The sequence below is a fragment of the Lissotriton helveticus genome, chromosome 11 (assembly GCF_964261635.1).
Source record: "Lissotriton helveticus chromosome 11, aLisHel1.1, whole genome shotgun sequence".
Lineage (NCBI taxonomy): Eukaryota > Metazoa > Chordata > Amphibia > Caudata > Salamandridae > Lissotriton > Lissotriton helveticus.
In genome coordinates, this window is record NC_136072.1 from 508160896 (window position 1) to 508305074 (window position 144179).

Here is a 144179-nt window from a genome sequence, read left to right on the forward strand (position 1 = left end):
TGTTGAAATTTTTTAACAGTAGTCACCATGCTTTCTGTGTATGATTCCTCAGATGATGAGATTCTTTTTATTCGCAACAATTGTGAAAATGGTAGATTTTTTTTAGGGATGGCTGGTGAATACTTATATAATGTAAAAGGTTGTTACGGTTCATAGATTTTGTATAAAAACTTGTGGTTAGTTGCCCGTGTTGATTTTGGATTAGAACATCCAAGAATGTGATTTAATTTTTCTGAATGGTGGATGTGAAACTTATTTGTTCTTTAATGGTGTCTAATTTTTCATTTGCCTGGGTTAGTTCCTGTTGCGTTCCCTTCCAAAGGATGAAATATCATCTATGTATGTTTTTGTACATGATCAAATCATTAATCCAGTTCTGTTGGTTTAATATGTGATCCAATTCAAATCTGTACATGAAGATATTTGCATACGCTGGGGCAGCGCAGTTTCCATTCGAAGTACTGGAGGATTGGAGGAAAAACTCTTCTTGCCATTTAAAATAACTGTGGAAAAGTGTAAAACGGAGCAATTCCATCAAAAATATCTTCAAATCTTCATCCTTGTCTGTCACCTTTAAAAATGATTCTACTGCTGGTGGTGGCTAAGTTACTGCATTTTAAAGGATGAAATTTGATTCTAACAGCAGCAGGACTCAGCAGCATTCTGTCATCAATAAACAAAGAGAACTATTTTTCCTGATTATACATTAGCGATGCAAAATCGGAGAGCGTCCTTCCTAGGGTTGAAGAAATGGCCTTGTGATGTAGCCTTAAAATACACTCTGCTCTTTCTGGCCAAATTAAAGATTATGACAGAGCACAAGGGCTATTTCTTCACAGAAACAGAAATGACATGAGACTGGGCAGAGCAATGGGACAAGACTGCTCCTGGGGCAGGTTGGGATAAGTGGGCCAGGTGAAGGAGGTGCACAGATTAAGTACAGAACTGAGTATGACGTTCTCAGTTCTGCAGGTCTACCCTGCCCACAACAAGTCAGACGATGGAGGACAAGAGAGGACTGCACAAAGTTGTGGCAGCTTTCTGTGATCAACATACCCAACCTGCCACAACGTTGATGGGACACAACAGCTACACCAAAGATGATGTGTCATCCAGCCATAGCATGAGTGTGTGTTCACTACCTCATGTCAGCCCATGAACTGCACAGGTCATTATTGGGTGATGGCAGTGAAAATGTTGTATATATCTTTTTCTGCTAACTTGGGGGAATGAGATCGAGGCAATAAGTGGGGATGACGGAGGAACCAAAATTGAGTGGGAAAAAAGAAGGGGTGTTAGGCCTCTCAGCCTTCAGGGTGGTCTTTTGCCAAACCTTTTGCCTTCCTCCTCTATTTTTGCTGATCTCCGTTTTGCTAACCTTGGAACTCTGTGCACTTTACCCCTGCTATCCAGCGCTAAAGTGCATGTGCTCACTCCTTAAAACATGGTAATATCGGCTTATATTCAATTGGCATATTTAATTTATATATAAGTCCCTAGTAAAGGGCTTGTACATTAAATGTTACTAGTCGACATGCAGCACTTATTGTGCCATCCATTTAAGTAGCCCTTTAAACAGTTCTCAGCCCTGCCATTGCAGCCTGTGTGTGCAGTTTCCAAACTGCTATGCCGACCTGGAAAAATTAACCTTTCGACTGGCCCAAACCTTTTGCATGTCCTGGCTGTGAAAAACCCCTAAATTTTTTTTCACTACTGTGAGGCCTACCTCTCCCATTGGATACATTTGAAGTTACCTTATTACATTTAATAGCTGGAATTTCAAAATGTTATGTAATAGGTTCATGTTTGGTGTCTTTGGAACTGTAATGAAAAATCCTCTATTATGGTAAAGTCGGGTTTTAAATTACAGTTTTGAAAAGGCCTCTTTTAGAAAGTTGGCATTTCGCTGCCTTAGCCATTTAGTGCCTGTAGCCTGTCTCTGAGTCACATGACTGGGTGTAGCTGACAGTTAAGTTTTGTGTATTCCTCCTAGAGAGCCAAACACAATAGAGAGCTTAGGTGTGCCTGGGTGGGCCATCACTGGCAGAATGAAAGGGTGGAGATGGACACAGCCCTACTTACACTTGAATAGGCTGTGTCCTACTTCCAGAAAAAGAGCTGCATACCCTCTGTAGTTAGTTTGAAACCAGGGGAGGCAGGAAATTGTGCACATCAAAGTGAAACCTCTAGAAGCTTCTCCCACTTCAAAGGAGGCACCTGGTATTAATATTGGCCCTCATACACCAACCTTTCATTACACTTCTGGACCTGTGAAGATTTGGTCAGGAAGAAGGACTGCCACTCTGCTGAAAATACTGCAACTCTGCTGGATAGCTGCCTCGAATGACTGGTGTCTGCAGAGCTGACCTGCTGCCTGCTGTCCTCTTGCCTCAGTGAGTAGGACTGGACCTGCAACCGGTACCCAGAACCACCAGAGTGACTCCGAGAGCTAGTTTTTTTAAACCAGCACCTGGACTCTGCAGCTGTGAGTTCTATCCTGCCAAGTGGTACTATCCTAGTGCTGGACCTTTGGAATTGGGCCTGAAGGTGATCTGCCAGACCATCTGTTGTTCTAGCAGAAATAACTCATCTCCTCTGCTGCGTGATCTAACATAGAGCAGAACCGACGCATCACTTCTGCTGCGAGGATTCTTCCAACGCAAGGACTCTGCATCAACCTCACAGCTCACATCAGAACCACCTCCGCACAATACATCCCAGACACAGGCTCTTGCATCGGAAACGATTTATCGACGACAGCCTCAATAACGACACAGGTTCCAGCATCGCTGCCTCTCAGCTTCTCCGAACCAACACATTGCCCCTGCTGTAAGACACATCATCAACACCGGGCTTCGCATTACAAGCCCTCATCAACGGTATACTCGACGATGATGCAGTACCTCGCATCGCTTATTCATAGCTCCTCAGAACTGATGCAGTTCCTCAGTTACTCAATACATCCTCATGACCTCACAACACTTCGCAACCAGGACTTAAGAGTAATCTTGTTCAGGAGTCCTAAATGGGTCCCTGTAGCCAGACAGTTTTCCATCGTGGTCAGCCTGAACTTATGACTTTGTCCTGCCAGATTCCACAGTTGACACTTTATGCTTTCTTGCCTCTATTTTCAACTAAATCTTTGAAATTGTATACCTCAGGTATTCCTGATTTGAGTTTTGTTGTCTTGGTTTTGTTTTATTGATTACAAATAATTCTATTTTTCTAATCTGAGTGTGGGATTCTTTTGTGATATGGTTTCACTGTGTTACTGATTGAAGTGTTGCACAAATACTTTACACATTGCCTCTGAGTTCAGCCTGACTGACCTGTGCCAAGCCACCTGAGGGCTGAGCACTAATTAATTTGGGGTTTGCTTGTGACTTCCACCTGACAAGGACTGTGGTTCCTGCTTGAATAGGGGTTCACCCCCCTGAACCACTAACCCAAGTTCTTGCATGCTGTAAGTAGGCTTCACTGGATGCTCCACTTGGAAAATGACTTCTCAATGAATATATCATTTAGACACCACATTCCTACAATAGAGTATAAGACAGTCTGTTGGGAGGAGCGCAATGGCAGAATACTTAACTGCACACCACATGGCACACACTTCTCCACAAATACAATGTTTAGTTTTTTGTTGACTGGGTATGAGGCAATTTTGACCTCAGTCCAAGGGTGGAGTTTTCAGTTGAAGAAGTTGAACCCTTGCACACTTACAGAGACATCGGGGTTATACAGGATATAAATGCAAGTAATCTCAAATGAGTTAGCAATACAGCTCATTGTACAGGCAGGAGCTGGTTGCCAATAGCACTTCTGATCAGCTAGGGATGAGACAGTTATGGCACTCCAACAGACAAATGGAGGAGTTGGAGTTTCTCAAATGGGTATGGCTAAAACAGTGCATTACAATGTCATAATATGGAATGTTAGGGGGTTGGGAAAGGTGATTAAGAAGCCCAAAGAACATTCCAATCTGAAGAGAAGGGGGTACACTGAAAGTTATTGCAGGAAACACACCTCTTCGCTACTGAGAGGAAATAATTGCAGTGTAAATGGAGGAGACAGCTGTTTGCAATATATTACTTTGCTTTTGCCAGGGTGGGTTTGGAGTGGATCCACCCAGGGGTCCCTTTCTGAGTGTTGCATCGCCAGGCCAACATAGAAGGCAGATATTTGTGGGTATCTGGGTGTATGGGAGGCTGGCAATTCCAAATATTGGAATTATATCTCCTCAGCACAGGGAAAAGCTAATGCTATAAGGAGCTAATTCACTAATGTCTAAGAACCCAGATGTACCGGTGGTGTGTGGGGGTGATTTTAAATCTGTAGTGGACACACACAAAAGTAGATCACACCATCGTATGCCACGAAGAGTAACAGTAGGGATGATGGAGACACTGTCTGATTTTGACACCCACCTGGGGATTTATGAACATTTAGGAGGCGTTACATCCCACAGACCAGTAACACTCCTAATATTCCTCCGCTCATGACCTGCACATGTACATTGACATGAGACTTCTATCTCTCAATTTTCATTATAGTTTGCATCATCATAAGAGTACCTAGCTTGCACCTTGTTGGACCACAACCCACTTTCAATTGCCATGCACTGGGGGACGTTCTCACAAGAATACTGAGCTGGCAACTTCAGCCACGGACGTTGGAAAACCAGGTGTTTAGGACCTGAATTGCTGACAAAGTTGATCCGTACTTTGGATTGAATTGAGGATCAGTAGGTGCCATACTGACAGAATGGGAGACCTTTAAGGTCTATATAAGATGGATGTGCATGAAAACTACAGAGTAGGAGTGCAAGAAAATCTACAGAACCATCTATCCGGACATGAGCATATAATGCGTAAACTGAAATGTCAGGTAGTGGAGACTGGAGAGAGGTGACAGGAACTGTTAGAAATACGGCACAATCAAAAATATTTGCGAAATAGGCTGTCCTTCAATGACTACAAGAAATATGTAGCACGACAACACCTACAGGGAGATAAAACAGGTAAATTTATGGCCCAATTGGTACGCCCTGAGGGTCAGCAAGTCCCACCAAAAGTAACGGCAGGGGAGGATGGCTGTTCAAACGCTATTACCAGCCGTTTTACTGGGGTAAACCAGATTCTAATAATAACGAATAATTCTAATAACGCAGTCCAAACCTTTTATTTTAAATCTTAGTGATGAGGGCAATGGTTAATGCATTTCTATAGACAAACACAAAAGTAGTGGTCATTTTTCCTTCTCTACATTTGTGTTTTTCCATAGACATGCATGTTAGGGACAATGGGCCTCATTTAGGAAAAGTGTTGCATCGCTGCGTGAAAACAGTGACGCAACACTTTTCATAGAAAAATCCTTGCTACACCATAGATGCACAGTATTTACTGCATGGCGCTCCATGTTGCAAGGATTTACAGACACGTCAGTATTTCTGACTTATCTTTATGTGCAAAATTGGCGCATTCCTGGAGTGTGTCTGAAAACAGATGCAACTCCAGCAATGTGTCCTTTTACATGGAGCAAGCACCATGTGAAAGGGCCTGCGCTAGTCTTACACCTGCTGTGAGGCAGGCATAAAGATTTGACGCAGTGGTGTCCTAGAAGTGGTGTGGTGAAATCTACAATCCTTTTTTGCTGGAAACACCCACCCTGCATACATTATGCCTGACACAGATATAATGTAGCCCAGGAGTTTACAAAGTGAAGCATCTGCTTAGATTCGTCAGTTTATAAATATGTTGCAGTGTGGCGCATATATAACTCAGCTGGAGCATCACAAAAAAGTGACTCACAAGCGGGCCAAGGGGCTCATAAATAAGCCCCAATGTTTTTAGCTCTCGGTTTTTGCTCTTTTCTTATTCTGCTGCATTGGGAAGAACGTGCACGTTAACAATTGCAACTAGAAATTACACAAACCATTTTTGTTTTTCTGAAGTATACGCATTAGGGAGCCAAGGTTACAAAAGCATTTTTCAGTATAAGAATTACCACTTCAGGAGTACTCTTTATTGTGATCTTAAATGCCTTTTAAATCATCCAAAAACAGCCAACTCCCTATAAGTGCTAAAAGCGCAAAGAGGGCACAGTCCTTTCTATTTATATTAACAGTAGATGAATATTCCCTGAGTTTTCCCATCTTAGTCCCATTTCAGATGCTTTGGGACTAATTCAGAAAAGCAAAAGTAAGTAAAAGTGTACTACAGAATTGCAGTATATGAACTGTCGCAGGCATGAACTAAAAAGGAACATAGTCGATTAATTGCCAATGAAGTGAATTATATCACACCTACAAAGACCAAATAAATTAGTACTAGCACCACTGCCTATCCACTAGATCAGCGAAAAGGGTCACCAGATGTTTCCTTCAAGTAGGACCACTTGAGACTGGCTGAAAAAGCACAATCTTGCAAACACAATCTTTCACAATCTTGATAACAGCGCTGAATTTACACTCGTAAATCTGATTTTCATGTAATACACGTTTTTGGGAAAAGAAGGGGCTCATTTATTTGCTTTGCGATGCTGTGCAGTGTAGCAAGTTACCTTGCTCTGCTGCACTGTGTGACAGGGAAAGAGCAGGAATGAGCTGGGCCTTATTTATGAAGGCCTTGCGCCGCCGGTGCGTCACTTTTTCCCATTTTAAAAGTGAAGCACCGGCGGCGCAAGGCCTTCATAAATACGGCCCAGCTGTATTTAATGGAATACGGCACATTCCTGTCCATTCTCATGCACACAATGGGATGCTTAGCGCCAACACAGGCACCCCTTCTCCATGGCGCAAGGGTGTCTGCCCTGCTTGCAGGATTGTTTTTGTGCAGGAAATGACACCTTACTGCACAAACACAATCCTGGGAGGCATATTACTCTTTTATGCGTGCTGCAGAATGCAGCACACATAGAAAGAGGAAGAAACAAGGAGAAATACAAATATTTCTCCTCTTTACACCTCTCCAGGAAAGTTTAAAATTCTGGGGCTGCGTCAAAATCCATGTGAGTTGGTTGGCCAACGCCCATGGAACGCCTTTCCGGGCAAAGTAAAGCAACGCCGTGATTTGCGACGCGTTGCTCCTGATTTTTGAAGTCACTCAGAGACACGCAAAGTGGCTTTGCGTGGCTTCAAAAATCTAATTAAGGCTTGCGTCACAACAACATGGCGAAAGAGCGACGCAAACCGGGTCATAAATAAGCCCCGCATAACTCAAAAAGTGTGACCTGCACAAAAGGAATAAGCAGACTCAGTAACAGTTGAATAAATCAAAGAATTCATCAATCCTGAATGTTGTTATTTTTTGTCAAGAATACCAGCAAGACAAACTGCCTTCCCTGAGTACATATTAGGAATTTTTTATGAGCCTATAGTCAAGATAATAGAGCACTTTGAGACGGCAATTTTCCTGTTTTTTAATGTTTTTTAAATGTGGTGCTTTAGTTTGTGTTTTGTACAAAAGTCCAGCTCTAACACAACGAAATCCATGCAAACAATTGGTACAGTTTGATCTTTTGACCTAGAACCCAAAGCATACTTTCTTTGTAATTCAGGTATTGAGACCTAGATTTTAAATAGTAGTTTAGTCCATATAGTATTTCTTATTATAATTAGCTGTCTCTAAAACTTCCTGCTCTACAATGGTTCTACTTATGAACTTATGTATACAAATGTCTTATACCAGTATCGCTTTCGCTTTTTCAGTAAGATATCTGATAGTGTATGACTGCCACCTGCTGTCCAAATAGTATTTTGCCCCGACGAAGTAGAAAATACATGTTTTGTCATCATTACACATCACAGGGCTACCTACCCTTTCAGTCTCTTAACATGGGATTTCACACCGATGATACTATAAATGCAGTGTAGGTTCTAGAAGTAGGGCTGCTGTGGGTGTTGCAGCACCCCCAAAAATAATCATGCTACTCTTCAGAAGGTGAAGTGAATGAGCAAGAAAGATGCCTTAAATGTTGTGTTTATCTTGTCACATTTGCTGCACAAAGAGAATAGTCAAGTATCAGGCTACATCATTTGACATATTGCTGCTTATTCGGACATTTGTGTTTACTTTTATTTCTCTGAATCAAAGTGAGAGGATTTTGTAAAAAAAAAGAGATTGGTGACAATCTTGCTGCGGTATAGGAAACAAAAGGAACGGCTGTAGTTTGTCAGTTTTTTTCTAACACACAACATTATTCAAATATCAGGAAATTAACTATACACATTTAAAATCATGTATGCAGTTTGAAAGTGGAAATGAAACACTTTTTTGAAATTCTGAAATGTGATGGAAACAAAGCTTTATTTAAGCTCAAATCAAGTTGCTTTACTTGTTAATGCACAAATGATAAATATTCACTGAAACACATTATTGTTTCTGCGCTATATAGTTTAACAAGTAACATTTTACTTCTATGTACATTTTGTAGCAATTTCAACAGGAAAGTGCTTGCTGTCAGTAAATGACAGTCTGCTATTATACTCATGCTCCTAATTCGTCACCAGCTACATACTACACCCTGCTGAATCGGTGTGTCCCATTTGCTGCACAGTTATTTTTTCATGTGATGCTTGGATTTTTCACAGCCCCTATGACCTCAGAAAATGACAGCACCCCCACTCTAGAATTGTTCCAGTACCACTGCAATGCATTTGTATCATGCAGTATAAAATCACAAGCATGATGTACCTATTTATAGCACTCCCCGATAGACCTCTTGGCTCCCTGAGAAGGGTGAAAGACTGAGGGGGATATTCTTAAGAACGTGTGATAAGAACTGCAAATTGAGCTTAATGCAACTCTTCATATGACAGTCTATCGCAGGAAAATAATGCTGTGTTAACTAAGTATTCACAACAGGTGGTACCATGAAATATGCACACGATAACGCGTCAAATGTCTGCGATGAAGTCAACGTGATGCCGCTAAAATTCGAAACACGAACGCAAAAAAGGTTGTGATGAGGCCAATCACAATACAAAGATCTGTGAAAACAAGTGACAGGCCTGCAATTCACAAACGTCAGGCGGGAAAAATCACCATAAAGTTATTTTGACTGACTGATTTTGACTGACATAAAAGAAGACAAAAAAATGACAAACAAAGGCCAAACAACAGAGAAGGACAATGGATGTTGTTGGAACAAGTATGGAAGACAACCAGAATCCCACAAGCCTCCCGGATGACCAGCCAGGGACCTTGGGGTCAGGAAAGGGCAAGGAGAAGAAGAGTAGGAAGAAGCGGTTCAGTCCGCAGAAAAAAAGGATCCAGATAACGGAGGTGGTAGAACACCATCAACTACTGTTCGTCACCTCCACTGTGTCATTGGCAATAAAAAATGGACAATGGCAGTCCACTGTGGACAAGGTGAATGCAGTCGGAGTGCTGAAGAAGACAATGGAAGAGGTCAAGAGGCGTTGGAATGATGTCAAGCTTAAAACCAATCTGAAACTTACCAACGACCGGAAGGCAGCAATACAGACTGGAGGTGGGAGTCCTGCGCCACAGACTATATATATGGAGGAAATGGTGTCCACAGTCCTCAGTGGGGAGATGGTGGCAGGAGTAGGGGAACCGGACACTGCTCAACATGACTGGACACAACAGCACCAGGTTGAGTAACGAGCAGGGACTGGGGGGACGGGGGGAGATGGGCACAATGGCACACATGTACAATTAAGTTGAGCACATCTGTGGACAAACCATGCCCCAGCCCTCAACTCCCACCAAGAGACCAATGTACTCAAGTATGCAACATCTCAGCACTGCATAAGCACACAAGGCAAAGGCACACTGTATGAGAGGGATAAGGGCCACCAAAATCAGAGCTGCAGGGCCGACTACCCCGAAATGCAGCACTTACACACATAACATGCAGAGCACATCAACATTGACAACAATGTGGTACAAACAGCAACACGTCCACAACAGAACACAGGACACAACTGGAGCCGCTTTTGTGTAGAAACTCGCCAATCACATTTGGCCTTGCAGGGAAATATGAGTTGATAATATACAAGTACAAACACACATCCATCATATTGCCAAAATGTCCACTGTCCCCCATCAAATAGGCAGCTCCTCACAAAGAGCCACAATGTACACAGTCATGCAGTCTGTATGAAAACATGTACAATGCGACAACATACATGTGAACACATTGTTAAACTGCATCTCCCCTTTACATTACAGAGGGAGAATCAACACCTCCTGCAGAGCAGCCCAAACCTCTCTTCTCTGATGACGAAGAGGACCACTACAGCTTCAACTCAGACGCCCTCCAACAGCTCGTGGAGAGCCTCCGCACCCCACCTCCAGGAGCAGGGCAGCCCAGCTGCCACGAGGAGGCCCCACCCCCTGCACAGACCACGCAGCAGGCAGCACCCGCCACCACGGCTGCCTCCCAGGACCCCACAAAGAACACATGGCCTTCCAACACTGTGCGTTGTGGTGCCAGGAGAATGTGGCTGAACAGGTGTTGGTGGGCTTCGACCGCATGGCAGCCAAACTAGATGCCGTACGTGGGTGTTTAAGTCCCATCAGGGACCACTCACAGTCCCTAATGTACACTCACAGTCTGCTCCATGCCCTCCAATGGACCATGGCTGACATCGCTGGAGCCCTGACTCAGAGACTAGAACAACTGTCGAGTCAGAGTGGCACTAGCAATGTCACACGGGTGTTGGAACACATGCGGAGGTCAATGGAGAGCATGGAGTGGACGCAGGTGGAAAGAGCAGCTGCTATGGCTGCACATCAGCGAGAGGTAGCTGGGTTCCTCAATGACCTCACGACCATCCTCATGGAATTGCTGCCACAAGGCCTGGCGCTGATGCATGCTGCTGCTACCACTACATCCACCTCTCTGCCCCCTGAAGTGTCAGTGCCACATAGTGCGTCAGACATTCCACCTCCGTCCACTGATGTGTCACTGCCACACAGTGCTGGAGACAGAACACCACCACCCAGACGTGAGGCACATAAAACAGCAGAGGATGAAGAAGTGGATGCACCTTACTCGTAAAAAGAGAACTGTAGCACCCATCTCCACCATAGGGCCTGTTTCTGCGTGGTTTTGCCCTCTGCATCACCAACTTCCACTGTCCCCCGATGCACACTGCAATACTCACCTTGGACCTCGACATGGACTGCCATATTCTGTTTGATCGCCAATGACACAGCAATCAGACTGCGGACTGTACTCTTCCTCTTCCTTTGGACTTGTCATTCCCTGAAGGACTCTGGCTGGCCCCCCACGGGCCAACATTGTAATGTGGGGTTTGCATGGCCCTGTACTACTCCAGATGCAACACTCCACTGAATGTGCATTAAAAATTAATAATGACACAGATGTGCCATGTCTATGGTCTTTCAAGTGTGGAAGTATGGATCAATGTAGGCTCAGTGATTCCCCTTACGTCCATGTAGCTCATGTCGTGGAACTTGGGTCACAGGGTGACACATTGCCCAATGCAGTCCGGGTGGCGCCGGCACTACAACAGAGACACACGCATTAGTTACTTCCTTGTCCAGCCCAGTATGGAACCACGCCCAGAGATCCGGGGTCATTGTTCAGACCCTTATGCTGGACTGACATACGCCATGCCAGCCCACTCCGCTTATGCTCACAGGGGGGGTCGACAACGCTACATGTCCCAGGTCTTCCCTGTAGTGACCTGCTGGTCACAGGTGTAGTTGTCAGCATGCCACAGCCACTCCCTCATGGCTGGTGTACACCCACACTACACCACACCCATCCAGCACACGCGTCACAGGACATGTGATCCTGACAATGAAAAGGGCCAGCCACACGTGCTCGACGCCATTTCCACACTCCATCTGGGTGTATCTGTGTGGTGTTCATGTACGCATGAGGGCCTAGGGCCCTGCAGCATCGCATTGCCCCGGCCCGGAGGTGACATGCTGTGGTCCACACCACGATACTCAATCATACAGGGTCCCTGACTTGCGGGTCACAGACTTGGTGGCACTGGACACATTGCAGCCAGCACAGGCACACCGCCACGGGACGGTGACTTTCAGTGCACTGAAGTAGGGGCACCGTAAGTGCTGAGCGGGTGTGCAATCTGCGATGATGCCCCATCTTGGCGGTCCGGACTGCTCAGGATTTGTGTGCCCTGCTGGACGGCAATGTAGGCTAGAGCTAGCGGGCAGCGCGGGCCTACCACCATGTGGTGTCGCCTTCTGGATCACAGAGTTGGTGGCACCTTAAGGGCTGAGCGGATGTGCAGCCTGGGATGATGCCCTGTGCAGTGATATGTCCCCTGCCATAGAGAAATCAAGACACAGAATCAAATGTGAGACCTGGTGGCCCAAAGAGCGGGGCTGCATGATGTGAACGGTACCATGTTCACGGGCCACTGGCTTGGGGTTTGAGCCGGCACATGGTGGGCCCTCTTTGCACACGCCAGTGGCGGAAGGTGAGCAATGAGGCCTGGGTGCACAGGTGCGGGTATGCACCGTTGGGCAGCGGGAGGGGCTGTGGTGCAGCTGCGCAGAGGCGGGCATGCACCATTGGGTAGTGAGAGAGGGTGCAGCTGCCTGGGTGCACACGGGGCGGACATGCACAGCTGGGTGGCGGGGGGGGCTGGGGTGCAGCTGCCTGGGTGCGCATGGGTGGACAGATGATGATGTGTGCAATTGTATGTACTTTGCCATTCATGTATCTGGACTCTGTTTCAGATGTGGGATCTGTTTCAGATGAGGGACCTGGTGAACTGTACTACATACCGGCACATGGTTGGAGACACACCGGTGGCAGCAGGTAAGCACTGAGGCCAGGGTGCGCAGTGTTGGCACTCTCTCTCCCTCTCCCTCTCTTCTTTTCTCTTTGTCTCTCTCTCTCCCTCTCTTTCAGTCCTCCTCTCTCTCGCCCTCTCTTTCCGTATTCCTCTCTCTCTCCCTCTCTTTCCGTCTCCCTCTCTCTCTCCCTCTCTTTCCATCTTCCTCTCTCCCTCCCTCTCTTTCCCTGTATCTCTCTCTCTCCTGCACTCTCTCTCTGTCCTTTGATGGTCGCATGACACATCTTCTCATCAGGATTTTTGTCTTGCAGACTGTGACCTACAGATTGTCAGAGGAGAGCCGCCATGTGTCTTCATTGATGTTCTTTAGAGTTATTTTGAATACATTTTCTTATGGTAATTCGAAGGTGAATGTGTGATGATCATTTTTGTGACGACATATGCATGCTACAAGTGAGTGTGCGACATCCTTCAAATGTTTTGTACACGATCTCGTGAAGTTGATGTGACATGTCTTCGCCCGGAGGGGGTGCCTGGGGGTGGTGGCGGTGGGTGTTGTGGCCCTGTTGGGGCTCCGAACTGCATGATCAGTGGCTCCATGGCATCTGTTGCCATTCTCCGGTGTGGCTCTGGGCTAAGCTCCCTTTTGTGGTACAGGCTGTCGTCTGACTTTACACCAGGTCAGGGTAGGTGTTAATTTCCTGCTACTAACGCGCCTTATCACATGTTTTGTGATCTTATCGACGATCTGGCTGGTCGTTGAGAATGTCGCGGCTTTTTGCACAGGAATGCCTACTCTGCATCTCATTAGCGATAGTTGCGGGGGTCTGTGGCAATGTTTTTTGCGGCTGCTCTCACAGGGAAACTGGTGATATAAGCTGTTAGCACCAGCTTGTGAAAGGGGCGCTAAATTTATCTGCACTTTGGCTGCAATAAAGTGCTGTTAACTCGGTGATAGTTCCTTGAGAATATGCCCCTGAGTGTGCTTGCCAGGATTCAACCAGGAGACATTAGTTTCAAACACTAACCTCGAGGTTGAGTTGACTCCTGACAGATCAACTCTTCCTCACCAGGCAGCATCCACAGATGGTAGGCATACATACAGTGAGAAGAGGAGTTATCTACTCAAATCATTTCTATCACGAGGCTGGAGTAAGTATGAATTTGGTGGAGATTTGGAAGAAGTAACTTTAGCAGGGGTTTCTGTGCGATTAGTAAGTAGAAAACTGTAGACTAAGCATGGGTTTATCCTTTTCACCCTCTGTACATAATGTATGTAGTGCAAACAGTTTACTGCTGAAGGGATATGACTGACCGAATATGGGAATAGAATAAAGTGGAGCCTATAATTCTGGGCAGTCTAGAGACTGGACAGCATTATGAGTGAAATAATTGGTGTGATCCAGAGAAATGCAATATCTTTGGCAGGACCCCGCGTAGGAGGTGAAGCTGAGAGAATGAGATCTTCACACTGTTGACTTGTGGAATGAACATCAAAGGAGACACATAGGTTGTGAAGCAATCTTCAAGTCCTAGGAGAGTGGTCATTGAGAGGGCGCGACACTTGGGATTGGAGCGAAGAAAGATCAGAGCTGCCCAGTAGAAGGACTTCAGATTTGTATGTATCTAAGCAGAGAAAATAAAGTTTGTTGCATCCAGAGATGGATGTGGGGTATGATTCTGTGGTATGATGATAGCTCGTTGGTTCCTCATATTAGTTAAAAATAGATGAGAGCAGAGGACTGCAGTCAAACTCGGATTCTGTTCCGCACCAATCTGATTTTAATGTTCATTGTAAATATATAAAACAGCATGCTTTTTCATACTTTCTCACAATCATATAAAAATACAATTTTTACCATCTTCTTTTAGAGTTTCGTTTTTTCAATTAGTTTCTTGCATTTTGCACGCATTTATCCCCCTCCTGCTGAGAAGAGAACCGATTGCAGTTTATTGACTTTGCTGTTCTCTTATTTCAGAATTGCAGGTTGCCAAGCCTTAAGGTAGACCCACTGCTCGTTGAGGTGGCGGGCATTATTAGCACACAGTTGTTGCACTTGGCTTGTGTTAGGCCTTGCACTTTACCGCACACGTTCTTTATTGAGCGGAGATTGAAATGATGGCACCAAAATATGCTGCTCTGGTGCCCTCGCTGCTCCATCTGTATTGGAGCTGTTTTGAGTCACTGCGGGTTGTGCTAAAATTCCTTTTTTACTGTGGGCACATTGAAAGCAGCTGTTCATGAATCCACAACTGTAAACAAAGTATTAAAGTATAATTATGGGACATCAAAATGGTCCATGATTTATGACCCAGTATCCATTTGGCTTTTCTGGTGCAGCTGAGCACCAAAATAGCATGCGGGCCTTTATGAATGTATGCATGTAGTCGAAGTTGTGTAGTGTGAATCTAACTGGGAAGGGAAACAACCTTTACAACGCAACTTTTACAACGCACTACCATTACAACAAAACTTTTACAACGCAACATCCATTACATAGCATGCCATTACAACGCAACCATTACAACGCATGACACTACAACGCATACCATTACAACGCATGTCATTACAACGCAGTCATTACAACGCTTACCATTACAACGCATACCATTACCATCCAACACTTACCCTACTGTTGCACCCCCTGGAGTTATAATAGTAATTTTTACCCCTACACTATCCAACACTTACCCTACTGTTGCACCCCCTGGAGTTAGAATAGTAATTTTTACCCCTACACTAATCAACACTTACCCTACTGTTGCACCCCCTGGAGTTAGAATAGTAATTTTTACCCCTACACTATCCAATACTTACCATACATGCAATGTAATGTTATGCGTTGTAATGGTATGTGTTGTAAAGGTAGTATGCGTTGTAATGGAATGTGTTGTAAAGGTAGTTCGTTGTAATGGCGTGCGTTGTAATGGAATGCGTTGTAATGGATGTTGCGTTGTAAAAAATGCGTTGTAAAGGTGTGCGTTGTAAAAGTATGCGTTGTAACATCATACTACCGCTGGGAAGCATCAGAGCACCGAACAACAGGCGAGAGCCCAGTAGTGAGATTCTTAAAGCTTATGATGAGGCAGGCAACAGCCAGTGTATGAGAAGTGATGCTGCAGCTTCTGTCTGAACTGCAGGATGGTAGGCTTGTAGTGTGTTTATCTAGGTACCTGAATCAATATTCCTATTCTTTGCCCTTGTCCGGTTATAAATCAATAAATATCCATACAACGGCATAGAAACCCTTTTCATAATTCAGTCATAGCGCTTGCTGTCACATTAAGCAAGCCTATTCCTCCAGCCCCCTAGAAAGCACACCGAGTCCTTAAACAAATCCAAGCCTCCAGCAACCTGGGAAATCCCCGGTGCTTTGTTTTGATTTCGTCCGAGAACTCCTGTAAAGCACTGTAAGAACGACCAGTTCTTAATGACATCTTTATTGACGTCTTATGTCCAGCCTTACGTCAAACCCGGCACCTTTCAGGTATAAATATACCAACGTTGCCTTAAGCAAACACACGGTGGTAATCCTGGAGCAGAGCAGCTATCTACTTCCGAAGAGCCCAGCTGATGCGAGAGCCCACGGACGCTGCCCCTCCCTTTTGACGCGCTGAGAAAGACGCTGTCTTTTCTCTTGCCGAGAAATCCAGCCTCCGGCGTTTCCAGCTTACCCTTGCGGGTGACTGGGATACCGAGTCCTGAGAGAGAGATACCAGCCCTCCTGCCTTCTAATACCCAGGTACTGAACTGACTAAACCCTTACAGAGAATTCTTGAGTCAGATTCTTAGCAAAACAAACTTAACTTAAACTGCTACTTACTTACTCCCTCCCACGTATTAGGCTTAGGTCAGGTACACCGGGGTAGGCGTAGTTAGAAGCACCAGTTGAGTACGATTAGTCAATGTATATATGTATGTATCTATTTTATCCATTTTAAAGTATCATATGGCTAAGAAACCATATCCATGCTTTTACAGTATTATTTCATAATACTGCTTTTACTGTATGCACTTTACTTAACTATAAGTATTGCAATTGTAGCAATTCATTTCTCTTGTATGAGGAAAGAGACTGCTCAATAAATAACACCTTTTATTGAAAACGCCCGTCTCTCTTTTTCTCTGCAACCTGGTGAAACTAAGTACGCACTTATTGACTGAGTGAAATAGCTGTCTTTTGTTTTCACACGACTCTAGAGATACACTCCTATTCAGGGAGAGCAAAGTTGTCATGTTTTATGGTTGTCAGAAACTAAATCCCTTCTTGTCTATCCAGGGAGGTTAAACTCCTCCTCGCTTATTCGAGAAAGTTTCTAGTGAACTCTGAGCTAGCTGGCAAACACTTAAGTCTAATATAGTCAGTAAAGACCTATTTAACCTCAGTCCTACGTCTACACTACTGAAGATATTATTCCAATGCGCAGAGCCTATTGGGACTATTGGAACTACACTACATGGCGCCCAATGTTTGGTAAGGCGATAAATCTAACGCAAGACGTTAGAGTAACTCAGTCGTGCTTTTTCACACAGACCCTTTCTCCCGTAAATACTCCAAAGACGTCTGGAGTGGGTCAAAGGTTAAAATCCGCCGGAACTTAGTAGGAAGAGATTTCTATGTATAGTTTTTGGTTTATACAACGTTGAAGGATACAGTGTTCCAAAATATTGTGCACCTAATCTTTGTTTCCTTGAAAAACTTAATCTGCAACAAAAACCTTTCTGCCAGTAAAATGACGGAAAGTGAAGAAGAAAGGGAGACAGCTAGAATAGCAGCTCAACTCCTAGAGGATGACACAAGTCTCCTACAGCAAGACCCGAATGCAATACTCATTCCAGTCAACATAAGAAAAACTATAACTCTTAAACTAATAGAAAATGGACTAACATCGAGAGGTGGTACAGTCATATTCGTAATTGAGGCACATGAATATCGGCAGACAGAGGTATTCTATTCATGGATAAACTTTCCAGCAGCAAACGCTGTCACACATGAGTTCCACTATTACAAAATAGAGGAACCACCGGACAACTACACTCCGTTCGAGGAGGTGGAAATCCCATTAAAATACCACGAGCACCTGCTCTGGTTTAAAGGCGCCCTAAAACATAATAATCACATCACCAGGCTCGGTCCACTAGGTAGACCAGGAGCAACGTGGCCGGTTCTAGCCAGCTACACACCACATCCCGACATCGAAAAAATGTCAGTATCAGAACTTCTAGCACAGCTAAAACAACTGATTAAAATTCATAGACAATTAGTCCAATATGTAATGCGGACTTCAACAGTCCAACCAGCTATTAACATTCCACAGCTGACCCCTCATCAGGGGAATACAAATAAAATAACACCACAGAACATACAGTCATGTCTGGGTAAAGTACCCATAAAACGGGAACAAATTCCATTCTGGTTAGCACAAAAAATCACTCAAATAGAGGCAGTATTTCCGGATACTACCCCTACTGAGAAACACAGAATTCTGACTATCTGTCTTCCAATGGGGATCGCACCACATGTGGAGGACTGTGACACTTGGGGTACAGTCTTTGCTTCCATTTACACAAAAACACATGGTGTTCCGTCCATGGCGGTAATACCAGATGTGCTAAGACAGATTCAAAACGAATACGGTCCAGAGCCTGCTTTAACTCTGGGTATGAAATTACTGAAAGACTTCAAGCAGGTCTCAGCTTTATTGTTATCTAACATAAAAGGAGAAGCAGCATCTGTGGCGATCCGCCAGAAATTGAAAGAAACAGATATAGCAGAACAACCATTTGAACTTGCCAGAATCATAGAAAAATCCTATGAAGAGCTAGGAAGAGATCGTTTGGGTGGGAAACCAGTGAAACCCCAACTAACTGAAAATCCTGAAAAGATATTTATTAAAAACAATCTAAACACTCCAAAAAAGAGCTGGGATGGAAATAAACAATCCACTCCCAAAGAAAAAAGATTCCAGTCCAGAGGAAAGTCTCCTCGGCGGAGAGAAAGATCTCCGGACCAAGGACACAGGTCTCCCCAGAGGGAGCCCTCTGAGAAAAGATACAACCTTAGAAATAGGGATAATTTGAAGAAACCTGATAGATATCAAGATATTGATACATGTCCCTCTCGATCTTTTTAGACTTCCTCGCAGAAATCGGAAAGAAGAGGACGGTCAGAACACAGGGAAGAGCACGTCAAGTCCAAAGACAAGGAACCTGCTCATCAAAGTAAAAAAATACAATTTCCAAAAAAGAAGGTAGCCAGTATAAAAGTAATCAAACATGCCGAGGATCCTGAGGACACAACTGAAAAACGGAGAGTGGGCTCAGACAATGCTAGACAGCGCAGCAGAAGTGAGCATAGCTCGCAAGATCCTGATGAATCATCTGGAGACAGTGGACACGAATGAATACATTCAGGTGGAAACTGCAGATACCAGAGTTAGCAAACCTCATAAAATATATGAAATAACATTACGTATAGAGGGAGATAAGACTAGGAAAATAAGGGGTCTATTTTGGGATAACCTCTCCAAAGGCTATGACATCCTTTTAGCTGAAAAAGACTGGCCACCAGAGTTTGTCAGGGAGTGCCCTCATGGCGAAGAAATGATTATGCCTGCCTTCTCAAATCACATTCCAATTCATAAAAAATATACACTTGCAAGAAAGTGGGCAGTAGCCCAAGCACCTGCATTATATAAAAACCATGTTGGATGGGATGAGGACTCTCCTCCTCACAAAATCCAGTTAAAAAGTCAACCAACTGCACAAAGACAGTACCCAATTAAGCAAGAAGCTAAGAAACAGGTTAGGGAGATCTTAGATCAACTTGAATACCAGGGGGTGATTGAAACCTGCACCTCACAAATGAACAATCCTTTGTTTCCTGTCTCCAAGCCAGACGATTCATATCATCTCGTTTTGGACTACAGACACCTTAACTCATGTTGCAAAACTTTTGCAGTACAAAACTCACATAGTGCAGCACTAATGAATAACATAGTGCGCAAAAAATACAAAACAACATTAGACATCTCTAATGGATTCTTTTGTCAAAACATAGCACCTGAAAGCAGGTATTTGACCGCTTTCTCAATAATGGGCTCGCAGTAAAAAAATTCTGTCGACTCCCACAGGGGTTCAAGAACAGCCCATGATTATTCTCAGCAAGAGTAACAGAGTTACTACAAATGTATGATGATGAGGCATTATTTTATGTCGATGACATCTATCTAACAGATGATGACTTGGATACTCACTTGAAAAGAGTGAACACCATAATACTTGGGTTCGCAGCAGAGGGTTACAAATTCAACTTTAAAAAGTCACGAATTGCCCATCTAACTGTCCTGTTTTTAGGATATGAATTATCAAGTGAAGGCAAAAGCCTGGCAGACAATTTCTTAGAGAAATGTGCTGTAATCCAAGCACCAAGAACGCTGAAAAACTTACAATCAATTCTAGGTTTCCTGAATTTCGGAAGAACTTACATTCTAAATTATGCAGAGAGGGTTAAACCTCTCTACGAACTAATAAAACCAGATTTTAAAACAATCAATTGGACTCAAAAACACACAGAAATGTTGAGATCATTGCAAACAGACATGTTAGCTAAAACAAAATTGCAAACACGCGATAACACACGCAACCTTGTAATCCGGGTCATCCCAGGAAGATGCGGATTCACATACCTAACCTTTAATGAGGAAGAAATGGTACCAATAGCATACAAATCACATTTGTACACAGAAGCTGAAAAAACATTCAGCATTAAGGAAAACATTGTAAATGCGGTCCAAACAGCTGTAGCAAAAGAAAGAGACCAAGCCAAAGGCAGACGGATTACTGTTAGAACAGCAGAACCGGTCTTTGAAGCATTAACAAGCCCATGCAATTTACCTACTGTGGCATTAAATCCAAAATGGATACAATGGGAAAATTCTTTTGCTACAGACAAAGTGAAATACTATTTTGACCCAGAAATGAAAAAATTAAAAAATCTAGAATATGAAAGAGAATATCCTCTGCCAATTGACATTCGGCCCATACAACAGTACGCCTGTGTAATATATACAGACGGACATGCACAACCCTCAGTTTGGGGAAAACAAGCCTATAACGCCACATGCGAGATTGTTAAATACGTGTGGCGCGGAGGTAAATTGAGACCTCTGGTAACAAAATCACATTCTGTAGAAAATAATTCAGATAAACAAACTGAAGTAATGGCGTTAAAAATGGCGCTAGATAATGCCGATCGCGAATTCCCGACACTAATAGTGTGCGATTCATATTACTGCGTCAAATCATACAATAACGACTTGCAGAAATGGGTTCAAAACGGTTACAAAGATGACACAGGTGCCACAATAAAGCAAAAATCGCTTTGGGAACAAGTAGTTCTTTTACAGAAAGAACTACCAAGACTCACTTGATACATTCATTGAGTCATGAACGTGATGGCGTTCACGTTTCAGGGAATTCATTGGCTGAGACAGCCACAGCGGAAGCAACTAAGCCGGCTTCCGTAGCTACAAAAAAGCGTTCAGGAAAATACGTAGACGGGGAAACGATGCTGGCGGTAAAAACGTCATCAAAAGGCGACTGTGCAGCGCTACCCGTCAACTATCCACTCAATTATACATACATAATCGATGCAAACTCTGTTCCTTTTGCTCAAATCCCTGGAGTGGGGGATAGGGTAATTCCAAACACGAACAGGAGAAACTTATTAATAGCAGACGCACATATGGGTGAGGGTCTAAGACACCTTAAGATTAAGGAATCTCTGAAAGAATTACAATCAATATACTGGTGGCCGGGAATGAGCCTGCAAAACTACAAATTTGCATTTTACTGTCAAAACTGCAACAGAGACCGCAGTGGCGAAATGCCCGGAGTACTACCAATGCCCTTCTTTTAGAGATCACAAGAATACCAATACAAAATACCCAGAAAAAATGCGTCCCATTAATATTATTTAAGACTAGTTTCACTTAAAATGTAGACCCCAGCTCTCGGCTGACGTCTGAACTGTTATAAAAGATTTGCGAGTCTATTGCGGCATAAACGCAATTTGCATGCTACACTCTGACCTGGGTCCTGCTTTTAGCTCTCGAGCTTATAAGGAGACCATGACCAGAATGGGAATTGCATTGCGGTAATCTTATCACTTCCTTCCTGAGGGAAATGGGATGGTGGAAAGAAAAAAACGAGACATAAAGCAATCTATTACGGCAAAGGTATTAGGTTCGGGGGTTGGGTGGGTCAAACATCTAATAAGTGTCCAACGTAGTCTTAACAATCTGCTAAGAAATTCTCTAAAAGGTTTCAGTCCGTACGAACTATTGTTCGGGACTAGAATGCATATCCAGGATCTCGATAGTCAGACTTCAGTGGTAGAAAGAAAATGCTTTGATATCAAAGATAGTTTGGCTATTTTACAGGACTTAAATGAAACAAGTAAAGACCTGAGCAATATAAAGTTGAAACAACAGCCAACAGCCACTGAAGAGAAACCACCTGTCCCATCAAGGCCTGTTTGGATTCCAAAGATTGGGGATCTGGTCAGAAAGAAAATCGCGGTGAAGAAGGAATTTGGGCCTTCTTACAGAAAAGCAGTACCTGTCTTAGCTGTCAACGGAACAAGATCAGTTGTACTACCGCCCCTTGCTGGTAAAAAGGAGAACCGAGTTGTATCCATCGACCTGGTTAAACCACAATCATGTGGCCAATAATAAGTAGTAGGCCAAGTGGACTCCCAAGAAATAGCAGAACACCAAAGTTTGCTACAAGTCAAGAGGTTCAAACTGAGAGACTAATCACATTTGATAAACCTACAGTGAATCAACAAGGACTATGCAACAAAGCCATGGAACTTATGCCTCTTGAAACCCAAATTACAACAATTCGTCAAGAAACACCTGTCTACAACGATGTAGCCACAGACTATGCTAATAAAACAAGGAAAAGTCCAGAAGCAATTCCAATAATTGACAGAACTGCATCAGGCTACTTCATCAACTTCGATGACTTTTCTGAGGATCCGAGCGAACCTGAGGAACAGCCAACAAAAACAAAAACTCTTAAAGACAAAACTAAAGAACTCTTTCATCAACTACAAGAGACCTATCTGATTTCCCCATGGATTGAATTTTGGGTGGTGCTAGGTGTACTTTTCCTCCTGCTTTGGCTCATCATGGTGCTATGCTTGGGACACTTCATTGAGGGAAAATATGTTACAATGGACACAGCAAGCCAGAATATCAACCTGGTCCTAAAGCCACACAAGTCTTCACACATCGAGAAAAGAGAACTTTCATCAGTAAAGTTCACAGCCAATCCATTACCCGGTGGGGTAGCATGGGATAAAACGGATTATGATATATATGGCCCGGTCGAGCTCTTGAAGTATCCTCATCAATTTAAGGTTTCATTAAGCGACTTTGTAAAACCGAGTACATTCTTTGATGATTGGGATTTTGAAAGTTTTAATGATATGATGTCAGCCTTAGTTATGTCAGCAAAATTTACAGAACATGATTATTTACAAGGTTCATCGAATTATGATCAGATGTACTGCTACAACCACTATGGTAACCATTATTTGCATAAATCTGCTCAACCTAGAAATGTTTTAAATTATAATCAATGGGAACATTGTGCAACTCCACCAAAAGGTAGTTCGAAACCATTTTATGAAAAATGTCCATACTTCTCAGGGTTTAACACAAGTGAAGCAGAAACGTTTTATTTCAAACTGTTGAATAAGACAGGAATGAAAACCATGCTGACAAATACAAAATTAATCTATTCAGAAACATTTTTTGAAAAAATGAATACATTTGGTTTTGATTTTTGGAACAATAACATTGAGACAAAAACGATCTGGGATACTAAAGATTGGCAAGTGCAAGGTATAGATTCATTATTCAGAGCCTGCATGATCCCAGAACAAATTATATTTTTGAATGACACAATTCAACAAACAACCTGTCTTGGCCTAGCCAAAATTAAATACTTAAACAAACCGTCTATTCCAAAGCCAACACCTGATAGTGATAGCACTACAGAGGTTGAGATAGAAGTATCCCATATTTTAAACCAAAACAGAACACATCCTGATTGGAAAAAATGGTTAATCTGGCCCAGACACAAATAACTGTCAAGATAGATTCCTGAACAAAATACAGGGGTTCAAATTGACCAGGCCAGACCCTAGATACTCCCAGCGACAACATCCAGGGATAGTAACAACATACAGTGTAGGAAAACTATGCCTTGAATGGCTACATACATCCACACTGGCAGAAATTAAGCAACACTTAACTTTACTAAAAGAAGGTGCTGACTTGCGTGATTTCATTATGGGACCACACAAACAGCGTCAAAAACGTTTCATAGCGGCCTCTATATATGCAGCTTATAACGAAGTTTGGAAAGAAACTCAAATTAAAACAGCAGAGAAAATACGGGAAACTGACCGTATTAATTTGGAAAAATCACTTTCTGTTGTGGACAATGGGTTAATGACTCTGTCTTCCAGAATATATTCACTGGACAGTATTGTATCATCTGCAATCGATATAATAGAGCAGGGCATGCCAATGTTACAACATGGTCAGTCCCAATTGCGTTCTATTGTACAGCTTGGCTGGACGTTACAAAATCTGCGTTCAGGCTACGTGCCTTGGCATTTAATCAACACAACGTCACTATTCACTATCTTTAACCTTACTGATATACAAATCAGCTTGGCACAAAAGGGAGCAGAATATACAATTCTGAGCATTGAAAAACTTGAGAGATTACCATTGACAATGTCAGAACGACCTGTCATTGAATGGATAATACACGGGATAATAACTATTCCGATAACGACTTTCCAATTTCAATACTGCCAAAAGTATATACAGGCAGGCCAGTATGAAAGGTTGGGTAAAGGATACATCAAGTCATCATGGAAATTACCTTACACTCACACGTGTTATAGTGAAAAAGGACAGAATGTATTTCTTAGTGGTGATAATTGTGAAAAATCACTAAGTGGTACACTTCTGTGTCAGGGTATAAATCTACATGGGGCCTGTGAGGGGACTTCAAATAACCTTTCATGTCACCAGCTTGGCACACCTGCAACTCGAATAGAGCCATTCTTTAGATGGCTTTCGAACGGGAGCTACATTCTAATAGTGGACCACAGATGTTGTGGCTTGGTGCCAGGAAAAGCTTATCTGGTAAGCGTTTCGTCCAGGGTCACTTGCTGTATGCAAGTATTGTATCCGAACGACACTCCAGACAGGGAGGGAAAAATTTGGCCCAGTTTGAAAATCTCTTCTATTCGAATTGATACTTTAAGCAGAATGAAGTCTGTTCTTCTACAGACGCCAGCGCACTTGACGTCATCAAAAGAAACGTATGATCTCCAAGTTGCGAGGTCAACGGCAGAGATACATAACCTTTTATCAACAAATTGCCCCCTACACTTCGCAGAAATGCTAAACGAAATCTTAAACATTTCTGATACGAATGGTATCGCGAGTGTATTTAAGACAATTTTTTTGGGACTGTTGACACCTTTCAAAGGGTATACAACGTTTACAACGCAATTTTTACAACGCACTACCATTACAACAAAACTTTTACAATGCAAAATCCATTACAACGCATGCATTTACAACGCAGTCATTACAACGCATGACACTACAACGCACACCACTACAACGCATACCATTACAACAAAACTTTTACAATGCAAAATCCATTACAACGCATGCATTTACAATGCAGTCATTACAACGCATGACACTACAACGCACACCACTACAACGCATACCATTACAACGCAGTCATTACAACGCATACCATTACAACGCATAAATTACCATCCAACACTTACCCTACTGTTGCACCCCCTGGAGTTAGAATAGTAATTTTAACCCCTACACTATCCAACACTTACCCTACTGTTGCACCCCCTGGAGTTAGAATAGTAATTTTAACCCCTACACTGTCCAACACTTACCTTATATGCAATGTAGTGTAATGCGTTGTAATGGTATCTGTTGTAAATGTACTATGCGTTGTAGTGGAATGCGTTGTAAAGGTAGTCTTAAAGTATTCGTTGTAATGGTATGCGTTGTAATGGTGTGCGTTGTAATGGATGTTGCGGTGTAAAAAATGCGTTGTAAAGGTAGGCGTTGTAAAAGTATGCGTTGTAACATCATACATCCCTTTCAAAGCAGTCCTGGGCATCTTTCCTAATGTTGTCCATTCACTCTTTGGTGGCCTTCCACTCCTGTTGGGACTCCTAGCAGGCATTTTATTTTTGATACTGCTGCTTCATTATGGCAAGCCACGTCACAGACAAGACTCCGGCAACAATGTAAGAAACGATCCTAGCTATACGCTATCGGGACCGCATAACTAAAGTCCTTGGATTAGCCCGGCTAAGAGATCTGAATATGACCTGGTTTCTTTCATTCAGACCCATTTGGCAGAACTGTATCTTACCTGTGTTAAGATGTATGCTGTGCGGAGAAGAATGCGTGTTAGACATCTGTCTCACACTACAATCAGAAGTACCATTGGATACAGATACTTTGCTAAGTCCAGTAAAGGCTCATGCATCGTGTTGTCCCCAGGGTTACCAATCCTGATGACGGCATTCGTTGAGACTTCACCACTGCGATTGAAGGGTAGTGAAGTGCAAGATGAGAGCAGCATCAACCAGGTACGACCTTCTGTGAGCACTGCTGATCCTGTCATCGATGATAGCAATAATTCTCACGACTGCACAGTTGCGGCACTTTCCAACTTGGTCGAACTTTCACCTGAAGCGGTAAACTGCTTTTTTGAAAATCTGTCTGAAATGATGTTCTCCCCTGAACAAAAAGAATAAACTTTTAAGCAAACGAGCACTCAGCGTTCCCTGAACTCTGAATTTGGCCTTCAGCTTTAAAAACAAAAGCTTCTGAAAATATTTGGAACTGTTTTGACTTCTTCCCTTGAAAAAACGAAATTATTTTTTTCCAGATTCCAAAATATTTACCTTTTTTTTGGCACTCATCCTCTGCTTAAAGTAGAACTATTCTTAGAGAACAGAGCTTCTATTTTTAGGAACTCTAGAGACAATATATTACCTCAGCCTCTAACATATTTACAAATAACTGTATTTATATGTGATGAACTGGTCTCGCACTTTTCTTTTCTGTATTAAGAGCCATTTCATGTGTAATTTTCGCAAATCGTTCATGCTGATATATATGTGCATCCTTTTAATGAATGATTACACTGCTTGAAAGCATACAGTACCTATACTCATTTTTCGTGTATTTCGCATATGCCATTTCAGATGCAAAATAATGTACTTTGGGGTGGATCGGTATACACATGCACCGTTAGATATGTTTACTATTGCTTAGTTTAGTAATTATGGTCATGAATTCGTGGAGTGGGTGTAGTGTGTTTATCTAGGTACCTGAATCAATATTCCTATTCTTTGCCCTTGTCCGGTTATAAATCAATAAATATCCATACAACGGCATAGAAACCCTTTTCATAATTCAGTCATAGCGCATGCTGTCACATTAAGCAAGCCTATTCCTTAAGCCCCCTAGAAAGCACACCGAGTTCTTAAACAAATCCAAGCCTCCAGCAACCAGGGAAATCCCCGGTGCTTTGTTTTGATTTCATCCGAGAACTCCTGTAAAGCACTGTAAGAACGACCAGTTCTTAGTGACATCTTTATTGACGTCTTATGTCCAGCCTTACGTCAAACCCGGCACCTTTCAGGTATAAATATACCAACGTTGCCTTAAGCAAACACACGGTGGTAATCTACTTCCGAAGAGCCCAGCTGATGCGAGAGCCCACGGACGCTGCCCCTCCATTTTGACGCGCTGAGAAAGACGCTGTCTTTTCTCTTGCCGAGAAATCCAGCCTCCGGCGTTTCCAGCTTACCCTTGCGGATGACTGGGATACCGAGTCCTGAGAGAGAGATACCAGCCCTCCTGCCTTCTAATACCCTGGTACTGAACTGACTAAACCCTTACAGAGAATTCTTGAGTCAGATTCTTGGCAAAACAAACTTAACTTAAACTGCTACTTACTTACTCCCTCCCACGTATTAGGCTTAGGTCAGGTACACCGGGGTAGGCGTAGTTAGAAGCACCAGTTGAGTACGATTAGTCAATGTATATATGTATGTATCTATTTTGTCCATTTTAAAGTATCATATGGCTAAGAAACCATATCCATGCTTTTACAGTATTATTTCATAATCCTGCTTTTACTGTATGCACTTTACTTAACTATAAGTATTGCAATTGTAGCAATTCTTTTCTCTTATATGAGGAAAGAGACTGCTCAATAAATAACACCTTTTATTGAAAACGCCTGTCTCTCTTTTTCTCTGCAATCTGGTGAAACTAAGTACGCACTTATTGACTGAGTGAAATAGCTGTCTTTTGTTTTCACACAACTCTAGAGATACACTCTTATTCAGGGAGAGCAAAGTTGTCATGTTTTATGGTTGTCAGAAACTAAATCCCTTCTTGTCTATCCAGGGAGGTTAAACTCCTCCTCGCTTATTCGAGAAAGTTTCTAGTGAACTCTGAGCTAGCTGGCAAACACTTAAGTCTAATATAGTCAGTAGAGACCTAGTTAACCTCAGTCCTACGTCTACACTACTGAAGATATTATTCCAATGCGCAGAGCCTATTGGGACTATAGGAACTACACTACAGGCTCAGTTCTGATGGATGTTCTTTCAGATCCTGTGTCCATGGACGGAGAAGGCCTCTTTAATGTTTCCTCAATCTTGTGATTGCCTGTCGGCAATGTCCTTGCTGTTGGTGGGGTGCTGTCTTCCTCTAGTGTTTATTTTCTTGGTGAGGTATGTCAGGGTATTGCATGGGATGGCCCCATAGGCAATGCCATAACATAGGCCTCCATGGTCCTGGGGCCCTGAGCCCTAAGGGGCCCCTTCAGCATAGTACCCTGGCCTGACAGCTACTGATTGAGTCTGGAGGGGGTGCCCTCCATGTACCTTGCAGGAGGGGGCCTCAAGTTTCGTTACACCACTGCCCATAGGTGATGCATCTGGTCGGAAGATGATGGAATCAACTAGAGAAAGCCAATGGAGCTCTTTAAGTGTTGGAGTGTTGTGGTTAAACGACTTCAGGGCCTTGATGAGATGTGTCCCAGCATGTACAATGCATTTTAAGGATGACTGGGAGGGTACTGAGCAGCGAGTTGCTTCTAGCAAAGTGGAAGAGGACCAGAGTTGGTACTGTTGTTCTGAATTCGGCCGCTGGAAGACACGTTTCACTTTCTTAAGGAGGTAGAACTGGTATAGAAATGTGTTTCTTGAGTGTGAGGTATTTGCTACAGGTAGATCCAGATGATTTTGAATTGCCAGTGAGAGACGTGAAGCCATCTAGGTTTATTCCATGGGACCAGGCCTGAAACTGTGGACTTTTGGAGCAGTTGATGAACTGGAGGAATTCAGTTTTCAAGCTGAGATTTACTCAGACACCTTACCCCCAATGCTGGATAATCGCGAGCAGTGGTGGCTGGCATCTACGAGGATGGGGGTGGGTGCACATGTGCAATAACAATATATATTTTTATATGTAGCTGAAGACCAACGCTACGTCTTCTGCACCCGACGTCTCCTTTCTCTGACTGCAGCCCGGCCAACAGGAAACTCCCTTTACCAATCCTGGCGCTGCTCTCATGCAGCATGAGAGCGGCATCCTGATTGGAGGGAGCAGACTCACTCGGCAATCCACAGCACTCTGGAGGCCGGCACTTGCTCTTACACGGCTGTATTAAGAGATGTTAGAGCTGTTTAAATTGTGCAAGTGAGGCCGGGCCATCGCAAGACGTTGGCCAGAAAGACATGCGCAAATTAAACAGCGCATTCACAGCCCTCCCTGCTGACGTCACTCAGCAGGCCCTGCCCTGTCCTGATACTCTGTTTGGGACAGGGGATGAAAAATAAATTGGTAATGAATTATCATTTTATTTTTCATCTCTGGGGGTAATTTAAGTGGGGCGACACTCCTCAGCTCCAACGACATGCCAAGGTATGCACCAACAGGCAATAGGAGTAGTTCCTACATAAACCCTAATAGTTTACATAGTTAATGTAAGTTTACCATTGAGTGAATAATTCTGGCGCACCGGGGGCCATATTATCAAGAAAGGGTGATACATTATCGCCACTTTTATCGGCAGGAAACTGCCGATAAAGCGTCGATAATGGGTTTGATAATAGGCCCTTGTGAATTCCCATAGAAGCCCAGGTTCAGGTGTTAACCTGGGCTTCTATGGAAATTCACAAGGGCCTATTATCAAGCTCATTATCGCCACTTTATCATCAATTTCCAGCTGATAAAAGCGGCGATAATGTATCGCCCTTTCTTGATTATATGGCCCCAAATCCCTAGCTGCGAGCACGCAAAACACACACAGGGGACAGATGTGCCAGACTTCAGCGCATAGGCTCGACCTAAACGGGGCCCTCGGTCAATATGCAGCTCTAGCAGACCTTAAGCACAGGATGGCAGGTTAATCTGTACCTATAGAATGAACTGCAGAGATAAGAAGATGATGCTGGCCATGCCAGGGCTTTAAAAAAAAGAGAAAGCTCAATAATTAATAAAACATGTCCAATCAATTTTGAATCAAACTTTCCATGTTGCAAAGATAGAGCTGGCTGCAGTGACATTTTTCACCAACTTGGTACTGCCACTGAAAATTAAAAACTGACACTAAATTACACACATGCTGGTGTAAAACTGCATAAGAGCCTGTACCGTTTCTGTAATGTATTCTACCTATTTTAGCGGTCTGCACAGACGCGAACTGTTTGATAATACATAAAAAAACATGAGTGAGCCTAGAGTCTTATTATGTTAATAAAGCACTAGCGTACTATATATCTTCAGGGAAAGATTGTTTTCTCTTTCCAGATAGCATACAATGAACAATAAACATACAGCTTCAGGCCATAGGCCACTGTTGTATGTAAAGGGTCATATATTTGCAAACCGACATCTCTTCCAACATAAAACAGGTTTACTGGCCCCTAGCACTTCACATTTATTGGCAGAAAGAGCAGCAAAAGATTGTAACATTAATAAACTGAGCCAGAAAGAGACCTCCAGTGGAAGTCATATTTCAATATGTGCGTGTTTGGAGTAAAGCAATCAGGGCGAGGTGAGGGTAATATATGAAGGTCACCTACGTTTAACACTTCTCCTTATTTTGCCCTGGGGTTTGTATGGATGAATGCGCAGTGAAGACAATAGTGTGCAGGTTGAATCAGTGTCCAAATAGATATATGACTTATCTCCATGGCAACACTGCATTTAGCTGCAAACAAAATGCAAGCTTTTGCATCACATCAATTAATTCTCTTTTTAAACCATCTTCATTTCTCTGTAGATAGGGATGCTTCTGGGAATACCCGTGTCTGTGATCCTCATACTGTACTCTACAGCATCCCCCAAGCATTTAAACAATATATTTTTCCTTCATTTCTCCAGTAATCCTCACCTCAAATGTCCTAATTAAATAGGTGCAGTCATGGCTCAGTAGTTAAGATTGACACAACACTCCATAGGAAAACTATTTCTTGCATCGTTAATAATTTTTCTTCTCAATTACCAACTTTCACAGAATTTCAGAATATGATTAAAAAATTGGGCTTTGACCCTGAAAAACTTGGCAAAGACTCCTCAAAAAGAGAAAAACGTTAAAAAAAAGTGATCAATGTTATAAAAGGAATGGTGGTTGTTTTTAGGTCTTACTAGAGACAGCACAGCTTTCATAAACGGAACAAATTAAGAAAAAATAATACATACATAGGACCTCTTTATGAAAAGTGTTAAATCATTGTGTGAAAAAAGCAAGGCAACACTTTTCAGTGCACCCTCCTTGCCACATCATGGATGCGCCATGTTTACTGTACGGCGCTCCATTTCGCAATATTTACAGATACGTCAGCAGTCCTGATGTACCTGTAAACCCCAAAGTGATGCATTGCTGGGGTCTGTCTGAAAACACACGCAACTCCAGCAATGTATCCTTTCACATGGGGCAAGCCCATGTGAAAGGGCCTGCGTCAGTCTTATGCCTGCTGTGAGGCAGGCTTAAGGATTTGACACAGTCGCATCCTAGAAGTGTCGCAGAGAAATCTCATGAATTTCACTGCGACACACTATGAGCCTGTTTTGCGGGAGAACGCTCACCCTGCATACATTATACATGAGGCAGGAATAATGTAGCGCAGGGCTTTACAGAGTGACGCATCTGCTTAGATGCATACTTTGTAAATATGGTGCAATGTGTCATATTTTTTACACCGCCACAGCTTCACAAAAAGTGACACAACTGTGGTACAAAGGGCTCATAAATAAGCCCCACAATATGTAAACACATCTGGTTTGGATTAGCTCTTCTCGTTCATTGCGTTGCTTGAAGCGGCAGTCACGTTTTGGAGCATTCTCACAGGAAAGCCTTTGATAAAAAGACTTTCAGTCAATATCATTCCTGTTTATGGTTGCTGAGATTGTCTTGCATTTGTATTACATTGCCTGAGGAGGGTTTCCGCTCTCCAAGCATCCTTTATTTTTTAATTATTTCTTTTTTTCATGAGGGTGACCACTTGCCCCCTTCATCTATTGATTTTTAAAGCATTATGCGCATTCTGGGTCAGCCCAATGGACAAAACAGAACTCACAGAAGAGCCAGAGAAGCAAAGCAGCTGTTGTGGGCTAACCACTCAGAATGAAACACAGAAGAAAACTTGAGTGCTGAGCATGAACCAGCACCATCCTCCTTCAGCAGTCCCATTGAAGGATCTACCCATATATGTCCAAATGTATAGGACCATCATTGGCCCCCATGACAACCAGGGGGTATAGACGGTGGCAGGAGTGCATCTGACCTCCATTCAGCCTCATCCTCCACAAAGCCAGTACAAGAGTGCTCCTGTTTTGTGCTAGGGCTGAAATAGAATGAGTAGGTGACATGGCCTTCAGTCCACTTAGCTTCCTTTATGCGGCAGAAGTGTCAGCCCTACAGATACTATCCCTGACATGAGATATCTGCTCATGGTGGGGAAACAGAGGTTTTCTACTTTTTCCTCTCTCCTAGTCTTTCCTGTATGACACATTCTGAGTTGCTGGGCTGGCAAAGTAAGATGCTTATTTGTGTCAGCAGAAGTGTCAATATTCTTGTGTTTCTGACTCATGAGGATATCATTATTTGATCGATTGACGACTATGCATCCAGGCATAAATGAATTAACAATAATACGCAGCTTCTTACTAGAGCACCACAACTATAGCCAACATGGAATTCTTAACATGATCGTCCTGACTCAGATGAGTAGGTCTGCCAACAGGAAGATGCTTAGATGTGCAGAATCATTGGCCAATTAGCCTCAGCAAAATGACTCAAACATTGGCAAAGCCAATATGTCTCACTTTAATTCGCTAATGCATGCACATACAGGCATGGACAGATGTTTTTGGCACACGTTGTCCTTACAGACTTTGCCAGAGACTGTTCCATTTATATGGATGCAACCAAAAATGAAAGTGGCCTACACGCAAGGGTGCGTTTTGGTACATTTGTGTTCATGTCTTTGCATATTTTCTCTGTTTTTTAAAACATTCATCTGCGGCTACCATTTGCTAACAATTGTCACTGCTGCTGTGATTGGCTGGAATCATTTCAAGGGATTCTAGATAATCATATTGAGACCCAAACTTTCTGTATGAATAAGCAGGTGGTCCTTGGTCCTGCCCACTTATGTGAGCCTCTTGCCAGCCTGTATGACAACAAAGATAGATCAGAAACCAGAAAGACTGCCCAACCCCACTTCTACCTCGCAGAGGCAGGAGTCAAAGCGGTGTAGATAGTTATGAAACACACCCTAGCATTGCCACAATGTGACAGTGTGAAAAATATCCTTTCTCACACTTGCTCAGTGGTCGTGGTAAATTTTCATGGCCCTTGCCCCAAACTACTTTCTTCTCTCTCCCAGACACAATAGCTAAGACGTGGTATTTGTTTTCCATTTTTGTCAGAAGTTGATGGGGCATTTACTTTTCACTGCAGCAGCAGATGGACACATTGACACCTGGTGCATCAGCGATAACCACATGAGTACCCTTTCATCTAACATAAGTGTACTTTTGTAATATGTTTGTAATATGTTGTGGTCAATGCGTTGTTGCCACCGATAAGTTTGGTTCTGTCATTCTGTCATACTCGCTACTTCCTGTTTAATATAACCATATTGGTACATGGCTGTTCATAGGTCTGTTCATATGGGGGCCTGATTCCAATTTACTTCGAATCTGATGTACTTGTACATGTACTTGTACGTGTACTTGTACACAACAGATATGAAGAAATTAGAATGATAGATATGGATAAATTGTATTTCTGAAATCTCTGAGATTAAAATCCTATTTGCGATAATTTAGTCACTATGCCGATATGAGAGATGCTGTCCTGGGAGGGCGTACCCTGCATCTTCCCGTTTAGTAGATATACTCTTACCCGAGATATCTGTGACAAGTTGTCCTAAGTGATGCTATATTTCCGTGCATTCACTTTGTGTTGTTTAACGTTCCATTTAAGTATTCAGTTATGGTACGATACTTCGCCATGGGAGGGAAGCTGTTTCCCCAGTCGCCACGCCTACTGCATTTGTTCAGGGTGGGGAGGTTGGGGGGGGGGGGTTGGTGGGTTGGTGGGGTGGGGGATGGGAGGGGGATGTTTCATTTTGATTTCATTCTGTTTGTCATGTATGTAGCTGTTAATTTTTGTCTCCTCAGGAATGTCGGTTGTTACTCACATCACACAAACACTGTTGCGTATTGTTCTATAACCTGTAATAACAGTGGTAATAATAGTCTTTATTTAGATATAAAACAATATCTTTAAAAGTTTTTCCCCAAGTCACATTGTGTTCAATTTTGTATATAAAATAGTTAAAAACAAAGAACCCATGCGGGCACACAAAAAGGACATAAAATAATAACAATTTAAATCATTTGTATAACATGACCTAGCGTCTCTCATGCGGCTCCTATTATATTCAAATGATAAAGTCGGACCATAAGCATACCCGCCACAGAATTTCAATTCGAATTGCGGCCCTCATAATCGTCAAAAAAACTGTTACTGTACATTATATGATCTAAATAATGGATGGCAAAGCCAAGACAGTTTTCTTTGTATTAAAATTACGATACGCTTGCTGGATACATTTAGCAAATTTTAGGTTTAAAACAGTATTATCCGTAGACAGGGCGGCAATGATGGCATGCCTACAGGTCCGAACTCCCAGCCTATTCCATTCTGACCTGAGCATGCACCTGCGTTGAAAGTTGAAGGTGGGGCAAATGCAAACCACATGCTTGATTGTTTCTATTGCTAACCCACACCCTCTACAGGTTGTGACCTCCTCCGTACGACGCCAAGGGGGTAGATTTTGAAGGAAGCGCCAGTCCCCCAATCTTAAGGCTATAAAACTGCGCTTTAAATAGAGTGGAAAAGTGGTGGAAAAATGCATCGCGGGGGATAGCCGTTTATAAGAGTTGACTACTGCCCAAGAATGGCTGCGTTTCGTAAGGAGAGCTTTGTCAGTGGCGAGATATGTCAATCACACACATTTTTTAATTGCCTTTTTAAAGGCTGACTGACTAGGATTAAGTGCCCAGAGGTCAGCAGCTGACATTTGATGGATGTACTCCTTAAGGAGACAGCCAAATGATCCTCCTGGGTTGCTCTTGTTGATTTCTTTCCAGACTAGGGATTCTAGTGTGCCTGGTTCAGCCTGTCTTAATTTGTGGCAAAGCTTAAGGTATGTGCCAACGTTAGAGGCTTCGTAATTAGTTAACCCCAACTCTAATCTGATCTGTGCAGGGGATGCAAAACTTGGCAGATGGAGTACCCTTTTGTATATTTTGGTTGGGTGTTTATTTAAAACAGTGTTCATTTTACCTTTAAAAATCTCTATACCATATGATAGAGTGGGGCCGATCTTTGCTCTTAAAACTTCCAGTAGGGGAGAGAGGGTTGGACCAGAAAGTTTCTTTGACAACTTAGAAAGTGATACCACAAGTGCCGTGGCTTTGGCTGTGATCACTTTGCTCTGCTTTATGTAGTTGCCTCTGTGATCCAAACAAACACCTAAATATTTGTATGATTGGCCGGTGGAAAGGCTTGTTTTGTTAAATGACCAGCCACCACCACCGTAACGTTTCTTACCAAACGGGACAATCAGGGTCTTTTTCATGTTAACTTCTAGTTGGTTGGTGGTTGCGTATTGCATTAATGAGTCAAGAAGCCTTTGTAACCCTACCCTTGTAAGGCTAAACAAGGCCAAATCATTGGCGTATAAAAGATTACATAATTCCGTTCCTCCTACTTTGGGCGGGTGACTATTTACTTTGTTTAGGGTACTTGACAGGTCTGCTATGAAGAGATTGAAGAGAAGGGGGGCCAGCACGCATCCCTGCTTGACACCTCTTGAGGTCATAATTTTTCGCGAGAGATGCGTGCCGGACCCTAACTTCACTCGGACCCAGGTACTGGTGTGCAATTGGATAATAGGGTTCAGGATTCTATCTGGAATACCCCACTGCCTCAGTTTTTCCCAGAGTACCGCCCTGGGGACCCTATCAAATGCAGCTTTAAAGTCGACAAAGCAGCAAAATGCTGTCCTAGATGATAAAAGGGCTTTGTCGACGATGGTAGAGACTGCTAATAAATTTGTCATGGTTCCTGAGTTGGCGACAAACCCTGTTTGATTCAGTGGTATCAGATTATTGGCTTTACCCATTGCCCAAGGTCCTCCAAGATAAGCCCGGCATAATGTTTCGCCTCTATGTCCAAAAGCGCGATTAATCTGTAATTGTTAGGGCTAGCGCGTGATCCAGATTTATAAATGGGATGAATGATTGCACCCCTCCATGAGTCCGGGATTGTTGCTGTCCTCAGGGTGTAGTTGAAGAGGTTTAATAGCATTGTAGACCAAAAAGGAATGTCCGAATTAAACAACCTCTGTTGGAGGCCATTCGGGCCTGGTGCTCCGTCTTGTCTACCTTTTTTCACTGCGTTAGTGACTCTTTCTTCAGTTAATACATGTTCTACGGCGGACCCTTGTATTGGATCTTCGAGAGTGCTCAATGGTACACCGACGCCGGTGCCATGTGTACTGGCTGATCCAATAGGATCTAAGTTGTCTTGTACCTGAAAATGGTCCTGCAGGTATGAAGCCCATTCCGCTTCCTGAATGTTTGCTGAGCCAGAGTTTGTCAAGTTCAAATTGGTGCGATTAACGAGAGCCCAGAATTTCCTGGAATATTTTTTCTTGCTCTCCCACACCAGTTTAACCCAATATTGGGTTTCCTGTGCCCTTTTCTCCTGGGCAATTGCCCTCTTGAATGCTTTTTAAGCTTGATCGTATTTAACAACGTAGATACTATTCCCCGGGAATTTTAAAAGTGCCCTCTGGGCGTTGTTTCTCGTTCTCTTTAAGGACTTTGTGTCAGTGGAGACTGCAAACCTGGCTGATGAAGTACGACTTGGACCCTGAACTATCGCTGAAAAGCAGCTGATCAAATGAGAGCAAAGCAGCGACTATGTCACTATCGGGGAGGCGTCTAGGTCCAGTCTACCATTGGCAAAGTCCTTACTTGCTGTTAACATTTTCTGGCTGTTCATCTCACTCCATTTGAGACGCTTTAAATTTTCGGAATATATTCCCTTGTGAGTTGCGGGCGCCATTTTATGGAATTCTGTCTTTGTATTGAGGGAAATAACCTGCGGCCTGTGGTCGCTTTCAGACTGTGGATGGATGCAAAAATTAACCATATTGAATAACAATTCTGAATTGCAAATGGTAAAATCTAAATAGGAGTTTTTACTTCCGTTTGACCAGGTCCAGTTTGGAGGTGTGTCACTGGTTGACCTGCCGTTCATTACCAGGTAGCCTGCATTGTAGAATCTTATCACGGAGAGCTCACCCAGTTTGTTGAGGGCCTGATCCAGAGGGTTGGTTTGAGTCATGGCCTCAATGATGTTTGTCTGGGCGGGCCCTTCCATGTCTGCTGTTTTCCCCTGGAATAGATTGGTATTGAAGTCCCCTGTGACAATGCAGTCCGAGTTGGGGTGGTCTATGGCGATATCATTCATGATTTCACTAAGGCGGGCCAGATGGTCTTTTTTAGTCCGGGTGCTGGGGTTAATGTACATGTTTATGAGGAAGAGTGAACGCTGCTTCCTCCACAGGTTGATTTTGACCCCAAGTAGCCAGTCTTCCTTAAGTACAAATTGGTTGAATAAACCTTTTAAGTTGTTAGAAATGTATGTAGATAGACCACCTTTAGGGTGACCATAGTGGCTGTCCCTAAGTGCTGGCTTCCAAAATTCAATGTAACCTGCAATTGGGCGGTCCTCTGTGGCCCAAGTTTCCTGGAGGGCAATTACTGCATGTTTGCATAAGAAGGCCAGTGTATCATCGTTGGAGGTTTTTTGGTGGAGCCCGCTGATGTTCCATGAGCACAGTAAAAAGGGCGACCGCCCTAACGTGTTGTCTGTTTTTAACTGTGGTTCTGCTACTGGTTTTAATTTTCCGGAGGGTTTGTGATCTTCAGCCTGCGTTTCGGCCATGAACGGTCAGTTTGAATTTTTGGAGGACAGGATCGCTGGCAACCATCCCCAGCCTTGACTTGGATCTACGTTGTCACCATCTTTTTCGAGGGATTTGATTTGGTCTTCTGGTCCTGACGCGTTTTTTAAAACGGAGTAAGGTCTCACATGTACTGTTGCTTTGATAGTTACAGATTGTCTGGGTGAAGTCGGTCTAGTTAGCAGGGCAGTGGGGTACCCTGGTGTGAAATATGGGTACACTCTGATTCCCCAATTTCGTAGAATGGGCTTATGTTCCAAAAAAGCACCCACTCAGCTTGCCGATTTAAAAGTCGCCACGGTGACCTCTGATTGTTGGTTACCTCTGGGAGGGAGGAATTCGATGGAGTCAATACTGTCCGTGGACAGCCCTGCGAGCCCCGGGATGTCTTTTGCAAGTTTTAGCAGGTTCGATCTATTAAGAATGTCGTGACGACCCTTGGATTCGTATTCAGGAGCCAATAGGATCTGGTGGCGCGGTAGATCGTTTTTGCTCGTCTCCGGTGCGCTTAAAGGCAAGTTGTCGAGATTGTCGGGTAACATGGCTGGTTTAATCTCATGTGTCTGTTATGTCAATTGTTTCCGAGCCGTCTGCAACGGTGGGGTCTGGCTAATCAGAGTTGTTAAGTTATTACAGATGGTTTTGGAGTAATTTGATCTTAACGTTGCATTGTCCTTTCCGAGTGGAGTTGGAGCCGTCAGTGACATAGGGTTTCCTGGTGCTGTCTTGGGCCCAGTTGCACTTGTCTTATCAGAGCTCATCCGTGTGATTTCTGTGGGTGCACTGGAATCGTCCATTTCTGGGTCCGTACTTGACTTACTTTGGTCCTGGTTGCTCCTTGCTGATTGTTGGGTGGATGTTCCTGGAGTTTCTCCATTTTAGTTTATCATGGGCGATAATACACTGATTTTGGTGGGGGATTTTTTGTTTTCTGGTTTTACAAAGAGAGGGAAGAGTTTCTGGTGAGACACATTGGAGCTTACCCTGAGTTTGTTTCTATTTTTACGCTGGCGTTTGCGCTCTCTCTTGCTGCATAATGGGGGGCGCTGGGGTAATTGCCACTGTTGGAGCGGTCTGGGGCACTGGGCTGTCTTTTGACCCGATGACAGGCTGATTTCGGCTGTTTGTAGGCCCAGTTGAAGTCTGTAGGGGACCGTTGTCATCTGTCGACTTTGGTTGTAAGTGACCACAGTGGCCCTGCCCGATCGGCTCAATTGGGCCGGTGGTTATTTCTGCTCTTGGCGCCGCCCCTTCCGTCATATTTGCGCTCCACTTAACAGGTTCTTGGGTAGGGTGTTGCTGTTTTTTCTGTGGGGGGAGGAGGGTATAATAGGGGCGTTTCCTCCCCTCATCAACTTGACTTCCCTTATGACAGTAGTCAGGCATTCTGGAAGCAGAGAGAGAGAGTCTATGAATGGGGAGCAGCAGCAAACTGATTGGGCTAGCTTCGTAGAGGCTTGCGCCCTTAAGATTAAGTTATTTAATTTGTCTAGTTTGCTGTCGATCCCAGACGTGAATAAGGCCAGGGTATTTAATAGGTCGACCTGCACCTCCAATTTTACCGAGTGGTAGTTTAATGCATTAACAGTTTGTTGGAGAGTCTGGAGGAGTTGCGGCCAAGCACTGGTTGCTGTGTGATCTTCGGTGTTCGACTCTTCGTTTGAAATGTGCTTAGGGGAGTTTTGAGTGGTCTTGAAAAAAAGAGATAGGTCTGAAATGAGCTGATTATTAGGGTCAGGCGGATCTAACTGATTCTGCTGTAAGTCCTTTGTTAATCCGGGTGGCGAGAATATCATATGCAAAGGGCTTAGGACTGGTGAAACAGTTGGGGTGATTGTTGTTTGTTGGGCTGAGGACAGCTGACTGCTGTTAAGAGGCGCAGGGTTGTCGTGCCCATGGATTTGCGCCGTCGCTGTTTGCCAGGGCAAGACCACCGGAACCTCTGTTGGAATGTTCGAGCGGGATTCAGGGGACTGTGTTGGGACTGAGCGGGCCTTTGTTGTACACAAAGTGCCCTCCAACTGGATTTGCGCTGGGCGAGGTGATCCTTTATCCTCAGCTGAACACACGGGAAGCTTGCCCGATGAAGATCGGGCATATTGAGAAATGTTGCTATTCGCGATGGAAGTTTCGTCATTTCGCCACTTCCTCGGTAGATTTTTATTGGTGGATACAAAGATGTAAACTTCTGGTGATTCTGTCACCTTTTTGGTTTCAAATGCCCAATGTTGCGGTGAAGCCAATTGGATCGGCCCTGGTTGAGCCGGGATCATAGTAGCGGTTACCTCTGGAGATTGGAAAAATAGTTGTGGCAGTGCAACAGTTTTTGTTGGCGTTTTTCTAAAGTAATCCCGCAGGCTTAGGGATTTTTGAGATTTTGGCCCGTAGTTGACCTGATTTGACGCCTTGGCGGCATCCGATTAATTAGACTTCTTTCGCTTTGATGGCGCCGTGTACTTTCTTATTTTTCCGGACCTCATGTTCCCACGTATGGTTAGGGTCTTCTCTGTACTCCCCGAGCCAGGGGTTGGCTGAACTGAGCTAAGCCAGGCTCGCAACTTTTTTGCAGCGTGATTTAAAGTTTTTGGCCACCGTGCGTTGTTACTGTGCAACTGTATAGCTAGCTATATATATGTATAGCTAGTGGCACCCCCCTGCTCTCCTAGTCCTACCTGCCCTAGGCCCACAGACCCCCGACCTTGACCCTACCAGCTGTCACCCAAGGGCGAAGCCAGCAAGGCCTGGCCGGAATGGTTGAGACCCAGGCGGGCTCTGGGGTGAGGAGCAGGAGGAGCAGCCCCAGAACTCGTGAACACTGTCAGCAGGCCAGGTTAGCGGGCAAAGGGGCAGGGGTTGACTAAGAGCAGGGAGCACAAGGGAGTAGAGCCACCCGCCAAGAGCCCTGAATAAGCACAGGGAACTGCGAGGAACTGCGGAGAACCGCAAGAGGTAGTCAGGGCCGAGAACTCAGGAGAGTGGTCTAGGCACGAGGGGCTCTGCGCGCCGCGCAACCTACGTGATTCGGGGGGGGGGGGAGGGGCAGAGGAAAGTGCCGCCCGGGAGCACCCGCACCCCAGAGCCCGTCAGAGCCCGTCAGCGCCGGTGGTCACCTCCCAGACAGCCTCTGTGCCCCTAAATCCCTGTACCTTGCACCTTGTGCCCCTCACGTGCGCTGGCTGCACTGCCACCTTACCGTGATTCGGCCGGTCTCCGGTCTCGAGACTGCAAACAAGCAGTTGCCCAACGACCCCTGCAGTGCCCGGCTCCCCGCTCCTGGTTCCGGTTCCCGGCTCCTTCCTTTCCGGCTCTCGCGCACCACGGCTCACACTCGCCGTGCACTCTGCCTGCTGCCTCCCTCCCACCTACGTCATCACGCCTCGACTGACGACTGACGACAGAGATCACGCTTGTGGGACGCGGCCAATACAGCTCACGCAGACAGCCTATATTTGTATCAGGTCCTCTGATTATCATGATTCCACACTAGTCTGGCAGACCATGTTGGTGGTAGGGATTTTCGTAAGCAGAATTCTATTCTATATACTGGTTAGAGGAATGCCTCCTCTAACCAGTGGCTCACTGGTTAGAGGAGGCAGACCCGGACGCTGAGATCAGACCCGGGACCAGGGTTCAATTCCCGACGCGGCAGGGTCTTGAGCCCAAAATGTCCACGGACTCGGTAATTCTCGCTTCGGTGCCTACTCGAATCACAGGTTCACACTCTGCAACTCTGGGCAATAGCTTGCTTAATCTCCACTACGGCCCCCCGCGGCGGGATGCCTGGCTTTCACCTTGGGGATACACAGCAGGGGCTATCTCACAGGGAAAAACCAGGACGGGTTCCCAATGCAAAGCGCTTTGAGACCTGGCGGTGATATTGCGCTATATAAAAACCCATCCATCCATCCATCCATCCTAATTGGGCTTGATCATTCATTACTTCCCTTATGACTCACACCACTGTTAGTACGCCACTTGGTATCACCAAGGTGGACAACCTAAAAATAATTTCACTTAATGTCAAAGGTCTTAATCAGCCTATTAAGAGACAGAAAATTCTGGAAAACATCAGAAGGCAACAAGGAGATATTGTCCTACTGCAGGAAACTAAGATTGATGCTAATCAATTTAACACACTTAGGAGTAAGGTATTTAATGAAGTTGTGGGGTCTGCAGCAATAGGAAATAAAAATGGCGTTTTAACGCTGTTAGCAAAAAAATCGAATGTTGAGTTACTATCTTTTATGGCTGATACCAATGGGAGGTGGGTCACGACTAAACTGTTCAAAGACAACATAGAATTGTATGTCACGAATGTCTATGCCCCTAATACGAGCGACTTGAAGTTTTGGTTTGAGCTAACCAAACAGATTGATACTATCCCTGATTCGGCTGTACATATTCTGGCAGGTGATTTTAATCTACCCCTTGATCCAATACTCGATAGGGACTCCAGGTGCACTTTCCGTAGTAGTAGAGCACACAAGGCCTTTAATAACCTCTGCGCTCGCTTCCATCTAATAGACACGTGGAGGTTGCAAAATCCCACGGGGAGAGAATACACATTCTACTCACCTCCTCATGACTTGTATACCTGCATTGAATACCTCCTCATTACAAAGAATGGTATTCCGAGAATAGAAGAAACAGCGATAGAACCCAGGGTCTTATCTGACCACTCTTGTATCTCATTGTCCCTCTCTAACGTGAAACCATCTACCCGTCAGTCGGTTTGGCGTCTAAATAAGGAAGTATTAGAAAAAGAGCAACATCGGTTGGCCATAGAGTCTGCCATTAAACTGTACCTGGAACATAATAAAAGGGGGGACACGTCCGATCTAACTCGTTGGGAGGCTCTAAAAAGCACTCACTATCTGGGGTGTTATTATCAAAATCAAATCATCCATAAATAAGGAGTACAATAAGGCTTTAGAAGATTTAGAAAAAGAAATTTGGGAACTTGAAGGTAAACATCTATTAGATTGGAACGCTGGTACACTAAACAAATTAGCGAATATGAAATATGAATGCAACAAGATAGTAAGCGAAAGAGCAGGGGTCTGGTTGAATAGGCGGAAAAGATTCAAACTTTGCGAATCAAATAAGGCTGGCAAGAGTCTGGCCTCGTACTTGAAATTTAAAATACAAAAGAACATGATTAACAGTATCAAAGACCAAGCAGGAGTGACCCATTCGGACCGTGATAAAATTACTGATATATTTAAGGATTTTTATGAAAATCTTTATGCCAAAAATAAAGAAGCAGACGAGACCAAAATCCAAAACTATCTAGGAGAGTGCGACCTGCCTTCCCTCTCCCCGGAGGAACAGCTGGACCTTAATAGTCCGATCTCCGGTCTTGAGTTGGAGGAAGCCATCAAATCACTTAAATGGGGGAAGGCCCCAGGCCCAGATGGGTTCAGTGCCAGGTTCTATAAATGCTTCCTCTCGATCTTGTCACAGCCTCTTTTAAATCTGTTTCAGGAACTTACGGAAACTGGTGAATTAAAGGGCACATTGTCTGAAGCAATCATTGCCGTTTTACCTAAAGAGGGAAAAGACCCTACACTCCCTAAAAACTATAGACCTATTTCCCTCATCAACCTTGACTGCAAGCTCTTTGCCATGATCTTGGCTAATCGTCTCCAGAAAATTCTACCAAAACTCATTCACCCCTCCCAAGCTGTTTTTTTAGAAAACAGACTGTCCAGTGACAATACCAGAATACTAGCACATGTACGAGAGAAGGCGAAACTTATCAATACCCCCACAGTAGCTATTACATTGGATGCCGAAAAGGCCTTTGACAAGGTAGACTGGACATACTTAGAGGCGGTGTTAAATAAATTTAATTTAGGAAAGATCTTCACAAAACTGGTGATGTCTTTTTTTTCTGTCCTTCTGCCAGGGTTAGAGCCGGGAGTGCGTTTTCTTCCTCCTTCCGTCTACAAAAGGGTACAACAGGGTACCAGGGTACCAGGAGTACAGGGTACCAGGCAGGCGGGTCCCCTCTCCTCTTCACTATTTTTATTAGCTATTGAACCTTTCCTTCACCACATAAGAGGTAACAATGGTATTGCGGGAATTCCATTTAACAACTACACGATCAAACTAACCGTGTATGCGGATGACGTCCTGATAGTTTCCGAGAAAGCATATCTGCCCTCATGTCCACCATCGATAATTTTTCACGGGTGTCTGGTTATAAATTAAACAAGGATAAAACTGAGGTCAAATTGCTGAACAATCTGGGCGGTAAAAAAGTACTGGGTGGATCGGGTCTAACTTGGCAGCCAAACTGTTTCAAGTATCTTGGATTAGATTTTGACAAATATTTGATTTACACATTCCATATCAATGAGAATCTGATACTAAAAAAGATATCTACGCTGTTAGATGGATGGTCACCTAAATACCTCTCTTGGTGGGGCAGAGCCGAAACCCTGAAAATGATGGTGACCCCGCTGGTGAACTATCTGGCCAGTATGCTGCCGATGACTTTTTCGGAAGATTTTTTAAGCAAGACTGACAAGCTATTGGGTGCCTTCCTTTGGCAGGGGAAGAAACCCAGGATATCAATGAAGAAGCTACAGCTCTCTAAGAAATCAGGCGGCCTGGGTCTCCCCAACTTTAGAAATTACCAGACGGCTTTTCTCTGCAAACAAGGCGCGCACTGGCTAGCTCCCCACTCGCCTTACTCCCCACTATGGCTAGACATAGAAAAATCACTCATTAATAATGCACCTCTACCTGCTCTACTTACTATGGATCTTTCCCACCTGCCACACTCCAAGTACATACTACTTAACACAAGGCGAGCCCTTTTAAGATTGGACCAGTCTAATAAATCCAACCTAAAAATCAAAAGGTCTACAATGGTATCCTTATGGTGGAATCCCTCCCTTAAACTTGAGGGTAAACCTCTGCACTGGGTATCCTGGGCTGCCAAGGGTATTAACCTAGTGAGTGACCTATATGACGGGACACTCCCTAGGCCGTTCTCAGCGTTGCAGTCCTTATATAACCTGACAGCTGTGGATTTCTATGATTTTCTAAAACTAAAAGTGCTGATTTCTGCGCGCTCCTTCAAGACATATACCCCTTGGCTTCTGAGTCAAATTCCCCGCCTTTTGGAAGCTGGTCATTTTGTCTCTAAGACGTATAGTCTCCTCCTTCCTTTTCCCAAAAAACTGCATAAACTAAACAAACTTAAATGGGAAGCTGAGCCTAACTCTACAGGTCTGACGTTTGACTGGGAGAGGATTCACCGTACGGCCTTCACAAATAAAATCTCTCCAATCTTATCCCAGACCAAGTATATGCTACTAAACAGAGTGTATTGGACAACGGACAAGCTCTACAAACTTCACTTGAGAGACAGCCCTAATTGCTGGAACTGTGACTCAACTGTTGGGGACCTGGCTCACATGCTTTTTAATTGTCCCTTCCTGAAGCTGTATTGGGGGAAAATCTTTGACTGCATAGAGCACATTTTTACTATAAAGCCTGCACGGGAATTTACATATGTACTTTTGGGTGTCCTGGACCCAAACCTAGTTAATGATTATGACCGCTACCTGCTTGACCTACTACTCACTCCAGCCTGTACAGGTGTCTTATGTAAATGGAAGAACGCCTCGGAGGTGTCCTTTAAGATCTGGCAGGAATGGTTATCCTTTTTACAAGGTGCTGACAACCCCGCACTGCATTCTTCCCCCTGGCGAGTCCCACACAAGAAACTTTGGAAATCCCTGGACGCTTCATAATTTTCATTTGACCCCCCATGAGGCATGGTCTATGCCTGTGGGGCGATCCTATGCATACAATGTTTCATGATGAGATGGAATACTAGGTACCATGCATGGTTTTTAAAATGGGGTATTACTGATCCTTATGCACTGATATCACTGTACAGTGTCACTTTATGCAAGCTCTATTTGTCACACCAGAGACCTGAATGTAGTTATTCTGTACGTAACATCCACTTATTACATATGTAACAGCTGTTTGACCTGTCCTTACGGAATCGGATGTATTCTTTAATTTACAGGACATCATGTACACACTTGCGCATATTGGAACTTTGCATCGTCCTGCCTTATATATTTCTTTTCTCTAAGACAACAGATGTGAGCTTATGTCATGTATCTATTGCTTTTCATTGTTTATTCTTTTGTGTTTGTGTCTCTTTGTTAAATAAAAATACTTTGAACATAAAAAAAAAAGATTTTCAGATAGTACATCACCTTCCTGGGCATGACTAATGGCCAGAAAGGTCAATTCTGCCACACCCCATCATCTAGTCTTGGTGACATGCAAGGTACATTTAGCCTTGTTGCTTTACTTCTTTCTTTCCTTTTTTGGAATTTTCAAAGGGTCATAAGGTATTTTCTTATGATGCAATCTTGCCCAAGGGAGGAATGGAATTCATACCATTCTCCCTCCTTGCCTTGTACAACGTTTCATGCAGGTGTTCCATTCTGTCCTGCCCAGCAACTAGGATAGATTGTGCAGGTGTTCCGTTAGTACTTCCTCACAGCACTAACATCACCACAAAGCCACCCTCTCAAGATATTGAGAAACAAGCTACAGTTCTCAATATCTTAATGAAACACTTAGCGATTCCTAAAGCACTGGCCAACTACCAGCCCATCTCCTCTCTATCCGCCCAGATGAAAGTCACAAAGAAGATCTTGAACGAACATCTAACTGGCTACTTCAAAGACAATAACCTCCTCAACACCACTCAATCCTGCATCAGACCCAACCATAGCACTGAAATTGCCCTAATCGCTGTCACAGACAACATCTGACTGATCAGGGACAGAAGAGACAATGCTGCCCTCATCATTCTGGACCTATACGTGGCCTTCAATAGTGTTTCCAACTTCATCCCTACTCAATGCTTACACAATGCTGGCATTTAGGGACCAGTGCTCGGCTGGATCTGCTCTTTTCTAACAGGCCACACCCAGTTGGTCATCCTGACTTCTTTCACCTCTGCTGCTGCCAAACTCACCTGTGGATTTCCAGAAGGATTTATGCTCAGTCCCATGCTGTTCAAAGCCTACATGGCCCCACATGGCAGCATCATTAGCAGCCACTGATGTAGCATTTAATCCTATGCCGATAGTCCCAGCTCATTCTCTCCCTCTTCAACAAAACATCGAACACCCCAACAAACTTCTATGCCTGTATGTCAGAAGTCACCAGATGGAGGAAAACTGACCCACATCAAACCCAACCACCCACCTGAAGAATCTCAGAATAATAGTCGACAACCAGCTCACTATGACATACCAAGTCAACTCAGTCTCCTCCTCCTTCTATTTCTCACACACTCAAGATGCTCAAGAAGATTTACAGGTGGCTTCCCTTGAACAGCCTCAGAACCGTCACCCTGGCCCTCATCACCAGCAAGTTGGTCTACAGCAATGTACTCCATATAAAAATCAACATACAACTGACCAGAAGACTCCAGACTAGACATAGTTTATTTGCCAGATTCACACTCAGACTTCCCCCACACACCCACATCACTCCTCAGATCAAAGACATTACTGGAAACATTCAAACTCCTCACACACACATACAAAGCCTTGCATAATATCAACCCCACCTACCTCAACAATTGAATTAGCTTCCTCACACATACTCAACACCTCTGCTCAGCTGGACTCCTACTGGCGCACATCTTCTACATACGCAGAACCAGATTCAGCAACTGGGCACCTTCTACCTCACACCCAACTCATGGAATAACCTACTCCTGCACATCAGAGACACCTCCTCAGTTCTTGAATTATGCATGAAACTGAAGACATGGCTCTTCACCTAGTCTCGGTCCTGGCTCGTCCTGTGCTGCTCCTGCTTTTCAGTGCCAGGAACTCTCTGTGTAGAGTTGAATGTTCTGCCCATAACATACCATATCATAACATTACATAACATAACACAACATAACATAACATAAAATTACTTACTAAATGGGACTATTCAGCTAATTACTCCTTGTGCACATAAAGACTCATTAATACAAGTGCCACAATCTTCTTAATGATGTTGCCATTCCTATTGCATGGCTCTATTGATATTCATTCCTGTATGTAGCCCTTCAACTTCATGAATCCTAGTTTAATTGACTAGAGGGCTGTTTTTAAAATGAGAGCCTACTCTTGTTGAGTTCACAATTATTGGGCAACCATAGGTCTTGATAGTTCCTGCTTTTTCTACACTTCTAGACTTCCATAGTGTTATCTCCAAGTGATAGTCAGTTGTACATAACTCGGAGCATATTATTATGCAAATGCATTCCTTCCATAATCTTTTCTTGCCAGTACTCTGAAACCATTCTGTGCCAGTAACTTCATAAAAAAATATCCAAGTGATTACCTTGCTTAGATTTTTCTTGTGAATACTATTAAATCTTGTATACAAAAACTGGCAAGAGGCCTGAAGGGTGGATATGTATTTCTACACACAAGGGGGGGTTTGTGTGGAACCTCGGGAAAGGATACGAGGTATCAGGACCTACAACTATTTTCGGCAGCCCACGCAGCAACCCCTTGCACACGCCTAATCCCTGCTGACGAGCGGTAATAACCGCGAAACACGTGTCCAGGGATCGCAAGCACACCAGTGAACACCCTCAAGACTCAAGACTCGGATAGAAGCGCACCCGCTGATACCTACTACATCGACCATCATGCTCCGGGGTCACACACTGATGGGACGAGCAGTGTGCGACCTCATTTGGAAATACTATTTATTCAGGCTCCCTTGAGCCGGTGGAGGTGACGACCTCGAGATTCCGCACCTGCGCGCCATTAGAGGTATCTGGACCTACAACTATTTTCGGCAGCCCACGCAGCAACCCCTTGCACACGCCTAATCCCTGCTGACGAGCGGTAATAACCGCGAAACACGTGTCCAGGGATCGCAAGCACACCAGTGAACACCCTCAAGACTCAAGACTCGGGTAGAAGCGCACCCGCTGATACCTACTACACCGACCATCATGCTCCGGGGTCACACGCTGATGGGACGAGCAGTGTGCGACCTCATTTGGAAATACTATTTATTCAGGCTCCCTTGAGCCGGTGGAGGTGACGACCTCGAGATTCCGCACCTGCGCGCCATAAGAGGTATCTGGACCTACAACTATTTTCGGCAGCCCACGCAGCAATGCCTTGCACACGCCTAATCCCTGCTGACGAGCGGTAATAACCGTGAAACACGTGTCCAGGGATCGCAAGCACACCAGTGAACACCCTCAAGACTCAAGACTCGGGTAGAAGCGCACCCGCTGATACCTACTACATCGACCATCATGCTCCGGGGTCACACGCTGATGGGACGAGCAGTGTGCGACCTCATTTGGAAATACTCGGGAAAGGATATGTCCTCCCAAACAATATACAATAACCAAAAGTATCCAACCCTGTAGAGACTAGAAAAATAGGGTGTAGGCACAGTTCTCTATCAGTAGGTGATCTAATCATATGCTACTACCACTATTGGGAGAAATACCTCTTTGTATAGTAACCCCCACACACTCTAGTAGTGTCATTATTCATCATCATGTTCACCCTGGCTCCTAAAGGCTGAGGGCTTGACCGTATTCCTGGGAGCGCTTATGAGAAAAGGCCGGGGGGGGGGGTTAACGATGAAAAAACCACCATAAACTCCAGGTATCCCTTTAATATGGAGTAATGGTGGATATTAAAAAGCAACAGAAGGGTTTTCCAGGATACAATGGTCCTATGACCCTAAAGTACTTGCCACATGTTTCAGCCAATGAACGGCCCTATTGGTCCATGGCTTTCTTCAGGGCAAACCAAAGTGAAAAATCCCTCCTTGGAAAAGCAAAAACAATGGAAACAAGTCAAATAAATTCAATCCAAGAGTACACCATATGGATATACTTATCCTCAGTCTGGCGTTCAACCAAGCATATGTCCAACCAAATTTTGGCAGACAGCACACGTCCCACAAGTGCAGGAAAGGGGCAGTCTTGTAGTCAAACTGTCTTCAAGGATCCTGGCCCCGTGGCATTACCTACTCATCCCTGCAACTCCTGGCACCACTAAATCTTGTTAATGCTGTTGCCATTTCTAGTGCATGACCCTAATGATATTCATTACTGTATGGAGCCATTAAACGTCATGAATACCTAGTTTAATTGACTAGAGTGCTGTTTTTATAATGAGAGCATACTCTTGTTACGTTCAAAATTATTGGGCAACCATAGGTGTTGATGGTTCCTGCTTTTTCTACACTTCTAGACTTCCATAGTTTTATCTCCAAGTGATAGTTAGTTGCAAATAACTCGGAGCATACTATGATGCAAATGCATTCCTTCCATAATCTTTTCTTGCTCTGAAATCATTCTGTGGTAATAACTCCATAACATTTTTTAATGTCAGTGAATACTGGATGTATGGCGTTACCAAGCGGTACATCACAATGCGGTACATCACAATGCAGCTTTTACAATGCAAGTCTTTACCACGACTTGCGCTGTAGGGTGCTGGACTTAGGAATAGTATGAGTTACTATTCCAACTCCAGCCTACGTACAGTAGGGAAGGTGTTGGAATAGTAAATCACACTATTCCTTAGACTAGAGCACCCTCCAGTGCAAGTTGCGGTAACGACTTGCGTTGTAAAATCTGCGTTGTGATGGCACTGCGGTGTTTTGACCGCGTAGTAAAGGTTGTTTCTTGTGAATACCTTGCTTAGATTTTTCGTGTGAATACAATGAAGTCTTGCCATGCGAGCCTTGCTTAAATATTCTCATGCATGACCAATGCAAAAAACATTAACATACAAGAGATTTATGTATAGTTGGTGAGGGTAAACAAAACTACATTACTCCTCACAACTTTAATTGACGTTTTTTAGTGTCTTAGTCCATTAAGCCTTATTACTTTCTGAGGCTATTTTTTTTATTTATGCCTGGGGCTAATACTGATGTCTTTTTAATGACTGGTCAATTTATCACTCATTGCAGGCTAGACTGATTGATTCCCTATACTGTTTGACAAGCTTAATATTCATTGATATCTGCTACTGCTACCGGCCTTGATGTTCACAACCAACTGTTCTTTATCTGGGCCACAGATATTAAGGCACCATTGATCCTCACTGTTTTTTGAGTCATCCTTAATGAGTAATGTGTTAGGCTCTTACATTCCTTACAAGAGCAAAGTGTCATTGATGGGCATTAAAATGTGGGACCATTCAGGTGTATTAATGTGCATGGTCATTACGTCTCATTATTAAAGGGGGTAATAATCCTCATTAAAGTCAGTGTCCATTGAAGCTATGGAATTGTAGTTTGAACTTTGAAGATAACAACAACATTTTCAAGATTTGTTTTAGTTAAGGCTGATGAAAGGTACCTACAATACAAAACTCAATAGACAGGAAATGAACAAATCAAGGGTAACGTTAGCTTTGCTGGATTGTGATGATTTTAGAAAGGGGAGCAAAGACTTTACCTGGAGAATGTGAGGCAGTATCTAACCGAGTGGGAGAGACATAATATAGAGAGTATAATAAAAATATTAAGGTCTTATTTGAGGACAGAATGTGTGCAATTTCTAGCATGAAAATGTTTTTTTAAGGACTTGCAGTATGAATGCAGTTATTTTATGTTACTGCAACAAAGCTGGTCTTTAAGGAGTGTTGGGATGAGACTATACCCTGCATGGTAAACAGGCAGGTACCCATGGCCTGAGTGTCCCCATCATAAGTGAAACTGGTATCCTGATTTCTTGTTGGGTCAGCTGACATACTAGTCTAGCAAATGCACTCAGACTTATGCCTGTCGGTGGCCAGTCCATGGTTCAGGACCTAGTTAGTGACCTGGAGTGTTGCACCAAGCATGCCATTACATAGGACTACTGCCCTTATCATGCGTTGTTTAAAACAGATGGTGGTGGTTTGACAACATAACAATTTTTGTAGATAAATAACACTTAACAGATCTTTTTTCTGAATCTGACTACGCGCACACTATGGGCCCCACTAATGTGAATTTCCACCTAGCTGTGACACCCAGTTCCCTGTGCTGACATGCCCTGTGCATGTCGAGTGTGTGTATATAAGATGTGGATGGTAGCATGCCTCCATGTTGTGAAAAAGTCTGATTGCCTGGACCAGTCGGATCCATTTTAAATTGTCCCTGCTTTGATTTGGCACAAACTGTAGGATAGAATGCATCTTCTCTCAATAGTGGAAATATAGTCCCTGCATTCCTGGAGCTAAAAAGAGAACCCCCCTAACACTGAAGAGAGGGAGGAAAGAGACACAGTGCCCCTATAATTTCTATGAGGTCCTTTCATCAGGGAATTGCTGGTTAGTCCTTGAGCACTGCCATTTTGTTGATGGCAGTGGAAATTCTGTTATTAAAAATATTCTGCTGTTACTGCTTAGGAAGTCACTGGGCAGGGCCTTCAAGGATTAATACGTTGTTAGGCACGGCCTTCCATTTTGTCTTCCATATTTGCTGCTTCAGGTAGGCTAATGAGAGCCAGCTACAGAGTCTACACACTTCATTGTGCCTCTGTTTTGAATGGTCCTGAATGGATCATCACTACCTGCCATCACCTTGCACAACATCTGTTTCTGTGCATCAGCCAGACATTTAGCTTTGAATGGATATCATCTCAAATAGGCTCCTGGACTTGAGACAGAAGATACACCTCCTTGTCTGGAAAATAAGTATGAATGTGATACTCAAACCATCCCACATTAATAAAATTCCAAGTTCTTCTTGATTAAGAAAGAGAGTGGCCTGCAGAGCACTGAAGGAGAAGCCCAGCTGTGTTCCCAACATTCGGAGCACCCAGAATAGTGGACTTGCACTTGAAGCATAACCAGGGTGCAGTGTGACCTAGCCTGCCTTTGTGATTTATGTGGCAACCAACAGCTTGCCTTATGGTATACCTGTAGTGTGACCATCAGGACTTGTTTTGCTCTTGCCTGGATGTGCAGTGTAACATTTCAAAACAAAAGACACCGGGCCTCATTTATGAAGGTTTGCCGTAAGGCAGCGCAGCAGCAATTCCTGCTGCGCTTCCCTACGGCAAAAGAAAAGGGCAGGAATGCACCGTATCTATAAGATATGGCGCATTCCTGTCCCTTTCCCCCTCACTGGCGCACAATGGGCTGACGTGCGCCAGCGCAGGCACCTTTGCACCATGGTGCAAGGGTACCTGCATTGGAGGGATGATTATTTTTGTACAGGAAGGTAAAGCTTTTTCCTCTTTCCATGTGTGCTGCCGAATGCATCACACGTAGAAAAAGGAAAAACGAGGAGAAATAAAGATATTTCTCTTCGTTGAGCCTCCCTTCCGCCTCCCTTGCGGAGGCGTAAGCTTTTGGCGCTGCTTCAGATTTACAATTTCTCGTAAATCTGAGGCAGTGTCAAAAGGGCATGGATGTTGCTATGAACGCCCCCAGCAACACCTATTGCACGCCCCTTTAACGCAGAACACTGTGTTAAAGTGACTGATATTTATCAGGCAGAATGAAGCCAAAAAAGGTAGCTTAGTGCTGCCTGATAAATATCACGCAGGCTTCTGCACCACGGAACGTCACAAAAAGTAATGTTACGGAGGCGCAAAGAGTCTCATAAATGAGGCCCACAGTCTTAGAGGAGGGCCTTAACTATGGCCGAAAGAAGGCAGGACCTGTCAAAGATTAGGACCTGATGACAAAGCTGGCCACGATGTTTGCTCTATTGTTTTATTTGTTTGCAATGTTTTTAAATAACTATGTAATAACGATTTGATGAAGAATATGAATATTCATTACTAGCAACGCCTTTGCTTATGTCAATACATGGCATATGATGGAAATCTCAAGCATGTTACTCCAATTCCAGCCATGTTGTTGCAGTCAATGTATATAATGACCCTATATTTTGTGTTAAGGCTAACAATCTTGACACATGATGTTTCTCTTAACTATGATGGTGATGTCCTGGAATGCGAGACTGAGCATGTGGATTGTCAGACAGCATCTCTTCAAGTAGGGCAGTGGTACATTTGGATATGTGCCGCAGATGAAAAGGTGATTGCTAGTATCTGTCCACGGGGGGCAGTAGTACATTTGAGTATATGTTGCCAATGATAAGTTGATTACTCGTGTCCATGTGGGCCAGTTGTAAATGTGAGTATGTACTGCCAGTGACACGTCGGAATTTAGGGGCTGAAAACACAATGCTGGCATTTGAGAAGAAAAAGAGAATTAATTGTGTAAAAATGATAAGTTACTACAAGAGGACAACATTGTTTTTTTTTCTAAAAGTAAAAAAATTATATTTAGATACATAAGTAGCAGATTTTCAGAACTTGGGGCCATATTATCAAGAAAGGGCGATACATTATTGCCGCTTTTATCGGCAGGAAACTGCCACTAAAGCGGCGATAATGGGCTTGATAATATTGCCTTGTAAATTCCCATAGAAGCCCAGGTTAACACCAGAACCTGGGCTTCTATGGGAATTCACAAGGCCATATTATCCTTCCTGGCGATAATGTAGCGCCCTTTCTTAATAATATGACCCCAGATGAGCTGAGAGTTAAAGACAAAATGAAAAGTTTTTCGAACTTAAAAGTGGTTTTTTTCTGTATAGGAAAAAGTGATACATAAACAACAAAGCAGCGTCACAATTAAAGTGACTTTTAGGACAAAACCAGGTTAGTTTGTCAGCAAGTGTACTGGTACAGAAGGAACCATGTAGGTTTCTATAGAAGGCCCTCACTCACCACTAGTTGGTGACATGCTTCATCATTGGGCCCCACCGGGAGTGGCCGAATGCCACCCCAGTGTGCTACAACGCCAGAAATACTGCGGAGCTGGTTCGTGAAGGTGAAGTGAGAAATTTAAAATGTCACAATTAGGTCAAAAAAAGTATTTTATTAGTTTTCCAATTGGACAGTATAAAAACAGTGGAGGGTAAAGGATCACAATTATAAGTCCAGATTTACCCCTAAGTGTAGTGATTTAGGTCAACATGTTTCTGCCTATGTGATGTAATTTAATCAGGCATTCGTCAGGACCAGATGTGAGTGATTAAATAGTGTCTGAACCCTGGCGGTATGAGCGCGCTAAGGCCCACCCTGACCAAGGGTTACTAGTGTAAAAAAAAAAAAAAAAAGTCCTAGGGGTCCGGCGCAGGGGTATGCAGGTGCAATAACGGGTGCCTAGCTAAGGAGGCGGTGCGCCATTTCGCTACCCACCCTCCCCCCGTGACCCATGGCGCTCAGAATTATAGCGCCCAATAATAAACTCGGTTCCACTCTAACACTTTGGAATCTCTGAAACCGAAAAAAATAATTTTGTATTTTTTACACTAGTAACCCTTGGTCAGGGTGGGCCTTAGCGCGCTCATTCATAACAGCCTCAAAAGTATATGAGGTTTTAGCTAAAATGAAGTACAAATTTGCCAATCTGTCCTATTTTTTCAAAACATTTTTTCGAGAGCCATTCTTCCAGGATTTGCATGCTGTGATATGTATTTATTTATTTTTTATTTTTTTAAATATCCTCATTTTGCGCATGATCGTATAAGGAGTACATAGGGGAACTTTAAGACCTCCACTTTTTATTCCTTCACTCTTTTTATTTTCTTTACTGTGCCGGCCACAAAGAGTATCCCTTTGGTGGATCTGTCGTGTTTTATCCTCCTATATCCTTTACCATATTCAATAATTCTTAGCGGTTGGGTGAGAGCTGGCCATCCTGGTCACTCGGTGGGAATTATTCCCGTCTGAATTATTGTCACCGCTTTAATCATCGGATATATTGGTTCTTTGTCAAGTTCCCTCGTTACCTTACGTGTTACTAGTATGGTAATTTTCCCAAATCTCCCAGAAGTTAAATTTTAGGGAGGATTTTCCTTTCCTATCTAGTTTGTTTGTCATAATTATAGAGTTTAGAGAATCCTCATATAAAGGTGGTACTGGTTTAACCCAATTTAGGCATATTTCTCTTCTTGCGAGGAGTATCAATACAAATAGCAGATTTTCTTGTTTTTTGGTCAACCATTCATCACTTACATTAAACTTGGTACATATCCCAAAAATAATTAGTGCTGTACTTACTTTTAGGTGATTTCCCAATATCCGACATAGCATATTACCTACTTCCTGCCAGAAAAATTCCAGTCGCGGGCAGCCTTGGAACATATGTAGGTCATCCGCTTTTTCAAACCCACACTTAGGGCAGGACTTTATACTGGCTCCTTTGAATTTTGAGAGTCTTTTGGGTGTCCAGTATGCCCTGTGCAGTGTAAATAATTGATTTCTCTTTAAACGTGCCGGTTTGATGATAGACCAACATTTTCACATGATTTCTGCCATAGATTTTGAAGCTCCGGCTCTATAATATCCTTACTCCATACTGATTCCGATATTGAGACATTTTCTTCTCCTGCAGCAATTAGAGCCCAATACCATTTTGAGATTTCTTTCTTTATTGGGGAAATTTTAATAATCTCTTTCTCTATTTCTATATTTCCTGTTCTTTTCTCCGTCAGAGCACCTACCCAACTTGTAAGTTGATAGTATTTAAATTTTGACAGAGTTCCGTTAGTGATTTCTGTAAAATGCTCCCAGGATTCTAATGAGTTCTCTGTCATCAGTTGGCCCCATTTGTCAATTCCTGCCATTCTTAGTGGGGATGCTAGGGTATCTTTTAAGCATTCAGGAGTGCCTGGGGAATCCCAGATGGGGTCCATTGAGCTGTAATAAGGGATATTTAGGGTACTTCTCATTTGATACCAGAGTTTAGCTGCATTTTTTAATACCTTTAATTTTATCTTTTTAAAGAATTTGGGGTGTCCGAATTTAAACAGGAAATGATCGGTTTTGTTTGTCAATATTTGGAGAAATTGGGGATATAGTTCATATTTTTTCGTAAGAGATCTCACATTTTTTAATTGGAAAGATCTACAGTATTCCACGATGTCTGGGCTAGCTATTCCTCCTTGTTCTTTTTTCCTTCTTATTTTATTCCAGGCAATCCTAGATCCTTTTGAAGCCCAAATGAAGTTCTCTATTTCTCCCTGAATCTTCTTCAGATAGTCTCTTTTAAACTCCAGTGGAATAACATTAAAAAGGTAGGTAAATTTCAGGAGGATCGACATTTTTACCAAGTTTGATCTTCCTATCATGTTTAGAGGTAACTTGTCCCAAACTTTGAGAAGTCTTTTGATCTCCAGTGAAATCCTATTAAGATTTAATTGGGGGATTTTTTCGAGGTCTTTCACTATGGTTATACCCAGATATTTAATTTTATCTTTTGTGTATGGGTTATTCTGTTGTGTATTCCCGCTCATGGACTCGGTTTTTGCTTCATTGGTCATTTACCCCGCTACTTTTCCAAACTCTGTAATTGCCTTGTTTATTGCTGGGGAGGAACTTTGGAGATTTTCTGTAAAAATCATTAGATCGTCTGCATAGAGCGCTACTTTTTTAACCCACTCCTGATGTTTAAAGGGGGTAATTGAATTGTTATTTCTGATTGTGTCTGCCAGTGGTTCAATGTACATGTTAAATAGCAGGGGAGACAAAGGGCACCCTTGCCTCGTTCCCCTTTGTATCGCTATATTATTTGTAAGGTTCCCGTTAATTAGGATCTTCGCTCTTGGATTTCTGTAGGTCTCGGTTATCAGATGACTAAAATTTTGACCAACGTTATATTTGTTAATGACTCCGTTTAAAAAAAAACAGTTGACCCGGTCAAAAGCTTTGGCGCCGTCAAAGGTTACTATCGTTAGGGGGATTTTTTCAGTAGTTGCTATATCTACTGCAGCAAAGAGTTCATGCGTGATTTCTGATATTTGCCTCCCTTTTATAAAACCTTTTTGATCCGGGTGTATCAGCTTTGGCATTACCAGGGCCAGTCTCCCTGCTATTATTTGTGTTAAGATTTTGTAGTCACAATGTAGCAGGGATATGGGCCTATATGACTCACAAACTGTGTTTTTTTTCCCTGGTTTTAGAATAATGCTGATTATGGCGTCGTTCCAGAAGTCTGGGGTTTTACCCTTTTCCCTGTATATTTTGTTTAATAACCTCGTTAACGGGGGGGCTACAGTTTCCCTCAAAGCTGAGTAAAGTTCATTTGGCAGGGCATCTGGTCCAGCTGCTTTTCCTTTTTTCAGGGCTTTCAAGGCCGTTTTTACTTCTTCTATTGTTATTTCTGTATTTAGCTCTTCGCTTTCTGTTTGCGACAGCTTCGGTAAGTTTAGAGAATCAAGATATTTTCCTATTTGATCCAAAGAGGAGGAGCAATCTTCTTCATACAGTTTGGAGAAGAAATTTTCAAATTCCTGTTTAATTACTGATTCATCAGAGGTTACTCCTAGATTGTTGCTCTGTTGTAAACTGGATATTTTGTTTCTGGTTTGATCCATTTTAGTTTTCCAGGCCAATAGTTTCCCACAGCCCTCACCATACTCATGATTTGCTAGTTTACTGGCCTCCCACTTCATTTTCACTCTGTCTTCTAGGTAGTCTGCCAGTTTTTCTTTTAATTCTTTTCTCTCCATCTCTAATGTATTTCTTTTTTCTGAGTTATGTTCTGCGCTAATCTGCACATCCAGTTGGCTTATAGAATCTTCCTTGTCTCTGATCTCTTGTTTGACAAGTTTTGTTCTGTGAGCACCTAGGCTTATGAGTTTACCTCTAATGACTGCTTTGTATGTGTCCCGAGATATTTGATCTGAGGTGCCTACTCTATTATCTTTAAATAAATTGGCTGAGGTTATGCTCAATTCTTCCCTTATTTTTGGGTCCAGAAATAGAGTACGATCTACTGTCCATCTCGGTTGAGATTTTATAATTGCTGATTGGAGGGTTAGTTGTACTGCCGAATGGTCGGAAAGATGTTCTGGTAAATGGTCAAGGGCTTTGATGTTATTGTGCAGATTTTTACTGATCAAAAAATAGTCTATTCTGGACTTGTGGCCTAATTTTTTATTGTGGAGAATAAAGGGGTGTTCCTTATTTCCTTTCTCCCTCCACATGTCAATCAGCTCTAGGTCATTTTTATAAATGCCTAACCATTCCCTCATTTTAGGTAAATTGGATTGTCTTCCTGGTGGGGATCTATCTAGTTTAGGATCCAAAATAATATTGAAATCACCTCCCAATAGTATTGGGTCAGTTGCTGATAAAAGTTCTGTGTAGAAATTTTGTAGGGGATTTGGATCATCAGTGTTTGGACCATAATATCCTGCTATGATAAAATTGTTGTCATATATTTTTACTTTTGCTAAGGCCCATCTACCCTTGTTGTCCACTACTTTATGTACGACTTTTACATTGAGCGATTTTTTGAAAAGTATTGCAATACCGTTAACATTACAATTTTGGTTGGTAGAAACGTAGGTATCCACCCAGCTTATGGATTTTATTATTTGTTCCCATTCAGCCTTTAGTAGATGCTTCATTGGCTGCAGACTTTAAGTATTCAAAGATCCTCCTACGTCTTCTTGGTGTTCTGAGTCCATTTACGTTCCATGATAAAATTTTAACCTCTTTCGTTACTTTAGCCATGCTTTTTTCTTTTTTGCTGGTTATTTAGTTCCAATTCTATTTTTTCTTGTCGTTCCCTTTCACTCCTTCTTACTCTATTCCTTACTCTATTCCTGAGGATAAATTTTTTCAGTTTTTTCCCTAGTTTGCTCCCCACCCACGGTGACTTTTTTTATTTGGTTTTGTGTTTTTCTGTGTTCATTTTTGCCCTCCCTGAGGAAGCCTCCTTTCTTTCTCTTGGGCGGTATTGTTCGCCCTTTTGAGCTCCATAGCTCATCTATTTGTTGCACTCCCTATCTTAAATTTATGATGTGGTCCGTAGCTGTTCCTTTATTTGCTGTATGAAATTTTCCACTTCGCTTGGCTCTCTGATATTATGCATTTTGTTCTGCCACATGATTCTCAGTGCTGCGGGGAATCTCATCTGGACCGTGGCTCCTAGGGTTTTTAATTCTGCCAAATGTTGCCCTCGCTCCCATTGTCTATCCTGGGTGTCTTTTGACATATCTGAGCAGATCCTGAAGGTCCAATTGTCTTTCTTTAATGAACTGCTTTTTAAACCTTCACTTAGAATTCTTTCTTTCAATGTGTATGTTTTAAAGTTTATTAAGATTTTTCTTGGCGTCTTCCTGTCTCTGCTCTTTCTGAAAGGGTCTCGATGTACCCTTTGTATGTCCTCGCTCAGATTTGTGTCTTTGGTCCAGGGGAAATACTCCTCAAGCAGGGAGATGGTAAATTTCTTTATATCTTGTTCTTCCAGGTTCTCAGGCACATTCAAAATCCTTAAGTTGTTCTTTCTTGCTTGATTTTCTAGCGATTCTAATTTTTCTTTAGTGGCTCTGTCCAATTCCCTTAATTTCCTGATCTCCTTCTGGTTAGATTCTACTTTTTTATTAAGGGACACCACCTCTGACTCCACCGCTGACACTCTATCCCCTAGAGCGTTCAGTTTTTGATCTAGGGTCTCACAGACTTCTTGAATCTTGGCCTGGTTGGACTCAGATACCATGAATTTCTCTCTCATCTCTTCCAAAACTTTCTCCATGAGGCTTTCCATGATTTTTCCCGTTTGTTCGAGATAGGATTGTGACGGGGGACGGCTAGAAGCGCTTGTACCCGGCTCATTTGAAGCTAGCTGCATTTGAATCTCTGGAGCCACTGACCTTTCATTCTGTGAGCTTATGCTACTAGTTGTTTCTGCGTTCATTCTCTGGATTTTGTCGAATTGACTCTCAAGTTGTTCTTCGGAATGGGATAATAGGGTGAGAGAGCTTCTTTCGGGTGCTCGTGAGGGTTGTTGCACTTTAAAAAAGGACCTCATCGAGGGTATAATTTTGAGTTTGTGATCGGGTAGGGCCTTCACTTCATCTGCCCTGGGTTTGGGTTGCCGCTCTTGGTTAAAGGAGCCCCTCTTTTTTCTTTTTGCTTGTTGTGGCAGAGTTACTTGTTTAGTCGGCTGAGGAAAACTTTGTTTAGGAAACTGCCTGTTCCTAAGGCAATACCTCGATTTTATCCTTCTTCAGGTTCTTGGCTTCCCTTTTGGTCCTTTTCTTCCCTCTTATTACCTATCCTCTTTGAAAAGAAGTCTAGCGCCTCTGATCCACCCTCACTTTCACAACCTGCACCTTTTGGACCTTCTTTTGGACCTTCTTTAGCCTCCGTGTTCAAAGCACCCCCTTGCTTACCCCCCTTGCACCCTTCAATTAGATCAAGAGCAATGCCCCCCTGACTTTTTTCCTTCCCTCGTACCTGGTTCATGGAGTTGCAGCAGAAGCTTGAGTCAGTCCTCCCTTTGTCACCAAGAGTCTTCGCGTTGCCTTGAATCCACGGCTCAATCTGCCTTATTCCCGGTATGAAATGTTGAAAGCTGGCCGGGTCTATTCTTTCCTTTTGGGACCCCTCGTCTCTCCCCTAATGACGCTGCCAAACTTGCCCCGGACACAATTCTGTTTGAGCCACTGCCGAGTTGGGTGAGAGCTCTGAAGCCTCGATCACTCGTCCCTGTCGTTGCCGCTGCCGCTCTTCCCCCGGAAAAGGAAACTCACTCTGCCGTGCACTTTCAGGCAGTCTCGCCGTGCACCTGAGGCTGCTGCCCACCTGTGCAGAAATTCAGTAAATTTGTCTCCGGTACCGATACCTTCAAGACCCGGTGAATCGCGGTGTCTCATCCCCTACTCCTGCCCCACCAGGTCTTTCGATGTCCCAAGTCCGCAGACGCTGAAACCGCCGAACGCCGAACATACGCGTGAGTAGCTTCCTCAGTTTTCCGTTTCTTTCTATCTGTATGCTGTGATATGTATGCTTGCGAACAACTTTATAAATTCAACAGTCACCACTGTTCATGGCAGCACTTAAAAGAATAAAGTTTTGCTTCACGGCTCATATTTATTTTTCAAAATACATGCAGTTTGGCAGGATAAGCAGTCAACTGAAAACAAAGGTTATTAAAGAGAAGATTTAAGCAATGCCTAAATTGTGCAAGAATGAGTGTCCATGCCAAAAGCTCTGCTCACATACCCACAGCCAGTGCTATTAAATGTCTACTCTTAACATAACGAAAGGCAAATATATACCAATTTTACTGGGTGATTTGTACAAAGTAAAACCAGAGAACCTGATATAAATTGCGGCTTCCCTGCTTAAACTGTGTGATCTTAGTAACATATTTTTTTTTACCTAAACTCTTTGGGCCTTATTTATGAGGTTTTGCCATAGGGAAGCGCAGCAACCCTTCCTGCTGCGCTTCCCTACGCCAAAAGAAAAGGGCAGGAATGCACTGTATCTATAAGATACGGTGCATTTCTGTCCTATTCCCCTGTGCGGGCGCACAATGGGCTGCCTGCACCAATGCTGGCACCTTTACACAATGGTGCAAGGGTGCCTATGTTGCTGGGATGATTATTTTTGTACCGGAAGGGAAACCTTTCTGGACAAAAATAATCACAAGAGGCTTTTCCTCAGCATACATAGAAAAAGAAAAAACGAGGGGAAAGAAAGCTATATCTCCCCATTGCGCCTCCCTTACGCCTCCCCTGAGGAGGCGTAAGCTTTTGGCACTGCCTCAGATTTCCGATTTCTTGTATATCTGGGGCAGTGTCAAAAGGACAACGGGGGGAACACCCCCAGCAACAACCATTGCACGCCCAAAGGGACTGATTTAATCAGGCAGCATTAAGCCAAAAAAAGTGGCTTAGTGGTGCCTGATAAATATCACGCAGGCTTCTGAGCCACGGAACATCACAAAAAGTGACGCTCGTTGGCGCAAGGGGCCTCATAAATGAAGCCCTTTTTTCTTTATTAACACGCATGAAAGCACCTTCAAATATGTGGGTTCAGGCCACCAGTTGTACAACACTATCACTTTTAATAAGCACTTCTCAGTGCAGTGCTCTGGCTCGGCTCTCCTTGTTAATCTGTTGGCTCCACCTCCAATCCTAATGTAAAAAAAAAGGTCCAAGCTGTCTCAGTAAAGATGGCAAGTGATTTTATAAATGTTGTAGCCAACAGCATGCTCGAGTTGGTCATTAAAATTATTATACTGAAACTTCAAATCCCAGATGAATAGTGGTGCTGATTTAAGAGCCCAGAGGTACTCAGAGTCACATATAGCATTTGGCAACTTGGCAGCACTGCCACAGAAGTGAACATGTCTATCACTTTTCACAGCACACATAAAAGCTAAATTACTGATTTAACATTTTCCTGGTTGATCAAGGCCCATGGCTTACTAAACCCAGTAACCCAATAACAAGCATTGACAAGGCCAATAGGTCTTACCCATGTGAGATATGTTGCTTTTCTGGAGTGGAGCGAAGTGGTATGGATTGGTGTGGAGTTGAAGTGGAATTTTGTGGCTTGGAGTCGAGTGGCACTGCATGGCATGGAGTAGAATTGCATTGTGTGGCATGGAGTGGCATTGTGTGACTTGGAGTAGAGCAGCATTCTGTAGCGTGGAGTGGAATGGCATTGTGTGGCATGGAGTGCAGTGGTGTTGTTTGTCATGGAGTGGAACTGCGAGGTGTGGAGTGGAGAGGAGTGACATTGTTTGGTGTGAAGTGGCGTGGCATTGTACAGAGTGGAGAAGAGTGATGTTGTGGGGCATGGGGCATAGTGGAGTGAAGTGATATTGTGTGGAGTGGTATTGAGTGGAGTGAAGTGCCACTAAGTGTAGTGGAGTGAAATTGTGTGGCATGGAGTGGCACAGAGTGGAATTGTGTAGCATTGTGTGGCAGGACTGGTGTGGAGTAAAGTGGCATTGTCTGGCATGGAGTGGAGTGGAATATAGTTTAGTGGATGGAAGTGGAGCAGTGAGGAGTGGTATTAAGTCTGGTGGAGTGGCGTGAAGAGGAATGGATTGTAATTGGGAGGCATTGTGTGTCTTGAAGTGAGGTGGTGGAGTGGAGTGGAACAGTATGGCATTATGTGGTGTGGAGTGTAGTGGAATTGTATGGCATTGTATTGCTTTGTGTGGAGTGGAATGGTCTGACAATGTGGAATGGAGTGGATTTGTGTTGCAATGTGTGATGTTGAATGGGGTGGAGTGGAATTGTGTGTCATACAGTGCAGTGGAGTGGATTCGTTGGCATTGTGGTGAATTGTGTGCAGTGGCAAGGAGTGGATTGGAGAGGCAATGTCTGGCATGGGGTGGAGTGGAATTGTGTGACTGTGTGGAGTGAAGTTGAATTGTGTGGTATTTTGTGGTGTGAAGTAGAACTGTGTGATATGGAGTGTTGTGGAGTGGCGTAGAGTTGTTTAAGGTGGAGTGGGGTGGAGTTGAACTGTCTGACACGGTTCAGACAAGATCTACTACTTTTATTTCTCACAGATATGGAGATTTGGGGGGAGGTTCATTACCCTGTTAGAGTTCTCTCAAGTCTTGTCTTCATTTTAGCTTTGTATAAGGGGTTATTAGAGTTAAGGCACAGTCTTGAAGACTTACTTCCAATGTAATACGAAGATGTCATATTAGTAAATTAATGATAACATCAGTTCTCCAGAGGCCAAAAATTGAGGTTTGCAAAATAATGGACATCAGACAAAATTTGGTTAGGTATGCGGTGCAGATTCAGGAGAACAAATTGTATGGTGGAAACAGCTTGTAGAATGTAGCACTACAGTACACAGTTTACTGTACAGCAATGTTGCCTTGTCAGAATTGCTACAGGTGTTTCAGTTTGTATCTTTTTGTCAGTGGCTGCATAGAGGAGGAAATACATCCGGTAAGAGGTTTTTCATGCTTCAAGGTACACATACAATTATGGTGGCTGTTTAAAATGACCAAAGTATACTGTTCCACCCCTAAGAGGAGAATAACTGTGTATTCCACTTAAGCCATATTGTATTGGACTTGTCCCCTCCCATATAGTTTATGACATATACTTGGCTACTGGACTAATGTACACTATTATGACCAATACCCAAAGAGCAGGGTAAGCTGGAAGCAATGTTAACCAATGAGAAGAATCACATATCAAGTAAACTCTGAATTCTGGTGAAACACCAGTTGAGATGGACTACAGATATAATGGTGGTGTATTAATGCCTAACTAGTTATCTTGTGAATGAGAAAATGACCAAAAGAGGGATGTAATTGGAAAAGGTAAGGGAAGTCAGATTGTTAGGGTACTCACTTGGAAGACACAGATGTTACTGATTAGAAGTCATTTCGTCCCATGTTGATACTCATTACTGGCAATACGATTCTCAGGAAGCTGTTTGCCAATTGACTAGGGTGAACCCTTATGAGTCTGATTCACCGAGTCCAGAGTGGATTCATGCCACGACAAATATGCAGGGCCGGACTGGCTACCGGGCAGTTGTGTGTGCTGCCGTGCTGGGGGTTAATTTCGTTAATGGCGACCTGCGTGTGCAAAACGAAATTAGTTTTGCTTTTTTTATTTCAAATCGCACGCAGGTTCCCATCAATGAAATAAGCCCCCACCACAGAGAAATTAGCACCTGGCTCGGCAGCACACACAACTGCCCGGTAGCCAGTCCGGCCCTGAAAATATGGAACTAAATTCACGGTACACATTATAGGAAGCCAGCAGGCATAGAAGAGCAGTTGCATTGCTGATACTGGGTGCCAAAAATTGCCTTCTACACCATAAGGTGGACAAACCTTTTCAGGGTTTTACAAAGGTTTGGATTTGTTCCAAGAATTCTTATATGGGTGAGACTGTTATATCAAGATTCCTTAACATGGGCAAAAATGAATGTTGCATTATATGATTGATGAAACCCGGTTACAGTTCAAGCCATGGATGCACATTGTCACTGCTAACGCTTCTTCAGACTAAAACTGGTTGGTTGAGGAATCCAGGTGGGAAACAGCAAACATTTAATATCTCTCTACAGACCTTCTGCTCATAAACCTGTAAAACTTAGCACACAGTGTGGATGAGTTACAAGAACATGTAAAGAGGTTTGGCAAATTGTCCAACCTTAATCTGAAATGGGATAGGTTGATTCTCCTACTGGCAGGTCTTCAGAAAAAATACCCCATTGCAACACTGCCATTTTTTAAAACAGTAACATAGTTGCAAAATGAAGGACACACACTAAATCTAGACATGGTCACGACTAATCTGCAAAAGTCAATTGATTTTTGGCCAAATTTATCTTTGCTGCCAACAGACAGTCTGGATGTGATTTAGATAGATTGCACAATTGAGATAGTTCTGTTTCTCAGGGATTCATACCTTGTTTTTCAGAGCAATATTATCACAACAGGCAGTATTTTGAGATGCTTGTTATGCACAGACAAAGCAGCAGCGTAAAGCAAGACACAACAAAAAGGGATAATAAGAAAGGTGGCGATGAAGTGCCTTACACGGAAAATAATTACTAGATGACACAGATAACTGCTGTAAATCATGGTGTTCCACTGACTAAATAAGTGTCTTGCCAGGCTCAGTATGCACAGACTTCCCTTTTAGGAACTCTCTAACTTGCTTTCAGAAAGTAGCTACTGACATAGACTTCACATGCTGGAATCAGGGTACTCTGGGCCTACTGAGAGATTTAATTTTAAATTCATCACATTTCGAGGGGCACAGCCAATGTTTGGAGTCTATGGGTATCCAAAATGTGCGATATGTTAGACTACTCAGGGCAACCAAGGATACATGGTCCTCTTTTTCTGATATGGCAACAGCTTCTGACACATTATCTGTAATATGATTAGAGACTTCAGAATCCTCCAGGACTGCTAGATTTAAATTCTAACAATTTCATGTATTGCATCATATTTAGCTATCCCCTGTAATGTTGCATGAGATAATGAATGATAGAAATGCAGTTGTCCTAATTGCTTTCACAACTTTCTATTCTTTAATCAGGGATCTTCTGTAGAAATTGCAGTACTGAGGGCAAATACTAAAGAGATTTGCCTCAATCACAAATGTATATATTGAAAAATGATCTATGGCTTGTCTACCTGGTGTATGCCATTTCAAATCCTATGTAAAATGAAGAGGAGGTTTGGCTAGCTGCTTGCTGGGGTGCTAGCTAGGGGAAGCTCTTCTTGAGTCCAGAAGCTCCTACAGTAAAAGACTGGTTAGGAAATGTCAAAAAATGGGCTGTTACATAGGAGGGCAACTAACTCATGGCAACAGCGATGAAGATCTAGCACACCACTTAGATGATTGGAACAAAATCAGGCAAGGGCACTTGTACTCACATCATCACATGCCACCCTAAACAGTGTCTGCACTGGTATGTTTTGGGTGTGCAGCATAACCTTTGCATTGTCCAAGTGTGTTTGAACATACTATTGAGAAAGGCATGTGCCCCTTTTGTCCTAATTTTGATCTCCTTAAAATTTACCATGCACCTTATCTGTTAAAGCTCTAGAAATATGCTATTGGCTGTGTAATTATCTACCTTATAATGTGAGTGCTTCTATAATTGAAGCCTACATCTGAGTTGTGGTCCCAATACTGCTTATGAGGGACCTTTGCAAACTGTTATAATTGTTTACCCCCACTTTTTTGTCAAATGAAAACCTTTGCTTGAACTGCAGGTCTACAGTCATGGACTGGGAATTATTTAGAGAATGTAGAAACCATCTTGTTTGCTTCAGAAACCCTGAAGAGGAACAAACTAATTTATTTCAAGGAATACGACTGGCAAAGCCAGGAACCCCTGAAAGAGTAATAGTGATAGATTCACAAAGCAGGAGACAGCTATCCTGAACAAGAACTTTTCACCTCGGAGGCTGCTTGGTTACAACAAGCGTGTGCTGTGTTATAAGTGAAAGAAACATTTCCAATTATTGCTATCTGTGCTGTCTCCAAGCTTTGAGAATGCAAGAAAATGCACCATAAAAGCACTGCTGCTCAGGAAGAAACCTAAGAGGGAGCGTCCTTCTGTGGCTTTTTCGAGATGCTGGAGCCGTGGCATGTCATCAAGAGACAGGTCTATTAACTACTTAAATCTGTTACATACAGTGTGTGCTCATGTCCAGTTCAGACCTGATCCAAAAAACTTGGATGTCTAAGCAAAGACCAGATGCAAGCCTCTTGCACACAAGGGGAAGGAGATGAGGTGGGATCAAAAGAGACTAGATCTTCTTTGTGTGGATGGCCCAATATATGACAGTCACCACCTTAAATAAGATCCCCTTCTTAACGGGTAAACAGTGCATTTGTGTGAGTACAGGAGAGATATCTGTTGTGTTGTTTCTGACTCGGGAAACTCAATCAGGTTTATCATGCACAAGATGTGATTGTGATGTTGAACGCTGATGCTCCTAGTCCAGCTTGTGCATTACAGTTAATGATGATGTGTATACGTTGTCTCCATCACAAATTTTGTTTCCCCTTTGTTTGGAAAACTGTAGAACAGGATTTGGTTTCTAGACCTATTTTCCTGATCCCTAACAGTTGGTCATAGCTGATCTTATTCCATTTGGTACTCTTGACTGTAGTTTAGGAGCCCAACTCTTACTTTTTTCCAACTGCCTTTGTTGATTCCTTACATAATGTAATCTAGCACTCCTCTTTAAACTATGATGGTTCAAAAGGAAGTAATAGGAATCATCATCATCATGACCTTTATTTGGCTTAATCCAAACCATCAAAGTATACACAATTATTAAATAACGGGAAACATCCTTTACAACGCAACTTTTACCACGCAGTGCCTTTACGACGCGACTTTTACAACACAAACCATTACGACGAATTGCGCTGGGGGGTGCTCTAGGATAGGGAATGTGTTTAATGTACTATCCAACACCTTCCCTACTATCCACGGGGACTGGAGTTGGAATAGTAAATTAAACAATTCACTATCCAGCGCCTAAAAGCATTATGCATTGTAATGGTATGCGTTGTAAAAACAGCGTTGTAAAAGCATGCGATGTAAAAGCATGCGTTGTAATGTCATACATCCTTAAATAACCGTCATTGACTAAAATAATCGTACTCAATTCCCAGATAAAAACAACTTAGATAAAAACCTCCATTAAACAGTTTAAAAACTACAAACAGTAACATCCTCTCGTGTATTTAAAGAATATAGCATGTTACTACGCATGCTATCACATCGCGTTCCTTTACAACATGGTAGTTACAAAGACCACGTTGTTAGAACGCGATACCTTTATAACGCAAGTCATTAGATCGACTTGCTGTAGGGGGCGCGCTGGACTTAGGAATAGTACAATTTACTATTCCAACTCCAGCCTATGCAACAGTAGGGAATGTGTTGGAATAGTAAATTATATTATTCCTCATGTTAGAGCACCCCCTACAGCAAGCCAATCTATTGACTTGCATTGTAAAGGCATCGCATTCTAACAACGCAGTCGTTGTAACGACCAGGTTGTAAAGGAACTGTGATGTGATGACTGATTTGTAAACGTTGTGACCCATATTGAAAGTGCTTTGTGACTGATGTAATTAATTAGTCATAATAAAAAAATGTCACATAACAAACATTCAAGTTGCCCTGGGCATGATTACAACTACAGTAGTACAAAAGATAAAAAAAACCTAGTAGGAATCATCTCTTGTGTGTTTGGAGGTATGCACCTCAGGAAATAAATGCCCACTCCACTTGAGTGGTGGGAGTAGACAAAATATACACAACATGTCAATCACTGTAAATTCAGTGTTAAATGTAAGTGGTTCAGTTTGTTCTCAACGGCCTTTCCATATGAAGTTCAGCATCAACTTTGTCAATATTAATTCTGAAACTCACCCTTGGTAAGAGCAGAGTCCCCAGCCAGACCTGAGTCCCATGTAACAAATCTACCTTTCCAAAATGGAAGGAGAGTCCTGCAGAACAAACAATCATAGTCCATCATGGAGCTATTAGACAGCCACACAGCAGATTTGTGATAGAGAGATTCTTGGGTGTCTAGCCAGCACCCCCGCCCATGTACATAAGGTAGAAGGGAGACTCCTAGCCTGATGGATGGTCCAATGTCTAATGAGGTATCTTATTCTTCTATGGTGCTCCTCAACATACATTGGTGGCTGTAGAAGTGAGAGATGTCAGAGATTCACCCCATGTCCCTTGCAGTGACCTACCTGTGCAGAGGACATAACTAGTGGGAAGTTGGTGATCCATGAATGGTGAACCGCAGCCTTTGAGGCCATTTTGACCTCCCCTCAAGCTTCACACCAAATGGACACCGGGGTGCAGACCTTTTGAAGCTGCTGTCAACAGTCGCTTTGCTGGGTTAGACTTTCTGGGAAAGTGACAATGCTTTTTCCCCTGATATCCTAGGGGTGAAAATAATGTTGGCACCCCGTGAGGCTAGACTGATTATTTGGGTAGGTCTTGATTGAGGGGCAAGAATCGGGGTATGCCAGCCATGTCTATGAAATCTCTAAGTAGCAAGAAGTTCTGAAGAAATTAAATAAAATGTGGGTTTGATAGAGAGACTGTTACTAGCTGGGATGGGTTTCAGATATGTTGGATGAATGAGAGCAGGGTGTCTGGTTGCGAGTGTGGTGGAATACGAAATGTTTAGAAACCTTGTATAGCCAACTCCTCTATACAAGACCTTATGTTCTACCTGATTATTAATATTGTATTTAAAGTTTCTGTCATGGTAAAGACCAGCCACCAGAGCCACTCTCATCTCTCACCTTTCCGCACACAGAAAACACATGGAGGGTTATAGAGAGCAGGACAACTCTGATGTTTATGGCAACTGCAATCCAACCAAGTAAACGATGCAGAGACAGGCCAAGGACCTTTTGGAACTCACAGGTGTGATGGGGCCCTCAGGTAAGTGGCCTCCTTCCACATTTTTCTTCAGCTATTGCGTATACAGTTTGGCAACTATGTAATATTTTGGTTTCTGGTTGTGCCCTTGTACAGAGAGCTACAAAACCCTCACCTGGAGACTGTTGATAAGTTTTGTCCAGTCACCTCCTCTCATTCCATGTCAAGAAAGGAAAGCAGCTGTTGGACCGCTGGATATATTCTGGTTCAAATTAAATAGTTATCAAAATGGACATTGTGTTGAGAAGATGTATCCAAGTGAGTTCTGTATTTGAGACGATTAGGACATCTGGGCAAAAGTAGGAGCGTGAGAAAATCGCGCAATTAACTTTTGCTGTTTTCACAAAATGTCAGCAAAAAAACTGAACATTATGAGTAATTACGCAAAGTGCACATACAACATTTTGAGCTACATTTCCACGTGAAATACCTCATTGTGTAAACTTTTAGCCCAAGGATGCAATTAAATAAAAGCACCGTGAACTCAGCTGCTCACGTTTTGTTGATCCCGTGCATTTGCTGTAGTTTTCTGCCCAAGCCTACTTAAAAAGGCCAGGGTGTGTGGGTTTTCTTTATTTGGTTGTATGGGTTGATGGCAACAAAATAATGGCCTGCACACTGGCCTTTTTAAGGCAGTCTAAAAGATACTACCAGAAACACTGACAAGTCAGTCCAACACTGAATTTTCATAACATGCATTTAAAAGCCTATCTTTATTTTCAGTATCTTCGGACAACCTAAATCACAGTTTCTCCCGCAGTGATAGATTAGCAGCTAAATGCATGCAGTTGACGCCCAAATGCATTTCCAGTAGGACCAGGCAAGTATCACCGCATACATAGGTGACTTTTTGCACCTTGTATTAGGAACAGTGTCCCCTTTGTTGTAAGCATGATTTAATTAGGAGCATGGATACTGGACCTGGTCAAAGCTCCTTGGTCCCTCCCCCTCTTTTTTTGTTTAGTAATTTAAGCATGGCGGTATCGCCGTGGGACCGGTCTATCCTCTTTTGTTTTCTTCTTTTATTTCTACAGGCACACGGGACCACATCGTTCTGCCAACCAGTAATCTCTAACGGAGCCCACATTTTTTGCAAAGGCTTTAGTAGCGCCTGGGATTTCTTTCCACCTAATATTCTGTAAACTGGACTTTTATAGTCTCTCACTCGTATGGATGAGGGAGTAGGTAGGGAGGAGAAGTTATTAAGCCAATTGCACCTTGTGTGACATTCTACCTAATCCTGATATACCCCACGACTCCATTTTACGTCCTATTACTCAGACAACAAGGTGGCTATTTATCTGTTCCACCCTCTAGGGCAGGCAGGCATTTAGTACTGTAACAACCACCATGACTATGGGGCCTGCAAACGGGACACATACGCATTCAAGTAGCCATTATGACAACAAGCATAGCTTATTAGTATGAGCTATATTTGAGAGAGGATGTGTATAATCATTGGGTTTTCACTACAGTATCGCATCTTTCTTTAGAGTATATGAGCATCAAGAGTGCTTGCGCTGCGCATGTGTTGGGGAGTAGTTTTCCCGTTCTGCACATGCGCGGCGCGTCCTTAACAACTGAGCATGCGGACTGACCCTTCTTTATCCATTAGGATGTTCCGGTGAAGTTATTCACATAGCACACCTGACCCCTTAGATCTGCTTTAAATAACTTCCGCCGAATGCGATGTCATTTCCGGGCAGACGCAACGATGGGGTAGGTGTGGAGGAGACAGCACACTAGCGAATCTGTGAGTAGATTTTGGAAGTGAGTCGGGTACAGCTATGACTGAGCACCTTTGATATGGCATTCTGAGCCCGTGTTGTTAACCCCCAGTGATCATTTGTTACTTTTACAGCCTGTTAATGCGGGGTTTGTTCGTTGCCTGCTGCCAGTGGAAGCATTTCCTCAGCATAGCGAGGTGAGCACGAATTTAGAGTCTACAGCATCGGGGCATTAATTCTAGATAAGGCCCTACTAACATCATGTTTTACAGGGTTTGACAAATTTGGTTTACAGGGTGGCAATTTTCACGAGTGGGCCCTTCCCTTAACCACCGCATTTTATTTTATTTAGTATAAGATAGAGGTGTTTATTCCCTTTTTGGATGCATTAGATGCCCAAAATCATGCCTTGCTGGATCTGGGCTTTCGTAGTTACCTGGTGTGAGCCTGTGTCCCCTGTGTCTGCCACTCTGGTTGTTTCAAAATTTGTTTGTGCACACATTGGTGGCACATGATGTGGCGTCAAGATGTTTCTGATGCGTAAAACTGTATTCTATTGTTCATTTTCTTTCCTAGGTATTGACCAGGAGCGGTTACAACATGCAGCTGTAGCCAGATGTCGGGTATACAGGTTACTGCCCACCCTGGTCGATCATGAGGGTATTTTAATCTACTTTCACGTGCACCACTTATTTTTAAATATTCTGGTCCTGACGAAACGCCAACGACCCTTAAGGCGACATAGGCGTGAAACATGTTGACCTATTTCTATACCCTGGCATAATATGCCCTTGGGGCTAGATTTTATTTATTTGGGTACAAATTACAAACATTCGCTGCATGGTTACCCACTATACATTTTACACAATATTTGCACGCACTTTCCATCACCCTCACATGACCCCCTACCCCGCACACCCACATGCACCATCCGGCAGTCCTAAAAAGATCTCCGATAAAGAGACCCTTCGGGGGGCCCGTAGGGAATTGCAGCGCCGGCCCTTCGAGGAGCAACTGCCCGATGATGAAGCATGACACCTCTCGAGGTGTGTGAGGGCAACAGAGGACACTAAATGTTTTCCCTGTTTACTGTGGGTCACTTTACCTAGGAATTCTGTTTCTTTTTCCTTCTTGGTTTGTAAATATGGGTGACTTTTTGCACCCGCATACATAGGTGACTTTTTGCACCTTGTATTAGGAACAGTGTCCCCTTTGTTGTAAGCATGATTTAATTAGGAGCATGGACACTGGACCTGGTCAAAGCTCCTTGGTCCCTCCCCCTCCTTTTTTTGTTGAGTAAGTATCACCATGTGCCTGGACCACGTTTTCCACTTGATAAAGGAGAGCTCTCTATGTATGTGTGACTTAATCGAAGTCCAAGATACTGATGCAGATATGATTGGGATATGACCACTACCCTTAACCCCTTCCATGCTAATGACGAGCTGAGCTCGTCATGAGTTGCGCCGCTCGCATGCTCATGACGAGCTCAGCTCGTCATGTAACGCGGCTTTTAGAAAAAAGCCTCACAGCGCAAAAATGACCGCCGCACGCATGCGGTTAAAAAACCTCCTAATATAAGGATGCCACCATTCTCTAAAGGTAAGAGAATGCTATTCATTTCTGAAGAGTGAATCGATGTTATAATCCATGTGGTGGTAAAAGGTTTCAATTTGCAGCTGCCCTTACTCTTGAAAATAACACACCTCCACAAAAAAGACTAAGTCATCACAAAAACACACTGATCTCAGATAAGTCTCCAAAACTCGATGGTTGTAATGTGCCTGAACCCACTGATCACATCAAATGTACCTCGAAAGTCCTTCATTGGCACATGATGAATGCAAAAATTCGGTAAAAGTTCTTTGTACTTAACACAAGGCCTAACGGGGCAAACATCTAATCTATCTTCAGAAAGTGCCCTATGCGACAATAATAACAGGAACCCACATGCAACGAGTACACACCTACCTACACAAACTTTCTTCAAAAGGATTAAATATTCATGCAGGACCATGGGAGTACAGGTGACCGCAGGGCACAAGTCCTAAAGAAAGAAGTGGGTGGACTAACCAAGTTAGGCAGTATGCAAGTGACATCATGGCGTGTGACATCACAGTGCATGACAGCACGGCGCGTGACATCACACATCACAGAAAGTGATATCACCTCATAAGAAGTGACATCAGATCTTAAGATCTAACATATGTTAAGCAGGTCTATCATGAGTACATTTGAGCAAATTACAATATTTAGTTAATTCAATTTTGCATTGGCGTTGTGCCACAAAACTGATGCAAACCCAATGCAAAATACTGGTCTCAACTTACACATTTATTTTTAAAAACTCAGCCACAAAGAAATTAGCAACAAGGAGAAACCTGGTAGAAAATCTGTTCTGCGTACTTGGTTGCAAAGTATTTATTTTAAAATGTCTTATGGGGTTAAGGCACCTGATGCAGACATTTTTGTGTGCCAGCTATGTCTCAGGGATTAGTAATAATGATAAGATAACCCTGGAAGATAACATATTTGCTGGAGAGATCTGTGTTTTGTCTAGTTCCAGTTTTAAATCAAAGTAGCATAGAGGGTTATTATGTCTCCTGCAAAGACCATTATGTAACACGCAGATGACTCATTTTTATTTTATGTAAATGGGTAAGTGGGTTACTGCTTTTAACACAAAAAGCCTTTTGTTTCTTGCATTTCATAAATTATAATGCTTCTAATATAGCACAGTGAGCTATGAAAGACATGTGACTCGTACATCATGTAACCCTTGCTGTTTTATGTAACTCATCGTGTACATTGATTTATACACAAATTATTTATTGTCAATGTATATTGTGTACGTGTGATGTAAAACACTCTGACACCCTGCATTGGGATGAGTAACGCTATAGTGCCATTAAATAAATGAAATAAAATAGTGGTATTTAAACTGTTGTTTGTGTAAATACTGGGACAGACCAACACATCTGACATTCTTATAGTGCATATATATATCTCTCACATGAAGTGACTGAACAAAGTCAAAAGCATGCCTCTCTTAAGTACCTGTGAAGTTATAAGATGTGTGTCCTTGTTTTCCCTCCATTGCATCTAGGTGTGAGGCTCCCACTCAAGAAACTCAAACAAAAAGGTAGCCTCTTGGCCCCTTAAATTCAGCTTTTGTGATGGACACAGCTGGAATCTGATAAGCCCCTTCCCCACATTTACTTTGCTGTTCAGAACAAAAAGCAGAAAACGTGCAGATACTGCTGAAAGTCTGAAAATTACACCAGGACAAGTTTAGCATGTTGCTGTGGGGCCCAACCTCTTGGCAGGGCCGATGGTATCCACTCTGTGAAAATAGAGGGTAAATGCAGTCTACCTGCGTGTATCCTCGACTTGTACCCTGAGTTAATGTTGAATGCTCGATTCATTTTACGGCTGACCCGAACTTCAAGCATTCTAGAAAGGACCTGGCAAATGAGCTATTCTAGCTCACATGAATCTGATGCAGTTTTAAAATTATTGGATCAGGCTCACTTTTTATATAATTACTGTTAATGTTCCCCTTTATAAAAATACCCAGGGCCTCATTTATGGCATTTAGGTGTAGGGTAGCGCACCAAGGGACCTTTCTGCGCTCTCCTATGCCAAAGTGTAAGGGCATTCCTGTCCTTTCTACCTGCGGTGTTACCATTTTGGTAGCCCAGCGCCAATGTAGGCACCCTTACACCAGGGTGCAAAGGTGCCTCTGTTGCAGGCATGATTGCTCTTGTGCCGGAAAGGGCACCTTGCTGACCAAAAACAATCCTGTGAAGCCTCTTCCTCTTTCTATTTTTGCAGCACACATGGAAAGAGTAAAAAATGAGGAGAAATTAACATATTTCTCCCTGTTATGCCTCACAATGGGAGGCATACAGATTTGATGCTTTCCCAGGCTTGCATCACTTTGTAAATCTGAGGCAGCGTAAAATTGTATGGGTGTTGCATGGGAAAACCCACCTTAACGCTCATTGAACATCTCCCGGGCACAGAGTAATGCAATGCAGCGATTTGCACTATATTGCCTTACTCATGATTTATGAGGCCACTTAAAGCCATGCAGAGTGGCTTTGCATGGCTTCATAAATCTTTATGAGAGCATCGAGTCATGCATGTACCACTTTACATGGTGCAAAAGTGACGCAGGGTTCTCATAAATAAGGCCCTTAGTCCCTCAATGTGAGTGGCCCGGTTTTATGTGCAATAATTATCAGATAGCAACCAACACCAATGTATATGGAATTTACAGTATGTGATTATTATAGCATATTTAAGAATTTGACCCTAAAATGGGGCCTGCAAGGAGATTTTTTTTGTGCTTACTGAATCTAAATCCACATGTGCCCGTATTTACTGGCCATTTTATCCATGGTAATATCGACCAAAATGTGTATCTGTGGGATACGTTTTTTACCGCACAGAGTATATCATACAAACCACAGAACCTTTAATTCCACTATGTGTAGCAACGGAAATTATTGGACCCATTATAATCCAAGCCTTAATAACATAAAAATTAATTAATATTTTCCAAGAGTAGTCATGGGTTTCTCTAACTCAAGCATATTGTCAGTCCCTAGGGCACAAATATGGGTGGTGTGTTTACAAAAACATTACTGAAATGTTACCAATAGCACAGTTGTTTTTATGTTAGACTAATTGATCTATGAATTATAATATTTTGCACTGAAATGACACATACCTGAAGGTGAACTTTCTTCGCTTTCAGGGTAACAACTGCATTTCTGAATTAGATTGGGATTTGCAATATCACTGTGGCATGCATGGCAATAATATCCTGCCCTAGATCAGGAAATGAGATCATGGAGAAGAGAGATCAGATATTTTATCTGCTGAAATGACAAATAAATTCATACTGCTAGCTGAAATGTAAACATAATCCCAAGAAAGAACATGTCAAGCTGCCTCATCCTAGTAATACATACCAGGGAAGGGGAGATTGTGACTTTTTAATACGAACAGGCATTTCTTTTTACCTGGATTAAATCTCGATAAATGTATAACACAACTTTATTACTTTTCTCTGAATACGAATATACATAGACATCTTAACATCTAATACAGTCCCCATTCATGCTACAAATGACATACATGCCACTTGTTATGCTATATATGTTACAACACATCCTAGATAAACTGTAATAGTCCCATCAACGACCCCAAATTCGTTGATGTTTGTGAGAACAACCTGTGGTATTATAAATAGGTTCCTCAAGCTTTGCACATTAATCTAGTGCAGTTCTGCAGTTTGTCATTGCAAGGGGATTTAAAGACTTCCAACAATGCAAGATATCCCTCTTTGTTATAATACTAATGTAGACTCCCCCGAACACCACCCACGTCATCAAGGATCCCCAGCAGAGCCACTTTTTGGAGATATATCAATTCTTCATCCCAAAATATGGGTCAATGTGTTTCCGATATACCCTCAGTGTTTTGTGATTTTAGCATAATTCCAAAGCATGTTGTAAAAGTCCACGTTGGGCTCAGTACAGCGGCAACAGATGGGGCTAGGGAGGCGTCTCACAAACTGCAGGTGTCTGGATGTAAGATATGTTATATTTAAATTCTTCAGTTGTATCAGTCTGAGTGTTGTAGGATAGCAATTTCTCGTAGGGCCGTACTCACCTCCCTCCAATCTGTGTCATCAAGAGGGCCTCTCCAGCCTTCCCACTTCTTCCTAAGTGCCGCAAATTCATCTGGACCATTAATGATTGGGGTGCAGTTTATCTGTTCAGGTCCATCCCTCTCCAAGGGGCCAACCAAGATGCGTGCTTCAAGTATATTCTGGCAGATCTTAGAGATTCCGTATGATAACTTCGAAGAACATGACAAAGCTGTAATTACTTTTAAAAATGGCTAAAGGCTAGGCCAAATTACATTCGAAGTTCCTGTAAGGATTTTGTGTGAGACGTTTGTCAGACACACACAAGATTTGTAATTCTAATCTTGTCCCACCTCCTAATTCCGTTAAAATGGGCGGTATGCCTCAACCACCACCCGTTCCCGCGTGGAGATTATTGCATCAGTTTCGGACTCCAACTAATCAGGTGGAACGCTGCACGCACTTCAAGAACACCATTCTAGTGATCGCTGGGAGATGTTAGGCGATAGAACTGCCATATAATATATCCATGATGTTCTCTAATCCCAGCAGGGATAATTCCGCCTAATAAACAAGATCACTCCAACCACCATTCAGCCAGCCATTAACTACCAGGAAATCGGCAATCCAATAATAGTGAAGAATGTACACCATTCCCATTCCCCCATCATACAGAGATTGCTGGCATTTATCAGCAGCAATGTTTGGGGGATTAGCGGACTACAGAAAAGTATGGTTAGTGGTCGTAAGCCTTTTAAACCATTTGGGTGGGATTGCTAATGGGGAATTCTGTAAAGCTCAACGCAATGGTGGGTGAATTCTAATTTTAAATAGTGCCACTCTGTCTAGCACATGGACTGGAGGGGTGAAGATCATCTTCATCCTCTTCACAAGAGGAGAAATGTTAAGGCTGCATGTTAGCTAAGGTATTATTGCAAAATGTCTGCCCAGGTACTGGAAACCTAGGGGGATATGTACAAGGAAGTGGAGGAGAGAGGTGTTAACCTTCCTGGCTTAACGCCTCTCTCCTTCACTTCTGAAATGCAAGGCTGCACCATATTAACAAGAATGTGGTGCAGCTTTGCGTTTCCCCCTGCATTGGAGCTACCTTTAGTAACTTAGCGCCAATGCAGGCACCCTTGCACCATAGTGCAAGGGTGTCTGCGTGCAGAGGAGGATGTGGACATGTGGGCCTTAATAGCAGTTCTGAGTTTCACCATTTTCTATAGCCATGAAATAGTCGACCATAGTAACTGCTGATTTAACAGCAAGCCTAATCAGATTGAAGAATTCAATGGTCAAGATAAGAAATCCTAATTTCCACCACAACTTACTAAATAGCAAGATGAGGATGTGTATTAAGCCCACAATATGTATTTAGTCACATAATTGAGCAAAGGAGTTAATTTGCCAGTAGCAATAGTATCTGTGTTCTTCCTATGAATTTGATCCATAATTACACAGTAGTGTTTAAGAATAACAGTCATTAAGAGCCTTTTCATAGAATGGCTACTTTCTCTAAGAAGAATTGAAAGAGTAAGCCCAATAAAAAGGCCAGGCATAAGCAAAATGCAAAATAGAGAATCAATATGAGTAACGATAAATAAGCCATACTAGGATAATACGCTTTAGTTTCCATTCAAATATGGCAGCTGCACAGTAGTTCATAAAGTACTGACTCGCCTACAGTCATTTGAAACAGTATTAGATACTAGCAGCCAGATTCATCATCGGCATATTTTGCGAGTCTGTAATAGCGAATAATAAGGAATCGCTATTACAGACTCGCAAAACGGGATTCATGTAGGAATCACAATATTTATTGCGATTCCTACAGCTTCCTTATTTGCGATTAGCTAATTGCTAATCGCAAATAAGGAATAACTCCCTATTCATTCCTATGGGCCTAAAGGCCCATAGGAATGAATGGGAAGACATATCAATGTGAGAATCGCTATTAGCGATTCGCATTTTTATTTTGCGATTTCAAGGGTGCAGGGGTGTCCAATGGACACCCTGTTGCACCCCTGAAATGTAAATGTAGCCTGATGTGCACACACATGTCCAAAGGACATGTGTGTGTGTAACATACCACTTAGAAAAATGCACTAAAGTGCATTTTTCTAAGTTTTCGCTATTTACCACGAAGTTACACTTCGCGGTAAATAGCGGCCAGAAATAGCGAATTCGCAATAAAAAATGGTTAATGAATTGCATTTAAGGAATCTCAAATAGAGATTCCTTAAATGCAATTCCTCGCAAATATGCGATTTCGCAATTAGCGATTTTTGCATTTGGGATGATGAATCCCAAATGCAAAAATTGCGCTCGCAAAGGGCCAGATTCGCAGAATCTGGCCCTTTGCGAGACGATTTTCCTTTCATGAATCTACCTGTATGAAACATGAATAAATATTTTTAGACTGTTGAGATGCTCTAGCCATGAATGTGTTATGGTTATGATTATATATCCTGATTGTTAAATAAACTCTCCTTTCTTTAAGAAAAAAACAACCAAAAATACATATATTTTTTTAACTTTTTAAAAAACGTTTTGATGACTGATTTATAATAAACGCAAATCAATACTCGCTAATTGCCCTTAAATATGGTTGCTTCGTTTTAGGGAATAGAGTCTATGGATATAACGGTTGTTTCCTTTATGAATGACACTGTGACTAAGAAAGAAATAGAAAGTAGCGTGATTACGTTGTGCGTCAATGACGTAAGACGAGGTATACAAACGGGTTAGAAAATGAAGATGAGTTTGGACTTCTAACCTGGAGATGGTGGACACACACAGCATACTATTGATTCGGTAAGGTGGTTAAGTGTTGGTTGCTCTTCAAGGAAGAAAAAGAGTAGAACAATATGTTATTTTAGGACTGATAGGGAAAGTAATTATACAGGTTTTTTCACCGATATTTGAAAAATATTTGCTGGCACTAATTATGTGCTCTGGTGAAGCCTTTTAGAAGCATAATAATAATCATGCTCATATAGAAATTATATTGTGGAACTTAAAACGCCTAAATGAAACAAACTGGTGCTGCTCGTGTTTAAACGCTAACATTTAAATATGGCTGCACCGATAATACAGGACTTCCTGACTTCTAATCCACGCTATAATTGTTATAACCCATGAATTGCTTCTGAAGGCTGTAACGAGCTACATAAGAATATCTTACTACTCTTAGGATATAGAGATACATAGGGCCAGATGTAGGAAGCGTAATTCCGGCCAGTAACGGCCGAAATTACCGAATTTCGGCCGTTACCGACCGGAATTAGACCTTTCATATATAGGTGGCTTCATGTCAGATTCGGTAATTTACCGATTCCTAAAAATACCGAATCTGGAAATTACCGAATCTGAAATGTAGAGAGCACTCAAATGAGTGCTTTTCCCACCTTAGGATTCGTTATTTATCACCAACTAGAAGTTGGTGGTAAATAATGAAAACCTTAGAAATAGCATTTTTTTTTGCTTTTCCTACAGTGCCATGTTGCAGACATACATGCCCTTAGGACATGTATGTCTGGGACATGTGCACCCATACACATTTGAGGGGTGCAACAGGGTGTCAAAGTGACACCCTGCCACCCTTCAATGTTTCCCCCATTTACTAAATCGGTATTTACCGATTCGGTAAATGACATTCATTCCTATGGGCCACCAATTACCGATTCGGTAATTACCGAAACTTACCGATTCGGTAATTATTTAAGAAAAATTACCTACATCCCATTTGCCTGTTCTTAAATACCGAATCGGTATGATTCGGTATTTAAGAATCGGTAATCTGGGATTACCTACATCAGGCCCTTAGTGATTTATGAAGGTGCTTCTATATGTTGTGTACACTTATATATCATTTCACCGACCTTGGTTGAACTCACTATTATAATTCTTTTTAATAAAGCCAAGGTACAATATACTGTGAGGATTTAAATAACACCTTACGGCAGGGCGGGGAAGATGGCGGCCGGCTAGGTAGCTAGGTCGGGAGCTCCGTGGTGGCTCCAGCGGGTAAAGGAATTTACAGGAGAGAAAAATGCTCTTTTACTCTACTCTATCTGAATAGGTCCTCTGTAGACTTTTAGGAGTAAAAGAAAACCCAGTCCTAGGCAATTCAAGAAAATACGCCCACTGATTCGAAGAAGAAGAAGGAGTAGTGTACCTGTATGCCGCCATTGAAGATAGCGGGTTCATTCGGGGAGCCTCGCCGAGCGGGTCCTGCAAATTACCAGCAAACAGGGTCCAGTGTTTTGAATCTCGTGCCTGTCCGTTTGGGGAAGCAGAGGATTCTTCCCAGTGCGTACACTGGGGTGTGGAGCGCAGCGCGGGAGGCTCGTAGAGCTTGCAAGAGAGCCGCAAGCAGAATTCCCTTTCTGTTCCGAGGCGAAGGTAGCAGCGTCAGCACAGTACCGGCTGGAGGCGAGGTTAACCAAGCGTGTGGCAGCTACAGGGGCAGTGCTGGATGCCTAAACTCTCAAGAAAGTGAAACAGGCGAAACAGGAGAAACGGAGGTGAGGAATGCAAGGGTGAGGGTGAGCCACGGGGGGCTGACGGAGGGTGAGGAAGCTTGTTACCAACCGAGGAGAGGTGAAAATAGGGGTAAAACAGAGCATTCAAATGCTAGCACACAAGGAATAGAGAGGAGACCTGCAGTGAAACACATGCATAGAGGTGAGGGCTCTCAAGGAGCAGACCAGCTTCCTAGACTAGAGAAAGTGGAACAGCGGATGACAAACGTTAGTAGCATTGACACTACTGAGGAGGGGAGAAAGAAACTTGAGAAGGTGGTGGTAAATGTTGTGGAAATCAAAGAGGATAGAGGGGCTGTATCACTTCCACAGCTTGAGGGGGCACAAAGCGAAGAAGCAATAAAACAGGGAGAATTGGAGACAGGAAGATCGAGCTATTGCCTGAGAAGCAGACAATTTCTTAAAGCCTCAAACACAACCTCTATAGACATTAAACAACCTATTGCCCCACGTAGCACTAAAAGAAAATTAAGGAAAACAATCAAATCCGACCCAAATAATTTCTACAATAAGAGGAAGACCCCCAAGGAAACAGGGAAAATCGGGAACACCCTAGACCCTCTACTGCGAGTAACTCCTTCTCTCAGATCGTTTTTTAAGGTACAGGAGCAAAATAAGGTGTCATCAACCAGTGAGAAACAGGCTAATAAAGTAGTAACACACTCTGCGGATATTTCAGCGGCATCTACACCAGTAGACACAAAGGCAAGCTCGCTTGATAATCTGAGACCAACATTGCAATACATCTCACTAATAGAGCCCGCTATAGAAGGAGCAAGAATGGAACCTATCCAAGGCAACGGCATGGCTACCAAATTGCAGATACAGGAAAATCTGACCTCAAAAGAAGCTACCTCCGCGCAACTCCAGCACCCAACAAATCAATTGATCCCTCTCTCAAAAGATAACAGTTCCATGGAGGTGCAGGCTCAAACCTCAGCTCAGGTGTTTGACTCAACAAATCAATTATTGGAAAAAATGCTAGAGGAAATGAGGACTAAATTTGCGGTATCAGAACTGAATCAAGGCAAAATCCGTGAGGTATGTGAGGCTCTAGACACCAAATTGACTGCCCTTAATGATCGGGTCACTGAGTTGGAGTCTGTAGTCGAGGGTTTATCCAAAAAGGTGGAAAAAAATGAAAAAGACATAAGAGCGATGAAAGAGAGCGGTAGGACTATGAGTGAGAAGTTGGAATCTTTAGAGAATCAGGCAAGGAAAAATAATCTGAGAATTTTGAATGTCCCTGAAGGAGAAGAAGGGACAGATATCAAAAAATGCGTTGTACAGCTACTTAACAAATTTTTTCCGTGGACCAAGGATATAGGACTGGAGGATGACATTCAGAGAGCGCATCGAGATCCCTTTGGAAAAAGAAAAGAAAGAAAGAACCCAAGGAAAATCCTGCTAAATTTCAAAACATACACAATCAAAGAGAGACTCTTGGGAGAAGCTTTAAAAAATGGGCCCCACTCAAAAGAAAATTGGACTTTCAGGATTCGGTCCGACATCTCCAAAGCTACCCAGGACAGACAATGGGAGTTAGGTCAATATATGCAGGAAATAAAAAGCCTGGGGGCCACAGTTCAAATGAAATTTCCCGCCGCCCTCCGAATAATGTGGCACAATAAAATGCACAATATAAGAGAACCAGCGGAGGTCGCAAATTTCTTGGAGCAAATGAAGGACCAAGTGAGAATAGAGTCTGGGGTTCATTCTTAATCCTTTGATTCGAGAAAATGAAGATAGTTCGATTTAAAAAATGGTGACATTAACTATGGACAATAAGCGAGTTTAAAAGAAGGTGTATGAAAATACTGATAGAAGGGCATTACTCTTAAAGAAAGGGGAAACCATGGAGCTCAAAAAGGGCCTAAGATGAGGCCCGAAAGGAAAGGAGGGAGGCTTCCCCAGGGAGGGACATTTTATCACACGATGAAAATAAAACAAAAAAAACGCACATGGGTGGGGAGCAAAATAGGGAAAAAAATACTGAAAAAATATCCTCAAAAAGGTAAGAAGGAAAATAAAAGGAGATATCAGGGCTGGATGAATCCAACAGCTGGTAAACACGGAATGGCAAGGAAAGGAATGAGGAAAAAATGGGGAAAACCGTGAACATTTTAACCTGGAATGTTAACGGGCTTAGATTACCAAGTAGAAGACGAAGAATCTTGGAATATCTGAGGCTGGCGGACAGTGAGATCATAATTTTGCAGGAAACTCACCTGTTAAAAAAGGAATGGGAAGAAATTATAAGAAAATTATATTGGGTAGATAGCTACGTATGTACTGACCAGGAATGCGTTGTAAAAGGAATCGCCATACTATTCAAGAAATCTGTAAAAGCCAAAATAGAGCAGACAGAGGTGGACAAAAAGGGCAGATGGGCTATTGCTAAAGTAAGAATCTACAATAAACCATACATCATAGCAGGCTACTATGGGCCTAATTTAGATGACCCCTCCCCTTTACAGAACATGTTTACCCAATTGTTGTCATTCAATTCCCCAGTTATACTTGGAGGCGACTTTAATTTAGTTCCCAATCCCAAGTCAGATCGTCGACCCCCAACGAAACAAGTAAACTTACCCAAAATGAGGGAATGGCTGGGAATTTATAAGAGAGACTTGGGGTTGATGGATGCATGGAAGAAGAAAGGGGATAAAAGGTATCCCTTCACATTCAAAAATAAAAGGTTAAACATACAATCCAGAATTGATTACTTCCTGATGGATAAAACACTAATTGACAAAACAAACAAAATTAATCATTTGCCAGCATTACTCTCAGATCATTCAGCCGTTCAACTACAAATCCACCTGGGCGGGGGATATGAGGGAGGGAGATGGACTGTGGACCGTTGTACTCTTAATGGCCCACAAATCATAGAAACACTTAGAGTAGATACAGTTGAGTATTTTGGGAAAAACAGGGAGGAAACATTACCGCAGGTTAGATGGGATGCTTACAAAGCAGTCATAAGAGAGAAAATACTCAGCTTATCGGCACATAAATCAAAGAAATCAAAACAAGAAATCGAAACGCTGGAAACCAAAATCCAAAACCTAGAGCATTTAATAGAAGTGGAACTTGACCCAGAAATAAAACGAGAACTGGTGGCAGATAAGGAAATTCAAGGGTAAAGGCTAACAGGGGTATTAGAGAACAAAGTAAGAGAGAGATGGGAAGCAAGCAAACTAGCTAACTATGAATATGGTGAGGGATGTAGCAGACTCCTAGCGTGGAAAACTAAGACAGAAGCCAACAGGAACAAGATATTAAACATCCTCCCCCAAGATGGATCTGACTTAAGCTCGGAGGAATCAGTAATAAAGAAAGAGTTTACTGAATTTTTCTCTTCATTATACACGGAAGAGATATTTCCTTCAAGTGATGATCTAAATGGGTACTTAGACAATCTAGAACTCCCTGAGATAACAAATATAGAAAAAGAGAGGTTGAATGCCCCGATTGCCAGGGAGGAGGTAGTTGATATATTGAAAGATCTAAAGAGAGGGAAAGCAGCTGGACCAGACGCGCTTCCTAATGAGTTTTACATCAAATTATGGGAGGATCTGGCCTCTCCTCTCACGAACCTATTAAATGAAATCTATATAGAGGGGGGGGAAACTTCCTGAATCCTGGAACGATGCGACAATAAGCATCCTGCTAAAATCAGGTAAGGACCCAGTAAAATGCGAATCCTATCGACCGATAAGCCTATTGAACTGTGATTATATGATCTTTACTAATATTTTAGCGAAAAGGCTAGGAAAAATCGCGGGTAACCTGATAAATAAAGATCAGAAAGGGTTCGTAAGAGGCAGGCATCTGCAAGACTTAACACAAGAACTCATTATGTCCATAGATATTGCCACAAGCGAAAATATCCCATTAACTATAATAACTGTAGACGCAGCTAAGGCGTTCGATAGAGTGAATTGCATATTTTTGAACGCAACCTTAAAGAAATACAATCTAGGAAAAAACTTTCAGGGGGCAGTTAAAGAGCTATATCGAGCCCCAAAAGCTAAGGTCTTAATCAACGGTAACCTTACAGAGAGTATTTTAATAAATAGAGGGGCCAGACAGGGGTGCCCCTTATCCCCAATTCTATTCAATCTATACATCGAGCCCCTGGCAACCAAGCTCAGAGCTCATAAAGAAATAGCCCCGTTTATATACCATGCATGGGAAAAAAAAATAGCATTGTACGCGGATGACCTGATGATATTTACTAGCAATTATGCAGGCTCTTACAATGCAATCGAGTCATCTTTAAAAGAGTTTGGGAAGATATCAGGTTACCAAGTAAATATAGCAAAAACAGAAATTATGAGCTGGAACACTCAAGTAAATAGCAGCTTTTCCAGGGAAAAAATCAAATATCTGGGAATAGAACTGATTAAAAATATAGAAAAGGTACCCTGTACAAATTTGGATAAAACAATGGCAGAGGTAAGAAGACTGTTAAAAACGTGGGGAAGTCTTCCCCTAACTTTCCTGGGTAGATCTAATTTAATTAAAATGTCGATCTTACCAAAATTCACATTCCTGTTTAGTGCAATACCCTTAGAATTTAAGAGGGAATCTTTGAAAAAAATACAAGGGGAGTTAGTGAGTTTTATTTGGGAGGCCAAAAGCACAAGAATAGCCTGGAACAAATTACGAAGATGTAAGGCAGAAGGAGGAATTGCTAGTCCTGACCTATATGAATACTATAGGGCCTTTCAATTCAAACATACAAGGATCCTATTAAGCAACTATGATATATATCCAGAACATCCCAAAGCAATGACGGAAAACACTGGGCATTACCTATTTAAATTCGGGCATCCAAAGTACTTCAAAAAAATCAAATTGAAGACGTTAAGATCGGCGGCAAAACTTTGGTATCAGATAAGGAGCACTTTGAACATACAGTATTATAGTGAGTTCGCTCCAATATGGGACTCTCCGGGAACCCCAGATTGCCTCAAGGATAATTTGGCTAAACCTCTGAAAACAGCAGGCATCCAAGTTTGGGGCCAACTTATGGTGGATAACAAAATAATTGACTGGGAAACCTTATCAAAGAAAACAAATGCATCTCTTTCAAAATTTAAGTTTTACCAACTCACTAGCTGGGCAAAAACAATTAAAGAGAAAAACACTGGAAACAAGACAATTGAAAGAAAGATGATAAAGAACTCCCAAAAGAAAAAAGAAATAGCATCATGGTATTGGGCTCTTATTACAGCAGGGGAGGAGAACTTCCTAATTCCAGAGGCGACCTGGGGGAAAGAACTGCCGTCACTGGATCTTCAAAACATGTGGCAAATATCTATGGGTAAATGCTGGGCAATTGTGAAATCTGCTGCTCTAAGGAGAAATCACCTCTTCACTATTCACAGAGCATACTGGACACCAAAGAGGTTATCCAAATTCAGTGGTCCAAATATGAAAGCATGTCCCAAATGTGGACTAGCAGGTGCGGATGATGTACACATGTTCCGGCAGTGCCCCCAGATCGATGGTTTCTGGCAGGAATTGAGAAAAATCACAGAAACTATATTGAAGAGGCCAATATCTGTAAGTATGGATCTTGTTATTTTTGGGATTAATAGTCAAGACGGGGCGAATTTTTTAACACTTAAGGAACATAATCTTTTGTTTATACTGATATTATTAGCTCGCAGGGAAATATGCATTAAATGGATAAAACCGGTCGCCCCAACACACTTGGAATGGGTGGCCTCTATAAACAAGATAAATAAATGGGACAGAAAAGGCAGACCCAGTAGGAAATACAATTTTTGGGAGCTCTGGGAAGGTTCACAATATGTAAATTAATAGGTCACTTGGAACATTAAATGTTAAGCTTGCACATTTCCAATGATTATGCAATGGAGAAAGAAAATCAAGATACACAAACATCATGCTTGTGTGAGTGGCCAGGGTGGTCAGCTCCCCCAGTTCGATCTTGAAAGTGTTAAGGAGATAAGGGGACTCCACTCTGAAAACCACGAAGCCAAGCCGTATCACCCAAGGGTCGTATAGGAACAGAATTCAGAGAAGCGGGTCCCTGATAACTCCAGTAACACACTATTGCAGAATGAGGATAACAAAAACAAAAAACAAAAAAAACACCTTACGGCAGGCAATAATGACAGAGTATATATAGAAATATGTGCAAGAACGTGCTCGATTGATTTATTTACCCACTAAAAGATATCTCGGCACTTACATTTGACAAGAGCAAACCTACAAAGTTATACTGGTTTAAAATGTAAACACTCAACTGGTCTTATTAACTACATACTGCCTCATATAAAAAAAAATCGTTGGGTATCTTAGGTGTACTAATGTGTAGCCATTAGAGCTGATAGCATAATAGCATGAATAAATATATTCCAGTCAATATATAATAATAAAGAGATTATATAGTGCATATACTGCATTTTACATAATGCGAGTAACATATAGGAGCAGTAAGTAATATGTACTCGCTGATTGCCCTTTATTGTATTATGCTTAAATGACGACATGGGCCATATAAGAAACCTACGACATCTTGGGTGCTGAACTTAGTCACTGTAAAACCAAGACACTTATCTAAACAATCAACGTACGGTTGGATAAACTAGTAATACGTAAATATTTTTAATACTTTGGGTATATATATGACAGCAATGGAAGATAATTATAAAATAAAAAAATGTATATTGTCATTACGTTCTTTCTGAGCACACCAACAAAAACTGATGCTTTGAGACATGCATCATTAAAAGAACAAAGGTAAAAATGTCGAAAATATGCTCACCAAGTGTTAAGAAGGACATAAGCAAACTCCCCTAGTTTATAATGTGACTATCATTCAGATATTGGTCTAAAAAAAAAATCGATGAATAATCTTTGAATATCATTGTGATTTCCATGTTCTTGTTTTCTTCCCTGTTTCACTCTATTCTTGTTAAGAACTGCTCAGCCATTGAGTATCTGGACTTGAAACATTTAATTGTGTTTATAAATTGCCATAATATACTGAGTAGGGTGTTTGGAATTTCTGAAATGGAATTGTGATCTATAATTAAACAGACACAATGTATGTCAAATAGATTCGTGTCCTTGTGAGTGAGGAAATCTTTGAATGAAAATGTAAAAGAATAAGTCATATTGTGAAAGTATCTCTGGGTTATATTTCACTGTGCTTGTACTAGGCTTGATGCAAGCACAAAGTGTTAGATCTAACTTTGTCAGAACAACAGGCATTGTATTTTAAACGTGTCGTGTGAATGTAATTTTGATAGATATGAATGTTATTTGTTTTTTTAATTGTAGACCTGAAGAAGTCTCGTGAATAGAGACAAATGGCGTTGGCTACGCTGATCTGAACTTTTCTATTAACCGTCAATAAAGAATTTTGAATACACAACATGTTTTGAGCATTCCTAATGAACATGAGAAATTGATTTAGCAAATTGAACAAGATCCAGAACTATTGTAGTATTGTTTTAATTGATGTTGAAACAGAATAGATGATCTAGAGAATATTGACATATAGTGGGTGTGGATTATTTTTTTGTATATTGAAGTGTTAATTGTATCCACTTATGGGGACCCAAGAGCCTGTTTTTCCCTTGATCTGAGCACCACTTATTTACATTTAAGCCCTATGTTTTGATGGGTGTGGCTTTGAGAGTCAAGGCCTCCTTCTTGTAAATCGCTTGCAAGGAATTAATTTATAGACCTCCTCCTGTTGTAGGATGTAAAGGTTCAAAATACGATGGAGGGGCTAATTTCCTCCATTTTAACATGGGCACTTCCTCATGTGAGCTCTTTCTTCTTGTGTCAGCAGAATCTGTGGGACCGGCAAATGCTCCCTCCCCCATTGTCTCTAGTGTCAAAGCAGGGGCAGCTATTGCTGTCTTCTGAGAAGCCAGGGGACCCCATGGCTTATTTCTGGGCCCTACGTGATTGGGTTTTCCATCTTCTTTTAGGTCCAAGTCCCCTTCTGCCCACGTGGAGCATTGCATTTCCCCAGCACTTTCTTTTCAGCTGCCAGCTCCCAAGCTGCCTCAAGGGTGTTGAAAAATGGGATCTGGAATTATGGATCACTCTGAGTTTAGCTGGGAAGTGCAGCATGTACTGTAAATTCATGGCTCAGAGATTTCCCTTGATTTTGTGAAAGGATTTCCTCTGCTTCTGAACCAGTATGGACTATTCAAGGAAGGCATGAAATGAGATGATTTGTAGAACAGTTCACCTTTCTTGCATGCTTAAGCCAAGTTCACATCCCTGTCTCAAACTGAAAACACGGGTGGTCATGGAACAAGGGATATAGCCAGGAGGAGGGGGCTGGGTCAGTGTTCTGTAGGCCCACCCTACTCTAAATGAGGGCACCTGTGTCCCAGTAGGTATTCAAGTCATAATTCAATCTTCCACGTGCTGCTCTCGTGTGGTGGCTTCAATTGTTTCTGGGAATCTCACATTTTTATGGAGTTGAGATCAATTTTCTGCAACTTCAGCTCTTTCTTCCAACATTTTGGTTGAGGCAATGAATTCAGACAAACTGGTTTTGAGGGATTTCACCTTGTCCTTCAGAATTGAGACATGGCTCCTGCCTCGGAGACCCTACCAGCTACATTTGAAAACTCTTGGCTCAGGAGAGAGAAATCTATGCCCACATGGATGTATTTATATTGACTTGTGACGTACTTGTCTGTTAGGATGCTCTCTATCAGTGTTCTAGTCTTTGCTGGACAGTCCAGCTAAAGAGGAGCTCTTTCCATTATGGCTGACAACATTCTCAATGACCAGGCCATGGCAAGGCTAATGGTTGGTGGGAGCTGATCTATTGTTGAGGACTGCATGCCATTTTATCTGCCTCCCAATTTAGGAAGAATATCTATTAAATCTCCCTAAACAAATCTGTGTAGCCTGTCATGACTGTTCCAACTCATTCTCTCTGAATATGTAAAGAAGGTGGGTGAATAGTGCCTGGACACTTGAGGTAAGGTATTGCTTTTTGTGGACCCCATGAACGTATGTGCCACAGATTTGAAGAGTGCTCCATAGAGTTAGTAGTGCTCCTTTGCAGCTGTGTCTCTGCTCTCCTCCTGCATGACCGCTTGCAATTCTCTCCCTTCCCATCATCTCTCTCTCTCTCTTTCTCTTACTCTCACTCTCTCTCTGCTACAACCTTTGACACCAGATAAAGGCAACCACATTTACACAAGTGGCTTTTATGTGTATGTGTTTGTTGGGCCAGGATACCATTAGAAATGTTGGTGTCAAATGATGACACAGTGTTCCTGTCCAATGTCTCTTGTCTTCCAGGTATTTATCTTCTGCCAGCCAGTACCTGAGCTCCCCCTCCTCCATGCATTGCGCTGGGTGTCATATAAAATCCAAACAGGTAACAGTGCCAATAAGGGATATTGTTATGAAATTCTGTGTTTATGATTTTCTCACATTCAGTGATGCCTGTCAATTGCATCTGAATCAAATTCTGTAATAATATTGAATATCTGGAAGAGAAGAGACCTTGGACAGGAACACACTGTGTCAGCCATTAACACCAAAAATTCAAAAGGTCTCCTGTTCCCACACACATACACATAAAAGCCAGCTGTGTAAATGTGGTTCCCTTTGTCTGGTTCCAAAGGATGTAGCAAGGACAATATCCCTTGTTAGCACTGTTACCTGTTTAGATTTGAGTACCCAAGCTCACAAGGGTAGATTAGGTTGCCCGTTTCTGTAATTAAATGCCATATGATGCATCCCTTTGCAGCCAGTGGACATCACCGGGTAATGTTTTGGTGCAATCAACATTTGAAGTGACTAGTTTAATCCAATACTCAGTTCCATTTTGGAATAAAATTGTGAGAAAGTGGGCAAATTCAGCAAAGCTCACCAGACATACTCCAATTAGATAGGAGGAGTGTTTCAAATAATAATGGTACTTTGGGTGACCATGTGCACCAGCCCAGAGAGACATTTTATAGCAGCAGTCTGGCCTTTGAGTTTTGGGAAGAAACCAGAGCAGAGGGTGCAGAAAACATGATACATTGCTTCATTCTATCTGACACCTCTTCCCCCTGTGTGGTTGGACTGAGTAAATAACATAATAAACATGAGAACGTGCAATGGCTTTTAAAGGTACCAAAACTTTCTAAATCCACTAATATTCGGCCCAGGTGTCATGTTTTAAGACATATTGGGAGATATTCTCAAAGGTAAACTTACACATGGGTAAATCTATACATGCACTTTTACTTTACACTTTGTAGTAAAATGTACTACTTTAGGCTACTCGCCTTGCATGAGTGTAAATTTCCTACAAAGAGTAAGCTTACATGTTGTTGGGCCTTGCACCTTTTGCAGGGCCACCCCAGATTTGTTTGCCTTTCTTTGTTGAGCTCATTTTTGTTGGCTTTTAGGACTCTGTGCACTTTTCCCCTGCTAATCAGTAGTACGGTGCCTGTGCTCTCTCCCTTAACCATGGTCCTGATTGGTACTTTACATTTACTTATAAGTACCAAGTGAGTGGTATTAAATGTATCCAGGGTCTGTAAAGTAAATGCTTCTAGTGGGCATCAGCACTGATCATGCCACTCACTGAAATAGCCTTTTTGAAATATGTCGCAGGCCTGCTACTGCAGCCTCTAGTACAGTTTTCAACTGCCATTTCAATATGTCAAAATTATTCTTTTGCCGGGCCTAAACTTTTATTTTTATTACATATAAGTCATCCCTAACATAAGCCTTAAAGGCTCATAGGGCAGGGTGCTTGGCATTTAAAAAGTAGGTAATGTGTGCCTAAGTTTTACGTGTCCTGCCAATAAGAAACTCCTAAATAAGTTTCAGTGTTGTGAGGCATATCTCTCCCATAGATTATCACTAGCTTACTCTATCACACTTAATAAGTGCTAACTTCAGCTTGGGAGCAGATAGAGATATGCTGTTTACATTGAAATCAATTGTAATTTAAAATCCTTTTTAATAGTGAAGTCATATTTAATTTACAATTCTGAAAATGGCACTTTTAGAAAGTTGTATCAAAGTCGCCTATAAATGGAATATTCCAAAAACAAATCTTCTAATTTAACAGTGAATCAAACATATAGATACACAAATAAAAACAAATTGTGGACGCAAACTAAGGTGAACAATGAAAAACTACAAGGGTGTAGATATACTAACACTAAATTTTATATTAATAAAAGATCATTGATTTATAAAGGGTGCAGAATTACGAAACCATCACAATGTAGCCAGAAGTGAAAACATGCATACAAAGTTGAATAGTCTTCATGGTTACAATTGTAAACACCTTTTCGTAGAATAAATGAGGGCAATCTGAGAAGTTTACACAATACCAAAATTGCCGATACTGTAGTCAAATAAGAAATAGGTGTAGTAGTCGACGTTTCGGTCTAATGTTGCCTTTGTCCGTTAGACCATCCTCAGGACTTTGCTTATGATGATAAGCAAAACAAAATGGGATGATGGACGGAGTGTTGAACATTTCAAGGACTCACCCCCAGTCAACTGATCTGGGTTTAATCCATCATTATTCTTTAGCTCACTCCGCCACTCTAGTTCAGACATGGCCACATGCAAATCAGTACGACCCTGTGCCTCACGGGAACAGTCCAGCCTGAACTGCCAAGCCATGTCTTCCCTGGACCGCAATCAAGCATCCTGGGACAGGTTTCTGGCTAATCAGCCGATAAGTAAGACCCTTGGCACTCAATAAAGTCAATTATTTGGAGAAGCTAGTCCATAAATTGACTTTTCCAGCTGAAAGTACCTACATCGAATGTCGTCTTGAAGCTGTACAAAGATAACCACTCATTACATGAGTAGCAAGTGGAATTATGGACTAGCTTCTCCAAATAATTGACTTCATTGAGTGCCAAGGGTCTTACTTCTCATCATAGGCAAAGTCCTGAGGATGGTCTAACGGACAAAGACAACATTAGACCGAAATGTCGACTACTACACCTATTTCTTATTTGACTACAGTATTGGCAATTATGGTGTTGTGTAAACTTCTCAGATTGCCCTAATTTTTTCTACGAAAAGGTGCTGACAATTGTAACCATGAAGACTATTCAACTGTGTGTATATGTTTTCACTTGTGGTTACATTGGGTTGGTTTCGTAATTCTGTACCCTTTATAAATCAATGATCTTTTATTAATATACCATTTAGTTTTAGTATATCTACACCCATGTTGTTTTTCATTGTTCTTCATAGTTTGCGTCCACAATTTGTTTTTATTTGTGTATCTCGGTTTGGTTCATTGTTAAATTAGCAGATTTGTTTTTGGAATATTCCATTTATAAGCTACTTTGATAGAACTTACCTGAATATATTTTGTCAATTTATATAAAAATACATTCAAACTAATCCCTTGTAGGCACACTTACCTGCTCAATTAATTGCCCAAGCCTCCAAGGGTTTATTGGGTTTCCCATTTTGTGTCACACTATTAGAAAGTTGGCAGTTTTTTTTCCCAAACCAGATGTGCCTTTCTGTCAGTGTCCTGGATCACATGACTTTCAATAGCTTGCTGTTGTGGTTTGTGCATTGCTTCCAGACATTGGAAACAAGATGGCATAGGCCTGAGAGGAGTGGGTCTTCCTGACAGGGTGGCTGGGAAGGAGGTGTCTCCTTCCGTAATTACACTTCAAAGAGCTCAACACTGTCACCCTAGACAGTTTAGAGCAAAACCCTGGGGAAACAGAAGAACTGACCAGAACCAGTTTTGGAGGGAGGTCAGGGAATTCCCTCACATAAAGGCTGGCACCAGGCATAAAAGTGGAACCTTTAGAACCTCTCATCAGAATACTCCTGGAAGATTCAGAAGAAGAACTGCCTTGCTGTGAGAAGAATGGACTTTCTTGCTTAAATCCCAGGCTACCCAGATTGACTCCAAGGGTCTGTTTACTGACTTTCTTTGTGAGTTACAGGGACACAATGAGCTTCCCAAGGCCTCCTTCGAACAGCCCTGCTGAGCAGAAACATCTGCACCTGCCCGAATCTGCCTGAGCCCTGCTTCTGGCCACCTCTGGAGTGCGCCCTGATACCCAACAGATGCCCTCAAGTCTTGGACCTTTGCCTGGCATCTGTGTGAACTCCTCCTCAAGAAAAGGTGAAAATCCTGAAGTTTTGACCCAATGTAAATACTCAGTGATCTCTTCACACCAAGAATCGGCCACCCGGATGATTGCCAATGCAAGCTCCTGCGTGATCTGCTCTTTGCGCCGAAAGTGACTGTCTACAACGACCGTCAATGCAAGACCTGTACTACATATTGACAGCAACCATCTACGACTAACATCAAAAACAGAGCTCCAGTGATCACTGGCTCTTCACTCTATAGCAACGATCATCTGCGTCACTCGACCTGCTCATTGTTCCGACAACCTCCTCCTCTCCACTCCCTCCAACGCAAACAGAACTCTTCATGCTGGACTACAGAAGGTAACTCTTCAGTGGGACAAACCTGGTTCCTGTATCTGACCCATGATCAATTGTGGTTAGCCTGAACTTGTGACTTTCCTCGGTGTAGCATAATCAGATAACTGCAAGTGGCGCTTTGTGCTTCTTGGCAACATTTTTAACAAAAACATTAAACATTTCAATCTTCAGTTCTACTGATTGGGAGTTGTTCATTGTTGTTGTCATTTTATTTATTAAAATTGGTTTGGGATTATTCCTATGTTATCACTTTATTACTCTTTGTGTGCTGCGCTAATAATTTACACATTGCCTCTAAGTTAAGCCTGACTGCTTTTTGCCAAGTTACTAGAGTGTTAAGCACAGGTAATTTAGTGACTTTTGTGATTCACCCTGACAAGTATTGTGCCTGCTGCTTATTTGCGGCTACACCCCTCACTTTATAACCCCAGTTGCTCACACATGTGTTGACATATGTCCGGCCACTGAGACCAGGAGCTGCAGCTTAATTCAAGGGAATAAAGCTACTACTTGGAACTTTTCCTATGATCTATGCCAGTGGGGTGGAGATCACCTTATGGTAAAATATAGGGATATTTTGAAAAGTTAAATACACTTTAAAAAATAGTAAAATATACAAACCAAAGACAATGCTACAGAATAAATATTTATTTTATTTAAATATAATAGTTTAAAACAAAATGATTTTTCAAATGTATATAAAAAATCATCTTATGTAAAATGTTTATATTTCATTTTCTATGTAGTATAGTTTGCTAAAGTTATGTATGGAATAATTTAAAATAATGTATTCTTTAAAATGATTCATTAAAAAAAGGTAATTCAAATATTTTAAAATAGAATAATTATTATGTCCCGTTAAATATATATATGTATTTACACCATTTAATTGCATATATATATCTTTATAACTAGTCTAAATACATTCAGTTATTAGGTTTCGCCTAGCGAAGGCTGCGCTTGCGCAGTCTCGCTGGGAGAAACTGATGTTGTCAGAGAATGGGGCTTGAACCCGCCCCTCTTCTCCATTGGCTGGCCTCGTAAATGCTGGCCAGCCATTGGAGGAGAGGGGCGTCACTCAGTTCAAGCCCCGTCTTTTTTTCGGATTCGGGGGCGTGTTTTTTGCAGTTTTTAACTCTGTGACGTCATCCGTCACTCAACTGCAAAAGCCACGCCCCCGAATGCGAAAATGGCGGCGCTTTTCTTATGTCATTTCTGCCCGGCCGCCGCCGGAAGAAGTCGCCGAGTCCTCCGCCCGAGCCGGTGAGTGCTTGCTTTTCTGCCCCCCCTGTTCCTCGTTCTGCTCGCTGCTCACTTTTCGGCCCCCCCACCCCCCTGTTCCTCGTTCTGCTCACTTTTCGGCCCACCCACCCCCCTGTTCCTTGTCCCGCTCACTTTTTCAGCCCCCCCACCCCCTGTTCCTCGTCCCACTCGCTTTTCGGCCCCCCCACCCCCCTGTTCCTCGTCCCGCTCACTTTTTCGGCCCCCACCCCCAGTTCCTCATCCCGCTCGCTTTTCGGCCCCCCACCCCCCTGTTCCTCGTCCCGCTCGCTTTTTGCCCCCCCAAGCCCCCCTGTTCCTCGTCCCGCTCGCTTTTTCGGGCCCCCCACCCCCCTGTTCCTCGACCCGCTCGCTTTTTCGGCCCCCCAACCCCTGTTCCTCGTCCCGCTTGCTTTTTCGGCCCCCCCAACCCCCTGTTCCTCGTCCCGCTCGCTTTTTTGGCCCCCCCTCTTCCTCGTCCCGCTCACTTTTTGCCCCCCCCACCCCCCTGTTCCTCGCCCTGCTCACTTTTTCAGCCCCCACACCCCCCTGTTCCTCGTCCCGCTCGCATTTTTGGCCCCCCCCACCTCCCTGTTCCTCGTCCCACTCGCTGTAGTGACAGCGCACTGGAAACCGACTGTCCCCACTGCAGGGACAATGCACTGGAAACCGACTGTCCCCACTGCAGGGACAGCGCACTGGAAACCGACTGTCCCCACTGCAGTGACAGCGCACTGGAAACCGACAGTCCCCACTGCAGTGACAGCACACTGGTAGCTGTAATTATTAGTTACATCAGATTTGCATCGGCCACGATTTGATATTGCACTTGAAGCTTGGCTCATGTTGGTACCACTAGGCTGGGAACAGACCCCCCACCCCCGAGAAGTGACAGCAGGTTAGCGACTCCTGCCTCTTTGACCGCACTATGTCTTTACAATGTGACCAGCGCCAGAGACTGGCCATACTGCAGTGACCGGGCAAGGGAGCTAGCCTTTAATGCAGTGACATCACACCCGGTGCTAGTAACCCACACTGGGAGCTAGTCTTACCCTGGCAATATTATACCGGGAGCTGCCTTTTACTGCAACACGAGCACACTGCGAGCTGCGCTCACTCATTGCCCATCACACTGGAAGCTAGCCCCTGCTGCTTTACTGCGCACACGATTGTGTCCCTTACTGCAGGGACGTTACACCGAGAGCTGAACTTACTCCAGTTCATCACAGCGAGAGCCCCTACTGTAGTCTGCGCACAGTGACAGTGGTCTTTACTTCAGTGACGGCTTCATGTGCGCTCTTGTTGCAGTCACTGTCTACAGGATGCTGTCTCTTACTGCATCACACTGGGCGCGCCTGCCGTTGCATCAGTGCCACGCTGCGGCGGCCTTCACTGCACTGTAATTACTCTTTGCTGCCCGCACTGCAGTGAACTGATGCCCTCTCACACCTGTGACACCGCACTTGAGAGTTTTGGTCACTGCGGAGAGAGACGAGACTGTGTTCTACGCTACTCCCACCCCAGCATCCCCCGTGACACCTCTGCAGCGAGGATAGCCTCCAGCGAGCCCTCCCCTCACCGCAGCGCCCCTCCCCCCCACATCTCCCCCGGGCACATCTCTTTCCCCACCCCCCCAGTAGCACTCTGTCCCAGTGCACGTTACTTCTGCCGACCTCTGCGGATCTGGAGCACTCCCCCTGTCCATCTGAGGTGTCCTCAGATCGTCACCTCTGCTCGTCTGCACATCACCTCTGGGTGCCACATGCCCAATTCTTTACCTCTTTCCCAGAGTAGATCTCACCCTCTGATCCATCTCCCATGGAGATCTCGCTGCTGCAGATTCCCTTGCAGGGCACACCACCCATGGAGAGCTCTGTCGCAAGACACATGCCACCCTCTTTGTCTCGTCCACATGTCATACCCTGCAGATTTCTTGCCCATTTATGTATTTATTCCCTATGTCATTCGATTAAAGTTTCTACCTCCATTATTTTCCATAGGAGGGTGTTGCAATACCAGAGGTTGACCATGTGTGGTGCTCAACTGACCTGGAGTAAATTTACTACCCTTCGCATGTCCTTTTTTGGCTTTAGTAACTTCTGAAATGCAATTTGTGAATAGCACTAGGCGTACTCTTGTGAGTGGGTGCATGTTCCTCCCTAGTCCTTGATTAACACCTCCGTTTTAGTGTTAAGTATTCCTCATTTTCCAGTTAGTCCCTCTGTCCCACACACATTTACTATTAAAATGTGAGCGTATATGTGCATAATTTGACGCAGTTCGGTGTAAGGTCACCACCCATTAAAGACAGGAGAGGCAGGGACCTCCACATTTAGCCCGTTGAATACCATTTTGCAATACGTTAGTGGTACTATTACAGAAAAAAATACACATTTAAATTTATCAAGACAATACCAGTGCAAAGTCATGTAATGTCATGCAAGCCAGTGCAAAGTCTTGATAAAGTATTTATGTCCAACGCTAAAAGGAGAAGTGTGGCTCAATGGTTAGAGCGGCAGACCCTGATGCAGAGGTCTAGCCCGGGACCAGGGTTCAATTCCCCGCCTCGGCGGGTCTTGGGCTCAAAATTCCACAGACCTGATAATTCTCACCTCGGTGCCTATTCAAATCATGGAGTCCCACTCTGCAACTCTGGGCAATAGCTTGCTTAATCTCCACAACGGCCCCCACAACGCTAAGGATGCCTGGCCTCCACCTTTGGGGTGCCCAGGAGTGAACACCTCACAGGGAAAGCCAGGATGGGTTCCATAGCGGTATTCGTACAAGCGCCTTGAGACCCTTGCGGGTGAGTAGTGCGCTATACAAGTATCAATTTACATTTTTTACATTTAAATATTTTTTGCCATGTAAAGTAGTCAAAAAAGTAATACAAATATTGATTTGAGCTAATTTGAGCTACTTTGGGTGCCCTACGAGTGGTACACAGATGTTGAAAGCTACCAACCAGCTTTTTTTAAGGAAATCCATATCTACTAACAATCGTAGACAAGGCTTCGGGTAAAAAAAGAATGCATCTTTGAGGCAGTCGATAAGTAGGCAAAATCTTTTCAATTCTCTTAACTTTTCGCACATCGCATGTGTACCCCACTGCAGCCGCGGCACGTGGAGGGAGTCCTGGTGAGGCAGAAAGGTGGGGCGGGGGAGGGGCAGGGTTGGGGGTGCTGAAAACCAGACTATGGATAATTGGAGGTAAGTAAACAATTTAATTAATAAAACGAATTTCGTAGTGCGCGCTGCATCGGGCGCACTACGAGATTCGTTTTATTTATTAAAACCTGGCCCTGGCCCTCCCCGCCCCGCCTTTCTGCCCCACCGGAACTCCCTCCACGGGCCGTGGCTGCCACACTGTACAACTCACATCGAATGTGTGAAACGTTTGTATTAGCACAGTATTTTGTACTGAAAGGCTACACCTCCAGTAAAACAAGCATTTGCAATGCAATAGGTCTCACATTATGAAAGTTTGAGCTATTGGTCTTGTAAATGACAATTTTTTTATTTATGTGTTGATTTTGAAAATAGCTAAATTAATAGCTTTGTCATTTTCAATGCCAATAGTTATAACTTTCTCACATGTGACGACTATAGCATTTGTAATGCAACATGTTTTGTATTTACGTGACTTAGATGTATTGATATTACAAATAGCAACGGCTTTTAATTTTTTAAAATAATTAATACTTAAATAAAAGTGATTGTAATTTATATTGGCAATAGCTTAAACTTTTGTAAATAACGTTTGTGAAGATTATGTTCAGTGTATTTTATTGTGATGAAAATCCTAGAACAGAAGTGAAATAACATCTTTTTGTGACATTTGTAATAAAGCTTGAAACATTGAGAGAACATAATTGAACCAGTTGTTGTTGAATGGTTGCACAGATTGATGCTGTGATGTCGCGGAGTGATGTTGTGGTGGTGCTGAGTGATGCTGGGATTGCGCTGAGTGGTGCTGTGGTGGTGCTGAGTGATGCTGTGGTGGTGCTAAGTGATGCTGTGGTGGTGCTGAGTGATGCTGTGGTGGTGCTGAGTGATGATGTGGTGGTGCTGAGTGATGCTGTGGTGCTGCTGAGTGATGCTATGGTGGTGGTGAGTGATGCTGTGGTGGTGCTGAGTGATGCTGTGGTGGTGCTGGGTGATGCTGTGGTGGTGCTGAGTGATGCTGTGGTGGTGCTGAGTGATGCTGTGGTGCTGCTGAGTGATGCTGTGGTGGTGCTGCTGAGTTCTCTGCAACTGCACTCTGCAACTGCACTCTGAATCTGCACTCTGAATCTGCACTCTGCACTCTGAATCTGCACTCTGAATCTGCACTCTGAATCTGCACTCTGCACTCTGAATCTGCACTCTGCACTCTGAATCTGCACTCTGCACTCTGAATCTGCACTCTGAATCTGCACTCTGAATCTGCACTCTGAACTCTGTATCTGCACTCTGAACTCTGAATCAGCACTCTGAACTCTAAATCTGCACTCTGCACTCACAATCTGCACTCTGAATCTGCACTCTGAATCTGCACTCTGAATCTGCACTCTGAATCTGCACTCTGAAATCTGAATCTGCACTCTGAACTCTGAATCTGCACTCTGCACTCACAATCTGCACTCACAATCTGCACTCTAAATCTGCACTCTGCACTCACAATCTGCACTCACAATCTGCACTCACAATCTGCACTCTGAATCTGCACTCTGAATCTGCACTCTGAATCTGCACTCTGAATCTGCACTCTGAACTCTGAATCTGCACTCTGAACTCTGAATCTGCACTCTGAACTCTGAATCTGCACTCTGCACTCACAATCTGCACTCTGAACTCTGAATCTGCAGTCTGCAATCACAATCTGCACTCTGAATCTGCACTCTGAATCTGCACTCTGAATCTGCACTCTGAATCTGCGCTCTGAATCTGCACTCTGCACTCTGAATCTGCACTCTGCACTCTGAATCTGCACTCTGAATCTGCACTCTGCACTCTGAATCTGCACTCTGCACTCTGAATCTGCACTCACAATCTGCACTCTGAATCTGCACTCTGAATCTGCACTCTGAATCTGCACTCTGAATCTGCACTCTGAACTCTGAATCTGCACTCTGAACTCTGAATCTGCACTCTGCACTCACAATCTGCACTCACAATCTGCACTCTAAATCTGCACTCTGAATCTGCACTCTGAATCTGCACTCTGAATCTGCACTCTGAATCTGCACTCACAATCTGCACTCACAATCTGCACTCTGAATCTGCACTCTGAATCTGCACTCTGAATCTGCACTCTGAATCTGCACTCACAATCTGCACTCACAATCTGCACTCACAATCTGCACTCTGAATCTGCACTCTGAATCTGCACTCACAATCTGCAATCACAATCTGCACTCACAATCTGCACTTACAATCTGCACTTACAATCTGCACTCTGCACTCACAATCTGCACTCTGCACACTGCACTCTGAATCTGCACTCTGCACTCTACATATGGTATGTTATGCTTACATACGTTCCATATATTATCCATGTATATGCCACATTTAGTTAAGAATATATGTTCTGTTTAGTTACATTACTTTGTTTGTATACCCTTTTATGCTGCTCTAAAGTTATTTCAATGGGTGAAATGCGGAGCCTGGGTAGCAGGAAGGAGAAGATAAGAGAGTGCATCGAGTGCGGACTTGTGAGCAAGCGCCTTAAGCCATCAGGATGCTACTTCAAGGCACGTAGACAGGGTCGTAATACCCAATGATACTCGTAAAGGTAGCTACAAAAAATGGCGTTTGGTTGTGCACACACCCTGCAAAGATGCGTGTAGCGTCTGAAGTCACAAGTTGAACCTGGTGTTGTTCGCTACAATAGACGATAGTTATCAGTGAGGTTTGTTCCACCATGAAACGAAAGTTGGCTGCCGAGAGTAACAAGGCAGTGCTGGGAGGGGGGCTGCGCAACAACTGAAGTGCTCTGGTTGCACGGCCTGCGGCCGTGTGAAGTGATAAGCCTTGAACGGCCTGCGGCCGTGTGAAGTGATAAGCCTTTGAAGTATGGGAGTGTGGAAGGAGTGCTGCTACGGCCTGGGGGAAGCTGGCTGGGGAGGGGGAGGAGAAATGAATGTAAGGCTGTGGGGAACAGAGTTTATGGCCCAAAAGCGCGTGCCTGTGGCCACGTGAACTTCAAGAAAACTGCAAGGAACGAAGCCCTTGGTTTGACGAGGATTTCGAGCACTTGAATTCTCGATCCCTCAATGCGCTTGCGCGCATTGTAGGTCACGAGACCTAAAAACTATGCTAGACCTCCTGTACCCAATTTGCACAGTGGTGCAAAGATATGTGTGTGGTGCTATTTAGCCTGCTTGTGCACCACCATGGTGACACGCCGTCACTATTTTTTCATTTTCATTTGGTATGTTAATATACATCACATGAGATCTTTGATTGCTCACATTCAAGTATGATTTTACATTTAGATTGATCATGAGTGATTTTCACCTTAATTGTTAACCATAGTTAGATACTGTTCCTATCTAGTTAGCTATAGTTAAAACAGCCTTAATATGAGGAGCCCCCTGTTAAATGAAATGTTGTGTTGCTGCTTACTGTGCATAATCTTTTTCTTGTTTGCAAAGCCAAGCTTCAACAGTGTGTTCATTAAACTGTGCTGATATTGTTAAACTCTGTGTGAAGGTCATTGAATGCATCTTTTAATGAGATGGATGGTAAATCAGAACACCTGTGTGTAAGACTGACCGGCTGAGGTGAATTCCTTCTTTTTTGTGCGATATCCATGGGGACCACAACACTGAAAATATTCAATTGAATGATTCATGGTAAGAGGGCCAACATCGCGAGTTTGAGAAAATGAAGGGGAATATTAGCAAGGGGAATTATCGCCGCTTTTTCAGCGATTTGTGCCGAGAAAGCGGCGATACTTCTAGAGCCCTATCCACAAGGGCATTTTAACGCTTGGCTCAAGACCACTTTGCATGTCGGCGACAAACATCGCTAATGACATGCAAAGTGGGCATTCCCACCTCCAACCACATGTGAAATGTGGTTGGAGGTGGGAACACCCTATTACCAAGGCAGGCGTCTGACCAGGTGTTAGGGCATTGATAGCATGGGGGTGTGGATCATAAAGCTGAATCCACCCCCCCATTTTGTCAAGGAACACATTAGCGCGTGAAAACAACGTTTCTTTTCATGCGCTAATGTGCCATATCGCCGGATTTCATTTCGCCTACGTGATGCGCATAGATAATTGCGCGCTATCACGGCGAAGGAATCCGGCGGTATGGGAATGTGCGATGTGCGTTTTCTAACAATCCAGCAAGGAGCTTACCGGCCAGCACGCCATCACGCCGACAGCAGCTCCAGCGCCAGCTCCTGGGTGGGGAACGCTGTAGTCTCGCCGCCACAGCTCCAACCACGCGGTTGGAGACTACAGCTCCCAGCGAGCTTTGCGGGCACTTCCTGCCTCCCGCACTCTTCGCGCCCGGAGGCGCTACAAAGAGCAGACGCTCCCTCCGCGTCGCGGGACGCGCGCGGGCGACGCCGGGCGGAGCCCGGGCAGAGGGCGGGCCGTCTTAGGCCGTCCAAGGCCAACCAGGGACGGGACGGGCCACATCTCTTACATCATGAGTAAGCGTAAACATATGACATCGGCGGTAGGCGAAGTAAAAGCTAAGGTTCCTAAGTATACTACCAGCATAATTACGTACCTGACTACGAAAGTGGATGAACTATCTACCCAGATTGCTGAGTCAGAGCGTGAGCTGGGTCTTGAAACTATCCCAGTGGGCGGTGATACACTAAACACCCCCATCATTAACTGTATCCCGTTGGAACCTAGGGTCATTATTGAGTCCTGCAGACCCATTCTGCCACAATCCCCTACTGTTCTCCCGATCCCGGTACTGTCTGAAACAGTGATACCTTTTATACCGGTGGTTGGGGGTGATCCAGGAAGCATAGCAAGCAGCCAGCCTGGGGCTCATCGTGCAGTGTATGTTACTGAGGAGGGTATCTCGTCTTTACTAGAAACTTTTTCGGACAGGCTTGAATCCGCCCTAATCCAGATTGCCACTGATATTACTGAAACTTTGAAGGACAGTGTCATGGACCTTTTGGCGAAATGTGAGCGCATCAATGACGTTCTAAATACCCGGGCCCTTTCTTCTGCTACACAAATGTCGTCATGTCCAACAGTTGTACAGGTTTCTGCTCCTAAGGTTGGCGGTCCACCAACTAATACAGCCTTCATGGCTACAAAACTGGCCACTGATAACCCTGCCCAAAATAAAGGGAAAGTCGATAAGGGTATATCTACACCTATGATGGAGGCTGTACCTAGTGTAACCCCAATAGTAAGGTCTAAAGGTGCACAGAGGGGTGCACAGGGGGGTCGGGTGGGAATGGTACCCCCAGTAAATTTACCTCCTGATGCAACACCATTTGTAGCAATACTGGTAAATGTGCCTAAACTTGCTGACGGGGAGGTTGAACATCACGAAACCCTTCTTAAGCATATCAAAAAATGGTGCAATGCGAACTGCACGGGTGAAAGTAATATCGCAGACAACATTTTGACAGGAAGAAGGGTTAACTGGGTGGGCACAACTAAGAAAGGTGTAGCAGGAGACTGTGTAATAGTTAATTTTAAATCTAGAAAGGTCTCCAGCCGTCTCTTTTGGGATGGTTCCCCACTGGACCCAGTAGGCAAGGGTGTACGCGCGATGCCCCATGGCTATTTCTATCCCCCAGTATATAGGTCAGGTGGCGGAGAGAATACTATGTCACAGCATATTAATAATGTATGGGCTGAAGACAAACTTATTTCGCCTCTACAAGTTAACCAATGGATGACAAACCAACCTAGGGTTGGTGGCACAGCTAATATTGTAAGGAATATCCCTACCAACGACTTATTCTTGTCGAATAGATTTTCGGCTCTAACAAATCAAATAGATATTGACTGACTAGAGCATAAGCATAAAAGCTTGAATGCCCCTTGTAACGATAATGTTTTTATTGACCCATCATGTAACACAGCAACCGCACCCGATAATGACCCTTTAGATCTGGGCAGGGGGAATATCAGGCTACTTTCCTGGAACATTGCGGGTTTACGCGCTAAGCAGGATGACCCGATTTGGCTACAAAAGTTAAAAGAACATGATATAGTGGCCTTACAGGAAACTTGGGCAAGAGATAATGCTTTCTGGGTGGATGGCTATATATCGTTCTTTGTCAAAGCGCAGAGTTCCGCGGTGGGAAGGGATAGAGGGGGCCTGTTGTTTCTAGTTTCAGTCACCATAGCAGGTATTGTTAAAGAAATCCCCAGCTCCTCACATTATTTTCAGTTGGTGGAAATCAACCAGGCAGATAATAATAATAATAAGATAGTACTAATAAACTGCTACAATTCTATGCAGGGGGGTCCCCCAAACTTTGTTCTAGAAGGTTTATCTTATTTTTTAACTAATTATATGTCAAAACAAACCACTTTTGTTCAACTCATACTGATGGGGGATTTTAATGTTCATTTGTGTGGGCTACATTGTCAGATCGAGGATGATACTGGCCCAGATCATACGACGTTGCCACATTTCGAGCACAGCCCTAAGGGTGTAGCAATGGAAGATTTGCTATCATCTAATGATTTATTCGAACCAGGGTTTTCAGACCTAAAGGATCGTGTGGTCACTTATAACGCGAGGGGAAGTGAATCGATCATTGATTATATTTTTATGTCCCCGGGTCTTCTCCGCTATGTATTGTTTTATAATGCCATAGTAAGCGGGTTCAGTGATCATAACCCGGTGTCGCTAGTCATGGACGCGTCCATTGGTCTAAGCAAAGGGGCCTTGAGGGCCACCTCTGTGAAGGATGTAAGGAGTAAAGACCAGGGAAGGCGTCTCAAATGGTGTAAAGTTTGCCCTTATGACTTTCTAGGCCTAATTGAGCAAAATATGGCAATGGAACTTGTGACTTGTAGGGATTTAGATATGGGGGGGAAGGAGGTAGTTAGTGCTTTTGAGGCTATTTGTGCTAGAGTGGAAGAAGAGCTTACAGCTAGACCAAAGAGGGGCCCTGCCCCAGCTTTTGGTTGGTTTGATCACACATGCTCCAAGGCACACTCCGCTCTATTGAAAGCGCTTAAACATTCCCCCAGAGACAAGGCACTGGTGGCACAATTGAGAAAGAATTATGCTGTGGCGGTTAAGACTCGGAAAAAGGTCATCAAAGAGGAAGCTTGGGATTCTTTAATGGATTCTACTACCTTCAAACAAAGCTCTAAATTCTGGTCTATAATTAATAATCCCCTATTTGCCCAATCAAATAACATGTAAATGTAAATGTATTGCGACTTATATAGCGCACGTATCACCCGAAGGTATCAAGGCGCTTGCTTAGGGAACCCGTCCTGGTATTCCTCTGTGAGATACCCCGGCAGGGTATCCACAAGGTGAAAGCCAGGCATCCCGCCGCGAGGGGCCGTAGTGGAGATTAAGCAAGCTATTGCCCAGAGTCGCAGAGTGTGACCCCGTGAGTCGAGTAGGCACCGGAGCGAGAATTGTCGAGTCCGTGGAATTTTGAGCCCGAGACCCGCCGAGGTGGGGAATCGAACCCTGGTCCACGGCCGATCTCAGCTTCCAGGTCTGCCGCCTCTAACCACTGAGCCACGCTTCTCCACCAACATAGATCTTGAAGTAAATATCCCTGAAGCAGAGTGGCTTAAACATTTCTCTAACATATACGGGACAAATGAAATAGCTGAGGCATCTTTTTCACCTTGTTTTTCAACTTCTCTACCCAAGCTAAATTTCAGTAAAACTGAAGTGGAGGTTGCAATAAAAGGCTCAGCTGTAAATAAAGCTCCCGGTCCAGACGGGGTTCCGTTGGATTTCTATAAATCAAATCCAGGGATGTGGGCAGAGATATTAGCCAATGTTTTTAACTGCGTACTTGAGGGGGGTTTGCCAAAAACCTGGGCTTGTTCAATCATAGTCCCTATTTTTAAAAAAGGTCAAAGAAGCGACCCCAAATGTTACCGACCCATATCCTTGTTGGATTCCTCCATGAAGGTCCTGGGCAAAGTCTTGCTGGTAAGAATTAACAAATGGACCTTGGAAAATGACATTTTAACAGATGCCCAGTATGGGTTCCGTACAGGAAGAGGTACAGAGGACCAATGTTTAAATCTTCATTTGATAATCTCAAAATATTCAACGGCAACAAAGGGGTAAATTTTTGTGGCATTTATGGACCTGTCCACGGCCTTTGATTTAGTCAACAGAGCTCGGCTGTGGTCCATGCTGTTAAAATTGGGACTTGATCCTCCTCTTGTACACTTTCTGGCTGAACTCCACAAAGACTTAAAGGCATCGATTAGGATGGACCAAGAAGGAAATCGCTCAGCCTGGTTCAAATCGAGCAGGGGTGTACGGCAAGGCTGCATCCTTGCCCCCATGCTGTTCACTCTTTACATAAATTCATTGGAGAAAAACCTTTTAACTGCTACTTTGGACACACCGCGTGCAGGGGATACTCGCATCCCCGTTCTCCTGTACGCGGACGACGCTGCTTTAATAGCTCGGACACATTTAGGCCTGCAGAGACTTTTAAATGCATTTAGCGAATTTATGTCCTCACTTGATTTAGTGGTAAACAATTCTAAATCTCATGTTATGGCATTCGGGGCTGTCAAAAACAATACCAAATCGTTTTATTGTAATGGTGAAGTGATCACTAATGTCAACATTTTTACTTACCTTGGTGTAATTTTTGATACTAAGGGTAGCTGGTTCCCTCAAATTACAGTCAAAACCAAAGCGGTGAGGAGCTCGGCAAATGCAATTTTAAGTTTTTCTAGGAGACTCGGAGGTAAGCCGAGCGGTGCATTATTAAGCTTGTACAGGGCAAAAACTTTGGCAATAGCCAGGTACGGTTCAGGTCTGTGGGGATATGTGAATAGTGAAACCATCCAAAGGGAGGAAAATAAGTTCCTTAGGTCTATACTAGGGCTCTCCCAATCGACAGCCACATTCTCAGTTCATCAGGAGCTTGGTATAGGGTATATTACTGATATCCTTTCAATGGCACCTATTCTTTTATGGATTAGGATTTGGATCAATAACAACCTAGGTCTAAATCACAAAATACTCATGGACTGTTTAAAACTGGACAAATTTAAAGATATTGCTTGGCTGTCATACATTCAAAAGTGTTCTTTGGAACTTGGACGTCCTGAGATACTCTCCGCCCTTCTGGGTTTGAAAAAATCTGATCTTGATTGGGTTAAGCTTAATTTCTCTAAAGTGAAGACCTTGGAGAGAGAGGAACACCAACTTATAAAGCCCACGGTTAGAGCCCATTATTTGACTATTACTTGCCTAACTTTACAACCGTATCTTGCCTTAGTAAACATCCCTTTTCATAGGTGGCTTCTGGTAAAATTCCGGTTTAACCAGATCTATACGGTTCTTTGTGACAGCCATGGTTGGTACAAGCAAGAGGATGCACCTGTGTGTAATTGTGACAATTTTTCACTGCAAGATAATATGCACCTAATGCTGTTCTGCCATTTTTACAATATGCCCAGACAGAAGTATTTGGTGCCTTTATTGAAGGACAAAGCTTTTCTTCAGGCAAAACCAGCTCTCCTGTATCTCCAAATGTTGGATTCACCTTTGGTTATGTTCAGCGTGGCTAACTATCTTGTTGCTGCTGTTAGGACTAGGAGGAGGCGATTGCAAATGTAATATGGGGGTTTGCTCTGGAGGATGAAATGTGTCGTTTGTACCTGTAATTTTAGCTAATAATTACCTTTTTCTTTTAGTTGTTTATAAACTGTGTACCAAATTGTTATTGCTGTATGTAATTTTTTATGAAATCGAATTGCCTTTTTTAATTGATTGTAGTATGCTTTTATGATTTTTAACTAAATCGAATAAAGTGGTTTTTGACTTGACTTGACTAACGCACTTCTAGGTAATATGCACCGTAATTTTAAATGCTTCCCTGTCCGTGGGAACAGTAAGGAATGTCTAGATTATTGAATTCTATGTTTTAAGTTTGTATCTCCATGTTAGACAATTAGATTTTCTCCTGTCCATCTTTGAACGCAGATGCTCCTCTGCCTCTCTTGTGACCCTATACCTATTTTATTTCTGCTTATAAAGTTAATCTCTCGAGCAAGCACATTTCTTTTCTGGCTGATTGGAATCTTCATTTGGTTCTACGTTAGAGGCTATATCTGCAGACTCCTGAAGCTAAACTTCCCGCACCACAATTCTGAAACTTTAGCTTGGAATTACCGAGTTTCCCTTCAGGAGAACCAAATCATCATGATTTGCCTACAATAATCCTTAAATAATGTAGTTTTTTATTTGCTATTATGCCTTACTTGGATTACATCGATGTATGCTGAACCCAGATGATTACCGATTAATAACTAATTTGACTGATTTGAGTCCATAACTTTGCTAATCTCTTCAAAAACCTTCATTGTTTGCAAATCTAATACTCTCTGTCATTCATGTGGGGCAAAATGAGCTTCACTGCTATTGAAGTATTATTGAACTGCTGATGTCAACCCTCAATTTGAGACAAAGATACATCCACTCGAGAACAGTTGGGATTAAAAATTTGCACTGAGCCTTTGCACATTTCAAACCCCAACCTTTTGCTCTATCAACCAATGTGTAAGAGAACAGCAGCGCCACATCCTATATAGATATGACTCTGTGGTGTTCTCTACCCCTACCACAACTCAGTGCAGCAAGTTTAGTTGCTGAGCTGCGCTGCATTACTTTTAATAAACCTGCCCCTTTGGTTATTGAGTGTCCCTATTGAGTCTGGCTTTCTAGCACATTATCACCTATTGGAATGAGCTTTGACTATTCTTCGACTAACCTTTTTAAAGTTAAGTGTACAATTGGTCATTCAGTTTCAGGACCGGAATCACAGGGACATCAGTGCTAGACATTACAGATCACAGGTACAGCCCAATAGTCATGAGGGCTCTAGGGCCACACAAAAGGGCCTCATAATTGCCCATTCCAGAGTTGATAGTTTATTATAGTTCTATTTGGACTGCCTGCCTATGGCCCTGGACTTGTAAAACAGAGTACATTTTAAAACTCAAACTGGTCTAAAATGTTGATGGACAATGGTGTAATTTGTGGAATATTTAGTGAAAGATTTGGATTGGCTGGTCGTGTGCCTGCCCCACCAACTCTCAGAATGTCTAGGGAGGAGATTGGTATGTTAGTGACATTTCAGTCAACTAGAAACCTTTTTAAAGTACATGCACTCAGCAATTAAGAAGTAAGTCACTTTTGTCACTGTTTTTTTTAGATGAAGTTGATTCTTGGATACTTTACCATACATCCTTTACTATGCAATGCCATTACAATGAAAAACATACATAAATGCACTGAAAAACCCACAGGTTTCAGGGATGTTATAGTTAAAAATTAACATTTAAAATACCTTAGTAATTCACAGAAAAAAACAAATGTTACAGGGACGTTAGAGTTAGGCTGACATTTCATTTGTACAAAACCAGAGAAATTCTGCCGTTATAGTTATCTGAGCTAACCATGACTCACGCCCCGGCAATGCACTGCTTATGACCTCACATATTACATCACTCATGACATGGTCAGTGACATCACTGTGGGGCTTACTGGACGTAACAGGTGGGCTAATTGGCCTCTAAGGACCCTCAGCAGTGAAAGGGACTTAATCCCCCAACCAAGAACACGCCACGAGGTGCGTGTGCAGAGTAGTGCACAGAGGAGACGGTGCCTCAGGCAAGTTGCTGGCTTCATTTTTATTTTTATTTTACTATGGTGGGCTGTGGGCCCCCCTTCTCTTGATCCATTTTGGGCCCCAGGGACTCCATCCCACTGGACCTGATCCATATTGTTTTTGAATAAAGAAGGAGAGGGGCCAGGTGCCCCCCCCCCCCCTCCTGAGGCCGATTTTGGCTCCCGGGCCCTAGGGGCTATGCCTTTCTTTTTTTGTAACATGTATAAAACAAGAAGTGGGTCGTGCGGCCCCCCTTCCCAGGCCAACTTCAGCCCTGGGGACCCCATCCCCCGGGTATGGCCATTTTATTTTTAATTTTCAAGGGAGGGAGGCCGAGTGCACCCCTCCTGGGCCATATTCGGCCCTGGGGACCTCATTCCCCGGGGCCAGGTCATTTAATTATACATTTTTATTCTTAAGGAGGGGGCTATGTGGCCCCCCTCCTGGGCTATGTTTGGCCCAGGGAACCCCATCCACCAGAACCAGGCCATTTCATTTTTTATTTTATATATTTTTTTAAGGAGGGTGCCAAGGCATTTTTTTTTGTAATGAAAAAAGTGTGGGCGACCGAGTGCCCCCCCCTGCCGGGCCATTATCGGACCCGTGATCCCCATCCCTTGGGGAATGGCCTTTTGTTCGGAGACCGCAGGGGGGAGCATGAATGCCCCTGCGATCCGGCCTGCTCCAGCCTCCTGCGGGAGCCAACATGGCTTTTTACCCTCAGGTAGCTAATGGCATGCAGCTCCCTGGGGGTATAAAAGCCAAGTGCTCCACTTTGAACAAGTAAGAGCATAATGCTCTCACTTGTTCAAAGTGGAGCACTTGTTGCTATGGATTGGTGGGAGCAGTGCTCCCGCCAACCTATAGCATACTGCACTGACCCGGGGGTGGGCCCCCGGGACATTGCTGGAGCCAGTCCTGGAGGGTGGCGGTCCCTAGGGCCATTTACGGCTCCACAAGGAGAGCCCCCCTCAAACAATATTAAATCCCTGATGAGGAGTCGCCCCCCGGGAATCCATGGTGGAGCTGGAGCCCCCCACGCATCATTTCAATTTAGCTCCGGGACGGTGGCAGTCCCCAGGGCTTCATTGGGGGGCAGGAGCCCACCCACTCATTCATTTTGAAAAGAAAGCCTCGGGGGTGGCAGTCCCCGGGGCAGTGGGGGGGCACCTGCCCCCCCCCAAATGTTTAAGTAAATGGCCCTGGGAAGGTGGTGGTTCCCTGGGCTGCGGGTTTTAATGATTGCCCCCGGGATTGCAGCGTGGGAGCCTGCACATCGTTTTCTTTATATTTTCAAAATGATGAGCGGATCCAAATACTTTTTTTGGCCCAGTAGGTCGTCCCTGTGGGACCCTCTGAGCAGGCCTAGGGGGTCAGGGTGTTTTTACCCTGCCCTCTTTTCTTAATTTTTCTAATGTTTTTTTACCTTTTTTCTAGTGACTCAGTTCAACCGAGTCACAAGATAGCTGCCAACACTTCCTGGTTTGAAGTGTTGGCAACCAATCAGATCACAGGCTCAAGATAGGGAGGGTTTGCGGATCCTCCACGGCCATATTTGTATATTTAAGAAATGTTTACATTTCTCAGGACCTACTGAACGGATTTACACCATTTAACAAAAGGAGTGCACTCTGGACCAAGAGCTACCTTTCTGCCAAATTTGGTGTAATTCCGTTCAGCAGTTCGGGCTGTAGCTGCGTCAACAGTTTACTATGGAAATTAACATGAAGAAAAAGCATTTTGTTACGGCCTTTTTCTCGGCCCCCGCTTAACAAATCGCCCCAAAACATTCAACATAGCAGCTGAGGTGAGTGGGCCATTAGTTAAAAAAAATTCCTGAAGATTTGTTAAACGGCGCCAAAGATACTGGCAAAAAAAATGCTTTCTAAATAAAAACAAGTTCCTAACTATAGCTACCTACTGGCGACCAGTTCACCTACTATTCCCTATGCCCAATGGGGCAGGAGTTTGGACACTTAATAACAACAGCTATTTTCACAGCCATGTCATAATAATTATATTATCAAAATAATCATCGAAATGTATGGCATTCTTAATCAGTATGACTAAGATAATACTGTTTAAAGAGAAAATTGCCTTCGGATAGTATGACATTTGAGGGTGACTCAACACAATATGTGTCAACTTTATTTGAAATAGTTTTGCTTTGGTCACTTGCTGTAAACAGCTGTTTTCCATTTTTTCTAACCTAGTATCTGATGCTATAAGATGGGCTCCACTGTAAGCTGAACAGTTAATGCATTTGTGCAGACATCCCCTTTTGCTATTTTTACTTACTTCCTGTTTATTAGTTGGTAACGGGGCATCAGCGTCGTGACAAAGGCTACGTGCTGAAACGAGTAGACGCTTTTTACCGATTTATTTACTTGATGAAATAAAACTACATCTTGAATAACGCAAGCCCTGTTGAGTGTCGTTCCTCCCTGGGGGATTTTGTGAATCGGTAGTCTCCTGAATTAATTACACACCCAGGTGCAGGCATTTCTCGGCACCCCCGATGATTAGGCTGCACGGCGCTGTACACGGAGTTTGGGAATGGTGTAACCACATTGCGACTTACCCCCTGCCCTATGAAGACACAAAAGTAAGTGCACTGTGAGGGATCCGGAGGGGTCTCGATCAAGTGCACGAAATACTGCGTGTGTTGTACTCAGAGGAGGGAGTCAGCGGCATTACTTGCTATCAGTTTCAGCGCATTGAAGTGCTGTATGGGCTGCCAGTGAACTGCATCTTGGTTATTGTAGTTGCAAACAGATTTCCATCATGGCAGAAGAGGAAATAGAATTGAGGTTGAAATTAACCAAAGGGCATTTTAGCGAGTCCAGTACAAGTAGAGGAGAGGCAGCAGCGTCAATATCGAAGACCGGCACAGATGCTACATCATTCCAAACGATCACCACAAAATTGGAGAGACTCACCAAAACTGAAATATCAAAATGGTGGGAGGTACAATCACTAAAGAAATACCTAGAAGTTGGCAGGGTGCCAAGGGGGCTTAGAATAATGATTACCCCCACCTATGAAAATCCCCATCCTGACCTCATAAAACAATGGGCAGAGTTGAATACAGAGAGTTCTCAGAGGATGATCACCCTGCTTGTAAAATATGCAGCAATTGAGAGAGAACATCATACAAAATATCAAAGAACTTACAGAACAATTACATGGATTAGAAGACAAAATAGCGAAATTTGAAAAAGAAATGAAAATAAGGATGAAAAATTATGAAAAAATTATCAGAGAAAGAAAGGAAAGTGCATACATTTCAGCATGATCGCATTGATTATGAGCAAGGAAGAATTTATACGTTCGAGGAAATTCAATACTATCAGACGAGAGAGACTAGAAGTCAGCAATCGTGCAAAACAGGACAACACCCTACGTGATTTAAGTTAAAATACAGGGTCAGAATCCGATTGTGACTCTCTCGCAGATAAAAGTGGGCCTACAACATCAGTCTACAATGAATTTTGTTTTATAAGGTTGGGCAGACTGACAAATTACAAACCACAAACCCAAAGGGGAGGAAAATGAGGAAGAGGAGGGGAGGCCAAGGAAAAAGACAAAGGTTAGCGCTTTGGGAGAATTGACGAGGAGCCACACCAAGAAATAGTGGACTCAAATATGGTAATCAATCTATCTAATGAGACTCTAACTAGTGAAGACAAACAGATACTAGAATTGGGTCTTTCATATTGTTTACATACACCTTTTGATTAAGTGCAATGTTGCATTGACCTGTATATGTTCACAAGAAAGTTGAAATTAAGAAAGTTCTTTAAGGGAAAACACAGACCCAGTATAGTGATAGCATTACCTTCTGGTCAAAATGTGTTAACAGTTGCTGATGCAGATCTTTTGAATGATTTGATTGATCTAGACCATGAAGATGTAAATAAACAGGCAGGACCCAATGTAACCATTGTATCCTTAGATTGTTACAGCAGTGAAAGAAGTGTTACCCCCTTTAGACCAAAATCCCGCTTTTACCCTCCCATGCCTCATGACAACCTAGATGCCTTTAATGAAAGTATAATTGAAGATTTGATGAAACTTAGACAACAGAACAGTCAAGGTCCAAGAGTAAAAAAACGATTTTAGACAAAAACTGGATAAAGTACATACTAAAGGGTCAAAAAATGACAAATGCATGTTACATGCCACCGATAAATGAGGTAACATAGTGATTTGGTCAAGAGACATGTATCTTCAGGAAGCTTACAGTCAACTAAATGACCAACAGTGTTACTGTATGATCACCAAAGGAGAATATGAGGGGTTGAGAGAAGCATTTATTAAAGCTCTGAAGGGCTGGCGACAGAATAACCTGATTGGTAAAGAAGAATTTGACTTTCTACGCGTCAAACACCCATGATTGCCAATTTAGTACCTTCTACCAAAGGTACACAAGGACAATGTCTGTCCTCCTGGCAGACCAATCATATCAGCTATCTGGACTTTTCTTGAAAATGTATCAAAATACGTAGATTACTTCCTACAATCCTATGTATGTGCTCTGCCCTCATATATACAAGATAGTACTGATTTCTTGAGACACATCTTTGATATACAGTGGGAATAGATGGTCTGTCTGGATGTAAACTCACTGTACACCAGCATACGTCACAAAGATGGTACCGATGCTACGCGTCATATTTTGAAAACAAGACCTATCCAACATCTGAAACACAATGAGATGTTTGTGGGTATGATTGGTGTTTGAATAGCAATATATTCTTATTCAACAATGAGATCTTTCAACAGGTACAGGGAACTGCAATGGGCACCTGCTTCGCCCAGCTATGCGATTTTACACATGGGCTGGTGAGAGGAGCAGGTGCTCCATAACAACAGTAACACATGACTGATCACCAAATATCGTTATTTGGCTGAGGTATATTGACGACCTCTTCATATTATGGAGAGGAGACACAACATCAGTTGAGAATTTTGTGAAGGTAATCAATGTGAATGATCTCAATCTGCCTGTTGTATCAGCAACAAATGCATTGCCTTCCTTGATATAAGGTTGGAAGTTATTGGGGGCAAAATTACAACCAAAGTATATAGAAAACAACCTCAGGTAACTCAACCTTACACGCCTCCAGCTCACACCCAGGTGCTCTCAAAAGGAGCATTTCCTACCGGGAATTGCTAAGAGCTAAGAGAATCTGTAGCACCCAGGAGACATTTACAGCAACTGAAAAAGAGATGACTGAGATTAAAAGCAAGGGGTTATGATGAGAGTACCCTGAACCAAGCATAATATAAGGTTAGAATCAAATCAAGGACTGACCTGCTATTCAACACACAGTCCAGTCCAAAGTCACTGAAGATAGGGAGACCTACAGCAGATACAGTTAGCATACTGACCGAGCCATGCAGATTAATCACAAATTTTAACACAGCACATATTCAAATAAGAAAAACCTTGTACAGACACTGGTACATGTTAAAACAATATTCCACAACAGGAGTGGAGGTGGAAGATAGACCTGCTATAACCTATAGGAGTACAACGTCTATCAGAGACAACATAATTAAAAATCATATGCTATAGAGAACCATCTGGCTTAAACCAGTCAGACGGTTCCAAAAATGTAGTAAATGCAAGGCGTGCATGCAGGGTATGAATGCCACAACTATGAACACAGATTTAAGAGAAAGGATAACCATAAACATATCCTTAAATAGCAAGACTGAATTTGTAGTATGTTTCAATTTGCCCCTGCAAAAAGAGTATGTAGGCAGCACCATACTACAAGTGCATAAAAGATTATAACAACACCTTCAGGCAATCAAGAATGTAGATGAATTGTACCCTGTGGCTAGGCATTTCAAACAACACCATGATTGTAATCCAATTAATTTTGGTTACACAGTAATTGATTAAATTAAATTAAATTAAAAAGAGGTGGTGACAGAGAAAGGGCACTCAGACAGCTGGAGTGCAGATACATCCTCAGATTGAATGCAAAGGAACCTGTTGGTCTTAATGTTGATGAAGAGATGTATACCTACTTGTAAGGACAGTAATAATGCAACCTGCTTCTATTTTCGTCATTTTATGTGTTTTATGTCCCTAAGTGCTTGTGCCCAAAGTGCTGCTTAGACGCCCACAGCCAGCATTATAAAATGTCAGGGTAATGAATAACAAGTATGCGCAACCTTGAATCCACCTCAAGCATGTAATTCATTGCCAGGCACTCTTTGCCCTTTTATCTCACTCTTACAGGTTTCTTCTACTTTTTCCCTTAGTGACAGATTTTCTGTTTTTCTCTTCCTTTGACTTGATATTTTGGATGTTTTTCCCTCTCTTGCTCTGGGGAAATATCTGATGAGGAGAAATAAGTGTTGGTGGCCACTATTGACAAGCACCGGTACAAATTAAGCACTGCTATCTGGACAGTTTTGACACTTCTTCATCATTCTTAATAAAGGACATACTAATTACAGCTTCTCTGGCCAAGATCATAAAAGGCACTACACTGTATGTTATTGCTGTATTCTTCAACCCCACCATGTCAAGTATTCTGCCCAATTTCAAAATGATGTTGAAGGTGCATGCTTGAGGTTGTTCACAAAGCGCTTTCCAACTCAGGTTTTTTAAAGACTGTCCCTCTGAGCTTTTAACATACAGACAGTAGTTAGCTAACTGAAGATCTGCTATGATGTAGAGATTTATGAAGCCAAATTCGATTCTGAGTTGGCAGATGTGCAAGCAGCTTGGAAGCCCAACAGCCGTAAGGATTTTTTCGAGGCCTTTATGTCATTTTGCTCCTTAAATGGGGAAGCTATAGGTGATTCCTGGGATTAATCTGAATATAAGAGACCATTGGGTGTTGTGCATAAGCAAAGCACTGAGAGGGATATTTATGGAACATGAACGACGTAAACCTTAAGTAAGATTTATGAAGCCATGCAAAGCCACATTTCTGGGCACTAAGTGGCTTCATAAATCTGGAGTAACGTAATGCAGTGCAAATCGCTGTGTTGTGTTATTCTACCCTGGGAAGGCTTTCCATGGGCATTTTGTGGGTGCTCCCATGCAACTCCCATGGTTTTGGTGCATTCTCACAGTTACCAGAACTGGTAAACCTGTAATGTGCCAAAAACTGCAGCCTTCGCAGAGGAGCGGTACAAGGAGAAATATCTCTATTTCGCTTTGTTTCTTTTTCTTTCTGTTCTGCAGCACACATATAAAGAGGAATATGACTCCCAGGATTGTTTTTGTGCAGGAAGGGGCCCCTTACTACACATAAACACTCCTGCATGGAACCCAGGCAACCCTGCACCATGGTGCAAGGGTGCCTACATTGGGGCTTGGCAGCCCATTCTGCCCCAGTGCATGGGAAAAGACAGGAATGCACCATATTCCATTAAATATGGCACATTCCCGTCCTTTTCCTGTGAGCATCGCAGCTAGGTGACTTGCTGTGCTGCGCTGCACCACACCCTTGTAAATATACTCCTCTTGAGTGTTGTATATCAGGGCATATCTGAATCATGTTTGGTACAAGGGCACATGGTTGTCCATTTAGAGGGCGCCAAGGAATGTACTATTGTTGCTCACAGTGAAGTGAGATGATAGGTGTCAATAAACTTCATGTTATGTGTAGCAGTTTTAGCCAGTCCTCAGATTTGTGGCTAGTGTCAGTTTGCATCTGGCATTTTTAAACACATATTTTAAATTGTATAAACAAAACTGCAAGTCCCAGAGTGCAAAGGTTTGTTGGGTTATATCCAGAACTGCCCGAAACTGTTATAGGAGGAGTTGGTCACTTCGTAGCTTTGACCATGAACAGATGAAAGTAAAAAGCATAATATTGTTATTATAATTAGGAGTTTTTTGTTTTTCTAAAAACAAACTTCCTCCACTATGACAGTAAGACATTCCTTTTTTTTTTGCTGCTTTACGGTGTTCTTTGCTTTTTTTAATGGCTCACAAAATGTCTCTTAAATACCATTTTTGAAGATTTTCATTTACTTTCCTCCTTTAACAGTGTTTGCTACACAAACATAATAAATGAACGTAGTTGTCTAACTGGAAATATTTCTGTGAAAACCAGATTGCTTTTGCAAAAGAACTAACCCTATGAAAAAAGCTAATGCTGTTCAAAGAACATAGGCCTGGGTTTTCAAATAAATCATGTAACGCAACACAGCACGCGGAGTTTCTGCCCTGCATTGCATAAACGGGAAAGAGCCATACAATCAAAGAAGTGAAGCTGTTCTGCTCTATCCCTGAGGCTGGTGCACCAAATGCTGCCATGCGTCAACTTAAAAACCCTTGCACCATAGTGCAAAGATGTCTGCATTGCGGTTAGCAGAACTTTTGTGCAGGAAGTGGACCCTTCCTAGTTTATATGCAAGAAGTAGACCTTTTCGGCACAAAAAATATACTGAAAAGCAATTTCCTCTTTGTGTGTGCGCTGCAGAATAAAATATACATACAAAGAAGGAACAAAATGATGAGTAAAATAAATATTTCTCCTCGTTATGACCACCCCATGGAGGCACGGAATTTTGATGCAAATCCATGAGTACAAGTCTTTGTAGATATGGATCTTTGTCAAAATATATGGGTGGGTGCAAGGGAATGCCCATGTACCATCTATGGAATGCTACCTTACGCACTGTGCTGCATTTGTTACTTTGCGTTATAATCTAAAGCAAATTTTCTGTTAGTTTGTAAATACCAACCAAAAAGTTTGCATTGGTCTGCGTTCAAAAAAAGTAATGCAAACCCAATGCAAAGTGTTTGTAAATCTGGGCCATAATGTGGAAGCAAATATCCATAGCTTGACTCTGGCAGCACAACAAATCTTAAAATTCAGCATTACCATTTCATAAGCTACAGTTCAAATAAAACATTATCTCCACTAGACGTTGTAACAAAATAGCCTGACAGTATGCCTGGAATTTACACATAATCCTCGTAAAATTCAGTCGATTTCTGCAAAAATTACTAACTGGCACCCATCATGCAAATGCCTACCTTAAGTTTATTGGTATGGAGTTGTGGTAGAAATGAAGAAAAAAGGGATGCATAGTGGTCAATAGCTGAAAAAAAAGATTCATGTTGCATGGAAGCGGAAAGGGTTAAGGTGTCGCACCATGGATTATTCAAACCATTGAAATTCTAAATACAGGAAATGGCTGCAACATTGTTTAATTTGAAACTATCATTGTTTCAGCAGCAGCCCGTTCAGGTAAGAGCGGTGGGGTCAGGTTGGGTGAGGGGATTCGACAGACAACCACGAGGGAAAATTAAATAAATATTTAATTTCCCCTCACTGTCGTCTGGTGAAATCCCCCCCCCCCACACCACCCCCAGCCGGCCTCACCGCCCCACTGCTATTACCTGCACGGGCCACTGCTGCATTGTTTTATCCTAAAATATCTTCGAATGGCAATAGGCCATAAACACATTGGAAGATGGTTAACAGATACTGACATGTTTACAAATATGCTTCCTTACAAATATGCTACCTCTCTAAAATAAAAGAAGCACAACATATATTCACAAATCTGGAATAAGTTTTGAAATAAACAACCTCAGAACAAAATAATAATATCTTGCCCTGTACATAGGGCTAAGTGACACAATTTTGCCAATTTCAGCCAATGTAAATCACATGTGCTGCTGTTACTCCTATTAATGTTGTACAATGCGTTGACTTCAGAAGGATAAAAAGCTGAGTTGGCCTCACTTGTATTTGAACGCCAAAATGGAGGACAACATGGGTAACGTTAGAAATTAGAATGGAGGGTGTGCGGCCAGAATATCAACCACAGAGTATCAATGGGACACAATAGCGAAAATAATACAATTGACCTGTCTAGGTTGCCTACGCTTAACTGCACTGGAGAAGGCACGGAACAGCATGGGACGGGCCACCATTATGGCGGTCGCCCTGGTCCCCGGACTTCACATCCAAGGGGAGGGTCCGCGTCAGCAATGACGCGGACCCTTCCCCGGAGCGGCAGCCAATAGGCGCCCGCTTTCCCTGGGGAGACCCGGAAGCACTTAAAGTTACACGTCATTTCCGCCCGTACGGATGAATCCCGAGGCATAACCCTTAAAAGGGGGAGCCGACGGGCAGAGCAACCTCTTTGCTCCAGGTGTCCCCTCAGATTAACGTCCACGGGCGACACCAGGCCCGTTAACCAATTTTTGTTTTTAATTTTCAGGTGGGGATTCCTTGGAATCGTTACGGCAATCGGCGGTTATCGGAAGCAGGGACCCGGACCGGTTTAGTGGGCCGAAAATTGTCGATGGTTCCTGGAGCTTCCCTGGGGGAGTAGCACGATTTCTGGAAGCACGCAACCCTGTGTTTTATCTCTCTACAGGTTACAGCGTGCGCGTCGTACTAGGCGAGGAGCCGAGACTACTGATCGTCGGGGGAGCGTCAGAGGAGCTGCGCGACCGAAGGGCGGCTCACGCAACCTTGTGTTCTTTCTTCTGAAGGTTTCAGCGTGCACGCCTTACAAGAGCAAGAGGCGGAGACAGCTGAATAACAGCAACGGGTCGCGGATCTGCCGGTGGGGGATTTCAGGTTTGGCGGGCTGTTGCAGCTCTCCCCGGTAGCGCCTGTGGGCCGCGGCTGCGTCTGGGCCCCGCCCTGCGAATTTGGGGGGCTTTAAGTGCACTTCTCTTGCCGATCGTGTGGCTGCAGAGGGTGAGGGGGCTCAAAGTGGGGGGGCCTTTGTTTAAAAGGTAGTGGGATCAGGCGGCTCACGGCAATCAGTGTCCCCAGAGGGTACCAGCTCTCAGCGTTTGATTTGTCCATTGAAGCTTAGGGGGGGCTGTATCCCATAGCTAGGCATCCGGAGTAGTGTCTGGGCTGGTGTTTTACCTGGTTTTGTTGGATCCATTGGTTGTGTGCCGCGAGGAGCGAGTGAGTAACCTGGTCAGTCGGGCACAGCCAGTGGAATTAAGGACGTAAAAGGAGGGAAGGTCTCTACTGTGACCGTGGGCATGCCATTTACTTTTGGGCCATTGGCAAGCTGGTGTAAGGCGGCGCTGCAAAACTGCTGTTTATTATTTTCCTTTCAGCGACAACACAAGGCTGGGGTGGACATCACTCTTCTTCCCTGTGCATTGTTGGCGATCACTGGAGGATCCGCAGGCGGCCTCGGTTAGCCAGCAGTCCATCGCTTCTGGGAGCCATAGAGGGTTTGAGCGGGCGGCTCACATGAGCCTACTGGGCTAGCCAGTGGGTCTTGGCTCTGGTTGCGTGACTGCAGAGGTTGACTGAGCCACGCTACAACGTAAAGGTAACCGGTGTAACCGTCTCCTGAGGGAGAAATCACGCGTGGTCAGGGGGCGCATGACTAGGCGCTTTTACGACATCAGTCCACGCAATGGCCCCTAAGGCACGGTGGCCCAGCAAGCGTTCTCACACTAGAGTGATGCTAGAGACCTTAATGCAAGAAATGCAGGCCATGGGGCAGACCCTTAACAGGTTACAGGACAAGGTGGAAGGGCCAGAAGCAACAGCGGGGAGACACAGAAGGCCTGTGGTTCCGCCAAGGCACTATTCTCCCCCACCACCAAAATAGAGCCGGCGTAAGCCCGGTAGTAAAGGGAGAGGGGGGCAATGCAAACACACCACTGTCTCTGGTCCAAATAATATCCTCAGACGCAGCTGAGGGACATGGAGGACCGGGAGCGCAGGCTGCCATTCCTGGGGGGCAAGTGGTGGATGGGGCAACATCTACCATCTACACGCAGCCAGATATTACCGCTAGCCTGGCAGCAGTATTGCCGTGGCTGGAGACTGTAGGGAATTGGTCTCATGCTGCAGGGGCTTCTGCATGGGGAGGTGATGTGGTTGATAGGGCAAAGAAATTGCTGGCAGAGCTAGGCCCTGGGAAATCGAAGGAGGTGCCGGCATTACTGGTTGGGAATGCGTCACAGGCGCCCACGATACCTCTCGCTAACAGCGTCGTTCAGGGGGCAGCACTTCCGGACGCAGTGTCGGCCACCGGGGGCGAGGGCATTCCAGGCTCAAGCAGCAGCACGAAGGAGCTGGAGGTGCACAAGAAAGCTGATGCGACAGCACAGTCAGGAACAAATCAGCAATTGACACCAGTCGGGGTGGGGGAAATGCGCTCAGAGAGGGAGCAATTGGGGCGGCATCTATCTAAGGAGATGAAAGAAAAAATATGGAAGGGGAATACGTTAATATGTTTTTTCTCCTGATTGATGAGGCTGAAAGGGAAGAGGCTAGAAAAAATAAGGAGTGGACACACCCTAGGGAATGGTCCACCATCTTATTAAAGTACAGGGTTGAGGAGAACCTGGCGAACTGGATTCAGGGGTTCTCCACATACATGTCCGTCATGCTTGAACGTTTTCCCAGAAGTAGGGCCGCAGATGGCAATTTACCAAAATAGGATTACTGTCGCCCACACAGCCAAAGGCGGCGACGGGTGGAAGGATTATGATAAACATTTTAGGAGGGCAAAGGCTCAGGACGCATCTTTGAGGTGGGATCAGACAGACATGTTCCTACATCTGAAACACCTGGTGGTGGTTTCGCCAGAGGGCTTGAGGGGACCGGTCACAGACACTCACAGGCACCCGGCACGTGTAATTTTAAACACTCCTATGGGTATTGCGGTAATCCCCCGGAATCCAAGTGCAACAAAAAAGCAAGGGACAAAGGGGGTAGAAAACAGGATCAGTAAGGGAAGGTTAGGTATGGCTAGATCTCCTGTGAACGTTGGGGCAATGATTCCTTGGCTGGAGCAGTACAATTGTGCTGAATCAGCAAGGGTCATCAGATCAGGTTTGGTTGAAGGTTTCAGGATACCAGCACAAGGGCACAGCGGGGTTTCACACTGTAGGAGTCAGATGTCTGTTAGATCCAATATGGACATAGTGAGGGCAAAAATTCAAAAGGAATTGAACCTGGGAAGGGTGGCTGGACCATTTGAGGATGTCCCGATGCCGAATTTTGTGTGCTCACCTCTAGGGGTGGTACCAAAAAAGGTACCCGGGGAGTTCAGATTGATCCACAACCTCTCCACACCTAGGGGCAGTTCAGTGAATGACGCCATCGCAGACACTCTGTATAGTGTAAAGTACGCCTCTTTTGATCAGGTTGTGACCATGCTGAGAAGCTTAGGGCAAGGGGCAATGCTGGCAAAGTCTGACATTGAATCAGCGTTCTGTCTACTGCCGGTTCACCCAGACGATTATTACCTCCTAGGTTTCCAGTTTGAGGGCAAGTACTATGTTGACATGTGTATGCCTATGGGCTGCTCTGTGTCATGCACCTATTTTGAATAATCCAGTTCCTTTCTAGAATGGGCTTTCAGGAAGAAGTCAGGGCACCAGTGGGTCCTCCATTATCTGGATAACTTCCTCATTTTGGGTGCACCAGGCTCTAATGGATGCAGGGCAGCACTGCAGGAATTTTGCACACTCATGCAGGAATTTGGGGTACGGTGGGTCCAACTACCACCATTGAATTCTTGGGAATTGAATTAGATTCTATTCAAGGGGTGTCCAGGCTACCAAGTGACAAGGTTAGGGAATTTGGGCTCGCCCTGGAATGCTGCCTTGACAGAGAGAAAGTGACATTACACCAGTTGCAGCGAGTGGTGGGCCAGTTGAACTTTGCGTTACGCATCATTCCAATGGCGCGCCCCTTTACCCGTACTATTGCTCACACCATGTCCGGCCTCAAAGAGAAGCATCATCACACCAGATTTTCCAGAGAGGTCAGGCAGGATCTGCAGATATGGAGGGCTTTCCTGCGGGACTTTAATGGCAAGGTAGTTTGGCCCAGTCCACTCGTGTCTAACTCTGAGCTGGGTTTGATGACCGACGCTGCAGGCAGCGAAGGTTTCGGTGCCATCCTGGGGAACGACTGGGTGGCGGAACACTGGCCTAAATGGTGGAAAAATTCAGGGCTCACCAGTAACATAAGCTTCCGCGAGCTCTTCCCATTCCTAGTGGCTTTGGTCGTCTGGGCAGAGGCATTGAGGGATCAATCTGTCATTTTTTGGTCTGGTAACATGGCAGTGGTGGATTGCATAAATAGTCAGTCAGCAAAATGCGGCATGTTGCTCCGCCTACTGAAGGAGATAGTGTTGCAGTGCATGAAGTTGAATGTATTGCTCAGAGCAAAAAATGTTCCTGGGGTACTGAACCACGCAGCTGACGCATTGTCTCGTTTCAAAATGCAGGCATTCAGGGCACATATCCCAGAGGCAGCGGTCCACCGGACACCTTTCCCAGAACGACTCTGTCAACTTGGTGCCCCAGAGTATCGCACCTCGTGGCTGCAAGCTTAGCACGTAGAACAAGGAGTGCTTACGAAAGGGCGTTTGGTTCTTTTTGTCTTTTTCTGGGGGATCAGTGGGTTGACAAATGGCTGGATCATGAGTCGGTAGTGGGGTACCTCACCTTCATGTGGGAACAGGGCCGCACAGTGGCGGCAGCAAGGAGACATGTAACAGCTATCTCTTGTTTTGCCAAATTATATGGGAAGGGCGACCCCACCAAGCATTTTGTGATCCGGAAGGTCCTGAAAGGGTGGCAACGTTTACAAGGGAGCCAGCTGGATTTCAGGAGGCCTGTTGGGTTAGAAACCCTGGGGAGGATAGTAGTGGCTCTACCGCAGGTCTGTACATCACCTGGTGAGGCAGTCCTTTTCCAGGCTGCTTTCTGCTTAGCATTTTACGGTGCCTTCAGGATGGGGGAGTTAGTCGCGAGAAATAAGCAAGATTGGCTGGGGGGACTCCAGGCAGGGCATGTGAAGCTAGGTGAGGGTTCAGTGAGGATCTCCATAGCCAAATCAAAAACCGACCAAGAAGGCAGGGGGGATTGCGTAGTCTTACACAGGGCAGGGAACGCCGCATGTTGCCCGGTCACTAGGTTGGAGGCTTTCATGGCCCAGAGGGCGCAGAGCGTAGGTGGACCATTCTTTACACATAAGGACGGAACACCACTGACAGTTTTTCAGTTCAAGAGAGTTATGTTCAAGGCACTAGAAGCGGCGGGGTTTTACTCCAGTGATTTCGGGACTCACTCCATCAGAATAGATGCAACCACTGAAGCTGCGCCAAGGGGTCTCTGGGGGAGAACGTGTCAAGAAGATCAGCAGGTGGTCTTCCGACTGCTACAAAAGGTATGTGCGGCTGCACATGCTCTAGAAGCAAGGTCTTAATGAGCATTTAGACCCAGTAGGGACCCTTACTCTTGTGATTTCAAGAGTGAGGGGAGCGTTGTTTGTCACAGAAGTAAGTCATAACTGACGTTGTTGTAGTTGTCGTAGGAATTGCCGGCGTGGCGATGCACTGACCCTGCCTTTCTTTCTAATTATTTGCAGCTTCTTCACCCTGTGACTCAGGGGAGAGGCATGTGTCCATTCAAGAGGCGCCTGTTAACAGCGAAGACAACACCACGGTGACGCAAGTTTACTCTTCGCACCAGAAGAATCAAGAAATTTGGATGATAGGACACTCATATGTTCTCCGTCTGAAGACTTTCTTTACTGGATCCGTCAAAGATAGGGTGACAAAGTTAGGAGCCAAAATGTCCTTTGTGAGACGAGGTGGTTTGTGCGTGGGGCAATTCAGGAAGCAATCTGGATCCTGCACTTAGGAGGCAACGATCTGGCCAAGTTAGGTAGGAGAGTGTTAGTTGAAGAGTTACTTACGGAAGTTGGGTGGCTAGCAAAGCAGTGTCCTCAGTCCATCATAGCTTGGTCTCACATGATACCCAGGTTCCAGTGGAGGGGTGGCGAATCAGTCAGGGTGTTGAATCACGCGGTAAAGTGGCTCAACAACAAATTTGATAAATTATTTAAGACTCCTAGGTTGAGGACCATAACGCACAGGTACATCAGGGGTGATCAGTTTTTTCTGCAGGACAGGGTGCACCTCTCACATAAAGGGAACGGTGCCTTTATGGAGGACATCATATCTTGGCTGGAGGGTTTGATACTGCGAAAGCTGCCACTTTGCCATACAGATATCCCCTGTATCCTCCCTCTCTGGTCTACTGATATACCGCCCGCCGGGAGCCCCAGCTAAATTCTCAAGTGCTCTTGTCGACATAATCCCCCAGATGGCAACTATCACCCCCAACTTTCTAATCCTGGGAGACCTGAACCTCCCCCTATTAGACCCCAGGGACATAACGGCTTCCGAACTTCTCCTTGACCTCACGGCTTTTGGCATCCGTTTAGTGAACTTAGGGCCCACCCATGACAAGGGTCCCCTTTTGGACCCTATTTTCACCAATATTTCCGATCTCAAAAACCATACCCCCCCTCCCCCTACCCTGGACAGACCATTTCCTGATACCCTTTTACTGGCATCTCTTTGTCCCACCCACCCTACCAGCTAAAACCTTGGTCACTGATGGACGCTGGCATAAACTCTCGCCAAACGAATGGGCTGCCACACTCAGGCTCACTCCACCCCCCCCCGGTCGCTGACCCAGTCACTGCGGACATCCAGTTCAACTCTTGGCTCACCCACTCACTTGATGATCTCCTCCCCAAAACTACCACCCTAAAACGAGTCAAAAGAGTGAACCCTGCTCCCTGGTATACTCCTGATCTTAATCTCTTACGTAAGGAGTGCAAAAAAACAGAGCGTTCTTGGAGGAAGGATAAATCCATAGGTAAAAAAGTCGCCTTCCGCACCTCCTTAAAAAACTACAAACTCGCCCTACGCATTACCAAAAGCACATACTTTGACGAAAGGATAAAAAATTCCTCCTGCTCTGTCAGGGAAACCTTCATCATTTTAAAAGAATTACTTAAAATCCCAGATCCGCGACCAGAGAAACTTTCAGACCCCAACACCTCTGAAGAGAAATGTCTCAAATTGGCCAAATTCTTTGACGAGAAAATCCAGAAAATTCTCGCATCCCTACCTCCTGTCGACCTCAGTCTTATGGAGGAAGACTGCACTAATTCGAACCCAACCACCACCCAATTAAATTCCTTCGGCCCGGTAACTATTGAAGAGGTTTTAACTACGCTAGCTACAATCAAAAGCAGCTCCCCTAGTGACCCGGTGCCCTTACGCATCCTAAAAAAAGTGGCCCCAACGATCGCCCCTCCTTTAACTGACCTCATCAACTCCTCACTGCTCCAGGGAACAGTCCCCCCCAGCTGGAAAAAGGCCGTTGTCAAGGCGCTCCTTAAAAAACCTTCATTAGACCCCCTGGACATGGCCAACTATAGGCCAATCTCCCTACTCCCCGGAATAAGCAAAATCAGTGAAAAGCTAGTCAACAGAAAGCTCTCGCAGTTTCTGGAGTCCAACAACTTGCTCAGAAGCTCGCAAACCGGATTCCGCCCAGGTCAGGGCACGGACATCGCCCTGCTCGCGGCAGTGGAGGAGGCCAGAATCATTTTGGACGCAGGAGGATCAGTGGCAGTGATCCTCCTGGACCTCAGTGCGGCCTTTGACACTGTTAACCACCGGGTCGTAATCTAGCGACTAAAAAACATCGGTGTGGAGGGCACTGCCCTGGCTTGGCTCACATCATTCCTAGACCACCGCTCCTTCCAGGTCTGGGAGAACGACACCCGCTCCCCCACAACCCCCCTCCAATGTGGAGTGCCCCAGGGCTCTTCATTTAGCCTGACATTATTTAATGTCTACATGTCCCCATTGGAGGAGGTGGTCATCCCGTTCGGTGTGAAAATTATCAACTACGCGGATGATACTCAATTAGTGGTGTCTCTATCTCATCCCAACCAGGAACCTGCAAACCTTCATAGCTGCCTCTCCGAAATTCAGGGTTGGATGAACAGTTCGTCGTTGAAACTCAACGGATCAAAAACAGATATCCTACTCCTTGGCCAAAAGGGGCCCTCCCTCCCCCCTAACATCTGGCCCCCCTGTTTGGGCGAAACTCCAGTCCCCAAGACAGAGATCAAGAGCCTGGCAATCTGGCTAGAAAAAGACCTGTCCTTCAAGACCCATGCCAAAAAAATCGCTGGGTCTACTTCGGGCTTCTTAAATCTATCAGGAAAATTTTGCCCCTGCTCCCTTCCGTCTCCCAGAAATTGCTCATCCAAGGCCTCATCCTTTCAAAGCTGGACTACAGCAATGCCATCTTTCTGGGTGCCCCCGAAGCAACCTTAAACAAACTGCAAAGGATCCAGAACGCCGCGGCCCGGATTCTTACCAACACTCCGGCCAGATCCTCGGCCAAACCAGCCCTGAAGTTTCTACACTGGCTCCCAGTGAGAGAACGAGTCAAGTTTAAGGCCCTCTGTCTGTCCCACAAACTCCTGCAGGATAAAGGCCCCCCCATCCTTAAAAAATTCATCAGGTCCTACAAAGCCACAAGATCTCTTCGCTCTGACCATGAACACCTTATCATTATCCCCAGAGTGAAGAAAGCGCGCACTGGCGGGCGGCGCTTTTCTGTCAACGCGGCCCGCCTGTGGAATGCCCTCCCCCGTAAGCTAAGGATGGAACCAGAATACCTCCGGTTCAGAAAACTTCTGAAAACCCACCTGTTCCCTTGATCTCCATCCTTCTCTTCCCTCCTTGTTTTGTTACCCTCCTGACTGTCTTGATCTTAGCGCTGGGATGCTTACGGGTTACTACGCACTTTACAAAACCCTAAATAAATAAATAAATAAGTAATAGTGCACGACCTTCCGAGTGTCGGAGGGGGCCAGATAGTCGGTCAACTATGCTGGGCAGTGGCGGTAAGGTCAACAGTGGTAAGCCTAGTCTGCGGTCTTAGCGGTCAGCAGCATGTAACTCCGGGGGTAGTGACAGCTGGTAAGTAGGCTGTCGGGGTGCGGGGGTCGGCGGAGTATCCTTCCCAGTGGACCTGGGGCCACCCATGCACATGCATTTGCAGCAAGTCTGCAGCCCCTAATGGAGTCAAGGGCATGGTGTAGGGGGGGCCCAGGGGAAATATCTCCGTCCGATAAGCTGTACCCCCTGCGCAAACTAACTCCGGGAGTAGTAGTTGGAGACCCTGGGACAAAAGGGGGGGTGAAGCTGCCAGACGTTGACTTTGCCATAGGCTCTAGAAGGGACACGTAGAAAGTAATATCATGCATTGTTAGATTTAAGGTAGAGGTGCCTTCTGTATTAGATTGTGTTAAGGATAGCTCTTGCAACATGTGTCTACCAATGTATCTGTACTTTCTGCGTAATTTTGTATAAAATGAAAGTTTTTGAATATTGTTTTTATTTGTTAATAAATACGTCCGGGGGGCTCAATCCCCCCATTCCAAAAACTTACAACAAACTGGTGTGGTTTCCCCAATCCTGTGCGCCTGGGGGGTGGAGGGGGTGCCATCCTAGAACCAGGGGCAGAGGGTAGGGGTGAGAGAGGACCTAGGTAAGTACCAGACCATAATATATGTACCTATGCAATACATATTTCGTCAAGGTATGTAGATGTGAAGTTAGGAGTCCAACTTTCCTTTATGCAATTACCTTTAGATATTCTGTCCTCGATATTCTTGTACCACAATATATTCTCGGGGTCAAAATTCGGCAGTACAATCTTGAGGAGGAAACATGCTAGAAGTGAAATAGTCTTTGCCCCATAAACAACAACAATAGCCTCCGGACACAGTGCTTAATTTGTATATAATGAAGTGCCAGGGTCCAAAATATTAATTGGGAGTCCAATGCAGTTGGCGCCACCGCAGCTCCTGCTACTGCTGCCAAATGCGAGTGAAAGTAGTAACTATATGTTGAAAAAAATATATATATTCAAATGCCAAGGAGGAATTGTGCTAAAAAAGGCACATAGCGCTACCATGTGGTGGATAAATATGTGCTGGCGTTTTGCGTGCTATGTATGCATCGTCAAACACCGGCATAAATTAAGCACTGCCTGGACATTTTAATGCAATAACTTGACAATTAAATCCAATAGTACAGCATGCAATGGTAATGGCCGCCCTTCAACCTTACAGCATAAAGGATTCTGTCTTCCGGGACACGTACCTGGTAACCGCCTCTTGTGAATTCGCAATGAAGAAGCCCAATGTGTTCGGAGCGATTCGCATCTCTGGGGAAGGGTTGACAATAATGCAACTGAAAGCCATTTTGAAAACACAAACAAAGCACAAGCATATCAGCGCCATCAAAAATTCAGCATCCGCAGTTCATTTTCTTCATTACTTGTATTCGTTTTGTATTTTAATTCATCATAACTTTGTGATCCTGAAATGGTAAGGTTTGCGCCTCCACCACTCAGTAAAATTTATGGCGTTTATTTCTTAAAATTAAGCATTTCATTTTCCAGAGCAGACGACTAAGCAGGCAAATATGTGCTCATATTCCTCTCTGATCCTGTTCCAGATTCCTCATTAAGAAATGTTCTCTGTTCCCATTAAGGACATCAATATTACTAAGGAATCCAGGACCTGAAGCTTGGCAAGTCGCGCCCTGTCACGGGTAACGGATAATATCTTTACCTCAGTGCACTTAGAAGATGGATACATTACTGAGCACCCAGGGCATAGCGTTCCATGCTGCTCTTTTTAAAATACGGATACTATAAAACATGTGCAGTGGTGTTAGTGATCAATGTGACCAGCGTTAGCGGCGTGATACTAGGGGGCACATTTACAAGCCCCTACGCCACAGGAATGTCACTTTTTACGACGTTCCTGTGGCAATAGGGGCCTCGCCTTATTTACAAGGCAGAGTTAAGCCACTTAACATGGCTTAACGCTGCCTTGTAAATAAGGCCCCCTTTAACGCAACACTTAGCGTGAAAGGGGAGGGCAAAGCGTGTTGCGGTGGGTGTTCCAACACAACACCCATTGATTCTGACACTGCCCCCTATTTACAAGGGAGGCGTAAATAGAAGGCAGCGCCAGAATTAAAACCTGGCGCATCGAGGAGAAATGTTTCATTTCTCCTCGTTTTTGCTGTTTTTATGTGTGCTGCGCTGTGCAGCACACATGGATATTGTCATGTGTGCTGCATTTTGCAGCACACATGGAAACAGCAAAAGGCCAATGATTGTTTATGTACAGGAAGGTCCTCCTTTCAGCACATAAAAAAATCATTTGTAAAAAATGCCGTTTTGGAACTTCTATGTGTGCTGCATTAAACACACACATAGAAGTTACAAAACGGCATTTAAAGATTGTTTATGTGCAGGAAGGGGGACCTTCAAACAGTCTTCCCCTGCATGCAGACATCCTTGCACTATGGTCCAAAGGTGCCTGCATTGGCACTAGACTGCTACGTGTAGCCCCAGTGCAGGGGAAACGCAGTCTGCACCATATTCTTGTAAATATGGTGCAATCCTGCGTTTCTGAAGTGGCGGAGTGACGCGTTAAGCCAGGAAGGCTAACACCTCCCTACGCCACTTCTCTTGTAAATATGCATCTAGGTTCGTAATTGGGGCTGTGCATAATCTGTGCATACCTCAACCCACTACCTGGTAATCATACAACATTTGGGGGAAATTGCTCACAATTATGCGAGGCACAAAAAAGGGTTTTAGCCAATATCTTGTGTGACTTTTCTTGGCAATGGTTTATCTTGCACAGAACAGTTGCTTGAGATACAGGCTCGAGTCTGCATAATGAAAATTGCACATGGGTCCGTTTGTAAGCAGTCCAGTGTGTAAAAAACAAGATGCCACCTCAATAGGGCAGGCTGTTTTCCCAGGAAGTAGACACTGCACATAATGGGCTCTATTCTCTAAGGTTAATCAGTTTAAAATGTATGTAGTGAGTACATTTACCTTACCCACGCTAGACCAGAATTCAACAGGGATTCCTGTCAAACAAAGCCTCATTTATGTGTACAGAGTTCTCCACCATAAGTACAGAGTTCTTTGGAACTGTAAATCTCATTTAAGGGGTGAATCTATGGGTGTACCAAGGCATGACTAGCCTTCGAAACTTGTGAATTCTCACAAATATGTATGTTTGTGGGTATTTACAAACTCTCCTCATTCTCCTCCCCAACCTGGAAAGGGCAGGGAGTTTTACACCAGCCAAGGGCTGACATGTACCCTTTTCCGGGGTGGGAAAGGGGATGGCTCAACCTTAGATGTGGTTGGGGCATAGAGAAAATTGTTTCTCTTCAGGGAGAATATTTTTCCTAGGGAGAAAAATGTAGTATTTGCAGAGGGTTTTATTTTCCCCCTATGTGGAGTTCTTCACTACAGAAAATTACACACACTGGGAATGGGACTCTGTTGGGAATGTCAAATGATCTTCCCAGAAGTATGCATTGAAACCTGTGCCGGATACAGTTTTACATGAGAACTCCCAGGAATGTTTTTGAATTTCCAGAAATTTACAAAGTATTACATCCAAGCAGATATCCCTGCCCATAATGTTCAGACTCTCTTTGTGAAAGGGTCCAACGTGACTAGGTGCTTCAAACCCTTTTCTTTTAAAGTTCAATATAATAATCTATCTGCATAGGAAGTGGCATCAATGGATTTCCAATTATCCATATGCACAAGAAGTGACATCACTGGATTCTCCATCATCCATCTGCACAGATAGTAATATTACTCCTCCACCGGACCTACTATGGGGACGATTCCGATCCGTTAAAAATCACCGTCCGTACGACTCGCATCCGGAGCCGTTTCCGTACGACTCGTACGGACGCCGTACGACCCAACGATTACGATCCCGACCGGGGTACCAGGACGCGAGTCGTACGGTCCACATCAGGTAAGGGGGATTCGTATGGAAAAGCACACAATCACATACACACCGTACGGCGCGTACACCCCATGATCGCAGGGATACGCGCCATACCCCTGCAATCGTGGGGGGTACGTGCCTTACACCCAGCGAACATGGGGTACGTGCCGTACACCCAGCGTACATGGGGTACGGCACGTACCCCATGTACTCTGGGTGTACGGCACGTACCCCCCATGATCGCAGGGGTACGGCGCGTACCCCTGCGATCATGGTGTGTACGCGCCGTACCCGGGGGGGGCCGTTCCGTATCTGTTTCGGGGCGAACTCTGATTTTACGGCAGTTTCCAGCTCCCGTAGAAAAAGGGTCGTACGGAGCGTACCCAACACGGATCGTACTTGCCGGGTCGTAAAAAGCAGCCGCGAACCGTACAAACGTCGTGTACAGCGGGTTCCGAGGGCGATTCGTACGAGAATTCTATTCGTACAGTCCCTGGTACGATTCGTACGGATAGCTGCATTGGATGTGGATCGTACTACGCCGTTCGTACGGGGACGGTTACGGGTACGATTCGTACAGAAAAAAAGGCTCCGTACGACGATTCGGAGCGCTTTTTACGGGATCGGAAAAATGTCCGCTAAAAGCATGCTCTTCTGTGCCTGGGCCGCGCCCACCACCAGGAAACCTGGCCTTCTTTCCTCTGCTGCTACTCTGCTGTGATGCTCTGTTCCCTCAACACATCCGCTGATCCCCACAATGCTGCCTTGCTGCTCCATACAACACATGCCCCAGATATGATTTTCTGCACAGAAACACAACCTAGTTGAACACTGCTTAAGGATCTGACTTCTCCTCAGCCATCTCTCTGGCTACAAGATCGGAAGGCACGAAGGACTGCACAAACCTGGAGGCAGAACTGCCATCATCCACAAGAATGCCATCAGCTGCCCCAACTCCACAGACGTGTCTTCCTTCAACTTAGGACATCTGTTGTTCAAAACCACATCACTGTCTACTTCACCCTAAGTGGCACTCTCTGTGAGAAGTTGGCCTGATATATAATGTTCACTATTCTAGTGAGCACTTTGTATCAGTCCAAACAACCCTTATTGATGATTGGTTGTAAGTCAACCTTATAGACCAGCTATCCTAGTAGCATGGATACGAGCAGTCTAAGGCTAAACTCTAGAGGGCGTGTTAAGCCAGCTGTTTTACCATCACATATACCTCTTGAACACCAAGTGAAAGGACACCACACAAGTTGTTATGAAAATATACATATATTTATTCATAGCAAGACTACCCTGGCTCTTTATGAGACAGGGAGCTAAGCACACAACAAAACTCTTAAAGAAATACTTAAAGTCGCACAATTTACACAAATGCCCGAGGGGCACAAAAAACCATATACTATACAAGTGGAATGCAAAATTACTAGCAGGTAAGTACTAATCTCATAGACTGTAGAAACGCTAGGCCTACAATGCTGAACCCTTAGATTAGAAGCAGGAGGCCCAGGGACGTCGTGTGCAGAGTGGGAACTCTCACGCGTAATGCGGGACAAAGTCTATGGATCCTAGTAAATGCAAAGTTAGTGTTTTCGGGCGAACCCGACTAGGTAGGTCAAAAACGAAAGTGGTTCTAGACACTTAGAGAGTTGGTCTACGCTGGAGCACCGGGGTACTCGGTTTACCTAGCCCAGGGGCTGCGGCTGCATAGGGTTCAAGTGTCGTCGGGTTTCTTCGTTGATGAACCAGGAGCCTGAAGTGGAAGTTGCTGGCAGGCGACCAGTGGAGATGTTCCGGGCTGATCCAAGGGCTGGATCAGCTGAAGAAGGATACCTGTAAGCAGAGGGGACCAAGTTCTGAATCACTAGCCAGTGATTGGGTGGGCACCAGGATGGCACCGGACGAGGTCACTCAGCCAGGTGAAGAGGTGACACTGGATTCTGCTGCTGCACGGACCAGGGCGCTGATGTCGACCAGGCTGGAGGTCTGCGAGCTGTCCCACGTCAGATGTCTGCTGCTGGCGATGCTGGATCCGGTGAAGGAGGCAACAAGCCTTGGCTAAGGCAAGCCCACGCTGTGACACAAATTGGCATCTGGGGTGGACCAGGAGGGTCCTAGGAAGTTCCCCTTCAAGAGGAGACAAGGGCCAGTCCAGAGGAGCTAGACCAGCGGTGAAACAAACGTAGGACGTCGTCTGGAGGGTCACTAGCCAACGGGCAAGTGACCTGGACAACGCGGTGAGCAGCAAAAAGCAGAAGGGCCCCACGCAGATCTCATGGATGCAAGGGGGCTGAACTTCGGTGCTGGAGCTGCTCAGGGTCGGGGCTTCTCTTACCCCAAAGCACTCAGTCGAGGGGCACTCGGTGGTCATGCTGGACAAGCGTAGTGCAGTCTTGAAGATGGCCGGTCCCTCGAGGTCTCGTCACACCCACGAATCTCAGCTGGGCTGATGATGCAGGTAGAGGTCAGAGGTGCCAGGGAAGCCGGTTCTCGTTGAGCTGGGCAGTCTTGATCCGGAGGAGAGACTTACAGCAGACCTCGATGCTTGGATGGTGCCTGCTGCTGCAGGGTGACTACTCCTTAGTCACAAGGGTGAAATCTTAGGAAGAAGTCTTGAGTTCCTTTCGTGGAAAGTAGTTTCAGGATTCAAAGATGATCTAATTTGGAAGGGGGCCTGCTCCTACCTTTATCCTGGGAAAGGGGGCTGGCACGCGACTAAGTCCTGCCCTATGGGTGGGACTAAGAGGGGGGTGGTTACACCCCTCTCCTTTGCCGGGCTTTTCCCCAGATCAGGGGCTGGAGTGCCCCTGGAACTGGTTCAAGCCGGCCTATGCATAGTGAGCACCGGGGTGCCACTTGCAGTCACCTTCCTCTAAAGCCCTGCCTACCTGGGATACACAAAACCCTGTCTGGGATGGTGCTGGCACCGCCCCTGACAGGAAACCCTTTGTCCAGGCCTCCGTTGCTGGAAGGACTCCCAGCAGCAGGAGGGCAGACTTGTGTCTCGGTGGCAGCATCCATTTTGTGGAGCTGAGGCTTGAGTTAACTTTAACCGGGGTTACAGCTACATACATGTCGTGTCCCTCTAGAAGGGTGGAATGCTAACCCCGTCGCCAGAATTGGCGAGGGATTAGTATTCCAATTCGTATGACACCTTACTCGACATGTTTTGATAAAGCGATACCAGAGTTGGCATATAACCGCGAGGATTATAATGCACTTAAGAGTATATGGTATGCGTTATCATGGAACAGCTATTAGGACTTGGTTCCGCAAGCTGCAAACGGGCTCAGCTCATGCCAGAGCACCATCTCACATGATTCCAAGCACTCTGCCTTCAGGATTGTTAAGGCCTGCCATAGGAGTGACTGATAGGAATACATGTGTCCATTTTAGGGTTAGATATAGGTATACTATATCTAAAGCAAAGGGTGATTACACCACCATGCCCCAGCTGTCGTGCAGCCAGTTGTGTCAGATTTGGATGGCCAGCCAGGGGTGGCATAATACATGCTGCAGCCCCTGGTAGGCCCTGGGTACACCTATGCCCTGGGCACCTAAGGTACACTGTACAGGGACTGATAAGGTGACTCAGTATCCAATTAGATATGTACCTAAGGTACATGGAATCCATTTTACAGAGAGAGCAGTAGGCCTGGGGTCCTGAATAGCAGGGCCCCAGGTCAACTAAGTCAGAAAACCAGCAAAACACCAGGCAAAAAGTTAGGGGCAACCATAGTCAGGGATCTACCTTCCTACATAACCCCCCCCAAACGAAAGGAGATAAGGCTATCCTTGACAGGTAAGCCTATATTGCCTAAGTGGCCATATAAGGAAGTACCAGCACTGGCATGGTTACCCCCTATCTCATGGTCCACTAAGCAATCCCTCACCCTAAGGGTGTCTGAGGGTCTCCACCATAGGGAATCTCTACCTGTGGTGTGTTTTGGCAAAGTAAAAGGCTGGTGCTAAGATGGAGTACTGAAGTGAGGCTCCACTAATTTTGGGCTCAGCTTCCTCCAATCATTATCCACCATAGAGGCCTTTCTTTCCAAGACTGAGTTGTGTTGAGCTCTCAGGGTCAACCTCTGGCTACCTAAAGCTGGAGGCTGAGTCCCTCTGTTTGGCTTACTGGAGGGACAGGTCAGGTTTGGGGCCCTTAGGTCCCAGGTTTGGCTGTGCCCAACAGTGTCCATCTTTGGGAGGTCCCTAACTAAATTTAAGGGGGATCCCTCAGGAGTTGGTTTTATTTTCACTTGGCTAGGACTACTAGCTTCAGTGCCCTTAATCTGCTGATTGGGGGATCCTTTTGGACAGGGGGCCCTTTGGGGTCCAGCACTGGCCTCCCTGACCTCTACAGCCCTGGGCTGACTGAGGTAGGGTAGAGAGGGGCAGGTTACCTGCTCCAGACTAAGCATGGGCGGATTTTGCGGATTGGCAATCCGCGAACTTGCGTATTTACGGATTCGCAATCCGCGAAGATCCGCGAACTCTAGCGGATTTGCGGATTTTTCAGTTTTTTGTGTTGGCGCGTGTTCGCGCCGATTTTGGGACAAGTTCGCAATTGCGAACTTACTTTTCGGCTTGCAACGGCCGCGACTATGTTGTTTCTACGTCTGGTTTATCATCACAGGTTCACAGCACCCTCTGTTTCACCACTGCCACCCTCTGGGACACCCATGCCACCCTCTAGTACATCCTCACTGGCACCTATTAGGTTTATTTATCACTGTAGATTATGGTGGTTGAAAAAAGCAAGCACACCTGCCCTTCTTCAACTGCCATCAATTAATTTGTGTTTCATTAATGTGTCAGTAATTTTGAAAGTTCCAGTCTGGCTGGCACCTGCTTCCTTCCTTATCTGTAATTTGCTTTTTGTTGCAGTGAATTTTTTTTTTCACAGGACCTTTATGGTGCTATTCTATGAGCCTGCTGTTTGGGTCATAGCAGGGTCATAGAATAGTTGCAAACTCTGGAGGGGCCCATCAGGAAGCACTACCTTGAATGTTACTAATGTTAAGTTTGAACTTTTGCACCTGCTCATTGCTTTCAGTTTAGCTAAAATCGTTTTTTCTGCAATTTCGCGCGTTTTTTGGGGCGCGAATCCGTGCGAGATCGATTTCGGAAGCCGCGAATACGTGCGAATACAAAATTGTTTTTGTTGCGACGTGTATGTTCGCGTGATCTTGCGCGTGTTCGCGAGGCGCTTCTAGCTATACGTTTGCCAAGTTACCCTATCGGTCGTACACGGGCGCGGCCATCTTGTTGGCGTGACGTAATTCCGTTTCCGCCCGCTATGTGTAATCTCGCAAAGTGTGCTGCTCGCTAGTACAATTTCGCGCGTACTCGCAAGGAAAATCTCGCGCGAACTTACCCACGCGGTCGTGAACGGGCGCGGCCATCTTGTTTCTCATTCATTGCTATGGTTCTGGGCATGCTTTCTCTATCCTCTCTCAATCTCTGCCATCCTTTGCTTGTTTGAAGTTTTTTTGATCTAATTTTACTTATTATCTAACCCTCTATTTTTCTAGCTCTATATTTTTGTGTTTTCTGCAGCTTTTAGTTACTTTTAAACTACTTTTTTAAACTCTTTTCTTTTCTTCTTCACTATTCTATTTCTTCTTTATCATTTAAGTTTATTTCTGCCCAGACCATGGTAAAGGGAGCCGGGAAGCACCCTGAGAAGGGGAAGGGTCCCGCACCCCGTGCCCGGCTCCCGTGCGGGCGTTTAAGGGGGGAGCAAGTGGTCCCGAGGGAGATCTTCAGCGCGGAGGAAGTGGCGGCACTGATCTTCCACGTCCAGCGCCGCCTCCCCAAGACGATCCTGGGAGGCGGCAAGATCGCGACCGGCTATGGCATCCGGGAGCGCCGCCAGCGGTGGGAGAAGGTGTGCCGGGCCATGTACAAGATCTCTGGGGTCCGGCGCACATATAACCAGGCCACCCACCGCTGGACCGATGTCATGGACCGGGAGCGGGACTTGCTGGACGCGCTCGGCGTAGAGGTCCCCGGGCTTGGTGAGTAGTAGTAGTAGTACATTTACTACTCTGTTTTATCCTGCTCTGTTATTTGCAAATCTTTGTTCTTTACCAAGAGCAATAATGCTGCCGATTACATTGAGGTAAATTATATTTCAAAATCTTCTATGCATTTCATTTTCAGGTGCACTGCTCTCCTTCTCAGTAGCCTTGCTTGCTACTATGCTTCTTTGTTTTGTATGTTGTGTTCAGAAGCATTTCATTGGCCTGAGAAATTATGTATGAGTGTACTGTAAAGAAAAGAACTGCGTAATGCTAGACAGTAAGGGTCATATTTTCAATTACCGGCGCATCCCTGCAAAGTAGCAGGGATGCGGCAGTAATTGTGTGCCATGCCACCACCACCCATTGGCCCAAAACGTCACAGAAGCCTTACGCATCTGTGCCGTAAAGGCAGCGCATTGCTGGAGTTGCGTGCCAACGATGGCGCAGCTCCAGCAATGCTCTGGGGTACCCTATCTCCCCAATGCTGCATCAAGCCGTACGTCGGCTTCAAGCGCGCAGGGTTTGAGTCATGCATCATTGTCCTAAAAGTGACTGATTGACATCTTGTAGATTTCCCTCAGCCACTTTTAGGATTCGTTCCTGCGCAGGTACGCCCTCCCTTGCGCCGGAACGCCCCCTGATGGCGCAGGGCTTTACAACGTGATGCATCGCCCATATGCCCATATGTGTTTTTTTTTTTAATATATACGCCGCACCAACACCATGGCGAGTCTTTTGTTCTGCCGCTGCGTCAGAAAAGGCACGCAACAATGGAGGAAAATCAGCCGCAACTTCCGCAAGGGACTTATAAATCAGCCCCAACAGACTGAAGTCCAGTCCTTCCTTTAGACAGTCACATGGCTATCAGAAGAAATAGTGGCGGTGGTGGCGGGTGGATTGATAGTTTGAGTATTCACTGATCTGCAAGCAGGATGGACTTTGTCTGTCACGTGTTGCGCACTGCTGCCTGCAGTGCCAGGCCTAGGCAAACCTCTTTAGTAGTCTGTTTTTTGAGTTACATAGGAACTTTCTAAGTCAACGTTCCGCAAATCAGGCAATACGAATAACGTAGTATACCACATGAGATAGATCCCGTGGAATAGTTGTCTATCTATTTGCTATTTTTCCAAAATATGTTGTTATTGTTCTTTTCAAATGTTTGATTTGGTTGAAAAATCTCATCCATGTTTTCTGGTTTTTCTTTCTTTCATGTTGTACATCAGCTCCCCCCAAGGGCAAGAGGACACAGGAGGAGGGTGCTGAGGATGCAGGCCAGGATCGGGCAGGCGAGGGCTCCTTTGCTAGCCCCAGTAAGTTTACATTTTAATAAACAGTACCTATTTTTTCCTAGCGTTCCTCATTCGATTTTTTCTAAATCGTCTTTGATCTTCTTGTAGACTGGATATAAATTCTTATCCTGCCTCGAATATGACTCCCTGTGGTATTACTAGACTATTCTTATTAGTCTGTCTGTGTAGCTAACTAAGATTGGACATTTGGCAATTCCATTGGACTCCCATTATATTCAGCAATACCTCTATGCACTGTCTCCTTACTGACTAGATAGTGTGGCAGAGTCATTCAGCTCCCGAAGTCACCGATTATAGATCCCCAATGATTTCTAGATTATCGTACGCAGGACAAGAGAGTAGTACGGAGTCACAGCACAGTCAAGAAGTGTCAGAGGCACTCATGCTTGCAAAAATTCCAAAACCTTTAGCTCATCCACTCTAGTCTAGAGGAACAAAAACCACAGAGTCTATTTAAGTGTAAAAGCTTTATTAAAAGTAAACACATTTATTAAAATCTACTTTGTCATAAAACTATTTAACTGTAAACGGAAAAGTGGTTAGTGCTGACGATTAATTGGACACATTTCTTGTGGTCGAGCCGAACTCTCACCTAGTTTGAACTTGATCCTGGTCGTGTTCTTAGGACTCAGGAGTCAAGCTTCTGTCTGTTAGGAGAAAAAGTGGTGCGTGTTAAAAATCAAAAGCAAGCATTCATCAGTTGTGCATAAAAGTGCAGCAAGACAACAGCCTTCCCTGGAAAATGGGACATTTTTACTATGGAGTAGACAGTCACAAATTATTACATTGTATTCTGTTTTTTTAACATTTCTCCTAGACCAAATATTATATAGTAGTGAGTGGTGTATTCTAACATTCTTAAATGTACTTTGTAGGTGTAACATCTGGTGACGGGGCCAGCGCGGAGGTGGCTGTGTTGGACTTGGACTCGGAGGCCTCTGGGGAGGAGGCGGCGTTAGAAGAGCTGGTGGCCGTTCCTGTGGGGGATCAAACGGTGGTGGCGGAAACAGGTAAGCTATATATTCCTTACTTATTGAGATTGAAGACTGCATAGTGTGCTTTCTGCACGGGTGTATTACAATTACAAATCAACCAGGTAGTAGCCTCCTCGAAATGTACTTCGACTTAGCTGTGAAGTTTTTGGTGAGAAGAATCCCAATAAGTTCTTAGACGAACGTGATGGATGGGATGAACGAAAAGCGAAAGAAGGGTGTAAGTAAGTGGGACGCGAACTTGTATGATGGCTGGCAAAGAAGAACGATATGTGTTTGCTTGGACCCAGAGGTGGCTGGGAAGGAAAGAATATGGTATGGTGCATGGCTGGGTCAATGATGAAGCAAGGATGGGTGGAAGGACAGCAGCCTGGGTGGGTGAAACAGAAACTGTATGTGTGCGTATACTTT